Here is a 128,363-nt window from a genome sequence, read left to right on the forward strand (position 1 = left end):
AAATGGGTCGAAAGCCCAATTAGATTAGGACATGTTTCGTTGATTTGGGCTCAATGGCCTAAGTGTTTTATTTTCTCCCCTTCCCCTTTTATGTGTTTATTTGTCTTTCATTTATTTAGACTTAGTTAAAATGCCAATTAAGTTGTCCAAATTTGTTTTACACAAATCATTTTTCTAATATCAATCACTTTTCAACAACCAATCTTATTGAGGTTAGTCAAAAGATATTTTCAAACACTCCGGATAACCGCAAGTTAGCAGATGTTTTAGGTGCCTTAAACCTTCCTAAAATGTTAATAGGAACCGCTTACTCAGAATTTTTAAATTTTAAATGATTTTTCTATTTTGGATCATTTAAAGTATCTTATAAAGGTTTCTTAATTCCTTTTCAAAAATTAACTGGCGACTCTGTAAATTTTTAGATTGTTTTGAAATTTTCTTTAAAGTTTCAAAATAGTTTAAAAAGTCGAAATTAATATTTTTCAAGCCTTCGGAGTTCAAAAGGGATAAAACAATTCCTTTCCAGAATGTGGATCCACTCCTGCTCTATCCTCCTCAAATTCTACTTGTGAGATTACTGTATTCTTTTATTTCGAATCAAGCTCCCTATTCTACTTTGATTTATTACAGTAAATATGTTATTGTTGTTATTTATTTTAAAGTTGAAATAATATTTAGAAATTACAATTACGTTTAGATATAAAAACAAAGTAATTTAAGTGAAATTTGTGAAAATAACTTTTTTGGAGTATTTCAATTCCATAAAATATAACAATTCTATTACGGCTACTTATCAGACGGATCGGATGGACCATTACACTTAACGGTTTGGCTTATTGATTATCGGTTTTAAAATATATAAATTCACTAGCCAACCAATAAGATATCGGTTGGTTCGGTAATGGATAAATAATTATCGGACGGTTATCAAGCGGTGTATCAGACCTCCACAATTTGACTAGAAAAATAGACAAACAGTAGTACTATATCATGATAAAGAGAAAACTTTTCTAACTTTCTATGCAACATGGTTGTGCAGGGAAGAGACTACTAAGTCATTCTACTACTTGCAATTGGAACCTCCAAGAGAAAAGCACAATAGAGCTTTGATTTTGTTAATTTCTAAACCTGTGTATATATTGTTTACAAATATTGTCTCTCTTGGTTATGTTACTTTGCCATAGCAATCTGCACTTCGGAAGGTTGAAAGCACAGAAACAGTCAATTAAAGCCTTTGCTTTGCAGAGATCTGAAATTCGAAAATTTATATTAGTCAATTTTTATTAGTATATTACTTTTACTCCTAATAACTTTTGCAACGCACAGAAGCAGTCAACATATTACTGTCGCAGAATATATTAGTATATTACTTTTACTCCTAATAACTTCTCTTTAGTTTTTATTAGATTTAGGGTTAATTAGTAATGAGCTTTAGGTGATTACACTAGAATTCATATATATTAGGTTTAGAGTTTATATTTTATAATAAATAATATGTATTTTAATTTTTATATATCTAGGTGGAAAAGTACAAGTATATTTGGTAATTCTTAACGGGTTAACGGTTTATCCGATAAGGAAATTAAGTAATCCATCCCCACATCGATAAACCATTAATTATAAAAGTTCAATCCGTTCACCAACCGTTTATCCAATAAGCCAACACCAATAAATCAATAAGTCAATTTTGTGGTTGGCTTATTGGATATGGTTCGATTTTGAACAACCCTAAATTCTATGTTCAAATAGCTTTATTTCTTTTTTATCATAGCAAGGGCAGGAGTTAACAGAAAATGACAGTTGGAGTAAGATGAAATCAAATTTTCAAATGATTAAATTTTAAAATTTTGTAGTTTGACTAGTAAACTATGAAACTGGTAGAATTTAAAGAATCTTAAACAAGCTATGCAAGTCAAGTCCATGAAAATCATAGTTGAGAGCAGCTACTGTTAAATGTTGGTTGCTTTTTCATTAGCTTCGACTGTGAATGATGGATACAGGTGGATATTTTCACATTTCCAATTTATATTACTTAAAAATCGTAGTTTAATTTGGACATTAATTTAAAAAAAGAAAGATTTTTTAAATTCACACTCTTAAACATTTATAATATTCATGTAGCTATAAATTTTTTAAAACTTGTGATCTTAAACCTGTCACAAGATCCATGTACCAATAAAAGTCATCAAGGATAAAATGAAATATTTCTGTTAAATAACCAGTTAAGTTTTGCAAAACGAACACATACAGATAATAGTGATTCTTTTAATAAACAGTGCAAAATGTACACACAGGTTCTTCCTCCTCATCACTTTTATCCATATACCTACTAAATGCGCATGCAAAATGGGAAGAAGATTCGGTTGTTGTAGAACGGTACGCATCATGAACTTATTCTGTCTAGATTTGGCTGTGAAAACGTCGGATCACTTGGAGATGGTGAAGGCAGTAACTAAAACTTCACTTTTTATCAGTGTAATAACCTTTATAGAGGTAAACTTAGTAATCAACTTAGATGCTTCTTCATTACATCTGTTTCGGAAGAAAAATAGCTCACTCCAAGAATCTCCTCATACAACAACCACATTCAAAGTGCTGGCTTCATCCGTGTCTAAGAGAAAATCATAACATGGTATCCTAGGCCAAAACATACAGAAGCACGAAAAAGATACGATAAATATAACACCCTAGCAATCTTGCAAAAAAATATTCTTGATAACACCGGTGACTGAGATCTATTCCTAATGATGGCTGAAGCGTCAAGCGCCCAACTCTTAGTAGTAATCCAACTAAAAAGACGATGATCTTAAGCTGGTACCAGGCTTTTCATCTGTCTAGACTTTCCTGACCTGGATATTGTGAGTGGACTGGAGCCGCCAGATTGGCTGCCTGCCACTCTGAACAAGAGCTACCTGCTCGCCTTCCTTTACCATCCCTTGCTTCTGTAGATTGATGATGGGTTAAAATGATAACAGGAACACAACGTCACGTAAAATTGTAGTAATAAAACACACTTGCAACATAAACATCCAGATCAAATCTATTTAGGAGAATATCATGGATGAAGAGAGGAGGTCTAACTAGTTTATGGAATTGATTATCTGAATTATCATATCAAGATTTCACTTTTAATTATAAAGAGCAGACGCTAGTAGGCTACACGTCATCTGACAAATCATCCATTCATCCATGACCATGATATGAGCAATTTCAAGCATTTGTTCTTAGCATTTCTCAATGCATAAACTGTGTATTGAGCAATAACTATAAATGAACATGTGCTGAAAGTGAATCTCACCTGCAACAAGGTCAATGCACTGGTGAAAGTCTCCTCAGCACAATCTAAGAACTCCATATATATTGGACATACGCCTTGGTATGAAGCCAGTCTCTGTTGAATTTTCTTACTGCAGCCCAATCATGGAACAAATGATTAAAATGCACAAACTTGATAAAAATCATTCATAAGGTTCTTCCCAGACTTTCATAAACATAACCAAAGGCAGCAACTAAGTATTCCCAAGTTGCTTATGTGCTGAAAACAGCAACTTTATTATCTTTAAGAGAATACTATCTATGTTTCCCTAGGTGTCTTTAAAATGCATTTAAGTATTTAACACATTCATCTTCTACATATCAATTACTGATATCAAGGTCTGACCAATAGTGTGTGTAGTGCTCATTCAATTGTAAAAGCAATAACATTGTCAGAAGGACAATAAATTATAATGGTAATGAAACCAGTTCCGCTAAAGAATTTTGTCTTCAAACATTGAACATCAAAGTTTGACCAGTATGGTAAATACTCACTCATTAGTAAAAGCAAATATAGTGCCAGAAGGACGATAATGGCTCAGTAAGATGGCCATGAAACCCGTTCTAGTGAAGACAACGATTGAGGTTCCAAGAGTGTTGGACATCATGGTTGCATGGAAAGCGAACATCTCGCTCATATGGTTCTGCAAAACATAGAAAGTTTTAGCAAGTATTAGCTCCTTCAGACAATATATTTCAAGAAAAGGATGGAGGTAAATATGTAATCTACAGATGAAACTAAAGTAGTACACTACAAAAAGACTAAAAACCTTGAAGGCTTGGCCTAGATTTGCAGGGGTTTCACCACCAACAATAGTAGCTTCAGTCCGTAGTGACACAGTGTGCATAACTTTGACAGCTTTCAAGGGAAACCTGTAACAAAATATATCTAACTTGTGAGAGATGCGGATAGGTTATAAGACAATTTATGGAAGAAAATTTTCACTTCTGGACTTTGGTACCCAAAGCTATTAGATTCACAAAATAGGATCCTGACAGAAACACTTATTACTCATGAAAGAACCTCAGCACAGTTAATTGGTTCCAAACTAAGATCTACCGAAGAGTAACCCTCAGCTACGTTACATGGATCTCTCATTTGCATAAATAAATCATGTCGAACAGGTGTGACATGGGTGTGGGCACACTGCAGGAAAACGTACTGCACTCTTCAACACAAACCTATATTCTATGCAAAAGGCCACAAGTTTAAAGAGATAACACTTAAGTGCCTTGAATAGTAACTTACTTTCCGTGAGCTGTTTCTCCAGAAAGCATAACAGCATCAGCACCCTCTCTAACAGCAATTGCAATATCTGATACCTCTGCTCGAGTTGGGGTGGGATGGACAATCATGCTTTCCAGCATGTTGGTGGCAACAATGACAGCTTTTCCCATACTTCGGCAAATATTGATGATCTCTTCCTGTATATTAAGATATTTCAATGAAAGGAGAAACAAAGAATACATGGTCGAGACCTCTTAAGAAAAGGTAAAAACAGCATCCAGTTTTGCATCCTTGCAGTAGAATCTACAAGTACAGTGTTGTCGACCTTTACCTGCAACAAAGGAACCTCCTCAATAGGCAGCTCTGCCCCAAGATCTCCTCTTGCAACCATCGCCTGAGTAAAACAGTTAAAACCCATTAATTTGGGTTATTAGAAGTATATAAGGAAAAGGACAGAAGACGCAAGCTATGATCCGGAACAAACATGCAAGTAGTAAGTCCACAAAAAGCGGTTCATTCCATAGGTGTAGGAACTCCAGTGAAGTCTAGGAAATGGTAAAACAGATTACAATATAGTCTCTTGTGGCTGTGTCCAAAACATAGGTGGGTGAGTGTAAAATCCAGTATATAAAAAGTATGGCACTGAAGTATCCTAAGCATAGAGCCTCATTAGAGAGGAATGGATATAGAAGAAACAGCCGACCCCAACTGATTTGGAATTGAGGGTAGTTAATTGGCTGATCTTGTGGGCTTAAATTCTTAAAATCTCCGTATCTTTAAAAGAGAGTAAAAGGAAGAAGAAGCTCCTATTTATTCAAGTACAATCTGTGATTTCCAAATGTTCTGAACAACTTCACTGTATGCCAATTCAGCAATCAAGAAGAGAGAGAGAAAACACTACCGGCAATATATGCCCTGCAACTGAATCTTTCAAACAAATGAAGGCTTAGAGAATTACCCCATCTGATGCAGTAATTATTGAATGCAAATTTGGTATGGAGTCTGCGCTCTCAATTTTCACAATAACATGAATATCGGCACCACAACCTGTCATATCAAAAGAAAATGGCCAGTCAAAAAGTGTTGAAACAAAAATGGATCATTGGCGCTTTTAGTGCTCACTAAAAGGAAATGGACCCAATGGAATTACTCTTCAAATAATTCTTCAGTTCATGGACCACCGCTGCATCTTTGACGAAGGAAACAGCATAAAAGTCTATGTCATTGTCCACTCCAAACTTGATATCATCCCAGTCCTTTTCTGTTGCACAATGTGGATTACTGTATCAGCAAGGCAAGCACCCTTCTGACAGAATAACTATCTCATGCTTTCACATGCAGAAAAGACCTGAATATATACAGAAAAAGGAAGTAGTCTGACCAGTAATAGAGGGAAGTGTGGCACTTTTGCCTCGAACATTTAGATGTCTCCTCGACTTAAGCTCCCCTCCATCAACAACTTCACACTTCACAGATTCTTCTGTCTTGGATTTCACTTGTAAAGACATCATGCCACCTATAGCAGAAAAAAAATTACAACTAGCTAAACGCTGGAAATGTTTTGGGTATATCTACCAAGAAAAATAGATCAAAATAGACACAAACAAAACAACAAAGTTTAGTCATGACAGTTATATGGTACTTAAACTTCCCCTAAAATGACTAGCATCACAATGAAAACAGCCTGATGTGGTACCATACTATCACCCACCAATTCAGCAGCAATAAAACTCAAAATGTGGTATCAACCTTATAGTAATCTGGCCTCTCAGTGGTTTAATGTTTTTGAGCGTTCAAGTACAGACAATTATACAAGATGTCTAGTGCATGTGCAAGAGGGAAATGGCCATGACATTAGCAGGTGGGTACTAAATATCAGAAAAGACTGGTCATCCAGAGATCTAGAATGATAAATGTCTAAATAGTTTCAAATCAATTAGGGAATGTTCGTGAGAACAAAATCCAAGAAAGGCATGCCTCACATTTGACAACACAAGAAATCAGCTAAATTTGTGCAAATCTGTTTAAAAGCAACAGCATAAAAAAAGAAAAAAAAAAACTAAAGAGAAAATCTGAACTACAATAAGGCGAGAAGGATGCCTCTCTTTTTATGGTTTTGTAAGAATGAGATGACTGCCCCTCGATGAGATAAAGTTCACTGCTTCACATAATGAAACGTCACAGCAAACACTCTTCCCAGGGCAGTCACTGTCTAGGCCTCATATCAACCATGCAGACTCAAGTCTCTGGACCTTTTAGGAAATATTTGGTTATAGAGGCTTCGATTATACTGTGTAGTTCACATTTGTAGTCTTAGAAACACAAGTTGTGTCACTCACGCCCTGCACCCCTCCGATTTATGGAGTTCACAATCTCCAAATCGGGAGAAAGATGACAATAAGAATGAAATGGCAACAACAAGATAACCTGCAGGGAACTTTTTCCAAATGAGATGTGCACAACGTTTCATGCCAACTCAAAAAGAGGAAGTTCACAGTCAATTTCAATGTCTTCCAATGACAATCAATATAAGAAGTTATCAGACAAAACTAGTTAAAAGACAGAAAAGAAACCACTTAACATACCATCAACGAGAAGCATGTCTCCTACTTCAACATCATTTACAAAGTCATCATAGTTGACACTGACACAGTCAGCTGTGCCAACCCCTCTCTGAATTGTGAAAGTGAATTCCTGTCCAGGTTTCAATGTGATTGGCTGGGGCAAGTCACCACTTCTAACCTCAGGACCCTTTTAGCACCAAAACAACAAAGCAATAAGAGGCTAAAAAAATAAAAGCTGACCAAAAAGAAAGATCACATCCAGCTAAATAAATAATTATCACGTGATAATGAGTAACGAAGTTGTATTTGATGATACATATCACATAAGAGCAATTTCACTAAAAAGCAACGAACAAACAATTGGTTAACAGTGATAAAGGAATTATCTGAACTTATACATGAGTTGAAGCCTAAAGGAACAATGTTTGCTTTTTTCCTAGTCCAAAACTGAAAGCAATTAGAGGCTACAAAATGAGGACTGGCCAAAAATAAAGATCAGATCCAGCTAAATAGTTGTCAGGTGATAATGAGAGGTGAAAGTTATATTTGATGATACATATCACATGAGAGCAATTTCTCTAATCTGCAATGATCAAACAATTGATTAACAGTGATACAGGAATTACCTGAAGTAGTATATAAGTTGAAGGGGAAGGTGTTTTTTTCTTCCTAGTACTAACTTGTAAGGGACTAATACAGTAAAACTGGAGATGTTCAAAATAAACTGGAAAACCATATAGGACCAAAGAATGAATCAAACTGCAAAAACTTGTAGTTTGATCTGGTACGGTTTCGTTTTAAATTTTTGTTTTTTGTAAAAAAAAAAAAAAAAAAGGAAACAGGCGATACATAATTTGATCAGGTTTTAATGTAAGGAAAAAGCAAGAGCCTAAGACAAATCAGACCAACAATATATATTTACAGCATGTGTGTGAATGCTGTATAGCTATAAAGGCAATATTGCTGCCCTTCTCATTCTATGCAGTTTTCAACTACTTTTCCCAGACAAATATCACTTCTGCTTAATGATGCTTTAGATTTAAATGCAGGGTTAAACTGGATAGCTTGCCGCTCTTTAATTCAATATGGCTCCTGTAGATGATCCTTGATACATGAAGTAAGGATGCTTCTATCTTTTTCTCCCAATTTATATTTTGGCATTTCACCTAAAGTGAGTTTTAGCAAAGCCGTCATTTTTGTTGATGAATCAATTGATCCTAACTTCAGTCTACACTTTTGTTTTTTTTGATATGCATGAGACACGAAGAGATGTGAAACATTTCTTCTCAGAATGAACTCCTTTGGAGCCCTTTTGTTTCCAGTCATAATTGCAGATGTGGTTAGCCCCAGAAACGACAGATTTGATATTTAAACATTCAACGAAAAGAACACGAACTGGTTTGTAGAATTTCAAGTGGCAGGAACAAACAGAAAAAGATCAAAGAAAAACAGTACCTAAACACACTGTGACCAAAAAAAACTGATTTATGCTTGGATTGGTTTGGTTTATAGAGTTAGCAGTTGGCACACAGAGTAGTAGGTGTGACGGAAAAAAAAAACGAAATATGAACCACGAACACCCCCAAGGTGAAAAAACAGAACTACACTCCCGTGACTGTCAAACTGTCATTTAAAAGTTCTGTAGAAGAGAAACATAATACACAAAATAGTTCAATAAAAAAGGAGCTAATTCTCATTTTAACAAATTGCCCAGTCCATTCTAGCTTCAATCAATTTAGATTTTCTGACCAATTGTATTCATTGTCATTCGCACAACTCCCAGTGCTGCTTAATAGGAATAAAGTGAGTTCTATTTTGAACAAATACCTCTACATTCATATTCTTATAAGACTAAATTCATGTGGTGCCAACTGGTTACACTACTCATCGACTCCTAAAATAAGGAGTGTTATGATTGACGGTGCTTGACAACTTTAAAAAGTTCTATATTTTCCATGGCTACCACAACTGCTGAAAGAAAACAAAAGGTCTTTTTTGAAGTCATATAGCAGTATATCATCTTAACAGAACCAATTGCATATCATTTGAAAGTTCAATCAATAGATCAACACTTTGGATGTTAGAATTAAATCTGGTGGAATACTGTCTCCTTTACAAAAAAACAATTTCCTCTTATTTTTTTGAAACTGATAACTTAAAAACAATTTCCTCTTTGTTACCGCCAAACTAGAGCTCACATTAAAATGAAGAAAAAAATTTACCTTAGTGTCAAGCATGATGGCGATGACATTGTCCTTAGACTGGGCATTATATTCCTTAACCAAATCAATGACTTTCTGATGGGATGCATGGTCTCCATGAGACATATTCAGCCGAGCAACATTCATTCCAGCTTCAGCCAGCTTCCATATCATTTCCCTTGTGTTTGTAGAGGGACCAATTGTGCATACTATCTTGGTCTTACGTCTTACTGTAGGTTTAGACCACATGCCCACTGAAGTGTCACCAAGTTGCTGAATTGCCTGAAGATACTGTTGTTGCTCCTCACTCTGAAACATTAACAACCACAATCAATAAGCCTACATTTGGCTATAGAGTCAAAAACAATCCATAAATGTGAATTTATAATACTCACTCCTTTTAATTTGTTTGTTTTACTTTCCTTTTTAGTCAGTTTCAAAAAGAAAGTCCTTTTCTTTTTTCAGAAACTCTTTAATTCTAACTTTCCATTTAACATATTTAAGACCACAAGATTCAAGGACATTTTGGCAGTGTTAATCAAAAGTAAAAGGCGCAAAAAAGCTCTAAGGTTGGTTGGGGATTTAATGTGAATGAAGCGTGGGCTTTGATGAAAAAGAGCGCAAAGGGAGAAAAGAATACAAATATATGTGTTTGGTCTAAGTTAATAATTATAAGAATGAATGACAAATATGTGAACAAAGAAATTGAAAAAAAAATATGGTAAAGTGAAATATCAATTATTTAGTGTCGCCTCTTCAGAAGAGGTTCATTGGCAAGGAAATGAATGCCTTAGAAAATTGATGACGACAATAAAGCGCACATTAAGCGAGGTGAAGCGCCTAAGACGTTTTGAGCCTTGCTTTAGGGCTTAAGCGTGCCTTTGATAACATTGCATTCTGGTACATTCTACATATATTTAGTTCAAGTCCACAAGATTCAAAGTCTTCTTTGATAACTTAGATTCCGAGCCAAGTCAAAACCAAACAAACAAATTGAAATGAAGTAGTAGTAATATGTTACAAATTCACAGAGCTTTTCGAAGTGGCAATTTAAAAAAAAATCCAGTTTACTGGGAAACGAATTGTCTAGAATGTCTACAACTTACCCACCATTTCAAAAAGAATGTCTCTTGGCAACTCTTCAATTTCAACTTTCCAAAACTAACTGAAACGGAGGGAATAGTAATATTTTACAAATCCACAGAGCTCAGAAAAAGCTCAATTTTTGAAGTGGCGATTCACAAATCCTTTACTGAGACTTACATTTTTAAAAACTATTAATGCAACCTATTATCGAAAACAATTTTTCTAAAAAGAAAAACGAAACAGCTAACTAAAACTGTAGTAACAGGAGCACAGGAAGACTCAGAAAGGATAATAATTAAAACAAAATAATTGTAACATAATTAACAGATTAAAAAAAAAAAAGTGAAGGACCTTAGGAACATCTTCAGGAGAAACAGGTAGAACTTGGGGTTCGGCACGTGTAGATCTCCTAGCAATGATCTGCGGAACATTAACACGAACGCCTCTACAGCTATTACTCCTCCTCTTTTCATTCCGACCTAACACTTTCGAAGCAAAACTAGGAGGCTTAAGTTTCTCAACTTGGCTCTGTACAGATCCATTGTTGGGGCTGGAGAACGAACTAGTTTGAATCGAACGACTAGTAGCAACCACTTGAGCCATGTAGAGGGCGAAATGGAGGGAGAATTAGAACAAGGGGAGAGTGAAAAATGTGCGAGGGGAATGAGGAGGGAGAGAGTATAAAAGGCAAAAGTGAAGTGTTGGGGCTTTGGAGAAATCGCCCCTATAATTGGCGGAGATGTCCAAGAGAGAAGAGGGAGGGGGGCCTCGTGCGTAACGAAGCCGAAGGTTTGTTCAACTGTGTTTCAGGAACTGTTGGGTTTTAGGGAAAAGTATACAAATACTCCATATTCTTTTCATTTTAGTCCGACACATTTTATATTTTATAAAATAATTAAGAAATCTTTAATTAAATGATGAATTTTATCATTCATATATAATATTCATTGAGCTTAAAAATAAATATTAAAATTATAATAATTTATATTTAATATATATTATTAATTTTAAAAATAATTAATTATATTTTAATTTAATAAGTGATCAACTAATATGAAATTTTTATTTTAGTAAAATGATTAATTAAAATGAGACGGAGGATGTATGTATTAATTTCATTTGATTTTACTACTAATACTTCGGAAGAATATTTATATATCTAACGATATTTATTAAATTTGGAAAACCATTGAATAGTTTAGTTCATTCAAGCAATAACTTAATTATTTTTCAAGGGTAATACTCTCTTTTTAAAAAAAAATCGAAAGATATAAATTTGACTAACATTTTAAGATATATATTTTTCAATTAAATTGAAAAAAATACAATTTATATTTACTTTTCATATAATTTTTGAATGTCTAAATTTTAAATCTAAAATTTAAATTAATTTAATATAATTTTGCTTTAAAATTTAGTCAAACTGACTTATGAAAAATGAAGAAAGCAAATAAAAAAGAATGAAGAAAGTATGATAAAATTATTTTTGTTATTTACTGTTTCTTTAAATCAATAATCGATAAGTATTATTCGATGAAGGAGTGCTTGCTTGGTACATATTTTAATTGCAATGTATTTTATTAAATTAATTTCATTGATAATGTTTTAAAATTTTAAATTTAATTATTATTTTATTTTTAAAGTAAAAAATATAATAAAATTTTATTAAATTAAATAAATAAATTAGAGGGAGTAACTGCTCTTAATCTATAAGCAGTAGTCCGATTCGTTAAGCGATTTCCCAACAAAATTGGATTACATCGACGTCGTTTTTGTCTGACGGGTCTGATGCATCACGTGATCTTCAATTTCAACTTCTAGCTAAAAAAAATAATAATAAAATAAAATTCTAGCACACCACTTTTGGAAGTTACTGTAAAAAAAAACCAAATACTATACTCCTTCAATTTCTAATTAATTTTACTTATTACAAAAAATAGGTATCCTTTAATACTTATCCTTTCACCAAGTATAAACATAATTCGTTATTTATTTTCACTTTTATTATTAATATTTCATCTGATTCAAAATAGATGATTTTTCGCTTCAGTCTGCACTTATAATGAAAAGAAAGTAAAACATAGATTGTATTTTCTTTTACAATTTTATACCTTAGATATTATTAAACTATTCTTTAAATTTCAGCGATATTAAAATAAAGTCAATTAAGCCACATGCAACTCATAATCTAAAAATATAAATAAAAGGTAAAATTGAAAGAAATTTTCATTATGTCTATCGGAGAATAAACAATTCACTTATTTTGAACATTGAAAAATAACTTAAAGTTCAGTTATTATGAACTAGAGAGAGTAATAAATATGGAGAGATATTAATATAGTGCAAAAAAAAATATTAAGTAAATATGAGTAATAAATAAAGATAATTTCATCAAATTACCTTCTAGTTAGTGTTTTTTTTAAGTGGTGCGCAAGTAAATAAAAACAGAGGAAGTACTTGCGTTTAATGTTATTGTGTATTTATAGATTTCATATTCTAAATTTTTTTAATATCTAAACTCGTACTATACTTTGTAAATCATACTTTGTAGTTTTATGAAAAAAAGGCTTAAATGTGTTATTGAACTATTAGAGATAACTCATCTATGTCCATTATTTAATGATGTGGATCAAAATTTATTTTAATGGGTCTGATTTTTTATTTTGATTTTAAATAATATTGATTGATTTAGATTTGGTGACATGGACTTCTAATAAGATATCACGTGGTAAAAATAATTTTACAAAATTACCGTTATAAAATAATGACACGAATGAATTTTTTTGCAACAACAGGAATAAATCGTTTCTAATAGTTTGATGACATATTTGAATTTTTTCCCTAATTTTATATTACTTAACTCATATTAGTTTGACACTTGAGAAAATATTTATCAGAAGTAATTTAATTTACTAAATTAACCTTATTTATTATGTTTGATAATTTAAAGTTAATTATTAAATATCAATATTTTATATAGTCATTTAATGATAAGGATAATTTTAGAAGAAATAATGATAAACTTTTTTTGATTTTATAAATTTGACAAATAAATTGAAATGATTTTTTAATAAGGGGGCAAATAAAAAAGAGGAGAGAGGGTATAAAATAATGAATTGGTTATTTTGAAATACAGGGGCTTAAATAGGCCTTTCAAACAAAAGGAGATGGGAGGTATCTAGAGAATAATAAAATTAACTTAGCTGGTTTAGTGGAAACTTAAGTAAAGGAGAATAAATTTATTGATAGCTCGAAAAGGGTGGCAACAGTAATAATTATGTTCAGGCTCCAAATGGTAGGATTTGACTTGTATGACAAGAGAAAGAGGAAATTGTCGCAATTTTAGTTTGGAGACTCATGGGCAGTTATACATTGCAAGGTGACTGATAGTAGAACTATTTTTACTGGGATCGTTTAGTAGAGTGTTAGATAAAATAATGCATGCATTAATTTTTATGTATTATTAATATCTTGTTTGATATACTTTTCAATTTATATATAGCCAATACAAGCATTAGTTATACACTCTATTGTGTATTATGCTATGCATAACTAATATCATTATTTTTCTATGTATTAGCAATATAAAACTTTCAACACATGCATTATCTTAAGAAATGACAAATCTACCCTCAGAGCGATAAATTTGTTGCTGACTACTACTAGTAGACTATGTAGATGAAACGACCAGAGTTGGGTTCTCCTGGTTGAATTCAGCTGTCTTCGGTCAGATCTGAATGGAGCAAATCATCGGCGGAGAGCGTTGAGGTGAGAGGTTAGTTGGAGCTCTAAGGTGTCTCCGCTTCGATCGACTTGATGAGCAATTCACAAAAAAGAAGTTGTACGATGGTGTGGTTGTGATATCTTTGCTCGGAAAGAGGAGTTAGAAAGATAAATAAAGGGTATTTAGTAAATAAATATTAGTTTATAAAAAATATAATTTTTATATTATTTTTAATACATCAAATCAAATAATGTGTAAAAAAATATTAATTGCATAATTAATACCACCATAACTAACAGTTCAAACATTATTAATACAAATATTGCTAATACACTCTAGTTATCATTATTTTTATACAATCTACCAAACCATCCCTAAGTGACAGTGGTGTATGACAGCAACAACATGATAGAAAAATACGATGTATGGAGTATAATGGAAACAATGAGTAGAAACTTTACCGACCCTTGGTGCATGAGTGGGGATTTTATTCACCCCTGGATCTTGAGGATATGAAAGGAGGACAAGAAGTTGCAGAGAATGAAAATAAAGACTTACAAGAACTTATGGATAATCTTTGCTTAACTGATATGAAATTAATAGGTGGATTTTTTACTTGGCAAATGGTCATATATGGAGCAAAATAGACAGAGCAACATACTATTCGCAGTGGATCATAACAAATGCATGCTATCACAACACATTTCAAAGAAAACTTCTTTTTTGATCAATCACCAAGTCATATGATAGATATGGCTTCAGGAGATCCTAGAAACAAAAAGACATTCAAATTTTTAAATGTGCTAAGGAGGAAAACTTTCTTTCAGTGGTAGAGCAAGTGTGAAAACGAGAAGTTTAAGGTACCGATATGTTCAAGTTGTGGAGTAAATTGAAACTATGCAAAAGTCCATTAAAATAGCTTAAGCTTGCCACTATTGGAAGTGTGCATGGTTACAAAAGTAGACTTAGCAAGATCAAAATCGCAGGACATTCAAGACCTTATTACTGTTGGTAGTAACTCTGATTTACTGAGACTTGAAAAGGAGGCAGAATGATGACTAACTGATTGACAATTCAGGAGACAATCTTGAAGCAGAAGTCAAAAATTCACTAAATACAGACAGAGAATGAAAATAATAAATACTTCTTCACCAGTATAAAATCAAGAGACAGCCCCAACACTATTTTCATGCTACAGAATAAGTAGGGGAGAATGCTAGTGAAACAAAAAGTTAATGAAAGGGAGATTGTCATATACTATAGAGGTCTAATAGGTACAACATTTACAAATATTTCCACCATTGACTTTTTCATTACGAGTCAAGGACCAAAACTTACAATATAACAACAAAAAAAATGTGTAGGCTTATTACTGTTAGAGTTGTGACCCAAATTTTGTTGATCCGGCCCTGAAAGTTTCACGGTGCGACCATGTTAGTGATTTTCAATGGGATCTGTGGTGGTAGCATAGAGATCGGGCCGAACCTTTAGGTTTTTGTGCCTAGGACCTATTTGTACGCACATGCTATATAAGTGCAATTAGTGGGTCGGTTTTGAATATTCAGAAATTACGCCGTGCTCCACATTGTACTCTTCTCCTTTCATAGTGAAATTCCTCTGCCTCTGCTCGTAGTTTTTCCCACAGGGGTTTCCACGTAAATCTGTGAGTATTTGTCTTTTTCTTTTGACGTGTGGTTTGCTTTATTCTATCCGATTCATAACAAACTGGTATCAGAGAAAGATCGATTGTTTTCTCGGGGATGGAAACCATGAAGTATGATATTCCGCTTTTGGATCGCAACACCAGATTTTCGTTATGGCAGGATAAGATGTGGGTTGTGCTCGCGCAGATGGATTTGGACGATGCTCTATTAGGGTTTGATAATATGCCTTCATCGTGGATGGTCGAGGACAAACGAAGTAGGGGTCGAAAGGTTTTATCTCAGATCCACCTTCATTTGTCCAATCAGATTCTACAAGATGTTTTGAAGGAGACCACTGCCGCTGCGTTGTGGTTGAAACTGGAATCATTATGTATGACGAAGAGCCTAACAAGTAAGTTGCATCTGAAACAACAACTTTATTCCCATCATATGTCTGAGGGTGCGTCCTTGGAGGATCACTTATCTGTCTTTAAGGAAATCGTCTCTGCTTTAGAGACTCTGGAGTTTAAGTACGATGAGGAAGATCTAGGGTTGATTTTGTTGTGTTCGCTGCCTACATCATATACGACCTTTAGGGATACAATTTTATATAGCCGTGATACCCTGACCATAGATGAAGTCTATGATACGTTGTTCTCTAAGAAAAAGATGAAGCATCTTGTGCATGGGTCGGAGACTCAAGGAGATGGTCTCATTGTTCAAGGAAGAACTCGTGAAAGAAATTCTGGAGGTGAGATGATAGGTTTAGGTCGAAATCTAAAAACAGAAACAAAACCTGTAATTACTGTAAGAAAAAGGGTCATATCAAATCCGAGTGTTATAAGTTACAGAATAGAGAGAAAAAAGAAGCTCCAAAACCGACGAAAAACCAACCAGAGAAGTCCAGTGAAGCCAATTTTATTGAAGATGGCGGTAGTGATGGATAACTCTTGGTAGTTTCTGATGGTAACTCCAAACCCTGTGAGGATTGGATTCTTGATTCAGCCTACACGTTTCATATGTATCGCAATCAGGATTGGTTTACAACATATGAAACAGTCTCTAAAGGTGTTGCGTTGATGGGAAATAACACATCTTGTAAGATAGTTGGTATTGGAACAATCAGAATTAAGATGTTTGATGGGGTTGTAAGGACACTAGGTGATGTGCGGTATGTCCCAGACCTAAAGAGAAATCTTATTTCCTTGAGTACCCTTGGTTCGAATGGATATAGGTACACTAGTGAAGGTGGAGTCCTGAAGGTTACTAAAGGTGCTCTTATTGTTATAAAGGGATAGAGAAAGACTGCCAATTTGTACGCCTTGCAAGGCTCTACGGTTACAGGTGATGCAGCTATTTCTACTTTATCTCTATTAGATAGTGATGTTGCTAAACTTTGGCATATGCGCCTAGGGCATATGAGTTAAAACGGGATGGCTAAACTAAGCAGGAGAGGACTTTTTGATGGGCAGAGTATTACCAAATTGGAGTTCTGTGACCACTGCGCTTTCGGGAAGCAAAAGAGAGTCAGATTCACTAAAAGCATCCACTCAACTAAAGGTACACTTGATTATATTCATTCTGATCTCTGGGGTCCTTCTAGAGTACCTTCTAGAGGAGGTGCTAATTACTTGTTGACTATTATTAATGACTATTCCAGAAAATTTTGGGTGTTCTTCCTGAAGTAAAAGAATGATGTGTTGCCTACTTTCAAGGAGTGGAAGACTATGATTAAAAAACTAATAGGGAAGTAGGTAAAACGCCTTCGGATAGATAACAGTTTAGAGTTCTGTTCTAATGAATTTAATGTTCTGTGCAAGTTAGAAGAATTTGTGAGGCACTTAACAGTTCATCATATTCCGCAGCAGAATGGTGTGGCCGAACGAATGAATAGGACTATGATGGAGAAGGTGTGTTGTATGCTCTCTAATGCTGGTTTACCCAAGTCTTTTTAGGCCGAAGCTTCTTCCACAGCTTGTCTTCTTATTAACCGCTCTCCTTTAGTTGCGATTGATAAAAAAACTCCTTAAGAAGTATGGTCTGGTACTCCTGCTAGTTATTCTGATTTGAGGATATTTGGATGTCCTACTTATGCTCATGTTGACAATGAAAAGTTGGAACCTAGATCTGTCAAGTACTTATTTATTGGTTATAAGCCTGGTGTTAAGGGTTATAAGCTATGGTGTCCAGAAAACAAAAAGGTTATAATTAGTAGGGATGTTGTGTTTGATGAAACTGTCATGCTTGGGGCTCTCTTCGAATCTAGTGCTTCGGCTCCAGATGAGTCTAGTGACATGAATCCATAAAATTCAAGCACCCAAGTTGAATTGCGTATTGGAGCAGTAAGCCTGTCAAGTGGGTCGGGCTGACTCGACCCTACCCAGCCCACTTAAAGGACCCGGCCCGATAAGCCTAGGGCTTTAGGGTTTCGGGTCCCGGGCTGGTTATTTTCTTAATTTTGGCCCGGTCAACCCAGCCCGAACCAAGCCCGATCCAGGCCCGCCGATTAACCGGCCATGCTCTGCTCGAAATTTTTTTTTTTAAAAAAGGGTTTTGGGCCAAACTAACCGTTGGCCCAACGACTATATAGCCGTTTTTGGGTCCGAACGGCTAGTTTGGGCCCATTTCTTAAAAAAAATAAAATTTTTACTTTAAAAATTATTTTTTAATCCCAAAAAAATTCTATAAGTACCCTACATCTTTAAATCATTTTTCACACAATTTTTCACTCTCTCAAATCTCATTCTCTCTTAAATCTCAATTCTCAATTCTCAATTCTCAAATATTCAATATATTTAATTTCTTAAAGTGTTCACTTTATTTTTTTAATTTTGCGTTTATAAAGTACGAGCAGAAGTTTCTAAAGTCGCAACCTTCGGGTACTTCCAAAATTTGGTATTGTCGTTCCATCTCTTATGTTTAATTTCTATTTATTATATTAATTGTTTAATATTTAACTTTATTATATTTGTGTATTTTAAATTTTTTTAGTTTAATTTAATTTATACTATGGATAAATTAAGAAACCTCGCTACTAAAGGTGTTAAAAAAAAATTTCCGAAAGCGGTAGTGGTAGTAAAAAATGAATTACTAGCGATAGAGGTAGTTCAAGTAGTAGATATACTCGTGTGTCTTCGCCTCCGGTATTGCTTGGTACACCTTTTGAGAGAGAAATAGGTGTAGTGCTCACGATATGGATTATGTAGAAGCTCAGAAAAATTACGGTATAGAAGAAGAAAATGAAGTAGATGCGGTTAATTTAGACGAAGATAATGAAAATATTGTTGAGACACCTGCAGTAGGAAATGCTAACGTTAGATCTGAATCGGTTAATCTCCCTCCCCGTCCTCTCCGTGCCGCAAGACCTCGTAAAACAACTAGTGTTGCATGATAATTTTTTGAACGTATATCAGATACTGAGGTGCAATGCAATATTTGTCAACAAATATATAAACATAGAAATGGAGGCAAGCAAGGGGGTACGGGTACGTTAATGAGACATATAGGTGAAGCTCACGAAAGAGAATTAAATATTGCACGAGGTGGTGGGGATGTTGGTGGGCCAACGCAAACTAGAATGGACCCAGCAACCGGTCAGGTAACGAAGAAGTATAATAAATTGAGGGACTGAAAAGAAATAGCAAAAATGATAGTTCTGGGTTGTTTGCCTTTTAGTTTTTCTTCTTCTGATGCCTTTATTCATTATATACAAGTAATTTATAATCCTATGTTTAACGGTATTCCTAGAAGTACTTGTCGGTCTGATATTTTTAGACTTCATTCACAATATTATTTTTATTTATTAACATTATTAAAAAATATTCAATGTAGATTGTCCTTAACTTTTGATCTTGGTTGTGCTGTAAATAAAAATGATTATTTAACCGTTACTTGTCACTGGATGGATAGTAATTTTGTGATGCAAAAATGTATTCTTGCTTTTTTATATGATGAAGATCGTAAACATACTAGAGATTTTATTGTTGATTCTATTGTTAAAGTTGGCGAGTATTATGGTATCAAAAATAAAATTTTATGTATTGCTTTTGGCAATGCTTCTAACAACAAAACTGCTATAAAAAAAATTAAAATCTACGCTATCTCTGTCGTTGCCTGAAATTTTTCATATTAAGTGTGCATGTCATATATATAATTTAATTGTAAAAGATGGTCTTGAGTTTTTTGAGCTTTATATTGAAAAAATTCGTCTTACTGTTGGTTTTATTCAAGAAAATAATCGTAGATCGAGAATTAGAGAATTTAAAGTTAAATGTCAAGAAAATGGACTTGCACCAATATTGATGCCTGAGGAAATTGATATTAGATGGAATTCTACGTATGATTTTTTAAAAACTTGTTATAAATATAAAATTCCTATTACCCTAGCTTTTAACCAACATTGCAATTCATTTGCTGATTCTGCTGATTGCATGCTACATGATTTTGATTGGGTTGTGATTAAGGATCTTGTTAAGTTTTTAGAAAAAATTTATGTTGCTACGGTTGAATTTTTCGGTACTTATTATCCCACTGTTTGTAATATTTTGACATATATAGCCGATATTTCTGGTTTTCTCAAAGAATATAAAAATAAAGAAGGTTATAAAGAAGCTATTAGTGCCATGTTTACTAAAGTTAAAAAATATTTTTTTCCGATTTCCCCTATTTATTAGGTTGGTGCTATGTTAAATCCGTGCATGAAATATAATAATATGTGTCACTTTAGTACTATTATTTATACTAACTTAGAAATAAATATTAATCATAATTCTGAACAAGTGCAACCTGATTTGTGGACGGCTATGAATGATGCAAAGGATTACATAGAAAAATTATATAATCACTATGCTGATTTATTTGATTTAGCCGTACCTACAAATATCACTCCAACTGTCGCTCCTCATCCTCCCGAGGAGCCATCATCTTCTAAAAGGCCGGCACATAGTGGTTTTCCTGATTTCTTTTATGATTTAACTTATTGGAATAGTGTTGATGAGAGAGCTTACACCTCAACTTATCTGGAAAAGCTGAAATATTATCTTCGGTCGGCGTCAGAGGATCGCAGACGACGGATCAACACGTTGGATTGATGGAGGAGTAATGAAACACAATATCTTGTGCTTTCAAGATTAGCTAGAGATATCTTGAATGTTCCAATGTCAGCCGTTGCATCAGAGAGCGCCTTTAGTTAGAGACGACAACAACTTGGAGACAATCGACACTCATTGGGAAGCAATGCAATGAATGTTCTAGTTTGCCTCAGAGATTGGATTAGAGCGGAAAAAAGAAACCAAGGAATGGAACCGGAGTCAAGCGACGAGCTGAAACTTGAAGAAATTATGTCTTCACGGGAGAACTCAGCAGAATCAAGTCCAATGCATGGTTTTGCCTCCGTTGACTTCGACTATCCTATGCAAGTTCCCGTTAATATTAACATGCATGAGTTGGAAAAAATGATGCATAATTTATAGATTTTTCATTCATGTAAATTATAAATTTTGGATCATTTTGCAATCATTAAAATTTCCTAAATTCATTCACTCCTTAATCCTTACTTTTTATATTTTTTCATTTAATGATTTAAAATTTTAAATTGCATTTCTAGTTTTCTACTTTAAATTAAAAACTTACTTCTAATAAATTATTAATTTACTACCAAGTATTATTAACTTATTATATTAAGTAGCATATGTTTTGTATATTTGTGTATATATTTTCTGTAGATGAGTATATTTAACGTATACATGTGTATATATTTTATAAATTAGTATATAACTATATATATATATATATATATATATATTGTGTAGTATATTTTATTAGTAGTAGTATATATACATTGAATGGTGCGTATACATGTGTATATATCTTCTATAGACGTGTATATTTAACGTATACATGTGTATATGTTTTATAAATTAGTTTAGATGTGTATGTTTAACGTATACATGTGTATATGTTTTATAAATTAGTTTAGATGTGTATGTTTAACGTATACATGTGTATATGTTTTATAAATTAGTATATAACTATATATGTATAAATATATTGTAATGTATATATATTGTAGTATATTTTATTCAAACTTTAAAGTAGTAAATATATATTGAATGGTGCGTATATATGTGTAATTGTGTATATGTGTATATATTTTTTAAATTCTAATGTAGTATTTACTATATATATAGTGTATATATATTGTTTAACGTATTTATAACGTATATAGGTGGGTATATATAATGTATATTGAAAAAAAGTTTTTTATTTTATATTTTTGACTGGGTTTGACCAATTTTTTAATCAGGTTTGACCGAATTTAAGTGGATTTGACTGGGTTGGGTAAGTGGGCCGGGTTAGGGTTGTTTTTAATTTTTTACTGTTGAGCCAGGCCCGGCCCACTTAGACCCCAACCCGAACCCGACCCGGCCCACAAACCGGTTAAATGACACGGGATAGTTTCGGGTTGGCCCAGCCCGACCCACATGACAGCCCTAGAGCAGAGTCTACACCAGTGCCTACTTCTCAGTCTAGCCCAGAGATATAGAGTGATACTATTTCTTCTTCACCACCAGTGGCGCCACAATATTTTATTATAAAAGACAAGCCTAGGAGAGATATTAGAGCTCCTCAGAAGTATGTTGATGTTGATTTGATTGCTTATGCATTGAATGTAGCAGAAGGTATTGATTTCGGTGAAGAACCTTCTTCTTACTCAGAGGCAATTAGTTGTGTTGATTCCGGCTGATGGATGATTGTTATGCAGGAGTAGATGGAATCACTTCATAAAAATGGCACATGAGATCTGGTGAGATTGCCTAAAGACAAGAAAGTTTCCCGTTGTAAGTGGGTATTTAAAAATAAAGAAGGAATATCGGGAGTTGAAGATGCTAGGTACAAAGCAAGACTAGTTGCTAAAGGTTACAGTCAGGTTCGAGGTGTTGACTTCATAAATATGTTTTCTCCAGTTGTAAAGCATAGCTCGATTCGAGCCTTGTTTGGTAGTGTGGCCATTCATAATCTTAAGCTTGCGCAGTTGGATGTCAAAACTGCATTCTTACATGGAGAACTTGAAGAGGACATCTATATGCAGAAACCAGAGGGTTTTGTAGTCTCAGGAAAGTAGGACTATGTATACTTGCTGAAAAAGTCTCTTTATGGCTTAAAGTAGTCGCCCAAACAATGGTATAAGAGGTTTGACTCTTTTATGACCTCTCATATGTTTTGAAGGAGTAGTTATGATAGCTGTATCTACTTCAAGGAGGTAAGTGATGGTTCGTTCGTGTATCTTCTCTTGTATGTTGATGATATATTGATTGCAGCAAAGAATACGAGAGAGATAATAAAAGTCAAAGCCTAGCTCAATAAGGAGTTTGAGATGAAGAATGTAGGAGCAACAAAGAAGATTTTTTGCATGGAAATTCTGAGGGATAGAGAAAAGTATAAGTTGTATTTGAGGCAGAAAAGGTATATTGAGAAAGTGCTTCACAGGTTCAATAGGCAAAATGCCAAACCTGTAAGAACTCCATTAGTAGCTCACTTCAAACTCTCTGCCATATTATCTCCAAAGACAAATGAAGAGCGTGGCTATATGTCTCGAGTTCCATACTCTAGTGTCATCGGGTCTCTTATGTATACGATGGTATGTTCCCGACCAGATTTATCTTATGCCGTCGTCAGTGCAGTTAGCAGATACATGGCAAATCCTGACAAAGAACATTGGAAAGCAGTTTAGTGGATTTTCAGATACTTGTATGGATCTACTGATGTTTGTTTGCAGTTTGGGAAAAATAGAGATGGAGTGACTGTGTATGTTGATTCTGATTTTGTAGGAGACTTTGATAAAAGGAGGTCCCTTACAGGTTATGTTTTCACCATTGGTGGTTATGCTATCAGTTGGAAAGATACTTTACATACTACAGTTGCTTTGTCAACTACTGAGGCAGAGTACATGACTATTACAAAGGCTTTCAAGGAACCTATTTGGTTGAAGGGTCTGTTTGGTGAACTTAGCAAAGAATTACAGATTACTACAGTCTTTTGTGACAGTCAGAGTGCTATCTTCCTTACGAAAGATCAGATATTTCACGAGAGGACAAAGCGCATCGATATTCGATATCATTTTGTGCTGAAATTATTGCTCGTGGTGATATTGTTGTAAGCAAGATTATTACTGATGATAACCCTGCTGATATGATGACCAAGACACTATCAAGTGCCAAGTTTGAGCATTGCTTGGACTTGGTTGGTGTTAGCTGTTAAGATGTGCCCTTAGGGACTTTTGTGGAAGAGGTGGAGAGTTTGTCTTGAAATAGATTTGAGTTCTGAATTAGAATTCGTGTCAAGGTGGAGATTGTTAGAGTTGTGACCTGAATTTTATTGATCCAACCCTGAAAGTTTTACGGTGCGACCTATGTTCGTGATTTTCAATGGGGTCTGTGGTGGTAGCGTAGGGATTGGGTCGTACCTTTCTATTTTGGGCCTAGGACCTATTTGTATGCACATACTATATATGTGCAATTAGTGAATTGGTTTTGAATATTCAGAAATTATGTTGTCCTCCACATTGTACTCCTCTCCTTTCATAGTGAAATTCCTCTGCCTCTGCCCGTGGTTTTTCCCTCAAGGGTTTTCACGTAAATCTATATGTTTTTGTCTTTTTCTTTTTACTTGTGGTTTGCTTTATTCTCTCGATTCATAACAATTACAAAAGACGAGGTAAAGTCTGCAGTATTTGATATAAATGATGATAAAGCTCCAAGGATTAATGGATTCAGTGGTAGTTTCTTCAAGAAAACTTGAAGTATCACACAGGAAGATTTGTTCAGGGTTGTGTTGGAATTTTTTCAACACAACAAGATGCTCAGAGAGATCAATAATACTGTAGTAACTCTCATCTCCAAAAATGCACGCGGTATTACATTACGGACCTTATTTAATCTGTCGTATTACACCATATGTCAGAATCAAGGATGCGTTGGAGGATGTAATAAGTCCTAGTGAATCTGTCTTTATTCCAGAAAGGTTGATATCAGACAACGCAATATTAAGTCACGAGCTTATCAAAGACTATACAAGAAAACATATACCTCCTAGGTGTAAGATAAAGGTGGACCTAAAGCTTATGACTCAGTTGAGTGTTGCTTTATAGAGCAAATATTGAAGGAAATTGGGTTTCCTAGTATTATGCTGAGGTGAATAATGATGTGTATCCAAATAGTTAGTTATACACCGCAAGTTAATGGGCACCTAACTGAAACATTTAAAACTGGGGGAGGATTAAGACAATGAAACCCTACTTTCCCTTATATTTCTGTCCTTCTTATGAATTATTTGCGTTGATGCATGTTTGGCACTTCTTAAACAGGAAGCTGACTTCAATTTTCATCCTAGATGTCAAAAGCTAGATGTTTTTCGTTTTTGTTTTGCATATGACCTGCTAATGTTTGCTAGAATAGATGAAAAAAAACAACAACAAACCCAGTATATTTCCACATCGTGGGGTCTGGGGAGGGTAGAATGTACGCAGTCTATACCATTACCTCCAAAAAAGTAGAAGAGGCTGTTTCCGGTAGACCCCGGATAGATGAACAGCCCATCATATTATATATTGCAACAGAAGTTTATGTTTTTTTCTCTCAAGATTCATGGCTCAAGCCAAACTTGAGCTAAAGTCAAATTTATTTTGGAGGATTGCAACCACATATTCAAAATAAAAAATTAGATATACTTCGATATGAAGTAGGAGACCTGTCTTTTAGGTATCTAGGTGTACCGCTGTCCTCTAAAAAACTTACAACGATACAACGTAAGCCTTGTTGAACAAAATCACAAGAATCGCAACTTGGATGGCTAGGAGTATAGGTTGTGATTTATAAAGGTGGTTTTGTTTGGAGTCCGTTGTCCTTACTTCTTCAAAAGGTTATTAAGTTGATAAAAGCTACATGTAGCAGTTACCTCTGGTTTGGTGAAGCTACGGTTACTAAAAAAGCATTAAATTCACGGGAAAGAAGCTGTCAACCTAGAGGTGCAAGAGGTTCAGGAAAGTGAAATATTTGAAATGTTTTTACTATTGTAATTAACAAAAGGGTGAGTTCGGAGTTTTCAGTCAAAATTTCAAAAGGGTACATCAAAATGGAAAAATTTCAAAACGGACAATGGTAAACATATGTGTTTACCTTGTCCATTAAAAAGTTAACGGTGTTAGTCCACATGATAAAGTGTAAGATAAGATGGTGAGTTTACCTTATAAGGTAAATAGAGTCCCTTACCGTATCTATTATCTATTGCTAGGCTTCAGGAAAGTGCAAGCTATTACAAGGTAAGAGGAGTCGTTAACCTTGCAAGTTAAGATCTCATGTTCACCTTGTAAGGTAAGATTCCATGTTTACCTTGTAAAACTTCAAAATTTTCGGTGCTATATAAAGAGTGTGAGCGTAAGTTTATTTCTTGCATCAACTTAAAAATAAATTGCTGAACTTCATAACTCAAAATATAATCGGCGTCCTATAGTGATTCAATCATTTCCTTTATCTCTCAAATACGATCGCTTGAAAAAGTTGTTTAGGAGTAAAATGGATATTACTAATCTGGAAGATGATGTGGTTATTTCTGGACGATATCCGAATTATTTTACGTCCAATGAACAACCAATATTTGGTGAAACTCCTATTTGGAATGATAATTCTTTATCTTTTTTTCTTCGCACCGTTGAAATTTTTGGTAATCCCCTTAATCTACAGACTCTTGACATGTATGTGTGTGTGGAACATTCCCCTATTGTTGAAGAACCACGGATAGTGAATTTGATCTTCGAGTAAGTCTAAATTCTTTGAATTTGATTATTGATTCTTCAAGAATGGCAATGGAACAACAATTTGATGGTGGGTTTGAAACACATTATAAAAACTCACCCGGACTTGTGAATAATTTTGATATGGGAGGACCTAGCAATGCGTCTATGAATTTGAAAATTTTTAATTCAAGTGGTCCACAATATCCTTCTTCGGTGGAGGCAATTGATAGGTAATAAAGAACTCATTTTATTTAATTAAGTAGTTTTTTTTCTTGTAATTAATGAGATGATTTATTCATTTTGCAGATTTAATGATTGTGGATTTACACTCACTCAACTCACAGAAATTGTGAACAACAACGACGACGTACAAGGGGAGTTGGATAGTGATGAATCTTTACAATATGAATCATCAGATGATGATAATAATGATGAAAATGTTAATGGAGAGTCTACACCCGTTGGTGTCTGTACTTGCAATTATTCTTTCATAGCAGTTCCATATTTGGATCATATTGAAGAAAATCCAGAAGAGTTGAGGTGTATAGTCAATGAAGATTATTTTCGGACTCCACTTTGGAATCAAAATAATCCTGAACATATTAAATCAGGTTGGTATTTTAATACATAAACTAGTAAATTAAAAATTGTCAGTCATTTGATATTATTAATAATATTTATTTTATATTTGCATTTAGGTATGTTATTCATTAACAAAAAATAAATGAAATCGGTTGTGAGAAAGTATAATCTAATAAAGGGGACAGAGTTGAAAGGTTATTTGCAAGCATATATGTCAGGGTGTGAATGGATGATACATTTTAGAGCAGTTTTCAATGGTACATGAAAGGCGAAAAAAATGATTGAGCATATTTGTAATCCAGATAAATATAAGGAGGATCATTATAATTTAAACAACGACTTGATTGCTACTTCATTGATTCCCTATATTAGGAAGGATCCAAATATTAGCATCAAAATGGTTCGCGAAAACATCAAAGGATTGCGTCATTATACCCCTAGTTATCGAAAAGCTCAAAAAGATCTAAGAAAGGCATTTAAGATGGTGTATGGTGATTTTGAAAGTTCTTTTAAGGCATTACCTGTATATATGACAACATTGCAATCATTCAATTCAGACACTATCATTGAGTGGGAGCATGATTCAACAACAATGCAAGGTAAACACATATTCAAATTTTTATTTTGGAGTTTCAAGGCCAGCATTGATGAATTTAAAAGTTGTAGGCCTGTCATTTTAATCACATATATTCAAGTTGTAGGCCTTAGTTGATCGTTTTGTCGAAAGGGACAAACTTGTTACTGCTTTGCTAGAAAAAAAGATCCGTTTTTCTCTTGGTGTAGAGGACAAGATTCAAAAAAATTGAAAAATATCTCAATCACACACTGATATGATGACCTATCAGATTGGTGATGGTGTATTTGAGATTTTGACATTCGCAAAAAATGGTAAAGGTGAAAACGTTCACAAAGTTTCTGCCAAGGTAAGAAATGTTCTTGTGAAAAGTGGAGAAATTTGCATATGTCATGCTCACATGCTATTAAATTTTGTGGAATTCGTGGGATCAAACCGAAGGATTATGTTAGCAAGTACTATAGTATGAAGTATTACAAACGAACATGTAGTGAAACTTTCACTCCCGTGGGTCAGCAAGCATATTGACCACCTGCTCCATTTCGTTTGATTGCAAATACTGAATATTTTCGAATATCTAGTGTGGATTTAAGAACTAGACTCAAGAATGACATGGACATTACTCCTTCTTGCATGACACGAAAATATATTATTTGTAAGCAAACAGGTCACACTAAGGCACGTTGTCCTCGAAGAAATCAGTAGTGTCTATAAAATAAAATTATGTTCATGTATTGTTTGCAGTGAAAGTTCTATATTTATTTGTTGTTTATAGTGAAAATATCTTCTTTTTATGTAATTGCATGAAACTCAATTTGATTAATAATATCTATATTTTTAAGAAAAATTGTTCTATTAATCATAGTAGTATTACGTAGTTTTCATTTTACTTCCGTTGATTTCATATTAAATAAGTAGTTGTAGATTGGTAGTTGAATTAAAATCAGTAGTTGGAAAGTGATAATGTTTAAAATACAATGTCTAGTCATATCAATTCAAACAAGAAAAAAGTGTTGTATCAAATCCGTCTGAAAAGTTAGAAGATACGTAAGGATTGTAAAACTTGAATCTTCATTGAAAAGAAAAGTTATAGAAACAAGATTCGTAAGGATTGTGAATCTTGATGAAAAGAGAAGTTAGGGTTTGTGATTATGAAGAGGAATCAGGCAATAGTCCATGTGTACCTTATAAGGTAAAAGGGCTTACATACCTTACAAATTATATATTTTTTCATCCCGCTGTTCTAAATTATTTGACCTACTTTCTACATTTACTTGTTTCAAATTACTTGTCCTACTTATAATACTTTGTATGAAACTCAATTTGATTAATGATATCTATATTTTAAAAAAAAATTATTCTATTTATTAATTATAGTAATATTACGTAGTTTTCATCTTACTTTCACTGATTTCATATTAAATAAGTAGTTGTAGATTGGTAGTTGAATTAAAATCAGTAGTTGAAAAGTGATAATGTTTAAAATACAGTGTCTTGTCATATCAATTCAAACAAGAAAATAGTGTTGTATCAAATTCGTCTGAAAAGTCACAAGATTCGTAAGGATTGCGATCTTGAATCTTGATGCAAGAGAAGTTAGGGTTTGTGACTGTAAAAAAGACTAAGGCAAGAGTTCCTGTATATTTTATAAGGTAAATGACCCTGTATACCTTATAATTTATACATTTTCTTAGTCCTCCATTTTAAATTATTTGACCTACTTTCTACATTTACTTGTATCAAATTACTTGTCCTACTCATAGAATCAAGACTTTTTTTAAAAAAAAATCAATTTTATTCATATTAAGTATCATATTTTTAAAAATAGAATTGTTAAATTTCAAAGTCATTAAAATATAAATAATCCCTTTTTTTTCTATCAGTACTACCCCAAAGTCATTTTTGTTTAATGACTCACATTTTCTTTTAAAATTAATCTTTGTTTTATACTTCATGATTGTTGCTTAGTTATTAGGGTATAAGGATAAAAAAATAAATATACACCTTCAATTATTGACATCCTAAGGGATATGCCAAGTGCAAAGAAATCAAGAAATTTAAAACGGAGTAAGTATTTATTTCTCTCATCCTACCAAATTACGTGCTTGCAATAGCAATAGAGATTCAGAACTAGCCCGACATGCTTTCAATACTCTATTCAATCTACGTCACTATTACTATCAACTTTCCCCCATTCAAGAAATCTATTCAATCTATATTACTGTTACTAACAACTCCCTTCAATTTCTTATTTTATAAAAATAAATTTAATGTGTATATGCAATTGTTCAAACTAGTGAATAAAATAAATCACGTTAAGTAGAAAATGATATAAATGATCCATATTTCTAATGTGTTATCAAAATACGTTATTCGAAATTATTTATCTCAATTTATTTATCTGAATGAATTATTTAAAATGTGTATAAAATGATATTACAAATTTTGAGTTATAAACTAAAATTTTTAACTTGCAGCTTTCATTATAAAATGGTATAATGAAAGAATGAAAAAAAATAAAATTAGGTATTTTCAAAAAGTAAAAATTGATTAAAAAAAAATATTTTGATATCAAATAGTAACCAATTAAGTACTACAAATAATAGGAATTTTCAAGTTTGTTATATTATACATAGAGAATTAAGCATTCAAAAGTAAAATTACAACGTAAATAAATTCTTAATGTCTTCTATGGGGAGCTTGTTCTCGAATGCAGAAATTTCTGAAACACCAAATTATTGATATATGTGGCCTTGTTGATCTTCGAGGGTTATCTAAGTCCTACAAAAATTTTATTTATTAATATATTAAAACTTTAAAATCATTCATTTAAAAAGTAAGTAAATCAAGAAAATAACACCATACGAATGTTTGGGAAGTGTCTTCAACAACATTGCGATCATGGGACATTGATTCATGTAATAACATAATAAATTATCAATATACTATTTAACTATAAAGTTAACATATATATAATATAGTAATAGTGTTGTACACTTACCTCAGGAAAATTTAATCTTGCAGTGAAAGGAGAGTTGTGCAACAAAAATTAAAGCGTTATGGAATGAACATTAGAAAAATATCCGCTAAATTGGCTAAATCCACTTACCCCAACAGGTGAAGTTACAAAATCATAACTTCGTTCATGAGAATAATTTGTTCCACTAGTCGAGGCTCCAACATAATCACATGCGGGGTAATATGGCTCAACATTAATTGTAGACAACGACAGATTGAAATTACTCTTATACTGTACCTCATGATCACTCGAATTTTCTTCATCAACTAAATTATGTTCAACATGAACTTTGTTCCATTGTTGTCCACCCTTCCACCACCTCGATGAGCTCTTTCTCTTGGTGCAGTTGATTGTCGACGAACTTGAACTGGTGGCGGTTGCTCACATTCATTCTATAGTGTGTATTCTGAATCAAAAGTCAAACACGTTTCCAAAGAGACAACAATCATTTACTCTAGAAAAATCGATGCAAATTGCGCTACGATTTGCTTCATCTCTTCTGATTAATTATTATCATTTAGAAGACTTTGAGCAATTTGATATGACCTTATATATCCCCTAGCCTAAAATAATAAAAATTAATACATTAGTTGGTAAAAAAATCATTGATATGTATTAACAAAAATTTAAAAAATGTACATACTAATGCTTCATATTTGCCTACCATCGGTTGGTATCCAACTTGAGCAATATGTATTGAATTTTCAATTATAAGGCATGAGTGATAGAAATACCATTGATTGTAATCTTCTTGGTTGACCATGTAATAATAGAGGTGAACACTACTGTTATAGCGCTCATTCCAATTCTGTTCTGTTTCATTTAACAACATAACAATCTCCTATGTTATTCAAAATTGCTTATCGTGTTTAAAATAAAATGATTTGTGCTCAGATGGAACAGGTATGTGTTGTACATAATCAAATTGTCATATAACACGATCAACCATGTGCCATTCACAATGAATTCCACAAATAAGGTAAGAAATTTTATTTACCTTATAAGGTAAACTCACCATCTTACCTTACACTTTATCATATGAACTAACATGAACTAACACCGTTAAATTTTTAATGGACAAGGTAAACACGGGCCGTTTTGAAAAATTTTCATTTTGATGTGTCCCTTTGAATTTCTTGCTGTAAAACTTGCCCGGGCTCCAGACTTGAGATTGTTAGCCCCATGTGGTTTCAATAATGACAAAATTAATCCTTATTAAATTACAGGATGAATATACAAGGAGTTGGATAAGTATCTCACTAAAAAAGAAAAGCCCTTCTCAAAAAAAAAAGAATTAAATCAAGACGATGGACTAAAAGCACGACAAAAAGGAGTACTTATTAAGCTGTATTTTATATAAGACAAGACAACGACATAAAGTAAGAAATATAGACGCATCTGATACAAACATATGACATCATCTAGGCATTAAATTCAATCCTAGATGGCCACGAAAAAATTTCTTGGGTTCCTCGAAGTACTATAACAAGGATTAGAAGAAGAACATTCTACTTTTCTCAAATAAAAGAAGATCAATCACGACAACAAAGAGATGATCGATCAAAATTCTACAATGACTATATTATTCTATTTCATGTATAATATAGCATAGCAGCCTGGCTTTTTTTTTCCTTTTACATATTCACTTAAAAATATTAGTTACTTCTTATTCTTATATAAATCATTGTAATATTTTATAGCGAAAACAAAAGAGAGAAGAAACTGAAAGTTATACAAGCAGAGGCTCTACCTTTCTCATAAACTATCGCATAAAGCTTGTGAGAAAATTACTATAACCATTCACGTTGGTTTAAGATAACCTCTTGTAACTCAAGAAAACTAGAAGTAGGCACCACAAAAGTGTTAATTCAAGCTCTAAGACAACCTTTTGTAACCAAGGAAATTGAAAGTAGGTACCACAAGGGTGTTCCGAGCCAGGATAAAGTCTTTCATGTTATTTATCTTGGTTTACCTTATTTTTGCATTAACTTTTTGTTATTATTATATCTCTGGTACTCACATTGAATAGATGAAGTAATAAAAGTCACTAACTAATCAAAATCTGGTCATAACGTCAATGAACTCGGGATCAACTTTGTCTAAATTCATTGTATTCGGTATACTTAGGGGTGTGCATCAATCGGTTCGGTTCGATTTTATGTGTTATTGATTCGGTTTATCGATTTTCATTTTTTAAATATGTAAAACCAATAACCAACTAGTAAGATGTTTTCTTATCGGCTTCGGTTTATCGGTTTTTGGTCCTTAACGATTCGGTTTTTGGTTTAACCAATAAGAAAATACTCATAAAATCGAAATAGTAACAACTAACATAAAAGAATGAAATCTTAGTTACCGCCAAAATCCTATGCAATGCATTTTAGTTTACAAGAATCTTCAAACTTGAATTGAATGTTAGTTCGGAAAAAACTAAATCGTAATTGTTGGAAGCTAACTAAATGGTTCAAACTTTTTAATACGATAATACCCGAGCTTTATATTGTTCCTTTGTTGCCCTGAATATGTTAATACTTTGTGAATCGCTGAATTGTGAATAAATAGTGCATATATATATATATATATATATATATATATATATATAGTTTAAGTATATATATATATATATTAGTAAGTGTATATATAAGCAGTAAATATAGGTATATATATTAATATGTATGTATTAAATATTAGGTAATAATATATATAATATTAACAAGAATATATGTTATAATCTTATAAGATAGACCGCCTATACTACTACTAGTAATAATAATAATAAGTAAGAATATATATTACTTATATATGTGTGTGTGTGTGTATATATATATATATGTATGAATGTATGTTTGTATTATAATATATACATCATAGATTATAGAGTTAGTATAAAACTATAGACAGATAAATATAGCAAACAAATTATATATAACAAGTAATTTAAACAAGTAAGTAATTTTAGGATATTAAAGCAGAGTTATCGTGATATTAAAGAAGAGTATTCGCGGTTGTATTTTAATATGATGTAAAGTCCTACTTAGTACTTCCTCCTTCGTTGTCCTTAGTCCAGTGTAAGAGTTCAAGCCATAAAGATCCAAGTATATTTTATCCCAATATATATTATTTTTGCATTTTTTGGTTTTTTGATTTTTTTTTTAAATTTTTATACCGTGTTCATCTCTTTCTCTTCAGTTTTAGGTATTTTAACAATATCTCCCGGGAGAATAACAACAGTCTTTTTTTCATCTTCTTTGGACTTTTCAAGTCCCTAGAAATTTACAGATTAATCCATCGTTATTGCTAAAACACTAAGAGAATAACCATACATTGAGGGTATTTTTATAAGTAATTTACAATTTTTATAAGATCAGAAAACTGACGAAAAATCATCGGTGATCCGGATCTTAATAATAATAAAATACATGTGAAGGAAAATATAAACTTGATTAATTCAAATATAATTTACAAACTTGGGAGAGAAATACAAAGACCTATGTAACTACTACTTACATGTCTTAAGGATGAAGTGAGATTTCTCTTTCGGGAGTCCCTTGAAAACTTGACAGCTACCGGAGAATGAAGAACTAAGAAAACTTTTCACACTCTTTTTTTTTTTTTTTTAAGTAACTTACAAACTTTAGAAACTAAGAAACTTAAAGAACTTAAGAAAACTAGAGAACTTTCTCACTCTTGATTTTTTTCTTGTTTTTTTCTCTCTCTTTGATACATGTTTAAGTCTTCCATAAAGGGGGTAGTTATAGGCATCCTTGGACTCCAAACCCTTATACTTTGTGGACTTCAAATCCTTACATAATATTCTAGATAAGATTTTTGGCAAGTTGGGTGGGCCTGACGGCTAATGTCTTTCTTTAATTCTTCTCCGTCCATTTATTTATCTGATATTGCATACGTTTGTTATTTTATCTTTTGTAGATATTGTCATTGCTTACTTATTCAAAATGTGTAAAGCTTCTGAGTCAAACCCCATTGCTGAATCATCATCTGCGTTTGGATCTTGGGAAAATTGATTCATGGCTGAGTTGTATTCTCGTTCATACTCGTCACTGTCTCCGTCTGATAATCCAAGTCTTATTCCTGTTCTGGGTGATCTTGACTTTTCTTTTAGAATTAAGAAAATTCTGAATCTTTGCTCAGGTGGGTCTGGATTCATTGTTATCTCCATAGGCAATTGTTCTGCTAACAACTTTTTTATTGAGTCTACTACTATTTTTTCTGTATTTCTTTTTTCATAATGAAAATCCCTTCTTATTCTGAGAAAAACTTCCTTCATCTATTGTCTGAGTACTTGTGGTTTTAAAACTAACTGGGAGTATTCTCCCTACATTTTTTGACAAAGTGTCAGCCATTAACAGATTTGATGAGTCTTTACCAGCTACCTTTTGAGCTGTACTAGGTGTATGATTACTCGATACAGTGGGTCTTGTTGTATTCATTGGGGAACGCACACCCATTAACGGATTTGAGAAGTCTTTACCAGCTACCGTTTGAGCTGGACTAACTGTATCATTACCCGATACAGTGGGTTTTTTCATTTTTAAAGAAGATGGAGAACTCTTTGGCTGGGTCTCATAAATTGATTGAGTCTATTCTAAAAGTTCAAAATGAAGGATTTTTATACGGTCTTGTAAAATACTTATATTTTCTAACATTTGTTCTTTTTCTTTTACAAGGTTTTTATTATCTTATCTTAAAACTTCATTGGCTTGATTCAGTATTTTAAAATTTTCGGTCATAGAGGAGCAATGATCACAAAATATAATTTTGTCTGTATCTTTATTAATATTATATTGAGAAATTTTTTGTATTTCTGATCTTAAAGATGAAGTAATAAAATAATTTGATCCTAGATTTCTTCGGGTATAGTCTAAAGTCTCTGAGAGGTCATAAAAACCTTTATAAAGAGGTGTTTTATAATTTTTTATGGCATCCATTATCTCTATCCAAGTCTGGAACACTTTTTGCTTTTCTGGAACACTTTTTGCTGTTGTCCTCTGAGAACAACATAGAATTTAAACCTGTCAAAAGTATTTTTCTCAGTAAAATAGTAACTTAATGCATTTAGAACTGAAATAAAATAATTAATGTCTCTTTTATTATATGCTATCCATAAATTGTCTAGTAGACATATCTGCGGCTTGTCCACTTACACATCTGACTTCCGTCTAAAAGTTAAGTTGGATGGTTTGTAACATACCAAATTGTGAGGTCCAAAAATTATTCTATCTAATTTTGATTTTTCTAGCATTGTAAGTGGTCTGAAAATGAGTGTTGCTTATTAGTGTCTTTAGATAGTCTTAGGATGATGAGGCTACTGCCTTGCCTTTTCCTTTTCCCGTATTCATATTGAAACAAAAATCGTTAGTTATCTTCTTTCATTATTCTACTTAAATGATCTGCTAAGTTATTATCCTTTCCTTTAATGTGTTCTAAAACAATATTATAGATTGAAGTAGCATCTAGAAAATTTAACCATCTCCTTTTACTACTATTCTTATCTTTTATTTTTTGATAAAACTTTACTATAGCCTCGCAGTTTGTTCTTACTAGTATTTCGAGCTTATTTAATATATAAAGTTTAAAACTATTCAAGCCATAAATTACTGCTAGTGTCTCTGTATCTATGCTATTTAACTTTTCATTTTCTTTATATTTTTCACTTGAATAAGCACAAATTTTTTCATCCTTTTTATCACTGTATTTATTGGGTTTTGCCTTTAATATTGCTCCCCATCCTTGAAGGCTTTCGTCTATTTCAACTATTAAATAATCTGTTTCTAATGGTAATGTTAAGTCTGGGATGTCTTGTATCATGCGCTTAAGTTGTTGAACTAATTTTATGTCTTCAGTAGTAAAAGATTTTTGGCCTGTCGATCCTGTTTTAGAATATAGTGGTCCTGCTATTTTTCCTAAATCTTTAGTAAAAGCTCTAGCATAATTTAATAATCCTAAGAATTTTTGTAAATCTTTAGTTTTGTCTAATTTATTTGTCATTTGTAAGACCTTTTTAGCTATGTGCGGTTGTAATTTTATTCTACCATCTCCAATAACTACTCCTAAGAAATTAATACTATTTTTACATAATTTCATTTTCTTTCTGCTTATTATTATTCCATTATCTACAAATAATTTAAAAACTTGATGTAAAAGTCCTAACTGTTTTCTCATATTATTACTAAAAACTAAAATATCATCTGCGTAAACTAATATAAAAATTTTATAGTCTCTAAAAATGCTATCTATTTTTCTTTGAAAAATTGGAGGAGCCGTCTTTAATTCGAACGGCATGACCAACCATTCAAAATTTCCTTCTGGACATGTGAAAGCTATCCATTCTATACTATCTTCATGCATTTTAATCTGCCAATATCCAGATTTACAATCAAATTTACTAAATACTTTTCTTCCTTGTATTCTATTTATGAATTCTGTTTTTTCTGGTAACTTATATCCATCCATTACCGTATTATCATTTAGTCTTTTGTAATTTATTACCATTCTAGCTTTTCCTCTTACTATTTCACTATGATTTCTTACTACGAAAGCTGCTGACCTAAGTCTTGATGTAGATCTTCTAATTATTCCTAATTCTAGTAGCTCTTTTATTTGTATTTCAAAATCTTTAAGGTCTTCATTTGTAGCTTCTATAGATGCTGTTTTTATAGTATATTCTGGATTAATTATTTCTAATTTACAGGTAATTTGATTAAAGTCCCAATATTGCAGGGATTTTTCTCCGATTATCTCTAGCTTATCTAGGATTTGTATTATTTTTTCCAAGTCTTTTTGATATTTTATTACTCCTATCTGCTGTATACCTTTCTTAAAATTGTATAAATTTGTATCCATTTCTATTAAAGTATAGTCTTTTTCTATTTCTTCTACTACTAATAAATCTTCTAATTCTTCATACATTATTGCCTTTTTACTATCATTAAATGTACAATTTTCTCCTTTATCACATTCTAGTGGTATTTCAGGTTTTATTTGATCATCTGAGTTTTCATCTGGCTTATCCTTAAGAAAACGATATTTAGTTAAAGTAGGTTGTGTATGCACTGGTGAGTGGGTGATATTACTAACGAATATTACTCAATTTTTTGTAACTAAACATCCTCCATTATTTTGTACCATAAAGTCTAATCCTAACACAAAGTCTGTTTTAATGTTTAAATCTCTAAATAGTATTTCACTAAATGTATATGATGGTTGGTAGAACTTTTCACAAGTACTAATAAAACTTATTTTTGTTTTTGATATATAGTCTGTATAGGTATTATATGTTCCGTCCATTTGCATGGATTCTTGAGGTTTTGACAATTTTTTAATTAATTTTACTGGTAAAACTCTGCTATTTAAAATGCTCCTTGTACATCTTGAATCAACTATAGCCGAAGTCTCGAATTCATAATCTTGAATTTTTATTCTTGCTAAAACTTTGATTGTACTAATTTTCTTTTCTTCATTACATACCATTCCTTCAAATGGTACTATCATTGATTTTTTCTGTCTAACTCTATTATTTTCAGCAAATGTATTTAATAATTCTACTTCTAATAAATCTTCCTTTGTAATTACCTCTTTATGTTTTTTGAGGTTATAAACTCTCATTTCTAATATTTTTAATCTTTCCTCTAATTCTAATAGTTTATTGTCTGGTGTTTTAACTATTGGTTCAGGTTGTTTCTTGTGGAAATTACTTAAATTGTTTGTTGATTTTTGAATTTTTAAGATCCCTGGGGTTTTTTCTATACATTTTATGCATCCTTCCTTATAACATTTCTTACATTTTGCCCTTTTATTCTTACTTGGAAACCATTTACAAAAACAACACTGATTACTGTCTAATCTTTTTCCTTCCTCAAATTCATGTTCGCATTCTTCTATCAAATTTACTAAATCATAATAGTCTGGGTTTATCTTTTCTAATCCTATTTCATTTATAAATTTCTCTTCTCCAGAATCTGAAGAATCAGATTTAATTATTTCTTCTTCAAATACTTCCATACTTCTAATAGAGTATATACTTTCATTATCTGACATATATTCGTCTACATTTATTAAATTTTCATTTACATCTTCTATTAATTGTGCATTCCTAGATTTATTATTGATTTTTCTTGGACAAGTATTTGCTAAGTGCTCTATGCTACCGCAGGTAAAATATTCTAATTTAGTTTTGTAGGTTCTACTGGTATTATATTTTCTTACATGTTTATCCTTATCTAGGTATGACTTCTTTGCAGTTGATCTTCTTAAATAATATTTCTTCTTAGGGTGATAATAAAATAAAATAGACAAGTGGTTAGCTAGCTAGATAATAGATAGGTAATATAGACAAATAATAAATAGTAACTAGCAATATAAGTCTAGGTATATATATATATATATATTAGTAAGTGTATATATAAGCAGTAAATATATGTATATATATTAATATATATGTATTAAATATTAGGTACATATATATATATATATAGATAGATAGATAGATATAGATATTTATGTATATAACATAAATAGGGATAAAACAATAACTTAGTGTATCCTTATTGGGTTATCGGTTTAACCGATAACCCAATAGGTTAAAACCAAAACCGAACCGTTTACCCAATAAATTTTTTTATAAAATCAATTAAAAACCATTAACCCAATAACCCAATAACATTTTTGTCGGTTCGATTTATCGGTCAGTTCGATTTTTGCACAACCCTAGGCATACTTGATGCTGCTGCATATCCAATGCCTAAATTAGTTATAAGAGATGGATATTCACCATTGCAACACAAATGTTTCCCTACTTGTTGACTCGTAGGAAGCTCTATGCAACAGTTGTTATGCATTTACAGTAAGGCATGACTGGAGATTACAGAAAGCAGATCAAATGATTCAAAGGATAAATTGGCATCAAATTTATACTCCATTTATTTCAAAATAGTTGACATGTTTTCTTTTTTCAAAGTTAAAATTTTGATCAATATTTTAATATGTATTTTTTAATCATATTAAAAAAGAAATTACAAGTTATAGTATTTTTCATATAATAATTTAATATTTAGATTTTTATTTTAAAATATTAATTTAATTTAATTTAATTTAACTTTCAATATTAATCAAATTGACTCTCAAAATCTCAAATATACCAACTATTTTGAAAAGTAAGAAGTAGTACATTACATTAATAAACTAGCAAGAGTAGAAAAATCCAAAATAATTTCCATCAATAAATGCTCAATCCAGGGTCTTTCATCTTCAATTTTTTCTCAAATTTCCCACAAACAATTTCTTCACACACTTTTCACAATCGAGGCACTATATCCAGTTTTTTCATTCTAAATGATCATGATAAAGAAGGCAGTGTGCTCTTGAAGAGCCCATGGTATAACATTTCATGGAACCTTATGAAAGGTTCAGGTACCTAAAAATAATAAAGTGATGAGATCTCAAAATATTATGTCACACTATGAACTGATACAAAATGAAATATCATCAATATCTTTGATACAATATTGGCGAAATATTGTTAAAGATTATGAGGATCCTAATTCTACGTTTATTTAAGCATGCTGATGTAGAAACATTTATCAAGTGACATGAAAGAATGTATCTTGGTAAACATAAAACTTATTTGATTTGTAGTCCAGACACTTGAAGATGTCACACATAAAATGCTAAATATTGTCACTTGACAAAATTTATTTGAAAACTTTTAAGGATTCAAAATGTTTGAAGCATATAAAAGTTTCTAGGAAACTAATCTATAATCCTTATATTGCATAAATTTATAACTTGAAAATTATTGGAACTCTTGGAGAGTTTTCAAAAGTAATAGATTATTTGTTGGAATGAGAAATATACAGAATTGGATTGATTATATATCTTAGGGCAATTGATGTACTAATGTATCTTGTAGCTATTACAAAACCCGTTATAGTCTTTCGATCATTTTTTTAGAAAGGTATAATTTTGCTCATACTAGGAGACATCGGAATAAGATCAAACATATAACAACAACAAACTTAGTATATTCCCATATAGTGGAGTCTGGTGATAAAACATATGAGCTTATTCTAAAGATTGTAGTCCCGGTCTTGTTGATTATGCTGATGCTGAGTATTTATCTAACCTGTATAAAGCTCGATCTCAAATAAGTTATGTGTTCATATGTGGAGCTGCCATATCTTGGAGATATACAAAGCAGTCTATCGTAGCCACTTCATCGAACCATGCTGGGATAATCATTATTCATGAAGCAAGCCGAGAATGTGTATGGTTCAGGTCTATGATACATCTCATTCGAGGAAAATATGGTTTGAAATGTGAAATGTTCCCACAATTTTATGCGGAGATAATGCAACATCCATAACACAACTTAAGGAAGGATTCATAAAAGGAGATAGAACGAAACACACTTTATCAAGGCTTTTCTATATACATGAGCTCCAAAAGAATGATGATATTAACGTGCAATAGATTCGTTCAAGTGATAATGTGGTTGATTTATTCACCAAGTCTCTTCCTATTGCAACTTTCAAGAAGATGGTACACAAGATCGGGATGCAAAGGTTCAAGGATGTTCTCATTAGGGGGAGTTGATATGCGTTGTACTTTTTTTTTCCTCATGAGGTTTTGTTCCCCTAGATTTTCCTTATAAAATTTTTAATGGGGCAACCTATATGTGTATTGTTAGATATGTGTATTCTTTTTTCTTCACTAGATTTTTTTTCATTGAATTTTTTCTAGTAAAATTTTAACGAAACACATTATCTATCAATTAAACATTCATGGAGGAGCGTTATAAATATATTGCATATATAGTGAATGCCTACTTTACCACATATAGTCAATGTCTATTTATGAAAAAGTTAAAAACCCCAAACTTAGTTTTTCCTATAAAAGATGTTTTTCTTTATTGTAATTAACCCATCAAGAAACTTCTCAAGAGAAATAATAATCACTCTCTATATTTCTCTTCTTCTCTACTTTATATTTTATAACAACCAACATTTTATATGTATTTTTTAACCATATTAGAAAAAGAAAGTTACAAATCATAATATTTTTATATAATTTTGTAACATCTAAATTGTAATTTTAAAATATTAAATTAATTTAATTTAATTTAAAAAATTAGTTAAATTGAATCTCATAAATTAAACACGCCATATATTTTGATAAGGGGGAAGTAGTGCAGCACATGAATATAATAAATTAGCAAGAATAGAAAAGTCCAAAATAATTTCCATCAACAAATGCTTAACCCATAACCTTTCATCTTCAATATAATCCAAATTTCCCACAAACAATGTCTTCACACACTTTTCACAATGGAGGCACTATATCCAGTTTGTTCATCCCAAAATTTTGACCACAACATAACACCACCATATTTCCTTGATTTCTTAATCACCGGAAGAATTCCCCCGGTCAACACCTCCGCCGGAATAAAACCACTTCCGGCAGCCTGCGGTGCTGCCGGAAGCCCTAAAAATATCCTCCTAGCATTCACCGATGTCGTCCACCGCGTCCAAGAATTTTTCAAATCATCCACATTATTAGTAGTGTACTGACATGACGGATTATTGTAGAATTGAATCCAGACATTGTCAAATAGCCCTGTATTTAGTGCCGTGCCAAGCAATCTATCTGGAAATGGACATTGTGGAGCTGCTGTAAGGTACATTTTTCTTCCAAGTTTGCTATATCTTTTTAAGTATTGCGCTAAATCTTCATAGTAAAGAGAAGATCCTAGTTCAATATCGAAATCAATTCCGTCAAGTCTCGCATTTCCTAAAGGCCTAAACGACGAACGTCCGCCTAAAAAATTGTTATATAAATAACGTGCAACGTCCTTAGCGTCTTTTTTAGAAGCTAATGAGTAGTTTCCAACGCCACCGCCCATGGATAGCATAACTTTGACGCCTAATTTTTGACAGAATTTGATTTGTGGGCCGAGGATAGTGCAGCCATTGACGGCGGGGTTACAGTGGCCAGCGAGATTGATTTCAGGGGTTTGGCCATTACCGAATTTGTTAAGGAAGGATAAGTTGACATAGGCGTAGTTGCCTGAGGCGCATGTGTCGTTTAAGGTAGCTTCATTGCCGTTTTGGCCCCAGTAAATTGCGATGCCTGATCTAGCAATTGAGGTTTGAATAAGAGCTAAGAATAAAATAGAGGGAAGGAGGAGATTGATGGTCATTTTGGATGGAATATAGCAGTGGAATTATTGGGATTTGGGGTTATGATGTTGATGCAGATTAAAAGAGATTGCTTTTTATAGGATTTTGGAGGGGGAAAAGTGACATTTTCTTTCAATAAAATCGTACCACTCTCTTGCATTACGTGGATTCTTTGATTATTTTCAATCGAAGACAGCTCAAGAATGAGATTATAGAAGGAAGAAGTCAAACATTGGAGGGACATTTTTGGTCATTTCATCTTCAGAAATTACACTTTTTGGAGTCGAATATATATGAAAGTAGTCTCTCCCCTACAAAGGCACGGGTAAAGTTTCTGTACATTTCATCTTTCATAAACTAATAAAATTACACCGAGTATATTTATTGTTATTGTCATCCCTAGAGTAGAGGCGGAGCCAGCTTTCTTTAGGGTGTTCGGCCGAACCCCTAACACTCTTGATGAAAAAATATACTATTTATATATGATTAAAATTATTTTTTATATGATTATAGTAGATGTTGAACCCCCTTCGACTAAGTTTTCTTTTAATATTGAAACCCTTTAGTTGAAATCCTAGCTCCCGCCTCAGCCCTAGAATAGCCACTTTCTCTCGGTGGACTTTTGTCTATTTTCTTTAACCTTTGGTAATATTTAGGAGAAAAATGGGGTTGAAAAGATTATCACTTAATTGACATGAGAAAATGGAATAATCGAGAATCTCGAGTAACTGGTCAAGCCGCCAAAGTCGCTAAGGTAGTGATAAATCCTGTTAATAAAATGGGTCCTATAGAAAGTCCATCTATTCCTAATTTTCAATGGAAATCAAAAAAATCGATCCATTTATAATCCTCCACTAGTTGTATTAATGGATCATCCGATTGGAAATGATAACAAAATGCATAATACATAGGCTAAGTCAACGCCTAGGAAGTAATTCAAATAGAATCCATTTGTCCGGAGGAAAAGCCATATTTAGTAATTGGCTGGTGGGAGGTTGCAGGTATCACATAAAATTAATTGAAAAATATATAATTTGGTCCGAGCAATACGATTATAAATAGAATAAAAAGAGCCAAAATCAATAAAATGGATGCATATTGTTATGCATACCGGTTCACACTTATGCCGGTTTGTTTGACATTTCCATCAATTTTAACCGGTCAAATACACAATTGTCCCACATGCAACCTCACAAATGCAAGAGGAGCCTCACCTAGTCGCGGTTCAAGAAGCAAATTAACCCAGAGGTAGAGACATGATGGGACTAGGGAGAAAAGGGATTTAAGAAATGCTACAACTGTTAGTCAAACTTATGATCTACAATAATTTTTTAGCCCTCTGTATTAATATTCTAGAAGTGTTCTTTGTGTTAATAGAATCAACAAGCAATAAATATATACATAAAGAATAGTTCCACAGTTTCACTTATGTACGTGTAATTTTCTAACGAATGAGATGCAATTAATCATCCCATGGACAATGTGTCTCCATTACTGCATTGCCTCAAGTCAATATAAATCATAAGGGGTTCCGGTTGCGTCCCAGCCCGGCAGACGCAAGGACAAATTGCTTCCATCGCAGAGGACCGGTGTCGTTTCGCGGAACCTCTTTCTATTTTTAACCGTTTAAACATTGAGCTTCGAAGAGCTTCAATTCTACTGCTTTATAATTTTTCCTTATTATTCTTTTTAAGGGAAACAAATTAAAAAGCATGATTGGATAAATAACTATATCCCTAAATAAGAAGTTGATGAGTGTGGAACAAGGAAAGACGTGCTGCTGATAATGCGCCATATGGCTAGCTGCTATACTTTCAACTACTTAATTATTGAGTTGACCGAAGAACACATTTTGTGTAAAAATACGTTCAAAGGTGTACCTTATCTCTTTGTTTTCTTTGCAGTATCTCTTTGTTTTCTTTGCAGTCTGCACTAACTTATCAAGAGGCCTTACATATAATTTTCAGAACTCACAACGTTTAAATTTGAATCTCATTGTCTCCTGCAGAAACCAATACACTATACTGCCTCTCAGAAATTATAGTAACCTTACGTTGAACAAAATGGATTCCCAGATCTCGGATCATTCTTGCTGTTAGCACAAAAGGTGCACTATTTGTAGGTTATTTGAGAATATAATTTCCATTTTCCACCATTAACATCTTTGAAAGTTGACAATAAAATTCCCAATATTAACACCACTATCAATTGCAAGTGCACAGGTTCTGCATTCGAGGATAAGCCAATCTCTTGTGAAAAAAGTGGTCTTGGGGGATCTTATAGCTCAGTTGGTTGACTATCTAAACTATCATCTTGTTGGTGAGGTTTCGATTTCCCACTTTGATCCTCTCCCCCAATGTAATAATTTTTCTTTTTGAAATAAAGTGGTCTTTCAACATTTACAGTTCTTTAAAAAGATTCACATATATTTTTTGGCCATTGGAATGGAGGTGGCTTTTCATTTTGTTGGAGGGAGTTGAGTCTTTAGACTTGACAAGTTTATAATGTACAAATGTCTTCTTAAAAGAGTATAAAAGATTAATTGAACAATAAAAAAGAAAGCTTTCAGCTGAAGGTTACTTGTTCAGATGTTCTTTTAGCTAATCTAGATTGAAAATAAACAGCAATGCAGAAACTGGCTTCTGCTAATCCTCTTCCTCCCCAGTAATCTTCTTCTTAAGAGCTCGAATATCACTTCCCAGTTCATCCCTTCCACTCTGACAACAGAAATCCAGTTTCAGCATTAGCCATATATGCACTATTTAACCTCAATCATGACAGAAAACAAAAATACTAGTAATAAATACCATATTCAGCATGTTATTTAAGTCCCAAACAGGCTCTTGCAGTATGGTTCATGAAACTAACCTGGACATGATTTCCTAGGTTATTTAGCATGCTGAGGGTCTCTACTGCATGGAGTGAATTGTGCAACTAATGTAACTAAAACACGTGAAAACTCAACTTGTCTTTAATTCACCTCAGCTTACATTGAAAAAGATGCATAACTGACCTATGTGTAACTGAGGTGATAGTCGCCAGAAAGAAGTGAATGAACAATACCTCGTTTGCTGTATATGACTAGTAGTATTAATTGGGTCGGTGAGTTGATAAAGTTATTACTTATTCCTATAAGATTGACCTGAAGTTTCTTAGCAAAAACCTCGTGTGGTACATTCTATTTTAGCCAATGTTTTTGTCAAACTTTAGAATAGATGCAAGAAATGATGTGTATTTAGTTCATGCTAGGACTGTACCTTAAAGAGAAGATATCTGTAGATGAACCATCCAAAATATCCAAGCCCAACCAACTCCAAAAACCTAGGTAACTGGTTCAGAAAAGGTAAAACCATTAGGGACATTTAGCTAGGTTCAATAATCACAAGAAAGGAACAAACAACATACTCAGTGCAATCCCACAAGTGGGGACTGGGGAACAGTGGCGGAGCCAGAATTTTCATTGAGGGGGTTCAGAAGTAAATATATGAATTAATCGAAGGGGGTTCATCATCTACTATATATGCAAAAAAAATATTTTTAACCATATAAAAATAGTATAAAAACAGTATAATTTTCCGTCGAAGGGGGTTCGGATGAACCCCCTGGAGCAAATGTAGCTCCGCCCCTGCTGGGGAAGGTGGTCTACATGCAGCCTTACCCGTACCTTGTGAAGGTAGAAAGGCTATTTCCGATAGACCCTCGACACAAGTAAATCACTATTGGCACCGTATATGATGTTAAAACACTGGAAATCACTTACCAGTGGTACAGAGTCTAATGCATCAGCAATGATTGAAGACAACCAAAGACCAAGGATTGCAGATCCTCCATAAAGAAAGACCGAGGGTTTCTTTTCGAGTCCATCCCACTATTACAATGTTCAAACAAAGTTGGATTTCACCAAATGAAGAAATGAGCCAGTTTTAAGTCATAACAAATGAACTATGAAGTATAAGAGAGCCTTACCTTGTCTTTTACATTGGAAAATACCTTTCTGATGCGAGCAACGGATTCAGACGTTTCTTCTTCATCGGAAGAAGCCCTGATCTTGAAGATAGGAAATCTCTTGGAACCTATGCAATGCCGAAAGCCTGAAAAGTTTAACACCTTAGAACAAAAAACTCTGGCTTGATGTTAGTCCAAATAATCTCCTAGAGCTAAAGAGTCAGGAAATAAATTCTTTTTTGTTTCCAATTCGAAACTGTAAAAAGACTTATTCGTTTATGGGCAACATGAATCCATTCACTTAGAACACAAACAGAGTTGGGACCAATAACGCATTGCTAAATTTACTTGTGTAAGGATATGACACCTGGGCCTAATTCAACCCCAAAGGCTAGCTGCCTAACTCAACCTCAAAAGCTAGTTCAAGAGGGAATCATTGTCCAATTCCGTAAGCTGACCATGAGTCCATTCCTCAGTGGAACTCTAATCCACCCTAACTCCTCCTTCATGCCCAAGCCAAACTGAAGCATAGACTGGGAGCCCAAAGGGGGTTGGACCTAGCTCTAATACCATGTAAAGATATGACACTTAGGCATAACTCAACCTAAAAAGCTAGCTCAAGGGGGAGGATTGTCTACATTTATATAAGTTGATCACTAATATATTCCCCAACGCACTCTAACAACTTGGTCCTTTTCTTTCCTCGGACCAATGCCGTATTTAATCCAATCCTTGTATGAAAATTTTGCACTTCGTGTTAAATTTGTACTCCATATGATCAATGTTTGTATTTCCTTAATGATCAATTGTTGGTTATATTCATACATTTCTACTATTTTTCCTTCAAAAGTTCCGACTCTAATAGTTTTCAGTAACAAAATATCACAAGGGAAATGTCCCACCGTAATGGACCATAGACATCTCACAGGTCATTTTCCTACAACAGGACAACTTTACAGGCCAGGCCGATTGCGACCCATATATTTAGCTCTCGGTTAACCATCCATTTTGAAGGCGAAACTTGAAAATTTAAATTTTTTGAATTTACGATTGTTGGAATTTAAAATTGTGTTTGAACACGCATTTTCCTAGAAATGATTTTGTGAATAAGAAGTCCAAAAACCCAAAAATTAATCTGAGCCAATTTTTAGGAACATAAAAACAAAAATTATGGTCAAACCTAGCTTTTAGGCTTTCAAAAAATGATGCAAACTCATAAGTGAGAAAGAAGTCAAAAGTTTTCACAAATACATCAAAGCAGATACACCAAAACCACAACAATCTAGGTAAAAAAAGACGATGCAATAGGCGAAACAATACCTGAAGGATTCCTAAAAGACGATGAAAACGATGAGGGAGCAGCAGGTTGGGGAGAGAGACGAAGCAAAGACGGGTCACTGGAATGGCGCAACTTCATGGCCATGGAGGAGGAATGTGAAACTGACATAATCCGTTCCATTGAAGAAGAAGAAGAAGCTGCAGCCATTTTCGCAGTCTAAATTTTCTCTCTAAAAAGTTTTCCTTTTCCAATTTCAAATAATCCTATATGGAGTTGACACAAGGCAACCAGCAATGCCTTTTTACAATTTTTATAATGGGGAAGGAATCTTTGAACTTTTTTTTTTTTCAATGTATAGGGTATACCTAGGCCATATCATGTTTATTAAATCATCCAAACAAGTTAGCTCATTGGCTTTTACATCCCTTTTTTGTGTATATGAGTAGTCAATGTGTAGATGAAGCGGTGTCACATATTCTGGGAGGCAATTCTTCCAGTTGATTAAATAAGAAAATAATATATCCCCTGTTTTAATACTCGAATGTAGTTACTTCCATCTCTTTCCTAAGACCTAAGGTTAGGTGAGCAAAGGTAGGTGAGGTGAGAATAACAAAGGGCAATAATTGAACTCGTCATAGTGGGTCATTGTCATTCACCATTCATTAATTCAACACCAACACATGTTACATCTTTTTAGCACAATAATATATCCTATGGTAAACATGTGAATTGATAGTATATAGTAAAATCTTTTTGGGCCCGCTAATATTCTTGATGCCTACCAAAATCACTTCTTTTTTTTCTTTTAATAGAACATATATTTACTCCAAACAGTTAGCATCTTATCAGATCAAGAATGCGTGCTGATTATGCAAACTGGTACAATTATTTGGGTATGTTTAGTAATTGCGTAATTGGCAATAAGAAATGAAACTGGAGCCAGTATATTTTCTCACACAATAGGCTTCTATTCTCTGATAAAAAATATAGCTCTTGAATTGTTGCAATTGGACTCTTTAATTATTTCTCTCACGTTTAAGTTGAGAAAAATCGGGACAGGGCGGGTCGAAATCTTAGCAGGTCAAAGCTTGCCCTACCTTAACCCACCCTACCGCCATCCCTAGTCTGGGAAGAGGCCTCTCATAGTCTGAGCAACTTAGGTCCAAAATTTTCCTTCAACGGCTTGTACTGTCATCTGTAACCATTTACTCCTCCTGCAAACCTTGCTGGAGGTCAACTGTGTGATTAGGCAATCAAAGAGTTGTTAATTGCCAGCCCGAAAAGAGTAATGTGCTAAGCAAAATGAGGACAAGAACTTCATAACCCAGTTACACGAGCAACTGAAATATGCGTGCAACTATGTACCTCCAGGCAGAGTCACCAATAATCACTACATGAGCAAACTCCATTCTGAAAGTGATGATAACGGTTTGTATCCCTAACTACAATCAGACGACGTGTGATCTTGGAGATAAGCTTGGTTGCAATGTGGCAATCTCCACATACACGCAAGTTTTTAGTTATTCTAATGGGTGTACCATGACTGGTGTTCATAATTGCAAATACAATAGCCAGCTTCTCGCTATGAACTACTAAATGATTTTCTTTGTCTTCCTCCTCAATGTCATGAAGGGAAGAATCTGTTTCTGGGACATATCCTTCCTCTTTCATCTTACCTATTAATATGTCTAACTCTTCATAGATCTCCTTTGACTGTGGGTGAGATGTGTCACCAGCAAGGAAGGTGTGCACCATGTTATTGAGCTCAACATTGCTGACACCGGGCATTTTTTTAATCCCTTTCTCCCTCATGATTGACCTAACAATCGTTACATCTTCCCATCTTCCGGCCTTTGCATAGATATTCGATAGCAAGACATAATAACCAGACTGCTTTGGGGCCAATTCAAAGAGATTGTCTGCAACTACAAGCCCAATGTCCATATCATTGTACACCCGACAGGCACCCAAAAGAGCACCCCAGATTCTCTCATTAGCCTCTAAAGGCATCTGCTTGATGAAATTGAAGGCCTCGTTTATGCGTCCGGATCGTCCTTTTAAATCAACCATACAGGCATAATGTTCTAACCTAGGAACAATATTATACTTATCTGTCATTAGCTTGTAATAGGATTCTCCTTCTAGTAGCAATCCGGCATGGCTACAAGCAGAAAGAATGGAAACAAAAGCAATTGAATCAGGTTGAAGACCAGACTCCAACATTTGGGAAAACAAAGCAACTCCATCCCGACCTTGGCCACTCTTACCGTAAGCAGATATCAGGGAAGTCCATGACACAACATCCCGAAACTTCATCCCCTCAAACATTTTTCTTGCCTCTGTCAAACATCCACACCTGGCATACATATCAACTAACGCGTTCTCAAGAGATAAATTTGGCCGAAGACCTTTTCTCTCAATAAATTCATGAATCCTCCTTCCCAACGATGCAGCTGAAAGGTCTCCACAAGCAGGAAGAACGCTAGCAAAAGTTATAGCATCCGGTTCTATCCCACAAGTTTCCATTTGGTGATAGAGCTCAACCGCCTCTTTAGGCAAATAATTCTTGACATATACAGCGATCATCACGTTCCATGAAACCAAATCCTTTTTATCCATATTCACGAAAATATCCTTAACGAACAAGACATTCTCAATGCTGGTATTGCATACAGCAGGTAAAAGGCTAGCCATAGTTCCCGCATTTGGTTTATGACCTAATACACTCATTTCCTTACAAACCTCTAATGCGTCATCAAACCTTCCATTTTGAGCATATCCAACAACCATTGAATTCCAAGAAATAACATCCCTTTTTGGCATCTCATTAAGAACCTGTCGAGCCTCGACTAAACACCCACATTTCCCATACATAGCCACTAAACAATTACCGATAAACAGGTCAGCATCAAGCCCCCTCTTGCCAACAGCACCGTGAACCTGCAGTCCGACCCTCAAATTATCTGAACCAAAACAAGCTTTAAGAACAGACGGGAACGTATAATTATCAGCCCCAACATCTCGTTTACACATATTTTTATAAACCAAAATTGCATCTTTATAAAACTTGTTATTCACATAACTCCTAATCATGACATTATAAACCGCCACGTTTCTCTCAGACGTTTCATCGAACAGTTGGCGGGTGACATTAGGTTGGCCACAAGCAGCATAGGCACGCATCAATTTGATGACAAGAGACGTGTTGTTGCATAGATCCGGATCGAAAATGATCCTGGAATGAAGTTTCTTCAATGTTTTGATATCTGGAAGTTCGTCTAATATACGACGCCAACAAGCTTCGTCTACATAGAAAGAGTGACTCAGTTGGGATTTTGTCAGTGTTTGTAGATGTGAATTGGCAGTGGAAGTATATCGGCGAAGACGCAGGGGGCTTGCAATTGATGTCATGAAAACTGCAGCTTACAATTTTGTGAAGATTGTTCTGATAATTTATACATGGATGAAGTACATTGTGAAGAAAAATTATTTAGTTATTTCAAAATAATTTATATTTAAAGTATATTGAAAAAAGTTTCTTTAAATGTATTTAAGAATCTACTTAAGCTTGAAATGGTTATGTTTACTTTGAAAGCTATTTGAGAAGACGTGTACTTAAAAGCAAGTCTTACCTATAAATATTCTAAATTTACAGCAATCTTAACATTAAAAAATCTCTTTAGTTTTCTCTTTCTTCTTAGAATCTACTTAGTGATTTTGGTTATTATTTAAATCTATAATTTAACTTTCTGCTATTTATATTAATAATTTTATTGATTCTCGTATCTTTGGCTCAAAATATTCTTAATTGATCAAGAAAGTGCTTGTTTAGTACTCGAAAAAATTTTCACACTGCTGAAATAGTTTGTTAGGACAATGCCTAGCACGACTCAAGTATAATTAATATATTAACTTGTTAAAAAGTAGTTAGATTACTGTTATAGTTGCTATATTGATTATAGTATTACATGTGAATTCAGCCGCGCTTTGCACGGTTTTAATTTGTGTCCGATGATAGCTAAAGTTGAAATGGTCATGTAGTTGTTGTCCAGGACTATCTGGTGTGAGAAGATGATCCCCTTGTCCCATTCCTACATATTGTTGCACAACTAACACCGAAACAACTGATGCATGATCCGAGGATGCCAATAGATCTCCTTTTGCACCTAGCTCGGGGGCACTCGCTCCAGTCTATAAGTCCTGTTGTCAATGGCGATATCGTGCCTTGTCCTCTACCAACTATGAACAGGTCATGCGCGTGGTCTATAGTCCTTATTGCTGCTATTGTCTCTTCTCCATGGTTTACTACTCTTTCAATGTATAAAACTGAATCATCATTAGCTGTTCTTGCGCTGAAGTCACTGATATAGTCCTCGTCTAGCTGTTTTTCTTTGTCGTCGTCTGTTACCACTGTTAGTACACTTGAATCATTATTCATACTACTTTTTCTTGAATCTGATCTTCTATCTTCAAGTGCAGCTTCTCCAAGGAGGAGTTTTATTACAGTAAGGTTGATCCCTGGATGTTCCCTCATTCTCAATCCGTAGGACAAAGCTTTGCGAACATCTGGACCTCCAAAGAATAGGACGACCACGTGGTGAGTAACTTGATTTGCTGCTAGCCTTGTGGATCCACTTAGGCCCCTGTCGACAAGTATCCCAACATAACAAGGTGCATTTGCTAATACAATTTGGTTTATCATTCGAAAATTTGGATTCGTGATTTCCATTCCTCCATCAACTGTTTGCTGCTTGTGAAAAGGGATGATTAGAAATGCCACTCATTATCCTCAGGATGATAATTAGAGTCATAAGCACAATAAATATAACCATAATTGCAAAAGTTTTGTCATCAAGAACATACAAACATGGATTTTTATGTTAATGAGCAAAAATTAGTAAAGTACTACAAATTAATTTCTCTATATGGTGAAAAGAATATTAAGAATGTACCTTTTGGTCTTTACCAATATTTATCACAATCATCTCAATGAGTCCTTTGGCATTCATGAGAATACCAAGGATAACACCTTTTCATGAATTAGTATAATGTAATAGAGAATTACAAGGACTGTGCCAGCAATCTTTCCAGCACAAGCAAGGACTATGACCAGAACTAATAGGGCCCATGTACCAACTTCATCAATCGCGCTAATCTCTGTCTTGAGACCACTAATGGAAAAGAAAAGAGTCAACAAAAGCCCCGAAACAAAGTCCTCTAGCGTTTAGGAATGACCAAGCCAAGCGGGCCGTTAGGAATGACCAAGCCAAAGATAAAAGCTCCAAAAATAAAATGTATTCCAATAGCATCTGTTATGAATCCACATATCAAGACCCCTGTGAGAATGATACATATAGAGACCTCGCTGATGGATTCGCCTTCTGGAGTTCGCTTTATCATCCATCCAACTAAAGGCCTAATAATTATAACGCAGAAAATAACAAACGCTACACTTGAGAGAAGTATCCATACAGAAGCCAAAGCCATATTTTTATTCTTAAAAAAGGCAATGGTAAAAGCCAAGAGAATCCACGCGAAGATATCATTAATAAGAGCAGCCGCCATGACTATCCTACCAATTTCCGTGTTGATAAGCTTCAGCTCCACTAGTATTCTTGCAAGAACAGGGAATACAGTGACAGAAAGCGCAACTCCAAGGAAGAGTACGAATATATTAGCTTCAAGTTTTATCCTAATTTGTTGTTAACACTTACTTTTCTCTAATTTTTCTTTCTTACATACACACGATTACACTAAAAGGGAAAAACATAATGGAGATTTTTTTCCCATTGAAAACAACCTATAATAACAAACAATAACAACAATTTCCACTGAAAAACATCAATATAGACACACACCAGTAGAAAATTTTTTTTACACACACTAATAATTTCCTGGATGAGACATCCAAAATAAGCTATCAATTATAAATCTCATCGAACATTCATGTTGAGAATATTTGAGCTTTTTCACATTTAGCAATATATATTTAATATGATGTCACGGACGTGTTGGAGCTCGTCTAATTAATTTGCTCCATAATTTTTCACCTTTGCCTTTAGATGAACTTGTCTTCTTCACTCATGCATAGTTAAAAAAAAATTCATTAGTAAATGTATATGAGATGGAAACAAAGAAAAATAATTAAAATATTTGAAGGTTTTTGTTCATGTACCTCTTCAGCAGAATCATCACGAATGCACATGAAAAGTATAATTGATAGCTTATTTTGAGGAGTAGAAAACTATACACATGCGTATACAGGAAAGGAATTAGAGAGAGAAAGGGAGGAAAAAAGGGGAAGAACTTATACACATTGAAGTACACAGCCAGTTAAAGAAAAATCAATGGATAACACACAGAAAAGAGAGAAACAGGGAAAGGGAGAAGAGGAAAAAAAACACTGCTTTATAGTGGAAGCCGTCTCAATTTTTAAGTAAAAATTTCGCCGGAAACACCACTTTCACCGGCGATCAAACGACCCATTCCGATTGAAAAACACCATTAACCAGCATCCAAACACCCGAATCCATCAGCACCGCCGAAATCTGCAACCAAATCGTCGTTTCCTCTGTTTTGAACTATTTTCCAACGAAAACCTCACCGAAAACCGCCATCACAATCCGACGAATCAGTGGACAAAACCTCCTAAACCCAAAATCATCGATCAAATCATAAGATAACTAATTCTACAAAAGGTAAAGAATGGTTAATTGAAGAAATTAATTGCATCATTATATTAAAGGAATAATTAATGTAATAAAGAGTAATAATAAGGAAAGAGATTTTTTAAAAAGGTTTTAAAATAAAAAATCAAGAAAAATTTTAAAATTATGAGAAAATAGATAAATAGTGTTCATGGCCAATGAGACATGCCACATCAGCTTTTGCTAAACTCTCTTTTATATATATATACATATATATATATATATATGATTACTGTAGTAGTAATAATATTATACACTGTTATGTTATTGTATTGCTAATATTATTAATATAATATTTTGTTAACAGTTAAATAATATTGTTATTATTATTTTTTTGTTGTTCCCCAATATTAACTATTTAGTTATTTCAAAATAATTTACATTTGAAATTTATTGAAAAAAGTCATATTCTTAAATGTATTTTAGAAGTCACTTAAAGGCTTACTTTGGAAGCCATCTAGAGATGAACTTGAAAAGGCTTACTCTAGAAATCATTAAGAGATATATTTGAGAATGGTTACTTTGAAAGCCATCTAGAGATATACTTGAAAAGACTTATTTTGAAAGCCATCAAGAGATATACTTGAGAAAGCTTGCTTTGAAAGCTATCAAGAGGTGTACTTGAAAAGCTATGTCTTACCTATAAATGTTCTTTCAATCCTTACAACAATCCTTAACATTAAAAATTTCCTCTTTAGTTTTCTCTTATAATCATGCTTAGTGATTTTGGTTATTATTTAGTAAACCTATGGTTTAACTTGCTGATATTTGTATTAATAATTTTGTTGATTCTTGTATCCTCTGGTTAATTAGGAAAGACTTATTTAACTCACAATATCCTCTAATTGATCAGGAAAGTGCTTGTTTAATCCTGGAGTAATAGTTCACACTGCTGAAATAGTTTCTTAGAACAGTGCCTAGCACGACTCAAGTATAATTAATACATTAACTTTTTAAAAAGTAGTCAGATTACTGTTATATTTGCCATATTAATTATAGTATTATCACTAAAGTAGTGATAATATTATACATTGCTATGTTATTGTATTGCTAATATTATTCATATAATATTTTGTTAACAGTTAAATAATATTGTTATTATTATTTTTTCATTGTTCCCCAACAATCTAAGAAATTATGGCACATAATATTGGCCCTAAGATCGTTGATAATACTAATGCTGGTATTGCTTTGGCTGCTTTCATTCCAGTCAGTTTGTCAGAAGATTATGGTACTGCAGAATACAGGTATGGAAATGAACTTGGATACATGCCTAATAATAAAATCTTTATAAAAAATGCATCTCAATGCAAGAGAATATGTGAAAGAAATGACAATCCTGTTAAGTCAAAAATAAATTTGACTGAAATGGATGATATAATTATTGTGGTCATTTCAGAAATGAATATTGAGACCAATGTGAGAAACTGGATGGTAGACTCTGGTGTTACTAGACAAATTTGTATAAATAAAAATAATTTTATATTATACACCCCAGTTGAGAAAGAAGAAGAAATTGTTTATCTTAGGATCTTGAGAACTATTCAAGTTCTTGAAAAAGACAAAGTTCTTCTCAAACTCACAACTGGTAAAACCTTGGCATTGAGTAATGTGTTGCATGTTCCTAATATCAGAATTAATTTGATCTCTATGACATTATTAGAAAAAGTTGGAATAAAGGTTATATTTGAAAATAATGAGGTCATATTAACTAAAAATGATATTCTTATTGGAAATGGACCTTGTAATCATGGACTTTATGTACTTAATATTATCAATGATAATGTATCTGCTTCTGTTTATATGATTGAGTCTATTTCTTTATGATATGCTAGATTAGGACATGTTAATTTCTCTTATATAAATAATATGCAATCACTGGGTTTAATATCTGGTTTAGATTCAAGTAATTTTGATAAATGTGAAATATATGCTGAAGCTAAAATTACTAAAAAGTCATGTTTTTTAGTTAATAGAGAAATTGAACTGTTATCTTTGATTTTCACTGATTTGGGTGATTTAAAACAAACTATGACTAGAGGTGGTATAAGATATTATGTGACCTTTATTGATGATTTTTCTAAATTTACTAAGTTGTATTTGCTTAGAAATAAAGTGATGCATTTGATGCTTTTGTGTCTTATAAATCTGAAGTTGAAAATCAACTTAATAGAAAAATTAAGAGAATTAGATCTGATAGAGGTGGAGAATATACATCTTTAAACGCTTTTTGTGGAGAAGAAGGAATTATTCATGAAGTAATCCCGCCTATTCTCCTGAACTAATGGTGTAGGTGAAAGAAAAAATAAGACATTGAAAGAAATGATGAATTCTATGTTAATTAACTCTAATACACCTGATAATTTGTGGGGTGAAGCTATTTTATGTGCATGTCATTTATATAATAGAATTTCTCATAAAAGAACTGGCAAACCTCTTATGAATTATGAAAATATTATAAGCCTAATTTGAAATATTTAAAAGTGTGGGGTTGCCTTGCTAAAGTTCTTCTTCATGAACCTAAAAAGAGGAAAATATGTTCTAAAACTGTTGATTGTATGCTTATTGGATATGCTGAACATAGTGCTGCATACAGATTTCTTGTCTTGAAAAATGATGTACTTGATATTAATACTATAACTGAGACAAAGAATGCTTAATTCCTTGAACATATTTTTCTACTATGTGATAAAATCTCTCATGCACCTGTTGAAAGAGCAAATGAATCGACCTCTAATATTGAGGAACTGAGAAGGAGTAAAAGGCCTAGAAAAGAATATTTTTCTTATGGAAATGATTTTCAAACTTTTCTTGTTCATAATGAACCATCAAATTATTTTGAAGCTGTATCTTCTTCTGATGCTAAATTTTGGAAAGAGATAATAAAAATTGAACTTGATTCAATTATGAAAAATAATACATGGATTTTAACTGATTTACCTCCTGGTGCAAAATCGATTGGTTGTAAATGGATTTTCAAAAAAAAACTTAATGCGGATGGATCTATATATAGATGAATATAAAGCTCGATTAGTAGCTAAAGAATTTTCTCAAAAGCAAAATATTAATTATTTTGATACATTTGCACCAGTAACAAGAATTTTTTTTATTCAAATATTAATCGCTTTGGCATCAATTCATAAGCTTTTTATCCATCAAATGGATGTAAAAATAGTTTTCTTAAATGACGATTTAGAAGAAGAAATTTATATGGTTCAACCTGAAGGATATGTAATTTCTCGATAAAAAAATAAAGTTTGTAAATTAATTAAATCTCTTTATGGCCTTAAATAAGCTCCTAAACAGTGGCATGAGAAATTTGATCAAGTCTTAAAAAAGACGACTTTTCTTCTGTTGAAGTGGATAAATGTGTTTATACAAAAGTGATAGACGATTATTATGTGATAATTTGCTTGTATGTTGATGACATGCTTATATTTGATACATGTTTAAATTTTGTGGAACGTACCAAATTATTTTTATCTACTAACTTTGATATGAACGATTTGGGTGAAGTGAATATGATATTAGGAATTAAAGTTATAAGGAGTGAAGATGGTATAATATTGTCACAAGAACATTATGTGGAAAGACTTCTTAAGAAATTTGAATGTTAGGAGGTAACTCCTGCAACCACTCTTTATGATGCTAATTCTAAATTAAAAAAAATAATGGTGAACCAGTTGCTCAGTCTAAGTATGCACAGATTATTGAGAGTCTAATGCATTTAATGAATTTTACTAGGCCTGATATAGCATATGCCGTGTGTAGATTGAGTAGATATACTCATAATCCTCGTAATAAGCATTGGTCTGCATTAATGTGACAGATGAAATTTTTGAGAGGAACCATGAATTATGGTATCTTGTATAGTGGATTTCTTTCAATCTTAGAAGGGTATTGTGATGCAAATTGGATCTCTGATTCAGATAAGATAAAATCCACTAATGGTTATGTGTTTACCCTTGGTGGTGGTGCAGTATCATGGAGATCAACTAAACAGACGATTATTTCTAGATCAACTATGGAATCAGAATTTGTAACTCTGGAGTTAGCTAGTACTGAGGTTGAATGACTAAGATATTTCTTAGCAAATATTCCTTTGAAAAAGGATGATGTGTTGTCTATATCCCTTTGAAAAAGAATGATCTATTGCCTAATATCCCTTTGAAAAAGGATGTTGCCTAATATTCCTTTGAAAAAGGATGATCTGTTGTCTAATATGTTGGGTAAAAGCGAAATAACAACAAAAGTATTTGTGGCAAAATAATAGGAAAAATATATAAAAATAATGACACCAAGAATTTTACGGGGAAACCCTTCTAAATAAGGGAAAAACCACGGACCAAGAGGAGTAACTGGTATTACTATAGTAAGAAATTTTACACTGTAGTCACAAATATAATACTCAAAATGACTACTACACACTCAAAAGAAATAACCCTCTTTTGACTTTTACCTTACTAAAATAACGCTCACTCTAATTTTTTCTTCACAAACTATTTTTTATCACAGTCTGTGAAATACCTCACTGCTCTCTATATATTATTTTTTATCTTATTTTGGTGTGTCTTGAACTAATGAGCTGAAAGCTCCTTTTATAAAGAAAGAATGGTCATGCAACGTCATTGCTTACATATAGCGAGGTTGCAAGTCAACAATGGCAACTGAGGAAAATATTTATGCAGATTTTCTCTTCCGCCAAAAGGTTGAAAAAAGCTTGTCATAATATGACACATTGGCAGTAGAATTTATGGGCTGGACCCCACAAATCTCCCCCTCCAGCCCCATGTATCTGAATGAGGTATCTCCATCTTTTCAGTGAGAGCTCATGTGGATAAGTTCTTTGCACAATTCAAACTTGTGTTTTGACACCACCTTTGTTAGTATATCCGCGGGATTTACACTCATGTGAATCTTTTTAACATGGAGTGATTCGTTCTCCACTTGTTCACGAATACAACGATACCTCACATCAATGTGTTTTGTTCTTGCATGGTACATACAGTTTTTGCTCAAGTCTATTGCACTTTGACTGTCATAATAGACAACGTACTCTATTTGGTGCAAACTAAGTTTTTGAAAAAACCACTTGAGACATATCTGTAACACCCCAACTTAGGAAGGAGTCTCATATCGACAAAACACAGGAGGGATGCTGGGTATATAAGTAAGCAAGCCTTACTCCCTAGTGGCACATTTTAAAGTCGTGCGGGCCTGGTCCCAGAGCGAACAATAGCACTAGTGGGTGGAGAAGTACAGGGGTATCTCGGGCCTTCGTGGGTCGGAATGCTCGTCATGTCCAAGGCCTCGGGTTGGGTCATGACATAATGGTATCAAAGCTACTTCTATGTCAGTCTTGTCGATGTGGGTCAGAGTTCAAATTGAGTATAGGCAAATCCCATTCGGTGGGACAAACCTCAGCGAGGACGCTGAGTCCATAAGGAGGGGTGTATGTAATACCCCAACTTAGGCAGGAGTCCCACATCGGGAAAAAACAGGAGGGATGCTTGGTATATAAGTAAAGAAGCCTTACTCCCTAATGATGTGTTTTAAAGTAGTGCGGGCCTAGACCCAGAGCGAATAATTTCACTAGTGGGTGGAGGAGTTCAGGGGTATCTCGAGCCTTCATGGGTCGGGATGCCCGTCGCATCCAGGACCTTAGGTCGGGTTGGGTCATGATAATATCATTTCCCTGCCAGCTTTAGTAGCCGCAATATACTCAGCTTCAGTTATAGATAGTGTGGCGCACTTTTGCCACTTCGACTGCCATAATATAGCTCTCCTTAAAAATGTATACAAAAATTTAGTAGTAGATTTTCTGCTATTAAGGTCACCTATCATATCAGCATCTATATAACCCTTCAAAATTAGATCATACCTTCCAAAACACAAACAGTCTCCTAAGGTTCCTCTTAGGTACCTCAATATCCATTTGACTGTTTTCCAGTGCTCTTTTCCTGGATTTTCAAGAAACCTGCTGACAACACCAACTGTGTGAGCAATATCGGGTCTGGTAAACACCATTGTATACATTAAGCTCCCGATAACAGAGGAATATGGAACTTTAGTGATGCTCTCTTTTTCCTCCTTCATTGTAGGACACATTTTCTTGCTCAACTTCATATGACCAGCAAGGGGCGTGTTAACAACTTTAGCATTCTTCATGTTGAAACGCTCCAGTATAAGTTCAATGTACTTCTCTTGTGACAAGTAAATCTTTATTTCATCTTTGGGATGAGTAATCCTCGTGGCCAAAATCTGCTTAGCATGACCCAAGTTTTTCATAGCAAAAGACTTGCATAATTGTTTCTTCAACTCGTCAATTCGGGAAGCATTCTTGTCCACAATCAACATATCATCCACATATAGCAAAAGAATGATAAAATCATCATCCAAAAAACTTTGTACAAATACACAATGATTTGAAGAAGTCTTCTTGTAGCCTTGCTCCTCATGACATATTCAAACTTCTTATAGTACTATCTAGGAGCTTGTTTCATGCCATAAAAACTCTTCTTAAGTTTGCACACATAATTTTCTTTACCTTTTACCTAGAAGCCCTCAGGTTGATCCATATAAATCTTCTCTTTGAGTTCACCGTGAAGAAAGACTATTTTTACATCCATCTTCTCAATCTCTAAATCAAGACTAGCAGCCAAACTAAGAACTATACGATAGAGGTCATTTTGACCACAAGAGAAAATATTTCATCAAAGTCGATGCCCTTCCTTTGACCAAATCCTTTGCTAACCAATCTGGCTTTGTATCTAGGCTTAAAGTTGTGTTCTTCAAATTTTACTTTGAACACCCACTTATTCTTCAAAGCTCTCATGCCCTTAGGCAATTTCACCAACTCATAAATGTGGTTCTCATGTAGAGATTTCATCTCATCTTGAATGGATTCAATCCATTGATCCTTATGTTTATCTTCTATGGCCTCCTCATAACATTCAGGTTCTCCCCCATTAGTGAGTAACATATACTCATTAGGAGAATAATGAGAAGAAGGAATACACTGTCTTGTAGACCTTCTTAATGGAGCATTTGACTTATCCACAACTTCTTGAACTGGAGCATCATCAACAACAACATCATTGTCATTATCAACATCAACATATTGATTTTGAACATGATTCTGGGCGTCACCATGATTATCTAGCCCAACATCATGCACACTTGTATGAGAAAATTGATCAAGACTAACCACACCATCAGAACTTGAAGATTCTAGATTCTTCGCTTTGTCAATATCTTCAGTGGTTTGATTCTCCATGAATACAATATCACGACTTCTTACAATCTTCTTCTTAATTGGATCATATAGCCATTAACCAAACTCATCAAGGCCATAATCAATGAATATGCATCGTCTTGTCTTGACATCTAACTTTGACCTCTCATCTTTGGGCATATATACAAAACCTTTGCAACCAAATGCTCTCAAATGATCATAAGAAACATCTTTCCCATACCAAACTTTATTTAGTACATTACTTTGCAAAGCAACAGCAAGAGATAGGTTTGTAACATATGCAATGGTCAAGAAATCCTCACCCCAAAAGGAGTTTGGCAACTTTGCTTCAGAAAGCAAACATCTGACTTTTTTCATCAAGGTTCTATTCATTCTTTCTGCCAAACCATTAAGTTGAGGCATCTTCGGAGGTATCTTCTGGTGTTTGATGCCTTTTTGCTTGCAGTATTGGTCAAACGGTCCACAATATTCACTGTTGTTATCAGTACGAATACACTTTAACTTCTTTCCTATTTCTCTTTCAATAGAAGCCTGAAACTGCTTAAAGATACCCAATACTTGGTCTTTAGTCTTCAAGACGTAAACCCAAAGTTTTATTGAGCAATCATCAATAAAAGTGACAAAGTAAAGTGCACCACCTAGAGTCCTTGTCTTTATAAGACCACATAAATCTGAATGCACCAGCTCAAGCAACTTTGTCTTTCTTGAAGGAGGATGAGATTTGAAAGAAACTCTATTTTATTTTCCAGCCAAAAAGTGGTCATATTTTTCTAATTTTACACTTTCAAAATCTGACAGTAATTTCTTCTTGGCCAGAACATTAAGTCCTTTCTTAATAACATGGCTAAGCCTCTTTGCCATAATGTTAAAGAGCTAGTACTTTCAACTGCATTCACCATGTTAGCACAAGTAGAAGCCATAGTCCAATATAGACCCCGATGTTTGTCTCCATGAGCCACAACCAAAGAACCCTTAATGAGTTTCTATTTTACACCCCCGTTGGTACTAACATATCCCTCATCATCCAGTATGCCAACAGAAATCAAGTGTAAGCGACCATCGGGTGCAAGTTTTATATTGTTTAATACTAGTTTAGATCTAGTACTAGTTTTCAAACAAATTTTACCAATACCAACCACCTTAGAAACAGTCTCATTGCCCATACTCAAGGTTCCAAAGTTACCTTGAGTATAAGATAAGAAAAAATCCTTCCTTGATGTCACATGAGGTGTGAAACCAGAATCCACAATCCAGTTTGACTCATCACAAGCAACATTTATTAGATTTGCATCAAGGACAGTAACAAGATCTTCGGTGGTGACGATGGCTACATAATTTTCATTGTCGTCTTCTTTCTTTTCCTCCTTGTCTTTTTTCTCCTTCTTCAACTTTCGAAAAAATTTCTTTGCGTGCCTTTTTAACCCACAATGATAACACTCAATATCTTTAAATTTTCCTCTAGATTTGCTTCTATGGTATTCTCCATTTTGAGCACCACGATTCTTGCTTCTCACCCTAGCACCAGTCACTAAGACATCAAAAGAAGAGGAACCCTGAGACTTCCATCTCATTTCTTCATTAAGAACGTTGCTCTTGGAAAAATCCATAGAGATCATGCCATCGGGAGCAGAATTTGATAATGAAGTTCTAAATGTTTTTCAAAAGTCTGACAGAGAACTAAGTAGAAGCAAGCCTTGGATTTCTTCATCAAATTTAATGCCCATAGCTAATAACTGGTTCATAACCCCATGAAGTTATTCAGGTGATTTGTCATCAGAGAACTATCATGGTATTTTAACCCCAACATTTTTTTGATCAAGAACATTTTATTATTTCCAGTCTTTTCGAGCATACAAACTTTCAAGATGCTTCCATAGGGACTGAGCATGTGTCTCCCTAAAAATATGGTTCAACACATTATCGTCAACCCACTGCCTGATAAAGCCGTAAACCTGTCTATGCAACAGGTTCCACTCTTCATCGATTTTATTTTGAGGGTTTATAGTGTCAAAAAACGGCAGATAAAAATTCTTGACATAGAGTAGATCTTTCATTTTTTCCTTACAAATGGCATAATTAATGTCATTTAAAGTAATCATTCTACTTGTGTTGGCTTCCATTGTTTACCTAAAAAAACAGATATTGCAAACCGTGGGCTCTGATACCAGTTTGTTGGGTAAACGCGAATAACAACAAAAGTATTTGTGGTAAAATAATAGGAAAAATAAATAAAAATAATGACACCAAAAATTTTTCGTGGAAACCTTCTAAATAAGGGAAAAACCACGGACCAAGAGGAGCAACTGGTATTACTATTGTAAGAAATTTTACACCGTAGTCACAAATACAATACTCAAAGTAACTACTACACACTCAAAAGAAATAACCCTCTTTCGACTCCCACCTTACTAAAATAACGCTCACTCTAATTTTTCCTTCATAAATTATTTTTTATCACAATCTTTGGAATACCTCACTGCTCTCTCTATATATTATTTTTCTATCTTGTTTTGGTGTGTCTTGAATCAATGAGCTGAAAACTCCTTTTATAGAGAAAGAATGGCCATGCAACGTCAGTGCTTACATATAGAGAGATTGCAAGTCAATAATGGCAACTGAGGAAAACATTTGTGCAGATTTTCTCTTCTGCCAAAAGGTTGAAAAAAGCTTGCCATATTTTGAAACATTCGCAATAGAAATTATGGCTGAATCCGACATAATATCCCTTTTAAAAAGAATAATCTGATGCCTCCGGTATATATACACTGTGATTGTCAAGCCACAATTTCTATTGCGAAGAATAAATCTTACAGTTGTAAGATTAGACATATGAAGTTGAGGCATGATTATATTGATCCTACATTGAAGTGGATGACTACGAAAGAGAGGAAAATAGTTCCAATTGAGCCCAGTAAAATTTTCTTTTTAAATATATAATCGTGATGTTCGAATCAACTTGCACGGACCTTAATTAATTTTACGGGCTACCTGTCAGTCACGCCTGCAATACCGTCATTCCTGCCAACAAATAGATAGCAGGTAAACAACCCAATAAACTTTTTCCATCATATGGACTCTATGAAATTACCAGTGGATAGCTTGACCAGTATTGGAAATGAAATTACAAAATACTAATCCCACCGTCTCATGTGGCTATTTTGTATGTATTTGTCGTTATTCAACAATTATTTAATAACATCATTATCATTTTATTTTTATTGAGGCTCAATTCTTTAAGAAAAGACAATTAAAAAATAAACACTAAAGTAATTTTTAGAGGAGCAATTTTATAAAATTTATAAAATTATCATTTATTTTTTAAACTGCGGGTGCGATCAAATAACGACATATACAATAAAACTAAAATAATAATAATAATAAATAATTTATATTCTCTAAATAAATTATGATTTTAAAAAGATTAAATAAATGTAGGCAAAAGAAGGTAACACCTGAAGTTGTGGTCAAACTCAAATACATTGGTCCTTTCTTTTCTTTATTCAACATTATTTCTAGTACCGTAAATCATCGGGGGAAAGAAAAATTTAGCGTCGGTTTATTGGAGCTAGGAAGTAAGCTTTACAACTCAAATCCGTTTGGTTTTATTTTAATTGTCACTTCATTGATCTCATTAATCAGCATATCCATTGTATTTGCTTCTCTCGATGGCTGGTTAAGTAATTAGGAGGGGTATATCATTACAAGCACAGGTTCAACTGAATTCATAACTTTGGAATATCAGTATAAATTAATATGTGAATAATTACTATAATTGCAATAAATAGTGGATATGAACCCATAACTTTAAAAATATAATAGGTTCATTGCAAAAAATCTTAAAAAGTTAAACTCATAGAATTTAAATCTTGAATCCGTATCTGCACATAGTAAAAAATATTGTGTTTGTCGTAAGCGAAAATGGTCCTATATAGGATGTAGTATAGATCGAACTCAGGAGGGCTTTGGAATGTAAATGTTTCTTTATCAATTAGATTGTACCTTGTTGACCTAGGGTTACTATGAGGAAATCCTTCCTTATGTTTCTTTGTTTATTACATTGCACCTTTTTGACATTGAAATTTATTGCTACTTCAATAGTACTGAAAGAATTACCATAGCTGATTAGTTAGTAGTGTAGCATCATTGTGTCATGACATACTGAGAATTATTGATTTTGGGAAACAAGGAATAATTGCGTGAGTCTATAAAACGCTTAAGTACAAATGAGGCTTGAGGCAACAAAAAACTTCATTTATGCAATATCAAGAAGATTGGCATGAGTTACAGTTAGTTTCAGCTCACTACCTCGCGAGCCTTAAAAGTTGCATTAGCTCATTTACTTTTCTTACTCATTTGAACACCCCATGTTGGTTGATGTTATTCTTGAATTACTCATCTTGATCAAATTCACATGCTCATGAAAAATAGGTCGATATTAAGCTCTTTACTGTCCTAATGGTGGCTTGTTAGGACAAGCATCTATAGCAGTTGCAACTATATGGGCAATGTGTGCCAAGTAAAAGATGATATAGCAAACATGTAGTTAGCTTTGCTGAGATTCCACTGAGTGATAGGAGACCAATACTTCTTGACAAGTTGCCAAAATAGCGAACCTTCTTGATTTATCAGCTTTATTAGTTCTGTTATTTTGTATGTATTCGGGTACAAGAATCTATATATAAGCAACAGGAACTTCAAAGAAAGTTCAAGTTCAAGACAAGAACTTATGAAGTTTTTTAACACCTTCAACACTAGATTATGAATAATCTATCTTAGAAGTGTGTTAATATTCAGAAAAAGATGAAATAGAAATTTAAGACCAAGTCTCCCGATTTCACGGAGTGTCCTTAAGGAATCATTTTCCTCACTGTACCCAAGGTTATGGAATCTTTCTCCCAAGATAAATTGGCCTTCAATCCGAATAATAGCGGTACCTCAAATTGATGGATTCTAAGAACTTACTCAACAGTTTGAATGATCACACAGAATATTTGAAGACAAGAAGAGTTTGTATTTCAGAAATTTTTTCATGTCTAAACCTGTGGATGAAAACAGGTTTATATAGCCATAACATGCCTCTTCTGAAAAGTTCCAATGGTTCACTTAAAAAGGTGTAACCTTTCCTGAAAAATTATGTCTATTCGTCCAAATAGTGTGTCTTTTCCTAACAAGCATGCCTTTTCATGAATCAGTGTGTTATTTTACTAAATGGTTGCATCTTTCTGAAGCATCAGTTCATAACATTGCATCAGTTCAATTCGAAATAGTGCATCAGTTCACTGTATACATGCATATAAATGGAGGATAAAATATAGAAAATTTTTCTGTGTTTCTGTCATTTTTCCTTTGGTATATTCGGATCAGATTTTGATCAAATAAATTTTGTCCAAAAAGATAGATCTCATCGATCGATCATTTGACCAATCCAAATCCAAATTCGAAGCCGATCCGAGCGAGCGACAACGACGACAGCATGAGGCACCACCTTGTTCTTGTCTCATAGTTCTCTTCTCCTACCAATGTGGGAGATTTAGTGAACTTTCCAATTTGGGATTACACTTTCTAAATTAGTGTCTCCCTCCCTCCATCATTTTTCTCTCCATTTTCCATTCACACTTCTTCCATACATATTGAACCCAACAATCCCCCACATGAATGGGGAATGACTATTTTTCATAAAAGTTTTATGGACAAGTATGTGATCATCAAGCAAAGACTGATTACATCTGGATAAATGGGTTTCCCTTTGAACTTTCCGTAGTGAACATGCATCAGATGCACTCGGTCAATCGGTAGATTTGATATCTTTGAACCATCGAGATTTAATGTACACCTAGACAACACATGTCACACAACCAACCTTTTACCGTTTATGGTTCTCACGGTTTTGTTCTTTTCAGCTATGAACACGTCCTGATTTCATGAGAGCTTAGAGAATAGGCCTTTACTAACATTCCCTTTGAAGCGGCTTCCACTTTACCCTCACTTAGGTTATTTCTAAACGTTCAATCCTATACATTAAACTATTTGGTCAAATCTGCCAAATTTAGATAATTATTAAAAGACTTTTAACCTTAAGTCTTATCCTTGTTTACTAAACATTATCTATATCATGAGAATAGGTTGGGTAATTGGCAATGTTAAACCTGTCAGACCTAACTTTGTTTGATCTCCTTGAACCTAGCTCTTGGGATCTCCAGTCTGCTAGGTAGAGTTACTGTCATACTGACTTGTCCTAGGCCTTAAACCCATTTCCTTGGATGTTCTTTCCACTCCTTCTCTAGATAGGCCTTTTGTAAGTGGATCCCACACATTATCCTTTGACTTTACGTAGTCAACAGTGGTAATTCCACTAGAGAGAAGTTCACTAATGGTATTATGTCTCTTTCATATGTGACGAGATTTACCATTATACATCATGCTCCCTGCCCTACCTATTGCCGCTTGGTTATCACAGTGTATACATACTGGTGTCACTGGTTTGGGCCACTACGGAATGTCTTCCAAGAAATTTCGGAGCCATTCTACTTCTTCACCGGCTTTATCCAATGCGATAAATTCAGATTCCATTGTAGACTGATAAATACAAGTCTGTTTGGATGATTTCCAAGAGACTGCTCCTTCACCAATAGTAAATACATATCCACTTGTGAATTTTACTTCGTTCGATCCGGTGATCCAATTTGTATCATTATATCCTTCAAGTACCACATGATATTTATTATAATGCAAGGCATAATCTTTAGTGTATTTAAGATACCCCAACACTCTTTTCATTGCCATCCAATGAGTTTTGTTGAGATTACTCGTGTACCGACTCAATTTACTAATAGTGCATGCTATGTCTGGTCGTGTACAATTCATTATATCTATTAAACATTCCAATACTCTTGCGTACTCCAATTGTGAGTCACTTTCACCTTCATTCTTTTGAAGTGCAAAGCTCACATCCAATGGAGTCTTGGCAATACCGAATTCCATATACTTGAACTTGTCAAGTACATTTTTAATATAATGAGACTGTGACAATGCCAACCCTTATGGAGTTCCATCACATCTGCAACTCCAAGGTATTTCATATCAAACTTGCTCTTGAGCACTCGTTTTGTTGCATTTATGTCAGAAATATCTCTGCTGATTATCAACATATCATCTACATATAAACATACAATGACTTGGTGATTTGGAGTGTCTTTAATATAAACACATTTATCACATTCATTTATTTTGAATCCGTTTGCCAACATAGTTTGGTCAAACTTCGTATGCCATTGTTTGGGTGCTTGCTTTAGTCCATACAATGACTTAATAAGTTTACACACCTTGTTTTTCTTTTTTGGAACCATAAAATCCTCAGGATGTTCCATGTAAATTTCTTTCTCTAATTCTCCATTTAGGAAAATGGTTTTCACATCCATTTGATGGATTTCAAGATCATATACCGCAGCCAAGGCAATTAACATTTGAATCAATTTTATCCTTGTTACTAGAGAGTATGTATAGAAGTAATCAGTGCCTTCTTTTTGTTTGAATCCTTTTACTACAATTCTTGCCTTGTATTTGTCAATAGTACCATCCGCTTTCATCTTCTTTTTGAAAATCCGTTTAGAACCTAAAGGTTTATTTCTGGGAGGAAGATCAACCAATTCTCATGTATGGTTGCTTAATATTGAATCAATCTCACTATTGACTGCCTCTTTCCAAAAGGATGAGTCTGACGACGACATCGCTTCTTTAAATGTTTGAGGCTCACTTTCTAGGAGAAATGTTACAAAATCTGATCCAAATGTAGTAGAAGTTCTTTGACGTGTACTACATTTTGGATTCTCTTCATTATGTACATTCTCACTTGGTTCATCTCGAGGTTGTTTAGACCCTCCACTATACTGTTCATGTCTAATTTTATACGGGTAAATATTTTCAAAGAATTCAACATTATCTGATTCAATTACCGTATTTTCATTTGTATCCGGATGTTTGGATTTATGAACCAAAAATCGACATACTTTACTTCTTTTAGCATATCCTATGAACACACAGTCCACAGTCTTAGGTCCTATCTTGACCTTCTTAGGCATAGGAACTTGGACTTTTGCTAGACAACCCCACACTTTAAAATATTTCAAGTTGGGTTTTCTTCCTTTCCATTTTTCATAAGGAATTGATTGTGTCTTACTATGGAGAACTCTATTGAGTATACGATTGGTTGTAAAGATAGCCTCCCTCACAAGCTTTGCGGTAAACCGGAACTTATAAGCAAGGCATTCATCATTTCTTTCAAAATTTGTTTTTTTCTTTCCACAATTCTATTAGATTGAGGTGAATATGGGACAGTAGTTTGATGGACAGTTCCATTCTCTACACATATTTCGGCGAAAGGAGATTCATATTCTCTGCCCCTATCACTTCTTATCATTTTTATCTTTTTATCTAACTAATTTTCAACTTCAGTTTTATATTGCCTAAATGCATCTATTGCTTTATCCTTACTATTTAGCAAATAGACATAACGGTATCTAGTGCAATCGTCAATAAAAGTTATGAAATACTTTTTCCCACCACATGATGGTGTTAACTTCATATCACAAATGTCAGTGTGTACTAAGTCTAAGGGATTGGAATTCCTTTCAACAGACTTATAAGGATGTTTTGCATACTTTGATTCCACACATGTTTGACACTTTGATTTATTGCACTCAAAGTTCGGCAGAACTTCTAAGTTAATCAGTTTTCGTAGTGTTTTGTAATTAACATAGACTAAACGTTCATGCCATAAATCATAAGACTCAAGCAAATAAGAAGAATTTGAAATTTTATCTATTTCAACATTCAGTACATTTATCTTATAAAGGCCCTCGGTGAGATAGCCTTTTCCTACATACATTTCTCCTTTGCTAATTACAATTTTTCTAGAAATGGTTACACATTTGAATCTGTTCTTGTCTAGAAGTGAAACAGAAATTAAATTCCTACATAACTCTAGAACATATAAGACATTGTTAAGTGTCAAAACCTTTGCTGAAGTCATTTTCAAGCATATTTTCCTGTTCCTTCTACCTTAGCAGTAGCGGAGTTAGCCATGTAGATCATTTATTCTACTTAATCCGGAGCAAATGACGAAAACAACTCTTTGTTGGGACATACATAGCGAGTGCACCAGAATCCATCCATCATTCGCGAGGATTTCCCACCAAGTTGCATTCTGAGAACATAGCACACAGATCATCGCATTCTTTATTGGATTCAATCATATTTGCTTGATTCTTTTTCTTTCCTTTCTTAGGGCCTCGACAATCCGTGGACTTGTGTCCAATCTTGCCGCAATTGAAGCATTCTCCCTTGAATTTCTTCTTGGGTTGATTCCTTCCTTGTTCAACTTTCTTCCTTTTTTTAGAATTGTTTGGGTCATCTTCCACAATATGTGCTCTATTAATTGCAAAATTCCCTTTTGACCTTCTCTCGACAGCTTTATTTTCCTCTTCAATACGTTGTCAGACAATAAGATCTTCGACAGTCATCTCCTTGCGTTTATGCTTCAAGAAGTTTTTATATTCTTTTCACATCGGTGGTAGTTTCTCAATTATCGCTACTACTTGGAAAACATCATTCACAATCAAACCTTCCGCTAGAAGATCGTGGATGATTACTCGCAATTTCTGCACTTGAGAGACAACCGATTTGCTATCTATCATTTTAAAGTCCAAGAACCTGGCAACAAAGAATTTCTTTATTCCCGCATCCTCTGTCTTGTATTTTCGTTCTAGTGCCCCCCATAATTCCTTCGATGTCTTAGTCCCACTATAAATATTGTAGAGGTCGTCTTGGAGACCACTCAGTATATAATTTCCACAAAGAAAGTTTGAGTGTTTCCAAGCTTCTACAATCATGAGATGCTCTTTGTCTGAGGTTCCCTCGGGTACCTCAGGAGCATCCTCACTAGTGAACCTTTGAAGGCATAGAGTGGTGAGGTAAAAGAATATCTTTTGCTGCCATCTCTTAAAATCAGTGCCCACAAATTTTCTGGGCTTCTCCGCAGGTGCCATTGGTTGCAGAGCATTTGCTCAACTTCTGGATTATTTCTTAAGATTGTTATTTTGTATGTATTCGGGTAAAAGAATCTGTATATAAGCAACAGAAACTTCAAAGAAAGTTCAAGTTCAAGACAAGAACTTATGAAGTTTCTTAACACCTTCAACACTAGATTATGAATAATCTATCTTAGAAGTGTGTTACTATTCAGAAAAAGATGAAATAGAAATTTAGACCAAGTCCCCCGACTTCACGGAGTGTCCTTAAGGAATAACTCCCCTTACTGTACCCGAGGTTATGGAATTTTCCTCCCAGGATAAAATGACCTTCAATCCAAACAATAGCGGTATTTCAAATTGACGGATTCTACGAACTCACTCAACAGTTTGATTGATCACACAGAATATTTGAAGACAAGAAGAGTTTGTGTTTCAGAAAATTTTTCATGTCTAAACCTATGGATGAAAGCAGGTTTATATAGCCATAACATGCCTCTTCTAAAAAGTGCCAATGGTTCACTTAAAAAGGTGTAACCTTTCCTAAAAAATCATGTCTATTAGTCCAAACAGTGTGTATTTTCTGAACAAGCATACCTTTCCATGAATCAGTGTATCATTTTACTGAATGGTTGTACATCTTTTTGAAGCATCAGTTCATAACATTGCATCAGTTAGTTCGAAATAGTACATCAGTTCACTATATACATGCATACAAATGGAGGATAAAACACAGAAAAATTTTCTGCATTTCTGTCATTTTTCCTTTGGTATATTCGGATCAGATTTTGATCAAATAAATTTTGTCCAAAAAGATAGATCTCATCGATCGATCATTTGACAAATCCAAATCCAAATCCAAATCCAAATTTGAAGACGAGCCGAGCGAGCGACGAAGACGACGACTCGAGGCACCACATTGTTCTTGCCTCACTATCCATATAGAGTAAGTATTCTTTATTAAAAATACTTCAAAGTTCTCTTCTCCCACCAATGTGGAAGATTTAGTGAACTTTCTAATTTGGGAGTACACTTTCTAAATTAGTGTCTCTTTCCCTCTACCATTTTCTCTCCATTTTTCATTCACACTTCCTCCATACATATTGAACACAATAGGTTCATCATACTCCACTAGTTCCCCTGTATTCACAACCAAAGTTGAAGTCACTTTACACAAAACATTATGGGATTAACATGTCTGAAAGTAAACAAACAAGTCTTACCATCACTAATGGCAAGAACCATTGTACCATCCATTACTATAGGTATCCTATTGATTGTAATAACAATACTGTTCATAAATCCTGTCCTGAGATTTCTGCAAGATCATATCAGTGGCATTGCCAATCAATGCAGAAGCTTCGTCAAATACCAAAATCTTGCTTTTCTTCAAAAGAGTACGTCCCAAAACAGAAAAATCGCTGCTGCCCCATGCTCCATTTTAATCCATCTTCCGGAACTGTAATGACTCCATAATGGTTGGACAAAAACCAACAGATAAACTAATCAGTCCTGCATTCAGAGAGCTTACCCAATGAGTCAAGTCCATTTTCTAGTTCTTTAACAACCTCTTTTAGATGACATTTTGCAAGAACCTTTCCTATTGAAGATGAGAATTAGAAAAACAAACCAAAAGATCACTTTTGATACAATACACATTCTTTTATTTAATGCAAAAAAACAAAAATGACACAACGCGTAATAAACTAATATTACCTTCCATATTTCCCCATCAGTATGTCGACTTACGGGGTCCAAGTTGTATTTACTGTTCCATTAACAAGTGTAGGGTCCTGAGGTATAATCCCAAAATGGGACCTTAGATCATGAAGGCCGATTTTAGAAACGTCAATTCCATCTACCAAAATTATTCCACCTGTTGGATCTACTAATTGAAATAATGCACCAATGAGTATTGTCTTTCCACTCCCAATCGGACCAACAATGCCAATTTTCTGACCTCCTTCAATTGTATAACTGGCCCCCTTAAGTACAAACGGGACATCTTTCCTATATCTTATCTGCTTTGAATTACACTAATTTTGAATATGCTAAATATAAGAAATTGGGGTGGTTAGATATAATTTACCTGCAGATCTTGAATTCAACTTTATGTTTGGTTCAATTAGTGTGAATGGAAAATGGAGGGACACAACCTTTTATAAAAAGCCATATTATTTTGAAAAAGGAGTGGTTGTTCAGATAGTTGTGTCTGTTCAGAAAAAGACGCAATGTTTCTAATGAAAAGACATGACTCTTCCAAAGGATACACCTTTTCGGATAAACCATTGCCACCTTTCAGAAGGGGCACTTAATGGCTCCATATAATCCTGCATTTATCCACAGGTTTAGGTATAATTTTTTTTTCTAAAATACAAATTCTTCTTGTCTTCAAAATATTTCGTGTGATCAATCAAATCGTTGAGTGAGTTCGAAGAGATTCCAATTGTTTGAGGTACCGCTACAGTTAGTTTATTTGGCCATTTTATCTTGGGAGAAAGATTCCATAAACTCGAGTACAGTGAGAGCAATTATTCCTTAAGGACACTCCATGAAGTCGGGGGACTTAGCCTTAAAAATTTTGTTTCATCTCATTTCTGAAAATTAACATACTTCTTGGATAGATTATTCGTAATCTTGTGTTGAAGGTGTTAAAGAACTTCATAAGTGTTCTTGTCTTAGACTTGAACTTATATTGAAGTTATTGTTGCATACATATGCAGATTCTTGTACCCGAAAATGTTGAAAAACAGCAATCTTAAGGAATAATGTAAAAAAAAATAATTTTTTTTGCTTGTTTGGTGAAATTTTCTTTTCACGAAAGTTTTTTTTTCGGAATCTGTATTGCTTGATTTCTGGGGATTAAAGCTTTTAACTTTCTACTCCGTTTGAACTTAACTAGTGATTTGAAGACTTAAAATCTTTATCACAAGTTAAAGATCACTTGGTTGCCGATTGGAAGTTATAAAAACTTTATCGTTAAACTAGAAACAAGAGATGTTTAAAGTTGCTACAACTTTATTAGTAGTATTTTGACATACTAATGGTTCTATTTTGTTGTGACAGGAAAATGACGACTGATAGTCAAATGCATGATGTTGGAACGACTATGGCAGCAACTAGTATTGCCACGATGAGTCGTACTAATGCTCCGCAAGCTATGGCACCAGAGGAGAAACTCGGAAAGTTCGTTGGTATAGACTTTAAGAGATGGTAGCAGAAAATGTTCTTCTACCTCACAACTCTCTGTCTTCAAAGGTTCACGGTTGAGGAAGCTCCGGAGGTGCCCGAGGGAACCTATGAAAAATAATGCTTCATGATTGTGGAGGCTTGGATACAGTCAGATTTCTTTTGCAGAAATAATATCTTGAGTGGTCTCCAAGATGACCTTTACAATGTGTATAGCGGAACCAAGACTACAAAAGAGTTATGGGGAACACTAGAACGGAAGTACAAGACGGAGGATGCCGGAACTAAAAAGTTCTTTGTTGCAAGATTCCTGGAGTACAAAATGATAAACAATAAGTCTGTTGTTTCCCAAGTGCAGGAACTGCAAGTAATCATCCATGATTTCCTAGCGGGAGGTATGATTTTGACAAATACCATTGTTGAACAATTTAAAAATGTTCTTAGTATTCACATGAACTTTATTGTAAGTTTAATTGTGAATGAAGCGTTTCAAGTAGTGGCAATAATAGAGAAGCTACCACCTATGTGGAAAGACTTCAAAAACTATTTGAAACACAAATATAAGGAGATATCAGTCGAAGATCTGATTGTATGACTACGCATTGAAGAAGATAATAAGGCTGCGGAAAGAAGGTCAAGAGGCAATTCTGCAATGAGTTGAGCAAACATTGTAGAAGATGACCAAAACAACTATAAAAAGCGAAAGAAGACTAGAAAAGAAAACAATCAACCCAAGAAGAAATTGAAGGGAAAGTGCTTCAACTGTGGCAAGATTGAGCACAAGTCTACGGATTGTCGTGCCCCAAAGAAAGGAAAGAAGAAGGACCAAGCAAATCTGGCTTAGTCTAAGAAAGAAATAAATGATTTGTGTGCTATGCTTTCCGAATGCAACTTGGTGGGAAATTCTTACGAATGGTCGATGGATTCTGGTGCAACCCGCCATGTTTGTTCTAACAAGGAGTAGTTTTCGACATTCGCTCCGACTCAAGTAAAAGAAAAGATCTACATGGAAAACTCCGCTACTGCAAAAGTGGAAGAAATAGAAAAAGTGTGCTTGAAGATGACTTCCATCAAAGTGTTGACACTTAACAATGTCTTGTATGTTCTTGAGTTGCGAAAGAACTTTATTTCTGTTTCACTTCTAGACAAGAACGGATTCAAATGTATATTTGTTTTGAAGAAATTGTACTTTGTAAAGGAGAAGTATAAGTAGGAAAAGGCTACCTCAATGAGGGCCTATTCAAAATGAATGTAATGAATATTAAATCAATGAAAGTTCAGATTCTTCTTACTTGCTTGAGTCTCCTAATTTGTGGCATGAACGATTAGGTCATGTTATTTATAAAATACTACAAAAACTGATTAACTTAGAAGGTTTGCCAAACTTTGAGTGCAACAAATCAAAGTGTCAAACTTGTATAGAATCAAAGTATGTTAAGCATCCGTATAAGTCTATTGAAAGAAATTCCAATTCCTTAGACTTAATCCATACTGACATTTGTGATATGAAGTCAATATCATCACGTGGTGGGAAAAAGTATTTCATAACTTTTAGTAACGATTGAACTACATATCGTTATGTCTACTTGCTAAATAGTAAGGATGAAATAATAGATGCGTTTAGGCAATACAAAACCGAAGTTGAAAATCAATTAGAGAAAAAGATCAAAACTATAAGAAGTGATAGGGGCGGAGAATATAAATCTCCCTTCATCGAGATATGTGTAGAGAATGAAATTGTCCATCAAACTACGACCCCATATTCACCTCAATCTAATGGAATTGCGAAAAGAAAAACCGAACTTTGAAGGAAATGATGAATGCCTTACTTATAAGTTAAGGTTTAGCACAAAGCTTGTGGGAGGAGGTTATCCGTACAGCCAACCGAATACTCAATAGAGTTCCCCATAGTAAGACACAATCAATTCCTTATGAAAAATGGAAAAGAAGGAAACCCAACTTGAAATATTTCAAAGTGTGGGGGTGTCTAGCAAAGATCCAAGTTCCTATGCCTAAAAAGGTTAAGATATGACTTAAGACAGTGGACTGCGTGTTTATAAGATATGCTAAAAGGAGTAAAGTATGTCATTTTTTGGTTCATAAATCCCCCGGATATTAATGAAAATACGGTAATTGAATCAGATAATGCTAAATTCTTTGAAAATATTTATCCATATAAAACTAGACATGAACAGTCTATTAGAGGGTCTAAACGACCTCGAGATGAACCAAGTGAGAATGTACATAATGATGAGAATCCAAGAAGTAGTACACATCAAAGAACGTCAACTTTGTTTAGATCAGATTTTGCAACATTTCTCTTAGAAAATGAGCCTCAAACATTTAAGGAAGCGATGACATCTTTGGACTCATTTTTTTGGAAAGAGGCAATCGATAGTGAGATTGATTCAATCTTTAGAAAGCATATGTAGGAATTAGTTGATCTTCCTCCAGGAAACAAACCTTTAGAATCTAAATGGATCTTCAAAAGGAAAATGAAAGCGGATGGTACTATTGAAAAATACAAAGCAAGACTTGTTGTAAAAGGCTTCAAACATAAAGAAGGCCTTGATTACTTTGATACATACTCACCGGTAACAAGGATAACATCGAGTCGAATGTTAATTGCCTTGGCGGAGGTATATGGTCTTGAAATCCATCAAATGAATGTGAAAACTGCATTCCTAAATAGAGAATTGGAGGAAGAAATTTACATGAAACAACTTGAGGGTTTTGTGGTTCCAGGAAAAGAAAATAATGTGTGTAAACTTGTTAAGTCACTTTATGGACTAAAACAAGCACCTAAGCAATGGCATACAAAGTTTGACCAAACCATATTGGCAAATGGATTCAAAATTAATGAATGTGATAAATGTGCTTATATTAAAGACACTCCAAATCACCAAGTCATTGTGTGTTTATATGTGGATGATATGTTGATCATCAGTAGAGACATTTCTGACATAAATACAATGAAACAAATGCTCGAGAGAAAGTTAGATATGAAAGACCTTAGAGTTGCGGATGTGATCTTAGGGATAAGAATCCATAGAACTTCACAAAGGTTGGCATTGTCACAGTCTCATTATATTGAAAAGGTACTTGACAAATTCAAGAATATGGAATTCGGTATTGCCAAGACTCCATTGGACGTGAGCTTTGCACTTCGAAAGAATGAAGGTGAAAATGACTCACAGTTGGAGTACGTAAGAGTATTGGGATATTTAATGTATATAATGAACTGTACACGACCAGACATAGCATGCGCTTTAAGTAAGTTCAGTCAGTACACGAGTAGTCCTAATAAAACTCATTGGATAGCAATCAAAAGAGTTTTGGGATATCTTAAATACACTCAAGACTACGCTTTGCATTATAGTAAATATACAGCGCTACTTGAAGGATATAGTGATGCAAATTGGATCACCGAATCGAATGAAGTAAAATCCACGAGTGGATATATATTTACTTTCGATAGAGGAACGGTCTCTTGAAAATCATCCAAACAGACTTATATTGCTCGATCTACAATGGAATCTAAATCTATCAGATTAGATAAAGCCGGTGAAAAAGCAGAATGGCTCCGAAATTTCTTGGAAGATATTCCTTACTAGCCCAAACTAGTGGCACCAATATGTATACACTAAGATAGCCAAGTAGCAATAGGTAGGGCAGGGAGAATGATGTACAACGATAAATCTCGTCACATAAGATGGAGACATAATACTATTTACAACGATAAATCTCGTCACATAAGATGGAGACATAATACCATTCGAGAACTTCTTTCTAGTGGAATTATCACTATTGACTATGTGAAGTCAAAAGATAATATATCAGATCCACTTACAAAAGGCCTATCTAGAGAAGGAGTTGAGAGAACATCCAAGGGAATGGGTTTAAGTCCTAGGACAAGTCAGTATGGCGATAACTTTACCTAGCAGCCTGGAGATCCCAAGAGCTAGGTTCAAGGAGATCAAACAAAATTGTGTCTGACAGGTTCAACATTGTCAAATACCCAACTTATTCTCATGATGTAGATAATATTTAGTAAACAAGGATAAGACTTATAGTGTGAAGTCTTTTAATGATTATCTAAATTTGGCAGATTTGATCGAATAGTTTAATCTATAGGATCTAACGTTTAGAAATCACCTATGTGAGGGCGAAGTGGAAGCCGCTTCAAGGAGAATGTTAGTATAGGCCTATTCTCTAAGCTCTCATGAAACCAAAACGTGTTCATAGCTGAAAAGAACAAAACTGTAAGAACCATAGATGGTAAAAGGTTGGTTGTGTGACATGTATTGTCTAGGTGTACATTAAAGCTTGACGGTTCAAAGATATCAAATCTATCGATTGACCAAGTGCATCCTATGTATGTTTACTACGAAAAGTTCAAAGGGAAACCCACTTATCCAGATGCAATCAGTATTGTCTTGATGATCACATATTTGTCCGTAAAGTTTTACAAAGAATAGTCATTCCCCATTTATGTGGGGGATTGTTGGGTTCAATTGGTGTGAATGAAAAATGGAGGGATACAACCCTTTATGAAAAGACATATTGTTTTGGAAAAGGAGTGGTTGTTCAGATTCCATTAAAAAAAAAATACAATGTTTCAAATGAAAAGACATGACTCTTCCAAAGGATACACCTTTTCGGATGAACCATTGCCACTTTTCGGAAGGGGCACTTGACGGCTCTATACAAACCTGTATTTATCCACATGTTTAGGTATGAAAAAAAAATTCTGAAATACAAACTCTTCTTGTCTTCAAAATATTTCGTGTGATCAATCAAATCGTTGAGTGAGTTCGAAGAGATTCCAATTGTTTGAGGTACAGCTACAGTTGGTTTATTTGGCCATTTTATCTTGGGAGGAAGATTTCATAACCTCGGGTACAGTGAGGGGAATTATTCCTTAAGGACACTCCGTGAAGTCGGGGGACTTGGCCTTAAAAATTTTGTTTCATCTCATTTATGAAAATTAACATACTTCTTGGATAGATTATTCGTAATCTTGTGTTGAAGGTGTTAAAGAACTTCATAAGTGTTCTTGTCTTAGACTTGAACTTGTGTTGAAGTTATTGTTCCATATATATACAGATTCTTGTACCCAAAAATGTTGAAAACAACACTTTATGCCTTGTTGGCCACTCGATTGGTGGATGATTCTCGTTTACAATCTCAGGCGCTTCACTTAGAATGTGCATTTACTGGTGAGGTTTTTCTACAGAAATTATGTAATTTGCTAGCCTGCGTTGGTTTAGAATTGAAAAGACAAGAGATGTGTTTAAGGAAAGACCATAGGACAAAGCCATCCAAATGAATCCTGCAAAAGAATAATAGCCTGTTATCAGAAAACCTGTTCCGTTCAACATTGGCGAAAAGTAAAGGAAAGATAATACAAAAATTTTATCTAGTCCCAAGAATAACATTAATTCATCGCATGCCTGAACTTAAAGTCCATGCAAAGTGTTGAGGATGCAAGAACAATTACAATAATAGTTTCCAGTCGTTGAATCAACCAGTCATTTGCTGCAAAATTGTGGAAGAAGGGGCTGACATTTATATCAATTAGCTTCAAAGTCTTGACAGGAATAAATGTGAATATAGATAAAGATGACCGACTACTACAACATCCGCAGTTGACATTATATAAATCTTCATGCTAGACAAGGAAAGATAAAAAAATGCATGCATTTGACAAACAGTGGAAGATAAAAAACTAGACTATCGGAGTAAAAAAGGGTTGAAGACACCAAAGAAGACTAATCAGAATAGCAGGCAGAATCTAGAGGACAACAACAGCATGTGTCTAGGAAATGGTACAAACAGAAAGCACCACAAGAACTAATTTATGACGGTGACTATCCAGGTCAAAATCTCTACGTATCTTCTATGCTATTTTAAAAACAGCAAATATATGATAACTCCTCTTTGAAGTCTTTAAACATGCATTTCTACTGTATTATTAATCTAGAGCCACATGCTTCACGCACTTATGTTTTCTTGCCTTGTCTTTTTTCCTCCTTCAATATTTTAATCCTAAGGCTGGAACCATGGAAAATGGCTTTCAATTAGGTGAAAATATTCCTAGACTTAATTAGCGAATAAGCTTTAGTGGCTTTTAAAGTTTCAAACTTATTTTAATATTCCTAACTTAATTAAAAAGTCTATATAGCATGGAATCCATATGACAAGCTGCTAAACTTCCAACTACCTACTTAATATATTCGAGTTGAACAAACTAAGAACACATATTTTATGTAAAAGTATGTTCACACATGCTCTGTTGTCCTATTTTCTTTATTTCCTTTGCAAACACAATTCACATCAACTTAATTAGCAGTGCTCTTGTCACCTATATCATTTTCTTATATAATCAGCTATGTGCATTAACATAAAGAAAGCCAACAAGTCTTGTACTTTGTCACTTGCTTGTAATAGTACTCTCCTTGTAGCAATCCTGCAAGCGGAAAGAATAAATGTAAAAATAATAGAATCAGAAATTGAAGACCACATTCCAGCACTTTTTTAAAGACAAAGCAACAACAACTACATCTCGGCCTTGACCACTCATATCATAAGCAGATATCAGGTAAGTCCACAACACATCCCAAAACACCATCCGCTCAAACATTCGCATGGCCTCCGTCAAACATCCGTACCTGGCATACATATGAAATAAGATATTCTCAAGAGATAAATTTGGCCTGTGGGAATTCAATTAATCATTGAATTCCAAGAAAGGACGTGCCATTTAGGCATTTCATTAAGAACATAGTGAGCCTCCATTAAACACCCACATTTCCCATTCACAGCCACCAAATAATTCTCAATAAATAGGTCAAAATCAAGAACCCTCCTGCCAACAACATCATGAATCCACAGACTGTTGTGAGTTAAGGAAGAAGACGCAGTAAACAATAATAAAACAGTGAAAGGGAAATAAGATAAAGATAAAAAATAGTTATTCTATATTTAGCTAAGCATTTGTCATTCATTGCTTCAAAACAAGAACCATCCAATGCTTAAATAGCCAATAGAAAGAGTGGAGTACAAGTTTCAGCTCGCTCTCCTAGTACAAAAAGTTAAGTGCCGTTCAGTGGACCTAAAGTGCCCAATCACTCAAATATAATTGGCAATTGCAACATAATCAAAACTTGAACTTAAAACCTATTGGGACTAAATTGTAAATTAACTGAAGCTGAATTATTTAAGCTTCTAACTAACGTAACTGTTGACACCTAATTTTTGCCCTCCACGACTAAATTTAATTTCGAGCTTCTTGAGTTTTAAATTAAATCACAACATATATTTTATCTGAATAAGAATCTTTTCAAAGTATTTATTTGGGTAAACTTATCATATTAAGTAGCGATTATATATTATCGTATTCAGTTATACGAGATTATATAATTTTATTACTTAAATATTTATTTTACGGAGTATTGAATTTTTTATCAAGGATTATTTTGAAAATAAATTCAAATGATTAAAATTTTGATTTGAATATAATTTTACTCTAAAAAAATAATTTATTTGGATAAATATTTGTTTAGTTTTATCAAATCAAAAAGCTCAAGATTAAACAAGGTATTAATTCGTATCGAATCTCGTTTAAATTTAGTCAATTTATTAAATTTGATCATAATTGAAATCAAGTTGATCAAAATTGCGATGAAATTGATCAATTTGATATCCAATTTGGTTAAGATTTAAGTAAAATTGGCTAAAAAATTAATTTTATTTGTCCATTTTTTAAATTATCAAATTTCTACCCCTTTTTATTTTAAATTGGACCCATTAACATTCAGCAACAATAACATTTAAAGTTAGCCCAACCAGCCCAATCCCTCCCAAATAATATACAGCATCCTCAATAAGCCCAAAATCCCTCTGACCCGGCCTATATATTGATTCTTCTCCTCTTCAACACAAACGAACGACCACAACACCAATACGTCCTACAAGCATCAGCGAAAATGACGACATCGGTTTCTACCAACCAACAATTTCAATCGAACCAAACCCATTTCGAGAAGACCCAAACTGACCCGACCTTCTCCATACTCGTCATGTGCTCTCCCAGCACGGGTTTGTACGAGGAAAGCTCGGGAGTGTTCTAGAACGCATCTAGGTGTCGTCCCTCCAACGGATAATTCCACAAATTTTGGGTTAGTGGTACAATTCGGGTACATATTTGGACATTTTTTATTGGTTGAGAGGAGGATTAAGTTTTCCCAAAATCTTATTGGTTCACCCATCTAGGATTCTCTGAGGAAATCTGAATTGGGTACAATTTCTTACCTGTAAATTGGCTCCTAGGTTTCGAATTTCAAAAGAAAGGGGGACCCCAACTCAACCTTCTATACAAAGATCTTTAGGGTCATTGTTTGGGGGGTCTTCTTCTCAGGGAAGGTTTGAGGCTTTGAGGTTGGAAATTCTGAGGGTTCAAATTTTTTTTTTAATTTTTAGAGGATTTTTATTTTTGGTTTGCTTCTTGTAATACCCCAGAAAATTTTTTGTTGAAATTTTGTGCGTAAATGCATTGGGTTCTATCTTCTAGAATGAATTATAAATTTTCTGTGCAAAATGTCTTAGATTATGACCCACCAATGCGTAGAGTATCAAATAATCTTTCCAACGATATATGGATCATCCAAAACGGACACCCAAACGACGAGTTATGAACATTCCGATCGAACCATGAATAGTAGTAAACAGTAAAACGTGCAGGAAAAAGTACCGAGGCCTGGCATATTTTTGCTCCAACTTTAAACAATAATAACTACTTGTACATAATGATCTGGGTGATCTACTATATATCAACGGAAAGCACTTCGAGTCCTCTTTCCAATGAAATTGGTTTCATCCAATTTGTCTATCGGAGCAAAATGTTATGGTCGATCTACTTCAGCCTATCAAAAGTGAATTTTTGGGTCAACTTGAAACGATCATAACTCCTCATACACAATGATCTGGGTGAGATACTATATATCAATGGAAGGATATGAGAGTTCTCTTTCTAATGAAATTGATTTCATCCAATTTGAATATCAGAGTAAAACATTATGATTGATCGACTTTAGACTATCAAAACAGTCCACCAAAGGATAGATTCGAGAATTTTTTTTATTTTTAGGGGCGTTTTGGTCATTCCCCCTCACCCAAAATCCATCCAAACCCTATATTAAAGCCTATTAGAAGCATTATATGTTATATTTCATCAAACTCCCTCAAAAAGAAAACCCTAAGCTCCTACATCCAACTTCAAGAACCTCCAAAATTCACCATTAATTTTGCAAATTTATTCAAGATTCCAAGTTCCTAGTTCAAGAACTCCAAGAACCATCATTCAAAAGCACGATTAGCATCTCAAAAACGAGTATCAATCTAAAGTTTATCATTCAAGGTATGTGGGGTTTTTCAACAAAAACTCCCTTTCGTTCTTGTGCCCTAAAGTACTTTTCTTTACAAAGGCATGATTTTTATTTGATCTTTATAAATTTGAAGCATGAACCCATATCTTATGATGATTATTATGAAATCTTGATGTTTATGATTTTGAAAGATGAATTTACATGTGTGGTGATATAAAGCATGAATCTTGAACGATATTTATCATGATTTTGATATTTGGGTCGTGAATCCTCATTGGAAATTGTGTTTTTTTAGAAAGTGTGTGTTATAAGCACGTTGATGTTGAATATTTGAGATATTTTGAATGATTTGACCTTTTGGTCTTAATGGAGTTATTTTGAACTCGAGTGTGAAAGAAATCCACAACGTGGTTGATTTTGATAGATGGGAAGCATGATGGCTCTCGATGTATATTTATGGATTGTCTTTGAAATGATCTGAGCTAAGTCTGAGAGAAATCTTTAGCACTGAGTGAGAGGTATAAAGCGATCTTATTTTCCTAGAACTACGTACCCCCTTAGGAGTGAGCCTGAGGCTGATTTATATAGTGATCACTAGTTTGTGTGGATTTGATATCGATAGTCCTACTTCGATGGCAAGGATAGGACGGATCTCCCCAACGTGCGTTGTACGTTGGACTCCATGTAGCTCACATGGTTTATGTCGGGTATAGGATCTCCCAGTGTGTGTGTGTTTCCTTGTGTCTATGGTGAATGGTGAAGTGATTTGAAAGAGGAATTGTGAAAGTTATTCTCTCAAAAGATTTAAATGATATTTACATTATGAGAATTGATATTCTTGATGAACTAAAAGTGATTGACAAATTATATAATGAATCACATGTGTTATTGTACTTATTTCATCCTCTCATGATTATGATGATTTTCTTCGGGCTATGTGAGTCTTTCATACATCCTGTATATTTCTTATAAATATTTATGATGATGATGCTTATACAACTGCATATTCCCCCATATATTCGGTTCTTTTCCATGGTACTGACCCACATCTTCGGATGTGGGCTGCATTTTCTCAGAATGTAGGTTCAGGTGCTCAGTTCCAGGTTCGACAGTGATTCTTCCGACATGCTATTCTACATCCTCTGTTGTGGTGAGTCCTCATGTTATGAGGACGTGATGTCTGATGTTGGTTTCACAGAATTGTTTACATTTGATAACAGAGTATGAGTTAGTTGGGGCATGTCTCAATGGCTCGCCGATTTTATTGATTTTCTTAGAGGCTTGTCAGACTAGTATAGATGTTGGGAGTTGACTAATAAGTCATATTTTATTATCTTTCTGAAATTCTTTTATTCTTGGATAATGATTACTCTGTTGATATTTGAGGGTTATTTATGAAAACCCCATTGATTTATGTTGAACTAAATGAAATAGCTCAAAGGGTTAGCTTGGGGCTACTCGTAACCTCAAGTACCGTGTGGTGCTATGGGACCCATTTTTTGGGGCGTTACAAACTTGGTATCAGAGCCTAAGGTTTTAAGGTGTCCTAGGGAGTCTGACAAGCTGCGTTAAGTAGAGTCTTGATCATCGGTGTGTAGCGCGCCAAGAGACTACAAGACATTTTAAGAAAAAGTATGATTCTTTCTTTCAGAAGTCTATAGTACTTAAAGTGTCTCTCTCTGCTATTGATTCGTGCTTTTCTCTTTCAGAAATATGTGTCCACGTCGAGCGAGAAGAAATAATGATGGTCAGCAACCTCAACCCCTGACCCATTGAATGAAAATGTGTCTCATACTAAATTTTGAGCAACCTTTCAAGCGCTGGCCCAAGCTGTATCTGCAAATGTTCAGGCCAACCCAGCCCCGGCTCCACAGCAGCAGGGAGATGATTTAGTTGCTGCCAGGATCCGCGACTTCATGCGGATAAATCTGCTGGAATTCTATGGGTACAAGTCTGATGAGGATCCACGGTTGTTTTTAGAGGAGGTGCAAAAGATTACTCAGGTGATGCATGTATCTGAGGAACATAGTGTGGAGTTGGTTGCGTATAGGTTGAAAGACCTTGCTTATGACTGGGTTGTTGCTTGAAGGAAAGGTAGAGGTGAGAGAGCTGTCCCTACAACTTGGCAAGAGTTCCAGGATGCATTCCTGGATAAGTTTTTCCCTTTGGAGATGAGGGAGGAAAAGGTGAAAGAGTTTATGAACCTGCGACAGGGCTCTATGACTGTTAGGGAGTACTGGCTAAAGTTTAATCAGTTGGCCAAGTATGCTCCTGACTTAGTGGCTGATAATCGGGCTAGTATGAGTAAGTTTGTGACTGGAGTGTCTAGTTATATGGTTAAGGAGTGTAGGTCTGCTATGCTGAATAGTGAGATAAATCTTTCTAGGCTGATGACTCATGCCCAACAGATTGAGGCCGACCAGATTAAGGAGAGAGATAGAATGAGAGGAAATAAAAGAGCTAGGTCCGAGCAGTACGGACAGGGTCAGACTAAATCGCAGGGAGGGAGTCACCCTCAGTATTAGGATCGTTTGTCTATGCCAGCACCATCATCTGCTAGTGCTCCTATACCTAGAGGTAGGCAGGAGTAAGGTACCAGGTCATATGCATCCAGGTCCCAGTACAGTGCTGGCAGTAAGCCAAATCGTCCCCTGTGTCCTAAGTGTGGTAGGGCTTATTCAGATGAGTGTTGGGGTGAGAAGAGGGGTTGTTTCCGGTGTAGTGACATGGGTCATAGAGTTAGAAATTAGCCATAGGATGGACAAGGGCGTCGTGACTATCGCCCTCAGACCCAGACTCAGACCGTTAGTGCTCCAGTTCCAGTGACTCGCCCAGCCCCAGTTCAGGGCGCCTCTTCTAGCAATGTTGGCGGGCAGTGCTAGAATAGATTCTATGCTTTACCGTCCCACCAGGAACAGGAGGACTCTCCCGATGTTGTTACTGGTATGCTTCGTATATCTCAGTTTGATGTGTATGCTTTGTTGGATCCTGGATCCAGTTTCTCATATGTTATACCTTTGACTGCTGTGAATTTTAAAATGAGTCCTGAGATTATTCCTGAGCCTATCCTAGTTTCTACCCCAGTGGGTGATTCGATTGTTGCCCAGAAAGTGTATAAAAAGTGTCCTATTACCGTTCTTCATAGAGTCTTGTTGGCTGATCTGATTGAGTTAGACATGGTAGATTTTGATGTGACTCTAGGTATGGACTGTCTGTATTCTTCTTATGCCTCTATTGATTGTCGAACCCGAGTGGTCAAGTTTTAGTTTTTGGGTGCATCCGTGTTTGAGTGGTCTGGGAATTCTGTGTCACCCAAGAGTCATTTTATCTCTTACCTCAAAGCTAGAAAGCTTATTTCCAAGAGGTGTATTTACCATTTGGTTAGAGTCAAAGACACTAAGTCTGAGACTCCAACTCTCCAGTCTGTTAACGTCGTCAATGAGTTTTTTGATGTCTTTTCGGATGATCTCCCAGGGATACCTCCTGATAGAGAGATAGAGTTCAGGATTGATCTTCTTCCTAATAATCAGCTCATTTCTATTCTTCCTTACCGTATAAGGCCCAGTGTTTCTCATTGGGGTGCTCCTGTGTTGTTTGTGAGAAAGAAAGATGGCTCTTTGCGTATGTGCATTAATTACCGCCAACTGAATAAATTCACCGTAAAAAATAAGTACCCCCTTCTGAGAATAGATGATTTGTTTGACCAATTGCAAGGTGTAAGTTATTTCTCAAAGATAGACCTTCGTTTTAGCCATCATCAACTCAAAGTTAGGGAGTGTGACATCCCAAAAACCGCTTTTCAAACTCGTTATGGCCATTTTGAGTTTCTTTTTATGTCTTTCGGGTTAACTAATGCCCCAGCAACTTTCATGGACCTCATGAATCGAGTGTTCAGATCATATCTAGATATGTTTGTCATAGTGTTCATCAATGATATACTGGTGTACTCCCGTAGTGAGGATGAACATTCTGATCATCTCTGAACTGTTTTGCAAACCCTTAGAGATCACAAGTTATTTGCCAAGTTCAGTAAGAGTGAGTTTTGGCTAAGATCAGTTGCTTTTCTGGGTCATATCATTTCTTTTGAGGGTATTAGAGTTGATCCCCAAAAGACCAAAGCTGTTAGAAATTGTCCTAGACCTATTTCTCTGACTGATATCTAAAGTTTCTTGGGTTTAGCTGGCTATTACCGCCATTTTGGTAAGGGTTTCTCTTCTATAGCATCTCCTATGACTCGGTTGACCTAAAAGAAAGTAAAGTTCTTGTGGTCTGAATCTTGTGAGAAGAGTTTTTAGGAGTTGAAGAGTCGATTCATTTCAGCCCCTATTTTTACTTTGCCTGATGGTGTTAATGGTTTTGTGGTGTACTGTGATGCTTTAAAAGTTTGGTTGGGTTGCATATTGATGCAGAAGGGTAAGGTAATAGCTTATGCTTCTAGACATTTGAAACCCCATGAGAAAAATTACCCCACCCATGACCTTGAGTTAGCTATTGTTGTGTTTGCTTTGAAAATCTGGAGACACTATTTGTATGGTGTCCATGTTGATGTTTTTACTGATCATAAGAGTCTGCAGTATGTGTTTACACAGAGAGAATTGAATCTTAGGTAGAGACGATGGTTAGAATTGTTAATGGACTATGATATGAGTGTGCTGTACTATCCGAGCAAGGCCAATATTGTGGCGGATGCCCTAAGTAGAGTGTCCATGGGTAGTGTTTTGCATGTGGTAGAAGGTAAGAAAGAGTTGGATCGTGATGTACATCGCTTGGATAGATTGAGGGTTAGGTTGTTTGACTCTGCTGAAGGTAGTATAGGGGTTCAGAGTAGTTCCGAATCCTCCTTAGTTTCGGAAGTGAAGGAAAAGCAATACTTAGATGCTAGTTTGGTCAGATGAAGGAGTCAGTCAAAGACCAAAAAGTTGAGGTTTTCTCCTAAGAGGGAGATGGTGTATTGAGATTGCAGGGTAGATTGTGTGTCTCGAATGTTGATGATCTGAGACAGAGGATTATGGCTGAAGCGGATGAGGCGCAATATTCTAAGTGTGCAACATGCCAATAGGTTAAGGTTGAACACCAAAGACCTGGTGGTATGATGCAAGAGTTTAGTATTCCCACCTGGTAATGGGAAGAGATAAATATGGACTTCATGATTGGTTTACCTCCTTCCCGACGCCATCATGATTCCATTTGGGTTGTGGTTGATAGGTTGACTAAGTCTGCTCATTTCTTGCCTGTTCATACTTCATATACTGCTGAGGATTATGCTAGATTGTATATCCGAGAGCTAGTCAGACTGCATGGAGTTCCCTTGTCTATTATTTCGGATAGGGGTACTCAGTTCACTTTGTAATTTTGGAAAGCTTTTCAGAAGGGTCTTGGTACCCAAGTGCTTTTGAGTTCTAATTTTCATTCGCAGACCGATGGTCAGGCTGAGCAGACCATCCAGACCTTAGAGGATATGTTGAGAGCTTGTGCACTTGACTTTAAGGGAAGTTGGGATGATCACTTACCGTTGATAGTGTTTGGTTACAATAACAGTTTCCACTTTAGTATTGGCATGGCTCCATTTGAAGCCTTATATGAGAGGAAGTGTAGATCACCCATAGGTTGGTTCGAGGTGGGTGAAATGGCTGTGAGTGGTCCTGATTTGGTATTTGAGGCTATGGAAAAAGTTAAGTTGATTAGGGAGAGGTTGAAAACTGTGCAGAGTCATCAGAAGTCATATGCGGATGTTAGAAGTTGAGACCTTGAGTTTGAAGTTGGTGACCTAGTGTATCTAAAAATTTCACCCATGAGGGGAAGGGGGTGAAGAGATTCAGAAAGAAGGGGAAGCTTAGTCCCCGTTATGTTGGTCCTTATAAAATTCTTACCCGTGTTGGTAAGGTACCATATGAAGTCGAGTTGCCTTCCAAGTTGTCCTCTGTTCAACCAATATTCCATGTCTCCATGCTTAGAAAGCATATTAGCGATGTTGTGGTAGTGGATTCCTCTGTGAGTGCTGACATTCAAGAAAATCTTTCTTTTGATGAGATTCCTATTGAGATTCTTGATTTCAGTGTCCAAAGACTAAGGAACAAAGAAGTTCCCTTGGTCAAGGTGTTGTGGCGAAACCAATCTGTTGAGGGTGCAACTTGGGAAGCTGAGGCGGATATGCGATCCAAGTACCTGCACCTAGTTTCCATGAACTCTGATCAATCTGAAGGTACCGTTCTTTCCAAAATCATGCACTTTTGATAAAAGTTGCAGCAGTTCAGCTGTCATTTATTATGTGTTCAGCTATAGTTTCTTGAATTTATGCATTCTATGTTGCATTCAGAGTGAGAAACGATGTGGTGATGAGTCTAACGAATGGTTTTAGCTGTATGCTCTATTCCCTATTTAATCTTGGCATGTCTAGCATCATTCGAAGATGAATGTTTCCAAAGGGGGGATGATGTAATACTCTAGAAAATTTTTCACTGAAATTTTGTGCGTAAACGTGTTGGGTTCTATTTTCTAGAATGAATTATAAATTTTTCGTGCAAATTGTCTTAGATTATGACCTACCATTACGTAGAGTATCAAATAAGCTTTCCAACGATATGTGGATCATCCAAAATGGACACCCGAGCGACGAGTTATGAACATTCCGATCGAACTGTGAATAGTAGTGAACAGTAAAACGTGTAGAAAAAAGTACTGAGGCCTGGCGTATTATTGCTCCAACTTTAAACAATCATAACTCCTTGTACATAATGATCTGGGTGATCTACTATATATCAACGGAAATCTCTGCGAGTCCTCTTTCCAATGAAATTGGTTTCATCTAATTTGTCTATCGAAGCAAAAAGTTATAGTCGATCTACTTCAGCCTATCAAAAGTAAATTTTTGGGTCAACTTCAAACGATCATAACTCCTCGTACACAATGATCTGGGTGAGATACTATATATCAACGGAAAGATATGAGAGTCCTCTTTCTAATGAAATTGGATTCATCCAATTTGAATATCGGAGTAAAACTTTTTGGTTGATCTACTTCAGACTATCAAAACAGTTCACCAAAGGATAGATTCGAGAATTGTTTTGATTTTTAAGGGCATTTTGGTCATTTCTCCTCACCCAAAATCCGTCCAAACCCTATATTAAATCCTATTAGAAGCATTATATGTTATATTTCATCAAACTTCCTCAAAAAGAAAAACCTAAGCTCCTACATCCAACTTCAAGAACCTCCAAAGTTCACCATTAATTCTGTAAATTTATTCAAGATTCCAAGTTCGTAGTTCAAGAACTCCAAGAACCATCATTCAAAGGCACGATTAACATCTCAAAAACGAGTATCGATATAAATTTCATCATTCAAGGTATGTGGGGTTTTTCAACAAGAACTCTCTTTCGTTCTTGTACCCAAAAGTAATTTTCTTTACAAAGGCATGATTTTTATTTGATTTTTATGAATTTGAAGCATGAACCCATATCTTATGATGATTATTATAAAATCTTGATGTTTATGATTTTGAAAGATGAATTTACATGTGTGGTGATATAAAGCATGAATCTTGAACGATATTTATCATGATTTTGATATTTGGGTCGTGAATCCCCATTGGAAATTGTGTTTTTTCTTAGAAAGTGTGTGTTATAAGCATGTTGATATTGAATATTTGATATATTTTGAATGATTTGACCTTTTGGTCTTAATAGAGTTGTTTTGAACTCGAGTGTGAAAGAAATCCACAACGTGGTTGATTTTGATAGGTGGGAAGCATGATGGCTCTCGATGTATATTTATATGTTACTGAAATTATTTTGTTGTGGATTGTCTTTAAAATGATCTGAGCTTAGTTCGGGAGAAATATTTAGCACCGAGTAGGAGGTATAAAACGATCTTACTTTCCTAGAACTACATGCCCCCGTAGGAGTGAGCCTGAGGCTAATTTATATAGTAATCACTAGTTTGTGCGGATTTGATATCAATAGTTCTACTCCGATGGCAAGGATAGAACAGCTCTCCCCAACGTGGATTGTACGTTGGACTCCATGTAGCTCACATGGTTTATGTCGGTTATAGGGATCTCCCAGTGTGTGTGTGTTTCCTTGTGTCTATGGTGAATGGTGAAGTGATTTGAAAGTGGAATTGTGAAAATTATTCTTTTGAAAGATTTAAATGATATTTATATTATGAGAATTGATATTCTTGATAAACTGAAAGTGATTGACAAATTATATGATGACGCACATGTGTTATTGTACTTATTTCATCCTCTCATGATTATGATGATTTTCTTCGGGCTATGTGAGTCTTTCATACATCCTACATATTTCTTATAAATATTTATGATGATGATGCTTATACAACTGCATATTCCCCCATATACTCGGTTCCTTTCCATGGTACTGACCCACATCTTCGGATGTGGGCTGCATTTTCTCAGAATGTAGGTTCAGGTGCTCAGTTCCAAGTTTGACAGTAATTCTTTGGGCACGTTGTTCTACATCCTTTGTTGTGGTGAGTCCTCATGTTTCGAGGACGTGATGTCTGATGTTGGTTTCATGGAATTATTTACATTTGATAACTGAGTATGAGTCAGTTAGGGCATGTCTCAATGGCTCACTGGTTTTATTGATTTTCTTAGAGGCTTGTCAAACTAGTATAGATGTTGGGAGTTGACTAATAAGTCGTATTTTGTTATTTTTCTAAAATTCTTTTATTCTTGGATGATGATTACTCTGTTGATATTTGAGGGTTATTTATGAAAACCCTGCTAATTTATGTTGAACTGAATGAAAATGGCTCAAAGGGTTAGCTTGGGGCTACTCGTAGCCTCAAGCACCGTGTGACGCTCCGGGACCCATTTTCTAGGGCGTTACACTGCTATAGGATCGAAAAATTCAAGGGGATTCGTTGGAGGTTGATAATTCTGGGGTTTAGAAAATTTTCTAAAAACCTAGGTTGAACAAATTTTTCTTTTGGATAAGAGAAGGCGGGTTTCAGAAAAGAGTAATTTGGTTTTGGGGAAAGAGCAACTTTGTTCGGTAAAGATTTTAGGGAGAAATAGTTAGCTAGTCGAGTGTTTACGATGGTGCTGAACTTTTCTGGTGGTGATAAGAGTTCGATCTTAGCTCATTGCCCCGTTTCCCTGCTCCGAGAGAGGTAAACACCTCTTTTTCATTTTAATTTTGATGTGGTTTTCTTTTCTTCATCTCCTTCTTTAGGATTGTGTTATAGTAATGTGTTGTGTGCTGGGATTATGTGCTATAGAAAACCTCGAAGGCCATAGGATTTTAGGATTTTTATGATTTCGTTGAGTTAATTCGGGCCATAGCATTTGATTCATGATTTAGCTGAAGTTGACAACTTAATAAGACTTAGAACAACTGAAACAAAGTTTAGGAATTGGATGTTTTACCTTTGGCTCTTGTATTTGATGTCTTATTAAGTTAAAACGTCCCAAATGTGTATGTACGTTGATTTCATGGACTTGTTTTGATTTGTCTTACAATGTGGCTTTAGAACTAATGCTTGATGTATCAAAATATGTTAAAAATAATAATTAGTACTCTTCAAAGAATATATCTGTTAGCTTTAGTGGGTAATTTTTTTGTCTTCGCCTTTAATGATCATGAGTGACTTTCTTGAATTATGACCAACAGTCATTTGATGTAGTTGGTAACTCGATAACAACCTTCGGATAGATATGTTTGGATGTTATACACGTTTAAAAAAAGGGTCCTCCTTGTTTTATTACACTGAATATGTTTAATATGGTTAATGTCTATTATGTGGGAATGAATAAATGTCTAGTAAGTTGATCGTGTTAGTGTCAGCTTATTTGTTCTTCCCTTATCTTCCTTAATATTGCTTCTTAAAGACTTTAAAAAAAATATTTGTGAAATGTCAACTTTCTTCAAGTGATTGACTTGTTGATTGAGGGTTCTTGTGTGAGTGTAAAAATACTTCTTTATCAAACTATCGATCCAGATTATTGTAAAAGGTCCTTTGACTGGCTTAAATTTTGCTTAGTTAGTCCCCTCTCCCTTATTATGTGTTTAATTGTAGCAGTACTTATTTTTTATGTGTGAAATACTAATGTGTTTGAAAATGTAAAGTCTAGAGTGAACATGGTAGCCTATACCATGTCTTGATTTGACTTCATGCTAGTTTCGGTTTCCTTGAGTAATGAATTTGTATTCACTTGGTATATGATATCTTTTGTTTAGTTGTAGACTTTTGGATATGTGGTCTATACATTTTGTGCAGTATCCTACCTTTTGGGATTAGCGTAAGTTTGTGTTCTAATCCTTTTATCTTATTTTATATGCATGAATCACCCTTGTTCGAGCTGACTCGTGTCTTGTATTCCAGTCTCACGGGCCCTCTTCCCAGTTCCCTTTATGTTTTCTTCCCCTTAAATAGGACCATGAGTATAAGTTCGATAGAACCTTTAAGTCTTTTGTCTTGCGAAAAAGGCCCGGAATATCTGTCCCATTATGATATAACTTTGTCTATTCGCTTATCGCTGAGACTTGGGTACCTTAAATGGCCATAGTAGAAACATGTTGTGGGATAGCACTTGGCATTTATACTTCTAAGGTTGATGTAGAATAGGATAATATTTAGTTAGTAGCTTTTGAATGTGTAAATCTGTTTACTTCTTTTTCTACCCATATTCTGAACATGCTTTGATTTCTTTTACATTTTGATGTCAAACTTCTGCTTTTCACTTCATAGGAATTCATCCGGATCGATATTATTCTCTCTTTCACTTGACATTATTTTTGTTGAGTTAACATGTCCCTTCTTTATATCATTTGCCTACTTTTAAATAAGATATGTGGTTTCCTAGCATCATTTTTTTTTTGTTTGAATATTTGTGTCAAGACATTTATTGTTCTATTTTTTCCTTTTTGTATTTCAAATATGTTTTGATTTCTTCTCTTTCTTTTTTTTGCATGTAAACCACCTTGGAGTCCAAAGGGACTCTTCTTCCTTGTGTTTCACGGTGAGCTAACATGACCCCCATCCTTTGAGTCAAGCCCAAAAAAGTATCTAAACGCCTATCACGTGGCGTATGGAGACTAAGAATCGAAAGAAGAACAAATGGATTAAAGTACTATCATTTGAAGCGGCTACGAGACCCCAAAATCTCATTTATTATTTTTGTTTATTTACTTATTGTCGTTTTCATTTATTTATTTATTTATTTATTTATTTATTTCCCTATTCATTCATTTGGGCCTTGAAGCCAAAGTTGTACTTAATACAGGTGAAGCGAGACTCAAGCTAAAGACTCAAAAACATAGAATTAGGACAGGTGGAAGAGAGGCTGAAAGCCCAATATCTAGATTAGGACAGGGTTGGCGATTTGGGCTTAATGGCTCAAGTCCTTCTGCTTCTACCCTTTTCCTTTTACTTTTGCTAATTTGTTTTATGTGTTTTCTTGCGAACCTAGTTAAAATCTCTAACTAAGTCGCTAAAAAACTGGTTCTGCATAAACCTTAAAATATTTCCTAAACAAATTACTTATTTCAACAAATTAATCTTTTCAGAAGTTAATCAAAAGATGTTTTCAAACAGTCCGGATAACCGCAAGTTAGCGGACGTTTTAGGTGCCTAACACCTTCCTAAAACGTTAATAGGAACCGCTTATCTAGAATCTCTAACTTAAAACGATTTTTCTCTTTTGAATCATTTGAAGTAACTCTCTAAAGGTTTCTTAATTCCTTTTCAAAATTAAGTGGCGACTCTCTCAAAAGTCAAAATTTTCGCAAAACAGAAATGGCGACTCTGCTGGGGATTTTTTAACTAGGTTCTAATCAAATGTTTGATTTCTTCTTTTGATTAATTGTTTATGTGTTTATATGTTTCGATTCTGTAGAGTTTAATTATTGCATCACATCACATCGCATCGCATATTCCTACATTATTTAAACTGTTTTGGGGTTTCGTGGGTATACCGTCCTCTATTGATCAATTCCAAAAATGTGTTGGAAATACAAATAGTTTATTAGCATGTGAGTCATCTGATGGCTCTTTGTATTTTCAAACTCAAGTTGTCCGCTTGAGAACCAGTGTTCAAACCCACTCTAGACACCGAGGATAGAACGAAACCAAAACCCTATTTTAGGCATGAGCCTAGGATGACCCAATACCCGAGCGGAGTATTGGGCCCATTAGAAAACTTGTCCTACGTATATTGACCACGTATCAATCACAGACAGATCATCCTTATGTGTTGAAGAAATATATGTTTGTCTAAATTCAATCTATTACCCTTTGGGGTCGGGGAAAGGCTTATTTTTGTCTTCTTTTATGTAGTTATGACTCAATTGCATTCTCGTGAAAAGTTCAAAATAGTTACCAAACCTGACAATTACCTGAAATTGTGGTGGGATTATATGGGTCCAGATGAGACAAAAATTGTTAGGACACACATCGGGCACCTGCCTTCGTTGATCGAAATGGACGCTTGGCCTAAAATGATCCTTGTGCTTATGACTTTTTGGGATGATCAGATATGGTGTTTCGCTTTGGGGATGTGGAATTGACTCCTACCATCGAAGAATTGTTAATTTTTTATGAGAGTATTGAAATGTGTTTCAAGAGAAAGGAAAAACCTGATAAGAACATTTTAATTCCTGCCATGTGGGACTGTCAAACAATTAAAGAGGCATTTTTAACTGACGACGACACCTGGCTAGGGGAATGTGATGGAGAAAATATCACTTTTCAGGAGTTGTATCATCAGTTTGGAAGATTCAATGCCTTCCACAAATTTGCACATAAATTTGAGTCCGAAGCAAAATGGAAGGAGATGAGAGCCTTTGCATTTGTGGTAGGTCTACTCAGAACCATGGTGTTCCCACGGGGGGAAAATGGCACAATTCATCCAAGGTTTGTTACGGTGACCCATGCACTTTTATTTAGAGTAGATTACGATTCTACCAAGGTATTCCACAATTTAGCTCCCATGATTGTCGCCGACATATATCGAGTCTTGGGAAGGTGTCAAGTCAAAAATCGTTTCTTTCAAGGTTACAACCTCATATTACAATGGTGGATGATGAAGCATTTGGTAAAGGATTCGAGAATGGTACAACCTGATCATAAAACAAGGGTGGATATGCTAGCTTCGCACAACATGTGGTTTCTACACAGGTTCAAAAGGAAAGCATCTCACGAATTTTGGTTTAAGAATTTTGGGGAATTAAGAGATGATGACGTGTAATGGTTTATTAACTCTCTTCGTTCAGGGAAATACACCATTCGAGGGGGCAAGTGGCCTTTCCTAGTGCTTCCCGGTCTCAGGGGGACCCGGCCCTACAATCCTGGTAGAGTTCTTAGGCAATTCGAGATCAAGCAGGAGGCACCACAAATAGATCCCATGCTTAGGTTTTTCACCGAATACGATGAAAGTGAGTCTCCACTCAAAGACGGCATGATAAATGGATGGATAAGAAGAAGGTGGACAGAAGTGACTTTCCATATAGAGCATGACCCTGAAGTCAGCGATACTTACAAAGAGTGGTTGAAAAAGAGTCTCGCCGGAGCATTGATTCTGGGACCAAATAAGACTACTCGGGTTGTAGATGTAGAATCCGAGCATCAAATTCGGCTCCACAGGTTACAAGATGAGTTCCAGAAAAGTGAAATTACACACCGGCAGGTACACATGGAGTACGCTTTAGTAATACGTATGTTGAGGGAAGAGCTGAAAAGATCTAGGCAAGAAGTTGATGATGCCAGGCAATGTCTGATCGATTTGGATGATAGCATAGCCTCCCAACTCGATAGTATAGAGAAAACGACTTACGACTGCAAGGCGCAATTATGCGGGAGTCATCTTATCATCAATAGGTATCAAATAGCAGGAGGTAAACAAGGAAAAAAAGGCAAAGGCAGACGAAGGCGCCTCCAGTAGCTAGTTTTTCTATCTCCCCTGCGCGGGAACTTATCTTCTTTCATGTTATTTCTCTTTTTCAGTAAAGATTGTATCCCTTTTTCGTTATCTTTTGTAGGAATTTATGCCTTTTTCGTGTCTATATGAGTTGGGGGTCAATGGATTGACTTCAAGGAAGCATATATTTTCTTCAAAAATCGTTAGGCCTGAACCCTTGGCTCAAAAAGGGTCACCCCAACTAGGATACGCGTTATTATAATGTTTTGTGTGATATAACTATTTTATGTGCTTATGTGCATTTGTTTGGATCAAAGGCAAGTTCACCCACTATGTCCTATGGATGAATTTGGCTATGACTCAAGCAACTCCATGTGGTTATTTCCTGTCAAATATTTTGCATTACTTATCATATACGGAAACTAACACATCTGCCTTTGAGTTGTTTTACTTTATAGATAATAGAAATTACTCCATGTTGATATAAGCTGGCAGAACATACCTACTTCACTCGATCGAAAGCGCACAAAATCCCATCCTCTGACCATCATTCAGAAATGACAGGAAATGACGAAGAAAGCGCACTGACTATCCGGGACAATGTGATAGCGGAACAAAATGAAATGATTGCGGAACTTGCAAAAAAGTTAGAAATTCTTCAGGAGGAAATAAATCGCACTCGAGATTTGGCTAAATTGGCCATCACCGTCAATTTCTCCGCTCCAGGAGGACACGAGACTCCACTCCAAATCTCTCCCCTCAGCACACCTATTCTCGGGGATCAGCCAAATAACATATCGTCCGTCTCTGCCCCTCCACTTGTCCAAAACACTAATCACAAAAATAACCCATGTGCCTACCATAACAAAATCCATCTCTAACCCACAAAACCCATCTCCGAATCCATTCTCAAATCCCCAAAACACATTTTCAAATCAAGAAAACTCATTCCCAAATCCACAAGATTCACTCCCAACCCTGCAAAATCCATCAAATCTATCCCTGAGTCCACCAAATTCCTTTCCAAATTCGCAAAATCCTTCTCAGATTCCACCAAACTACTCACAAATTCCATAGAACCTTTCAAAATTCCAAAACACCTCCCTACTTACCAACCAAGTTCCTTTCTTCTGCAAAATCAAGCCTCCCTTCCAAATCCCGCTCAACCCATCATATCCCCTGATATTTATGAACCCCTTCCTAACCCTGAGATGGACCATTACGAGGAGAAGGAGAAAGAGTAGAGAACCCAACATGAAAGGAATTTTCTAGCTATGAAGGAAGAGATCATAAGGATCAAAGAGTCTCATGGAGCCAGGGACCACGACGGTTTGGGGTATGACAATTTATGTGTTCACCCGGGAGTAGACCTACCAGATGGGTACAAAGTCCCTAAGTTTGAGATGTTTGACGGTACTGGAAATTCAATGGCCCATCTAAGAAGGTACTGTGAGCAACTGGTAGGGATAGGGAAAAATGAGGCGTTATTGATGTGCCTATTCAGTCGAAGTTTAGGTGGCGAAGCCTTGGAGTGGTTCATGTCTCAGGAGTCGACAAAGTGGACTGGTAGGAAAGCATTGGCCAAGGGTTTCCTTGACCGATTCGCATTCAACATTGAAATAGTCCCTGACTGATATTCACTAGATCAGATAAAATAGAGGAATATTGAGAGTTTTTGAGACTATACTTTTCGTTGGAGAAAAGAAGCTGCCAAAGTGCAACCCCCCATGTCCGAGAAGGAAATGGTATCCGTGTTCTCTTGAGCTAAAGAAGGAGAATATTATACCAGGATGGTGTCCGCTGTCAGGGTAACTTCTCCGTCGTCACCTAACCTACCACACGCGTTCTACGCCCACCCCCAATACCAAGCTCCACTCTCAAATGCCCAAACTCAGTACCAAACTCCACTCCCAAACATCCAATCCTTATACCAAGCTCAACAGCCAAATATCTTTCCCCAATACTCAGTTCTACCTCCAAATTATCAATCTCATTTACAAACTACTCTTCCAAATAACTGAACAAATTTCCAAACGCCTTCAAAGTATCACCAAATACCCCCTCCTACAAACCTAAACTCGTATAACCCCCAACGTCCAAACCACGAAAAGAAACCTCCCCGAAACTTCACCCCACTAGCTGAAAGTCGCACCCAATTATTTGAAAGATTGAATAACGCTGGTCATTTGCAACCAATACAGCCAAGGAATATCAATCCCAACTCTTAATTTTTTTAATGCAAGTCAACATTGTGCTTATCATTTGGGGGCAGCGGGGCACAGTACAGAGGACTGTGTCTACTTGAAACACAAGATCCAGGGTTTAATCGATCAAAAGGTCATCACGCTCCAGGCGCCTACTCCAAATGTTAACAGAAATCCATTGCCCAACCATGGGTGATCTACAGTTAACATGATTGAAGTAGAAGGCGAATGGGCATCTGGCAAGACCATTACCCAGGTGAACTCCGAAAAGCGCAAAAGAGCAGAAGAGGTAGGAAAGATAGAGAAGGTTGTGGCTGCCTTAAGTATCAATGAGAAAGCCCCATTTATAGTGATGATGTCCCCTACTCAAGTGTACGCTCCCCCGCCAAGAAAGGAATTTATTGTACAAACCGTTGCTGCCCAAGGGATGACACGATCGAGATGATGTTACATCCTTGAGGAATTGACCAACAAAAAAGATTCACAGAAAAGGCCAATCACCGAAGGAGAGGCTGAGGAATTTTGGAGGTGTATGCAACCAAAGGATTACTCAATTGTCAAACACTTGGAGAAAACGCCAGCCCAAATCTCTATCTTGGCACTATTAATGAGTTCGCAATACCACCGACAGGCTCTATCGAAAGTCTTGAAGGAAGCATATATTCTTGCAGGAACGAGTGTTGAGAATCTGGCTACGATGATAGGGAACATTGTGGGGAATCATCGCATATCATTCAGTGATGAAGAATTTCCATTTGAAGGAACAATGCACAACAAAGCCACACATGTCACTGTTATTTGTGGTGATTATGCGATTAATCAGGTATTAATAGATGACAAATCTGGTATGAATATTTTTCCCCTCTCTACATTGGTTCAAATGGGCTATGATTTAGGAAAAATTCATCAAAGCCACGTAAATATGAGAATTCGATGGTGGACAGAGAGATACCATAGGAGAGATTGATTTGCACATCCAAATGGGGCCTGCTGAGTTCAAGACTAAGTTTCATGTTATGAATATCCATCCTAGCTACAACCTACTTTTGGGAAGACCATGGATACATGGTGCAAGGGTAGTTTCATCACCCCTTCATCAATTATTAAAGTTCATTTGGGAAGATCATGAAGTAGTCATCCAAGGAGAAGGAAGTCGAGCGGATTGTCCCAATGGTTATATGCCGATGATTGAAGATGTTCCAAAAGGTAGCAGTTTCTATATAGTGAAAATCATAAATGCTGTGGACAGAGAGTCGACGCCCAAAGTCCCAATGTCTTCTGTCTACAAAATGATTACAACAGTGATGTTAAGAAATGGGTTCGAACCTGGTCGAGGATTGGGCAAGAATTTACAAGGAATTATCAATCCTATTGCGATCCCAGATAGAGGCTCTAAGTACGAGTTGGGATATCAGCCTACCAGAAAGGATAGGGTTGAGGATGAGCCAGAGAAGAGTCTGTTTAGGCCCTTGCCACTCCTGTTCCAGTCATTTCCTGTACGAGAGATGTCAGATGATGATGGTATTAGGGATGGGATAGGAGATTTATTTGAAGGATACAATGGTGTACCAGAAGATCTCCCAAAGTCCAGCAGGGTGAAGCAGATTGCGCCAGGGAAGTCCTTGCAAAATTGGACCTCCGCTTCACTCATAACCCATCGCCCATCATGGTAGATGAAAGGTCAATTACTGATAGTTTTTAAAATCGATGATGATCCGGAGGAGGCCCCGCGATCCACCTTTTATATCTCAAAACTTCTTTTTCATATCTTACTGCTTTCAAAAAGGCATGGACTTGTATTTGCACAAGTCATGAGCCATGATTTTGTAATTATCTCCCAAATTTCAATGAAAAGGCCTTCATTTATTTAGTAAATTCTATTATTTCTAAAACACTCCAAGTCATATATTTTGTTATTATCTTGTTATCATCTAACTTGGTTTGTTTGTCCATTATAGTAACAGTAGCTTAAAATCTGCCAATGTCATGTCATATCAAAGCTTGAATGAACAAAATGAGGGGAACAATGATGATTGGAAGGACGATGCGAGGAATGATTAGTCGAAGATATGGAGGAATTTGAGAATCGCGAAAAACCTAATCTGGAAAAAGCTAAAACAGTCAACTTAGGAGATCACGATGAAATCAAAGAGACAAGTGTCAGTATCCACCTGGCGGTGCCACAAAGGAAAGATCTCATCCACTTGTTGCGGGAATACATCGACGTGTTTGCTTGGTCCTATGATGATATGCCAGGGTTGAGCACTACCATTGTGTCACATAAATTGCCAACAAATCCAGAGTTTGATCCAGTCAAGCAAAAAATATGGAAATTCAAGCCAGATTTAAGTTAAAAATCAAGGAAAAAATGACAAAACAAATCCAGTCTAATGTTGTCGAGGTCATAAAATATCCGATGTAGTTGGTCAACATCATCCCTGTGCCGAAAAAGGACGGCAAGATTTGAATTTGTGTTGACTATAGAGACTTGAATAGAGCCAGTCCTAAAGATAATTTTTTGTTGCCCAACATCTACATTCTCATCGATAACTGTGCAAAATATAAAATGCAATCATTCATTGATTGTTTCACCGGGTATCATCAGATATTGATGGATGAGGAAGATGCACAAAAAATGACTTTTATTACACCCTGGGGTGTTTATCATTACAGGGTAATACCATTTCATCTCAAAAACGTAGGCGCAATATATATGAGGGTTGTGACGATGATTTTCCATGATATGATCCATAAAGAGATTAAGGTGTACATGGATGACGTAATTATCAAATCCCACGAGATTTCGAATCATCTGACTCATCTGGAGAAATTTTTCAACAGATTAAGAAGGTACAGTTTGAAATTAAACCCTACTAAGTGTGCTTTTGGTGTACCATCAGGGAAATTGCCGGGGTTCATAGTTAGTAGAAGAGGCATCGAGTTAGACCCATCCAAAATCAAGACAATTCAGGATTTACCACCGCGAAGACTAAGAAGGAAGTTATGAGTTTCATGGGTTATTTGAATTACATTAGCAGGTTCATCGCACAGTCAACAGTCATATGCGAGCCAATTTTCAAGATGTTGAAAAAAATGCATTGAACGGGTGGACAGAAGAATGTCAGAGAGCTTTTAACCATATCAAGGAATACTTGTCTGCACCACCGATTTTGGTTCCTCCAAGAGAAGGAATTCCATTATTGCTTTACCTGTCAGTCTCAGAAAATGCTTTTGGATGTGTCCTCGAATAACATAATGAGACCGGTAAGAGAGAGAAAGCTTTTTACTACTTGAGCAAAAAGTTTACGCCATATGAAGCCTATTACACTTTTTTAGAAAGGATATGTTGTGCTTTGACTTGGATGACACAAAAGTTGAGGCATTATCTGTCATCCTACACAACATACCTCATCTCGAGAATGGATCCATTAAAGTATATTTTCCAAAAGGCCATCCCTACAGGAAAGCTAGCCAAGTGGCAAATGTTGCAGAGTGAGTTTGATATTGTGTATGTAACCCAAAAAGCAATCAAGGGGCAAGCCTTAGCAGATCATTTGGCAGAGAACCCAGTTGATGAGGAATATGAGCCACTTCGAACTTACTTTCCAGATGAGGAAGTTTTGTTCGTAGGAGAAGACATTACAGAGATTTACCCCGGATGAAGGCTATTTTTTGATGGGGCGGTCAACTTCAAAGGTTCAGGAATTGGAGCAGTTTTGGTGTCAGAAACGGGCCAGCATTATCTGGTAACCGCTAAGTTACATTTTCCATGCACCAATAACATAGCTGAATATGAGGCTTGCATTTTGGGTCTCAAATTGGCACTTGATATGGGTGTTCGTGAATTGTTATTCATTGGGGATTCAGATTTTCTGATTCACTAGGTACGGGGAGAATAGGCGGTAAAAAATCCCAAGATCACTCCTTATGTGGAGATGGTGCAAGAATTATGTGAAAGATTCAAGGAAGTTGATTTTAGGCATACCTACGGATACAAAATGAGTTTGTTGATGCTTTGGCCACTATATCTTCCATGATTTAGCACCCAGATCAGAGTTACATTGATCCTTTAGAAATAAGCTTGAAGGAGCAACCTGCGTATTGTGTACACATAGAAGAGGAGCCTGATGGAAAGCCTTGGTACTATGACATTAAAAGGTATTTGGAATCTGGAATATATCCTGAAGAGGCTAGTAACAACCAAAAGAAAACAATCCAGCGTTTGGCAAAGAATTACTTTCCAAGTGGGGAAATTCTTTTTAGGGGGACTCCTGATTTGGGATTCCTAAGATGCGTCGATGCCGTGGAAGCCAATAAATTGATAAAAGAGGTACACTCTGAAATTTGTGGGGCCCATATAAATGGGTTTGTCCTTGCCAGAAAGATCCTGAGAACCGTTTACTTCTGGATGACTATGGAAAATGATTGTAGTAAGTATGTGCAGAGATGTCCAAAATGTCAAATACACGAAGATCTGATTCGAATGCCTCCACACAAGCTTCACACAATGAATTCTCCTTGGCCTTTCGTAGCTTAGAGCATAGATGTTATCATACCAATAGAGCCATTAGCGTTGAATGAGTATAGATTCATTTTGGTTGCCATTGATTATTTTACTAAGTGGGTCAAAGCGGCTTTGTACAGAGCCGTCACTAAGAAAGTGGTTGCGGATTTCATCAGGAATAACTTGATTTTCTAGTTTGGAGTACCGAAATCGATCATTACTGATAATGGAGAAAACTTGAACAGTCACTTGATGAAAGAAATTTGTGATCAGTTCAAGATTGTGCATCAGAACTCGACTGCATATCGCCCCCAAATGAATGGAGCTGTGGAAACGGCCAACAAGAATATCAAGAAGATCTTGAGAAAGATGGTCGAAAATGATAGATCATGGCATGAGATGTTACCTTACGCTTTGCTAGGGCATCGCACAACAGTTCGAACCTCCACCGGGGCGACCCCCTATTTACTTGTCTATGGAAATGAAGCTGTGATACCTGCTGAAGTTAAAATACCTTCCCTAAGGATTATTTAGGAAGCTGGACTAAGTAACGAAGAATGGGTTCGTGCTCGCTGTGAACAACTCATGTTGATTAATGAAAAGAAAATGGTCGTTATATGCCATGGTCAGTTGTACCAACACAGGAGGTTCATGCCTTTAACAAGAAGGTGAGGGCTCGGCCATTTGAAGTGGAGCAACTGGTTCTCAAACGAATATTCCCTCACCAAAAGAAGTACAAGGAAAAGTTTGCTCCAAACTGGCAAGGGCCATACATAGTTCGCAAGGTGCTATCTAGAGGAGCTCTGATTTTTTCTGAGATTGATGGCACAGAGTGGACCAAACCAATCAATTTCGACGCGGTAAAGAGATATTATATTTGAAAGATATTCTAGCTTTTGTGTTTCTTTAGTTAATCTACTTGTAATCGCCTTTGTAATAATGTTGTTTTCTAGTGTGTGACTGTCTAGAGTCCCTTTTCCTTTATGTACGAACTACGTTTGACCTGAATTCCCAAGAAAGAGATATGTAGGCGGCCTATGTCAGCTTCGACCAACCCCTTAGGACAATTTATCCTTTCCCTTTATGTACGAACTACGTCTAACCTAATTCCCATGAAAGGGATACGTAGGCGGCCTATGTTGGCTTCGGTCAACCCCTTAGGAAAATTTATCCTTTTCCTCTATGCTTGAACTACGTTTGACCTGATTCCTGCTTCAACAGGATACGTAGGCACCCCAACGGCTCAGTCATATCACCCTAGGAAATGGAAACTGGGGCAGAATTTTTGAGAAGGAATCTCGAAAATTCACAAGAGAAGATCAACATCCAACAAAAAAAATGAAGATCAACAAAGACTTCAAATCCACTCGAGATGATACCATCTCGGACTACTTTAAACTGAGCAGAAATTTTGAGGAGGTCCTCAAAATTTTCACTAATATATTAAAATATATTTCAAATTCCCCAGCACTAGAGGTCGAAGTTGAGATTGGAGAATCACCACCTAGGATAAAGTCTAGGAAGATTGAATCTCTGTCTTTGATAAAACTTCTGGTAGAAAGCCTCGACAATGCTGAATCCCTAGAAATCCTTCATCAAACGTCGGACATTCAGAAAGATGGTCGTTGGACTAGCACTTGACATGACTCGCAGAGATTTTCTAAAGTTTTATAGAAGCTTTCGAAACTATTTTCTAAAATTTAAGACTACTTTCAAAAATCTTCATAAATCTTGTAATTAGTATTTGCCCAGACATCAATTGGGACGGAGAGTCAGGGGTGGAGGTCCCAGCATGACGAAGCACCCGAAAAATGGCGAGGAGCAAATCAAAGATCGAAGGAGGTCAACACGGAGTAATTTCATTCAAACTAATCATTTTTCTGTGGATGCAGGGATCAATACACAAAAATAAGAGTCTCTTTCAAAAAATCCCAAGCAAATTGGGAGCCACAACAGAGCATTAATGCCTAAGAACGGTATTTTAGGGTAGCCCTAAAAATAGGTTTAATACTCATTTATTGAGGACCTTTTGATTTGTCCATCTCATTTCTTAAGATCATGGGCGACAAACAAAAGCGTTTTTTCTTCTTCGCAAATATTATATTTAGAAGTTTCCTAAAAATAGTCGCTAGCAAAAGCGACTTTGTGTTTACCAATCGTCTACCTTGAGTACAGGTACATGTAGAAAGCAAGATGCTGAAAAATAAAGTCGGGTAAAATTATTTTAAAATTTACCAAGAAGGCCATTACATATCATTGCCGCAAGGCATTGCCCCAAGGGCCATTACATATCATTGACGCAAGGCGTTGCCCCAAGGTCCATTACATATCATTGCCGCAAGGCGTTGCCCCAAGTGCCATTACATATAATTGCCGCAAGGTGTTACCCCAAGGGCCATTACATATCATTGCCGTAAGGCGTTTCCGCAAGGTCCATTATATATCATTGCCGCAAGGCGTTGCCCCAAGGGCCATTACATATCATTGCCAAAAGGCGTTGCCCCAAGGTCCATTACATATCATTGCCGCAAGGCATTTCCCCAAGGTCTATTACATATCATTGCCGCAAAGCGTTGCCCTAAGGGCCATTGCATATCATTACGCAAAGTTTTTCCCCAAGGACCATTGCATATCATTGCCGCAAGGCGTTGCCCTAAGGGCCATTACATATCATTGCCGTAAGGCGTTGCCTCAAGGGCCATCATATATTATTGCCACAAAGTCCATCTCATACCATCGCCCCAGAAGGCATTCAATATCTGTTGAAGTGCTAGATAGAAATGCTGGCATTGAGGATATCTTATCATTTTATGAATCAGCATCTGAATGCATCGAGAGCACATGATTTGAAGGGACGCCTTTAAGTCGCTATCTAAGAATGAATGATATATAAGATTTCCTAGAAATTGACAATTTGAAGGTCATCTATAAGTCATATTATTTGAAATAAGATAGTGTGCAAGATCACCTATGAGTTGATAGCTTGTAGGACATCCGTAATCCACAACAACATTCTAACCGAATAGTGTGCAAGATCGCCCAAAAATTGATAGTTCAAAGGTTATCCATAAGTAGAAACTAAATCCTTACTGAAGAATATGCAAGATTATAAAATTGATACGTCCAAGGTTTCTCTATAAGACGTGTCATATCCAAGATTGATTATGTGCAGTATTACCCAAAGACTAACAATTTGAGGGATTATCTATAAGTCATATTGTATCCAAGGTCAGATGATGTGCAGGAACACCTGAAAGCTAGCGATTGGAGGGATATCTATAAGTCATCTCTTATCCAAAGTCGGATAATGTACTAGATTACCTAAAAGCTAGTAATTCAAAGGATATCTGTAAGTCGCCTTGTATCCAACATCAAATAATGCACAAGATTATCCAAAGATTGACAATTTAAGAAAAATTTATAAATCGATCATCGACTTTAACCAGAAAGGTTGTCATTCCACATACAACAAGTGATACAGGTAACCAAAAAGGTTGCCACTCCAGCATAGGATTACACGGTTGTAGAGACTGTTCTGCATAAAGTATCGCCGGTGTCCAAAAGGGCCACCCCACTTTGAATACATATTCAATCAAAAAATGTCATAATTATACAACAACCAAGGAGGTTGTTGTGTCTGTTATTACGAGTTGTTTCCTATCAAACAGGTACAATAAAGAATGACTTCACTTTCTAGACAACAACTCACGCGGAGATATGGTAAAATACTATATACTTCTTTCGTGAATTGAGCTTATCACTAATGATTTTTGTTTAAGGAATTATCAAGAGAATCCAAAAGGATGAAAATCTCAAATCAAAACCACAGGTGCAGACGACTTCAAAAAGGATGCAGCACAACGTGGAACTCTTTCTCAATAACAAAATGGCACATACTCTAGAGAGGGATGTCAAACTCTCTAGATGCGAGCTAAATGATGATCACCGCCACCATCTAACCACGCCTCTATTAGAAGGAATGTGGGTAGTTTTGGATATCCTAGTTTCAGCTTTACCTCCAAAATATTTTCTTAACTCATACCGAGGGGAACTTTCTTTTTCTTTCAAATTCGGGTGACAACATACTTAGAGTTTTGGAAATTGCCTGGGTAAATTCTTACCTATGGATGTGAAGAGATCCATGTTCATTGTTAAGAGGTTACAATCCTCTTTTCCGTAACTCGATCAACCTATCACCCATCTTGAGCCAAAGATCGTCAGAAATAAAAAACTATCTTTTCTACCGATCGAGTCAAACTACAAACAGTTTGATTCCCTGAAATCTTAGGGATATGTAGGCCGGGATCTATGTAAAAAACTCGACTGCATTCCAACCTCCCCCCAAATCCCTTCATTTCTCAACTTCTCAGTTTCATCAAAAACTTTAAAACCGTGATAGTTGGTGAATTTTCTTGAAAATCGTGCTTAAAATCAAGCTTTATGAACTACAAGTGGCCTGAATTCTCATGAAACCTGAGATATGTAGGAAACCTGATACCGAGGTTCGGCCATAACTCCACGAAACTCATGTGGAAAACCAACCTCGCTTAGATACGAATTTGTGGTCGGACAAAAAATTAGGAACGTCAACCTCCCTTTGCCCAGGATTACTTCCATCCATCCTACCCAAAGGGAGGGGGCAGTTGTTGACACCTAATTTTTGCCCTCCATGACTAAATTTAATTTCGAGCTTATTGAGTTTTAAATTAAATCACAACATATATTTTATCTGAATAAGAATCTTTTCAAAGTATTTATTTGGGTAAACTTATCATTTTAAGTAGCGATTATATATTTTCGTATTCAGTTATACGAGATTATATAATTTTGTTATTTAAATATTTATTTTACGGAGTACTAAATTTTTTATCAAGGATTATTTTGAAAATAAATTCAAATGATTAAAATTTCGATTTGAATATAATTTTACTCTCAAAAAATAATTTATTTGGATAAATATTTGTTTAGTTTTATCAATTCAAGAAGCTCAAGATTAAACAAGGTATTAATTCGTATCGAATCTCGTTTAAATTTAGTCAATTTATTAAATTTGACCATAATTGAAATCAAGTTGATCAAAATTGCGATGAAATTGATCAAATTGATATCCAATTTGGTTAAGATTTAAGTAAAATTGGCTAAAAAATTAATTTTATTTGGCTATTTTTTAAATTATCAAATTTCTACCCCTTTTATTTTAAATTGGACATATTAACATTCAGCAACAACAACATTTAAAGTTGGCCCAACTAGCCCAATCCCTCCCAAATAATATACAGCATCCTCAATAAGCCCAAAATCCCTCTGACCCGGCCCATTTATTGATTTTTCTCCTCTTCAACACAAACGGACGACCACAACACCAATACGTCGTACAAGCATCAGCGAAAATAACAACATCAGTTTCTACCAACCACCAATTTCAACCGAACCAGACCTATTTCGAGAAGACCCAAACTGACCTGACCTTCTTCATACTCATCGCGTGCTCTCCCCATACGATTTTGTATGAGGAAAGCTCGGGAGTGTTCTAGAATACGTCTGGGTGTCATCCCCCCAATGGATAATTCTGCAAATTTTGGGTTAGTAGTACGATTCGGGTATATATTTGGGCATTTTTTATTGGTTGAGAGGAGGATTAGGTTTTCCCAAAATCTTATTAGTCCACCCATCTAGGATTCTCTGAGGAAATCTGATATGGGTACAATTTCTTACCTATAAATTGGCTCCTAGGTTTCAAATTTCAAAAGAAAGGGGGACCCCAACTCAACCTTCTATATAAAGATCTTTAGGGTCATTTTTTGGGGGTTCTTCTTCTCTGGGAAGGTTTGAGGCTCTGAGGTTAGAAATTCTGAGGGCTCAAAATTTTTTTTATAAATTTTGAGAGGATTGTTATTTTTAGGTCGCTGCTATAGGGTAGAAAAATTCTGGGGGGTTTTTTGGAGGCTGATAATTCTGAGGTTTAGAAAATTTTCTGAAAACCTAGGTTGAACAAAAAAATTTCTTTTGGGTAAAAGAAGGAGGGTTTCGGAAAACAGTAATTTGGTTTTGGGGAAAGAGCAACTTTGTTCGGTAAAGATTTTAGGGAGAAATATTTAGCTAGTCGAGTGGTCACAACGGTGCTGAACTTTTCTGGTGGTGATAAGAGTCCGATATTATCTCGTTGCCCCGTTTCGCTGCTCCGAGAGAGGTAAACACCTCTTTTTTGTTTTAATTTTGATGTGGCTTTCTTTTCTTCATCTCCTTCTTTAAGATTTTGTTATAGTAATATTGTTGTGTGCTGGGATTATGTGCTATAGAAAGCCTCGAAGGCCATAGGATTTTAGGATTTTCGCGATTCCATTGAGCTAATTCGGGCCATAGCATTTGATTCATGATTTAGCTGAAGTTGACAACTTAATAAGACTTAGAACAACTAAAACAAAGTTTAGGAATTGGATGTTTTACCTTTGGCTCTTGTATTTGATGTCTTATTAAGTTAAACCGTCCCAAATGTGTATGTACATTGATTTCATGGACTTCTTTTGATTTTTCTTACAATGTGTCTTTAGAACTAATGCTTGATGTATCAAAATATGTTAAAAATAATAATCAGTACTCTTCAAAGAATATATCTGTTAGCTGAAATTTATAGTTTGTTTAGTGGGTAATCTTTATGTCTTCTCCTTTAATGATCATGAGTGCAAGTTCTTGAATTATGGCCAACAGTCATTTGACGTAGTTGGTAACTCGATAACAACCTTCGGATAGATATGTTTGGATGTTATAAATGTTTAGAAAAAGGGTCCTCCTTGTTTTATTACACTGAATATGTTTAATATGGTTAATGTCTATTATGTGGGAATGAATAAATGTCTAGTAAGTTGATCGTGTTAGTGTCAGCTTATTTGTTCTTCCCTTATCTTCCTTAATATTGCTTCTTAAAGACTTTAAAAAAAATATTTGTGAAATGTCAACTTTCTTCAAGTGATTGACTTGTTGATTGAGGGTTCTTGTGTGAGTGTAAAAATACTTCTTTATCAAACTATCGATCAAGATTATTGTAAAAGGTCCTTTGGTTGGCTTAAATTTTGCTTAGTTAGTCCCCTCCCCCTTATTATGTGTTTAACTGTAGTAGTACTTATTTTTTATGTGTGAAATACTAATGTGTTTGAAAATGTAAAGTTTGGAGTGAACATGGTAGCCTATACCATGTCTTGATTTGACTTCATGCTAGTTTCGGTTTCCTTGAGTAATGAATTTGTATTCACTTGGTATATGATATCTTTTGTTTAGTTGTAGACTTTTGGATATGTGGTCTATACAATTATTATGTGCAGTAGCCTACCTTTTGGGATTAGCGTAAGTTTGTGTTCTAATCCTTTTATCTTATTTTATATGCATAAATCACCCTTATTCGAGCTAACTCCTGTCTTGCATTCCAGTCTCACGGGCCCTCTTCCCAGTTCCCTTTATGTTTTCTTCCCCTTAAATAGGACCATGAGTATAAGTTTGATAGAACCTTTAAGTCTTTTGTCTTGCAAAAAAGGCCCAGGATATCTGTCCTATTATGATATAACTTTGTCTATTCGCTTATCGCTGAGACTTGGGTACCTCAAATGGCCATAGTAGAAGCATGTTGCGGGATAGCACTTGGCATTTATACTTCTAAGGTTGATGTTGAATAGGATAATATTTAGTTAGTAGATTTTGAATGTGTAAATCTGTTTACTTCTTTTTCTACCCATATTCTGAACATTCTTTGATTTCTTTTGCATTTTGATGTCAAACTTCTGCTTTTCACTTCATAGGCATGCATCTGGATCGATATTATTCTCTCTTTCACTTGACATTATTTTTGCTGAGTTAACATGTCCCTTCTTTATATCATTTGCCTACTTTTAAATAAGATATGTGGTTTCCTAGCATCATTTTTTTTGTTTGAATATTTGTGTTAAGACATTTATTGTTCTATTTTTTCCCTTTTGTATTTCGGATATGTTTTGATTTCTTCTCTTTCTTTTTTTTCGCATGTAAACCACCTTAGAGTCCAAATGGACTCTTCTTCCTTGCATTTCACGGTGAGCCAACATGATCCCCATCCTTTGAGTCAAGCCCAAAAAAGAATCTAAACGCCTATCACGTGGCGTACGGAGACTAAGAATCGAAAGAAGAACAAATGGATTAAAGTCCTATCATTTGAAGCAGATACGAGACCCCAAAATCTCATTTATTATTTTTGTTTATTTACTTATTGTCGTCTTCATTTATTTATTTATTTATTTATTTCCTTATTCATTCATTTGGGCCTCAAAGCCAAAGTTGTACTTAATACAGGTGAAGCGAGACTCGAGCTAAAGACTCGAAACATAGAATTAGGACAGGTGAAAGAGAGGTTGAAAGCCCAATATTTAGATTAGGACAGGGTTGGCGATTTGGGCCTAATGGCTCAAGTCCTTCTGCTTCTACCCTTTCCCTTTTACTTTTGCTAATTTGTTTTATGTGTTTTCTTGCGAACCTAGTTAAAATCCCTAACTAAGTCGCTAAAAAACTGGTTCTGCATAAACCTTAAAAATATTTCCTAAACAAATTACTTATTTCAACAAATTAATCTTTTCAGAAGTTAATCAAAAGATGTTTTCAAACAGTCCGGATAACCGCAAGTTAGCAGAAGTTTTAGGTGTCTAACACCTTCCTAAAACGTTAATAGGAACCACTTATCTAGAATCCCTAACTTAAAATGATTTTTCTATTTTGAATCATTTGAAGTAACTATCTAAAGGTTTCTTAATTCCTTTTCAAAATTAAGTGGCGACTCTCTCAAAAGTCAAAATTTCTGCAAAACAATAACTATCGGCTTTATGATCCAAAGCCCGAAGTATTACTCTTCACAGCTTTCCAACCTCATTCTTGCATCATTCCCCTTTTTTTAACAGCGTTATTGTCCTCAAGAAATAAAATCTGGAAACCTCAACTTCTTTATAGAATAATTTTACCATATTGCATCTTCTTTTGACCTCTGATCCTGCTGCACCAAAACCTGTGGGATGCTTTAGTTCCTCTCTTGATCATCCTTCTCTCAATAATTTCCTTAGGCTGCACATAATTAGGAGGAGATATATCCACTATTGGGGGGTGATTAAAACCAGCAGACACTGCATAGCAAGGTTTCAATTGAGACACATAAAAAGTATGATAGACAACCACTTGAGAAGGTGGGGATAACTTGTAAGCCACTGGACCTGTCTTTTCTAAAACCTGATAAGGTCCATAATACTTAGCTGATAGCTTAGAGAAATTCTTGTTGGACATAGTGAACTGCCTGTATGGTTAAATCTTAAAATACACCCAATCACCTTTAGAGAAATTCTTGTTAGACATAGTGAACTGCCTATACGGTTGAATCTTCAAATACACCCAATCACCTTCTATAAATTGTCTATCAGCCTTGTGTTGATTTGCTAAGGAAAACATTATCTGTTGAGCTTTAGTGATGTGAAACTTAAGTAACTCAACCTTGAGTTCTCTAGTGATGAGACTTCCATCCACCTCTTCTTCTTTTGTATTTCTTGGAACATATAGGATGTGAATTGGTGGGGGTTGGCCATAAAAGGCTTCATAGGGTATAGTTTGGATAGCTGATTGAAACCTGATATTATATCACCATTCAACAAGTGACCAAAAATTGGCCCAATCTTTTTGACTGTCAGCGCAAAAGCACCTCAGATAGGTTTCCACTGTTCTATTAAGTACTTTTGTTTTACCATATGTTCGAGGATGGTAAGGCGTGGAGGTATTTAGAGTCACACCCTGCATTGCAAACAAATCTTGCCAAACCTTGCTCATAAATATTAGATCCCTATCACTGATGATGTTCTCTGGCATCCCATGTAACTTGAAGATTTGATCCAGGGATAGTTGCACTACAGAACTTGCTATATATGGATGAGCAATTGCCAGAAAATGCCCATATTTGGTAAGCCTATCAATCACCACTAATATAGTAGTTTTACCTATGGATTTATGTAAATTATCTATGAAATCCATACTCATACTAGCCCATGTTGTAGATGGTATTTGCAATGGTTAGAGTAAGCCTGGATAAGCTGCACTATCATACTTACTTCTCTGGCAAGTTGGATAGCTCTTCACAAATTAAGTCACATCTTTCTTCAAGCCTTTCCAATAGAACAAACTTGAGATCTTCTTGTAAGTTTTTTCAATTCCCGAGTGACCATCAATAGGTTTTGCATGCCATATCTGCAGAATCTCTTCTTTTAGTGTTGGGTCAGCTCCCACAACCAACTTTTCCTTCCTTCTTAATTATTGGTTCACAAAAGTGAACTCTTTAACCCCCTCATCCTGAGATTGTATCTTCATCAAAGCTCCTTGATGACAAGATCTTCATCCCAACTACACCTGATCCAATCAAATAACTTAGTGATTCCAGGAGTTAATACTACGGATGCTACTTCTCCTAATTGAACTCTTGATAGTGAATCTGCTGCCTTGTTTTCCCTTCCCTTTTTGTACTGAATATCAAAGTAAAATGACATTAATTTAGCAATCCATTTCATCTGTGAACCAGTGTGTAACTTCTGATCCAATAAAACCTTGACAAAATAGCTCGATGGACCCTTGTACTATATTCATTTTGTAATGTGGATACTACTACTTATATATTTGTCATCTGAACCCCTCAACTCATCAAAATAGAATATTTTGATCCCCTCTTACTGTTGACCGAGCCTATGTGGCACAAATCGAGTGAGTAGGACAAAGTGCATTATTACACGCGCGTGGGGTGCGAGTGAGAGTCATTTTTGGTCAATTTTATATTTAAATAATTTTTAAAAAAATAAAAAGAAACCCCCCCAAGTCCCCAAGGCTGCCATAGACTTCATTTAGAGCCCACCAGCAGTGTCCCCCGTGATGGCCATCACTACACCTCTGCAGCCGCAGCAGCCGACGATGATGACGACCCCTTCAAGAACCACTCATCGTTTCTCTTTCACCACCATCTTCTATCTATATTTTCTACATCCCACATACTTTAGTCTTTAACCAACACACACAAAAAAAAAAAACTTTTTCAAAATCCTCAATAACCAGAGAACCCTAACCGATCACCAATATACCTAATTTCGATCAACTTTGCAGTGACAACTATACTACCTCTGGCTACTTTGATGGATTAGAACTACTAATCCACTAGGCTGGTTGTTCAGCCCCAAGTTCTAATCTGTCATTTTTATGGTTGGTTGGGACAAAGAGGCTCTTCTCATTGCTAGTCTTGTTGTCGAAGACACTCCCATTCTTTTTCTCTTTCATAAACAAAAGAAACGTTTTGATTTTCTCCATTTCAACTCTCCCCTAACTAATTCTAAAAGGTATGAACCCGATTCACCAATTAAATACCAAATCGAATGTGTCTTAGTGAATCTAATTAATTAATTGGATAGATCCCTGATACTTTGTCTGTGATGGGATTATTGGAAAATGCTTAAATTTGTGATTTTTTCAGGAAAAAAAAGGATTCAGAAGATGAGTCATGTATCCATAATTGCCACTGTTCTTGATCTCGATGAAGATGACACTGCAAAATAAGGTAAATCATAATTTCAAAGAAGATTTTGTGCTACGAATAATGGGTTATGTGCCCTGATGTAGATGTTTTGTAGAAATCCAGAAGGAGGAGGATGAATCAACATCCATTGAGAAATTAGACTGGAAAGGATCTGACGAATTGGAAGAACTGGGGTGCTCTCTTTCATATTCTAGTGAGAAGATAGAATCAAAATCCATTGAGAAAGTTGACAAGATAGAAGATGAAGAAGAAGAAGAAGCAAAGGAAGAAACTGCCAATTTTGTTTTTTTTTTAATTCTAAATATACATTTTTTATTTTTTAATATTTGGTTTCTTATATGGGATTTTAAAATTGGTGTGGAATTTAATGTAGAATTTAAATGACGTGAAAGTTGACGTGGCAGCAAATGTGTTACATACACCAAAAAATTAATTAAAATATTAATTTTTAATGGGTTTAAGGGTCCAGATAACAAACATATAAGTAGAGTATCCACATTACAAAACGGACATAGTACAAAGGTCCATCGAGCCATTTTGCCTAAAAACTTTAATGTCTTTTGATCAGTCTTAACAATGAACTTCCTTCCGCCCATTTAGTTATAGCTAGCACCAATGCTAAAATATTTTTGTCATGTACAGACAATCCTTGATGCCTTCTAGATAATCCCTTGCTAAGATAAGATATAGGATAACCTTCTTGCATTAATACAACTCTCATTCCATAATCACATGCATTTGTTTCCACAATAAAAATAGCTGAATTGTTAGGCAAAGCTAGAGCAGGTGTTGATGTTAATGCATCCTTTAACTCCTTAAAATCTTGGGATGTTCTTTCATTCCATTGGAACCCATCCTTCTTCAACTGATCAGTGAGGGGCCTACTGATGATCCCATAGTGCCTAATAAACCTTCTGTAGTACCCTACTAGTCCAAGAAATCCTCGTATCTCCCTTACATTTTTAGGTAATGGCCACTTTTTGACTGCATCAACCTTCTTTAGATCAGTTGATACTCCTTCAGTTGAGATTATATGGCCCAAATACTTCACTCTCTTAGCTCCAAATAAGCATTTAGCTTGCCTTACACACAACATGTGCTTCACTAGTAGCTCAAATGTTATTCTGAGATGCTCCAAGTGTTCATATAAACACTTATTAAACACTAGGATGTCATCAAAGAACACCAATATAAACTTTCTGAGATGTTCCTTAAACACATGGTTCATTAAGTCTTGGAAATATGAGGGAGAATTCAATAGCCCAAAGGGCATTCAGTACTCATAGTGGCCTGCATGTGTTCTAAAGGCTGTTTTTATAATGTCTTCCTTAGCCATCCTTATTTGATGATAGCTTGATCTCAAGTCTATTTTAGAGTAGATGTTAGAGCCTCCCAATTCTTCTAGAAGCTCCTCTATAATTAGAATTGGAAACTTGCCTTTAATTGTTGCCTTGTTGAGCCCTCTATAGTTTACACACAACCTCCAACTCCAATCTTTCTTGCCAACTAACACCACAAGGGGAGCATAAGGGCTAAAACTGGGTGTATTATCCATTGCTCCATCATCTCATCCACTAACTTGTCAATTATATCCTTCCGTGCAGATGAATACCTGTATGATATACCTGTATGATCTCATGTTTATAGGATTGCTACCAACTTCAAGAGGTATCTTGTGGTCAAAATATCCTCTTAAAGGTGGCAGTCCTTTAGGTTCAGCAAACAGTTGAGGGTACTCTTTAGTGAGGGCTAAAATTTCCTCTGGAACTGTTGCTTCTGCACCCTCTTCTCCACGTATTGGGCTCACTCTGATCATGAACATCTGCCCTTTACCTATACCCATCTTCTCTAACCTCTTAGCTTCCAATGTTTTAACCTTGTCTATCACTCCCTTCAATACATAGTCTTGTCCTTGATAGTGGTAGCCTAAAGTTAGTTCTTGAAAGGTCATCTTCAGATCACCTAAATAAAGTAACCACTGCACCCCTAAGATTATATCACATGATTTGAGGGGTATTAACAAAAACTCATCAGTGTATAAGACACCATGCGTCATCCAGGAGAAGGAATTGCATAACTCTTTAGTGTATCTGTCATGTCCATCAGCTACATTAATGGCATGTGACCTAACAATTTGAATATCACCTTTCATTTCTCTGGCTAGCCCTTCATCCATGAAATTATGTGAGCTTCCAGGATCAATCAGGATTTGCAATGATCTCTTTTGACAATACCCTTCTACTCTCAAGGTGTGGTAAGTGGGAATTCCATGAAGTGCATGTACTGAAATATCACACACTTCACCTTGTTCTTCCTCTTTTTCCTGCTCAGGGTCATTCACCTCCACCACATCCTTTTCACTACTTTCCCTTTCTTCCTCCACCTCCAGCAAGTACAGTGACTTTGCACCTCCACATTTATGCCTGGGGAATAACGTTTCATCACATAAAAAATATAATCCCTTCTACCTTCTCTCATTCATCTCAGTAGAAGTTAACTTCCTACTGCTGTTTTTGTTCAAGTTCAGAGGTGCTTCCTTCTAGGTCTGAAAGTAATCGTTTCTAGTCCCAGCTCCTTTGTGGAAAGACTGCTATGTGATTTCCTTGTATTGAGAACCACCAGTAAAAGCATTTGGTTTAGTAAGCTTCAGTTGAGATTGAACTTGAACTTCAGTGTTCCTAGCCAACTGATAAGCTTGAGGAAGAGAAAATGGTATGTGGTTTTTAACAGTATAACCTATGTCGGGCTTTAGATCAGTGATGAAGGCACTAATAGCATACTCAGGTAAAATAGAAAGTCTAGTCATAATCTTATCAAATTCATTTATGTAATCCTTCATAGATCCAGCTTGCTCTAAAACAAGGACTGTACAATGCTTAAATAGTCAATAGAAAGAGTGGAGTATAAGCTCCAGATGGCTCTTCTAGTACTAAAAGTTAAGTGTCCTTCAGTGGACCTAATCACTCAAATATAACTGGCAATTGCAACATAATCGAAACTTGAACTTAAAACCTATTGGGACTAAATTATAAATAAACTAAAGCTGAATTATTTAAGCTTCTAACTAACATAACTAACGGGTTCATGCTCCAAAGCCTGAAGTACTACTCTTCACAGCTTTCCAACCTCATTCTCATCACAGACCCACCCCCTCAAATTATGGATGCCAAAACAAGCTTTAAGAACACAAGGAAATTTGTAGTGATCAGGACTAACATCTCGTTTACACTTATCTTTATAAACAAAATAGCATCTTGATAGAACTTGTTATTCACTTAGCTCCTGATCATGACATTAAAAACTGCCACATTCCTGTCAGGTATTTTGTCAAGCAGTTGGGAGTAACAATTGGTTGGCCACAAGCAGGTTATGCATCAATTTGATGGCAAGAGACGTGTTGCAAGCCCGAATTGGAAATGATCTGGGAATGAAGTTTCTATATTTGGCTATCTGTCCGTCTAATATACGACTGCAAGTACCTTCGTCTAAATCTAAAAAGTAGCTCCGCTGGGGTTGTCACTTTTTAACATATGAATTGGGAGTGGAAATATGTCAGCAAAGAAGTAGGGGACTTACAATCATGAAAGAGCAGCTAACAAGTTTTTGAAGATTGTTCAAATAACTTATTCATTGAATTACATGTTTGCTATGTAGAATTGCATTCATATTTTAAGTGGATGACAATGGGAAGGGGGGGAAATAGCAAACGATAAACTTTTCCCCTCCATTAAAAGGGAAAATATCTAGGTAAATATTGAAAGACGAACAATTTTACACCCAATTTATATGAACTCCAAGTCCTGAACAGAATGTGATAGTGTTAGGTTCAAGAATAAAAAGTGTAAATGGAAAAATGGAGGAACCAAGTGGAGGAAAAAATTGAGATAACACTCAAAATGAAAAGTGTACTCAAAAGTGAAAAAGTCTACTAATTCTCCCATGTTAGTGGGAGAGTGAAACTTTCAAATGTTTATATTAAAAAATACTTACTCCACATAATAAGTGAGGCAAGAATCAAGAGGTGTAGCGCCGTCGTTGCTCGGATTTGGATTAGAATTAATTTTTTAGACAATTTATTTGAGACGTAGGGAAAATGCTTCCGCATGCAGAAACGATGCTGAAAGCTGCTCAGAAGAGACACAACTACCACTACTGTCGGATTGTTAAAGCCATTTTATCTTAGGAGAAAAATTCCGCAACCTCAGGTACTTGAAAGGAATTATTTCCTTAAAAACACTCCGTGGATTTGGAGGACTTGGTTTTTTCCACTTCATCTATTTTTCTTTAAGAAACTGAAAACACACTTCTGTGAAAGATCATTTTAATCTTGTGTTGAAGGTGTCTTGAACTTATGTTGAAGTAGTGTTGCTAAAATACAAATTTTGCGCACCCAATACAACAGATAGTTCTATATCATATGACTGAACATCATGTGGCTAACCAGTTCTATGTCCCATGCAACATAACATTTGCACGCACAGTTCCACCCATAAAAGGAAACAGTAATATCGCTAACTGTTGTATTTAGGTAACCATCAGCAATGACAACCAATTTCTGTTATTATCATTTACCTGTCAGTGTGGAAAACATTTTCTATATCTAAAAAATAATTCAAGTAAAATAGCATGCTTTGCTTTTTACTCTGATTAAGCTACAATACTGGTACAACTTGTCCTCACCAATCCTGAAAGAGAGCCTTGGAAACAGAAGAACTCTGTTTTGGCTTTGCATCATCACTATCATCATTCTGAGAGGATGACCAATTCTTTCCATTCATTGGTGTTTCACATACTACACTATGGCTAGTTTTTTTCCTCTCTTTTCTTTTCAGTTCCTTCTGATCTTCACACTTTATTTTTAGAGCCTTAAGCTGCTTTGGGGCCCAAACTCTTTGCAGATCTAGCATCCTTGTGAAAGATCTTTTTTGTCGGGCCTTCTCTCTCCGATCACGAGCTTCACTTAACTTGCGGGCATGATCCTCTACGCTGATAGCTTGGGAGCTCCCATCAATGTTTTCTGGTGGTTGGAAAAACTTATCCTCTGCTGAGACTGACAGTCGCATATTGTTGGCTTCAGCCGTTTCATCCCTCTCTTGTTTCTCCCTCCAGGACTGATTACTGTCCTCACTATTGAACAGAAGAGCCTGCTTTTCATCTTCATCACCAAATGGAAGTAAATCCATTTCTGCGTAAATTCTATTGACAACATCTTCGATAATGTTCTGATACCTGAATCAGGTTCAAAATTAGATCCCAGATAACAGTACTACGGAGGTGCATGAGTTTTCTCATCTATGGATAGCAAACAAGAACCAATTCTAATAGAAAGAACAGAGTGATTGGTTTCAACTCTGATAGCACCGAAAGTGAAACTTGTATGCTACAAATTCATAATAAGCAGTGAAGGTAATGGAGTTCCCTGAGAAGTTCTGCCTAACAGAACTTAGCTTTATAAGTAAATCAAATGATTATCTTGTAGTAAATTTACAATTACATGGTCTCAAAACCATACATGCCAGAAATTACTAAGCCAACGCGAGAAATTTTTTAAGAACCAAGGTTTTAAAAAGAGAAAAAATCATGAAACAGAACACTAATGAAGTGGATTCTATGATGATAAAATAAAAATAATCATTGATTGTCTATAGAGCTAGTAGCTCTTATATAAGATAATTATCCTATCTATGCCAGTAAAAATATAATTAGCATATCTCGACAAGGAAAAGATGAGAAAACTTGTGCAGGGAGGATACACCAAAGGAATCAATAATATAGCGAAGTAGTAATGATTAAACAAGGAAAAGAAATAATTGGGGATGTTCAAAATAGAAGGATTGGAAAGACAAAAGACCTATTTCTCATGCTGAATACTAGAGCCAGGGCAAACACCAAAAAGGGAATAAGAACTTGCTGTCAGACGCGAATCAGATCATCATACTTGTAGGGAAAATTGAGCTGTTTAGTTTCAAAGCAAAATATTTACCTTAATCGAATAGTGCGTTCAACGTAAGCATATAGGCTAAGGTCACCATGAATCCCTCCTTCAACAAGATATTGAATGATCTCTAGAAAGGAGCAGATCTCTTTAACCAGCTTCTGCTTGGAGGATTCCTTAATACTCTCAGAAAAGGCTGATCCAAGGATTTCCATCCGAAGCAATATCTGCAATTCAAATCTTGTGACAGTTAAGGAAAATGCACTAAAGTACAATATTGATTCATTTATTTCATCAAGCGGAACTTAAGATGTAATAATTTACAGATAAAAGCAGGAAGAAAATAATGAAAGGATACTCTGGGACAACATTTTCTGAGGTTGAACTGAAATCGGATATTTCAGAGTGGGGATCATAGTGCTTCAGCCTCTCTTTCATTTCTTTGGGCTTTCTTAGCAGGCTCTTCATAAGTTCAGGAAGGATAGTCTTGCAACATGAATCATTTGTTTTTGGAATTTGAGATTCACCTCCTATATTGTAATCTATCTCAAACTTTTTGGACAATGCATGTATTGATGACTTCACTAGTCGTTCTGCTAACGTGTGCAAGTCTCTTCCAGATTGTAGACCATGCTGGATTTTCTTTGGTAGATTATTGAAAAAGTCTTCTGTAGTTTCTGAGTATAACACGTGTGCATCTCCCTCCAGCATGAGGGCTGAATCGGAGGGAAACTGTGTGGAGAATGGCTGTTGCGGTTGTCTTTTATATGAATCTGGAGCTGTTAGCAAGCAGGTGCTGGACTTCTTGATTTGTTCCATCCAGCACTTCAAGAACTTCAGCTTCTTTGATTTCTCAATTCTTTTGGCAAAACAAACATCTACCAACTCAAAATCATTACACTCAAATGCTGCCTTGAGAAAAGAACTCCAAGTCGTATTCCCAATTAAACACTTCTTTTTTCTTTTCCTATTCCCTAGTGAGTCATTGATTTTTTTAGAGCTGCCACAGATCACGTTATTCATCTTCTTTAAAGTTGATCCGTAATTATGCCCACCTTCTATTCTTGAAAGAAGCGCCAATTGCGCTGTCAAAGGCCTGAGAACACCCGTGATTGTATTTCCATTGCTATTTGATACAGTAACTGAAGCCCAATAGCTTTCTTTATATAAGAAACTGAGAAGAATTTTCCACAAGACTGCAGAATTTCCTCGGGCATGCTTACCCTGTACTCCAGATAGTACATCAAGGACTCCATCAACAGAAGTATCATTACAATGTTTAGTTTTGCATCTGCCAGACTCCTGCACTAGAACATAACTAGATGAGCATCCTTCAATCTTTTCTCCTACTTCACACTTCTTTACAGCCTTGAGATGCATAGTTACCGAGCCTTCACCAAGAAAAGACCAAAATGTTTCTTCTTGATCACACCCTTCATTTCGCTCGTCTCCAAGTCCGAGTGTATTCAGAATATCTTGAGATTTAAGCTTAGGCAATGCTGCGGGGTTGAGCAATTCAAGATCACAAAGCGTATATTCCAAAGGATTTCCATTGACATCACGGATCTCAAGATGCAGTTGCGCAGAACTTCTGTCAAATGAACCAACACTTTTCAGAAAATCAAACAACACACCAATTTCAGGATATATCAAGCCAAACGGAACCAAAGCAGAACCCAAAACAATCGAATCAGTTGAACTAATCCCCCAACCAAAATCCCTAATTCCATTCTCCAACATGTACAACCACTCACCTTCATCAAAAAATTCAACCTTTTCCCCCTCCTTTCTTTCACCTTTCACGTCGATCCAACTAAAATGAATACCTCTATTATCAAAAGTCCTCCTCACAGGACCAAAAAACTCACTAAATTTGACCATAAAACCTTCAAAATCCTTAAATATTTCAGAATTCACATCCACATTTATATACTCAGCTAGATCACTCAACGATCTAGAAATACTTGAAATCAAAACAACCAAATTCCGAGATACCTTTGGAAACTCGCCTTTTACCTTACCTGGAGGACTCTCTATTTCAAACTCCCAAGCACAGTCATCTACTAGCTGAAGCAGAGAACTAGCAGTATGACAAGCCCTAGAACAATCCACCTCCAAATCAATTGGCAGATGTAACGATCTCAGGACTTCGCTAACCAATTCTAGGGCTTGAGATGGGCGGTTAAAAGCATGGGAGAGGTTAGGGAAGAGGCGGTTTATGGAGGACGAGGAACGGAGAGGGGAAAGCGAAGAGAAGAAAAAATTGAAAGAGAAAAGTGAATTGCACAAAGATGGGAAATTGAGGAAGCGCGTTGAGGTAGCGAGAATGGAGTTGAGGTAGTAAGTAGAGTTTTGAAGATTGAGTAGTGGATGTAGATCTGTGAGGAGCACAATTCTTCGGGTTCTAGAATAGTCTATAGGTTCCGCCATAGCTGTTTCGATGCGGAGGAGTGCTAACCTGCGCCGTGTGTGAGACTTGCGAAGAGTCGTTGTAATTCTCCGGCGAATTTATATGTGTCGGAAAGTTGTTCTGACTTTCACCGGCGGTGGATTTTTGATTGTAGAGACAGTAGTTGTCTAATGTGCGCGGTAGGTGTTGGAGTGGTGTTTAGGAATTTGGTTTCGGCCGGGGGGGGAGGGGGAGAATGTTGTGGCGGGAAAAGGAAGCAGCGGGAAATGTTTTTTGTTTTTCAAATGAAAGGGAAAAGGAAGCACGTGATGGGTTCTGATACGCATGTGATGTGACGGCCACGCCATCTCTAATAATTCCATCCCTTAATACTAGACCAGATATGGATAAACATTAAGCGCTCCTGCATGCATGTGATATATAAGAGAAGGATAACCAATTTTAAAATTAATTATTTTTTTATTTTCTTTTATTTTTTATAATTTAAATGGGTATGGTGTTAAAAAATATTTGATAATTTTTATTAAATTATTTTTTATTAAAAATATATTATTATTTTTTAATCAAATGGAATCAATGAAAATAAAATTATATTTTTAAATAATTATCAAATAAAAAAAATGATATTCTTTTTCAGATAGATAAAAATAAATTGTCACACATAAATGAAACATAGGGAGTATAAATTAGTTTATCTCATTTTTTATTGAGATCAGTATGTGATAACTCATATTATTTTTAGTTATTTGAGAATTATAATTTTAGAAAAAAGACATTGAAATTATTATGAACTAGACACGAAAAATAATTACATACTGATGTAACACAAGAATAAAAATAATTATTTATGTAGAGTTTTTCGTGTTTTTTTTTTTCACACCTTTTTTTTTATATTTTCTTTCTTCGTCACTTTCCTCCTCCTCTTCTTCAACACCTCATGTGAATCCACTATTTTCAATATTTAGCTTCAAGATAAAACTTCATTTTCCTCATTTCCCTTTTGTTCAAATATCATTTCAAATCTTCATATATTGAAGAGTTTATTTAAATTTTTTCTTTTTTAAAGAATTAACATACACTCGTTTGATTGAAAAAAGAGAAAAGACATCAAATCTTTCCTTAACTTGTTAGCAAAATTTACTTTAAACCCTAAACTAATCAGATAATTATTTACTCCCTCCTCCCTTATAAACTTTAAAATTAATTATTTTTCCCTCTTGATGGCTGATATGGCAAAAAAAAAAAAAAAAGCGTGTTTTAGTGAAAAAAAAAATATAAGAAAAAAATAGTGGGGGCCACTTTAATATCTTTAAACATTATTTTTTTTTCTTCTTCCTCACACCCCACCACCCTCATTTCTTCTTCTTCTTCCTCACACCCCTCCACCCCATTTTTCTTCTTCTTCCTTATAAATCTAAACATATAGAGAGATGGGATCAATTATTGTAGTGTAGTGCTTGCACCCAAAACAATTTCAAGAAGGAAAAAAGGAAACATAAATTCAACAAATACAAATTTCAAACATCATGATTTTAATTTCACAACAAACACAAATTCAATCGTAAAAATGACGGAAAAGGATCTAATATACCCTTTAATTATTGAAAATGGTACATAAATACCCTTCTTCCACCTTTAGGCTCAAAAATACCCTTCCATCCATCTATTTGACTCAAAAATATCCTTAGGAGTCGTTTGGTACAAAGGAAAGTTATCCATGGATTAACAATACTGGGATTAGTAATGCATTGATTAGTAATACAAGGATTATTTTTTATCAAGTGTTTGGTTCATTGTATAAAAAAGTAGATATATCATATATTTTAAAACTCTACAAAAGCTTCTTTACAATTATACCCTTAAATTTTTATGAGATTTTCTACTTCATTTAACTAGTCAAGTTGCTTGCCCTTTGCGCGATCTTATAGAAAAGCTAAAATATGAATAATAATTCTCACTCCGCTTAGTTGATCATTTATTTATTTTTAAGAAAAATTGAGTCTATTTATTCAAGAAAAATTTAAAACAACAAATAATTGTCATATTATAGAGAAATAATTTTTCAAAAATGTAAAGCACACTATGTAAGAACATCACGGACTGTTGATAATGTAGTTTTAGATTTTCAAATTATATATTTATTTGACAATAATGTTTTCTATTTAAATTTATCCGTCTGTAAATTGAACAAATACAAAATAAATGTAGTTCACATTCGAAGCTATCAACCAACATAAGGGAGTAAAAAATATTTAAGCACTTGATTCACATATGCAAAGTAAAAAGAGGTTGGCAAATTAAATGAATGTAACATAACAACCAAATTTGTAGTGATAAAATTTAAAATGGAACAAAAAGAAAAATTTAATAAAAACAATTGAGGGGTAGTTGAGTCATTTAATTCTCTTATCCATGTATTATTAAGCCATGGATAAGTAATCCCATGGTTCCTTAGGTATAAGTTAATATACTCTATGGTGTATTAGCTATCCATGTATTAGGTGGGATTAGATTTAAATTGGGCAACCAAACAATGTACATGGTTGGACTAAATTTTAATCCATGAATTATTTCATTTAATACAGCGTACCAAACGAGTCCTTAATGTATTAGAAATGGCTAAAAAAATGTTCCTCTTCCTCTATTTGTTCAAAAATACCCCTCCATCCACCTATTTGGATAAAAAATGTCCTTAACATTAAATTTAAGTCAAAAGATGTCTCCTCCTTTTAACAAATTCTGATGTGAAATATAATTTTATTTAAATTAAATACATGACATTATTTTTATTGGTCCACATGTAATTAGACTCAAATTCATTCACAATTTAATGGTCCTCTTTTCACTAATTTTTTTAATTATATATAAGAATTTAAAAAAGAATTAATTAATATTTAAGTGCAAAATTAGAAAAGAATTTCTTAAATAGGATAATTAACAAAGGGCAAATACTCTCATAGTTAATGATTATCTATGTGTGCTCAAATATTAGAAAACATATTTTAGGTAAAATTTTGAAGACTTTTAGTTCTTTTTAGATTTTGAACTTTTTATATAAAAAAAAAACTTGAAAGTAATTTAAGTCTTTATTTAATTTAGGTAAGAATGCGTAGTATTTTACACTTCTATCCTTCTCCAACATGAAACCATAAAAATA

At 35.1% G+C, this 128,363-nt stretch overlaps 5 protein-coding genes, 1 long non-coding RNA gene and 2 pseudogenes across 8 annotated transcripts; 1 reads left to right on the forward strand and 7 right to left on the reverse strand.

Annotated features, from left to right (window-relative positions):
* Positions 1–2,464: 2,464 nt before the first annotated feature.
* Positions 2,465–11,248, reverse strand: LOC107863168 (plastidial pyruvate kinase 2). The gene is made up of 12 exons (XM_016708975.2): positions 10,746–11,248; positions 9,330–9,617; positions 7,129–7,294; positions 5,925–6,059; positions 5,694–5,804; positions 5,502–5,590; positions 4,875–4,937; positions 4,565–4,740; positions 4,086–4,188; positions 3,811–3,959; positions 3,299–3,407; positions 2,465–2,942 (listed from the first exon to the last, which is right to left on the reverse strand). The coding sequence occupies exons 1-12, from the start codon at positions 10,995–10,997 to the stop codon at positions 2,835–2,837; spliced, it is 1,749 nt and encodes a 582-aa protein (XP_016564461.1). The 5' UTR covers positions 10,998–11,248; the 3' UTR covers positions 2,465–2,834.
* A 30,616-nt stretch (positions 11,249–41,864) lies between these two features.
* LOC107863170 (hevamine-A) lies at positions 41,865–43,165 on the reverse strand. The gene has a single exon (XM_016708978.2). It carries the CDS (start codon positions 42,940–42,942, stop codon positions 42,055–42,057), a length of 888 nt encoding a protein of 295 aa, XP_016564464.1. The 5' UTR covers positions 42,943–43,165; the 3' UTR covers positions 41,865–42,054.
* A 93-nt stretch (positions 43,166–43,258) lies between these two features.
* LOC124897077 lies at positions 43,259–45,496 on the forward strand. 2 transcript variants are annotated; one of them, XR_007053660.1, is made up of 3 exons: positions 43,259–44,796; positions 44,931–45,029; positions 45,145–45,496. It is a non-coding gene; the product is annotated as an uncharacterized LOC124897077 (long non-coding RNA). The 2 variants fall into 2 exon arrangements; XR_007053659.1 differs by lacking the exon at positions 43,259–44,796 and having other exon boundaries at positions 44,803–45,029.
* LOC107863171 (protein CURVATURE THYLAKOID 1A, chloroplastic) lies at positions 45,440–48,625 on the reverse strand. Its single transcript, XM_016708979.2, has 5 exons — positions 48,188–48,625; positions 46,889–47,013; positions 46,683–46,790; positions 46,180–46,251; positions 45,440–45,639 (listed from the first exon to the last, which is right to left on the reverse strand). Exons 1-5 carry the CDS (start codon positions 48,351–48,353, stop codon positions 45,568–45,570), a joined length of 543 nt encoding a protein of 180 aa, XP_016564465.1. The 5' UTR covers positions 48,354–48,625; the 3' UTR covers positions 45,440–45,567.
* Positions 48,464–52,471, reverse strand: LOC107863169 (putative pentatricopeptide repeat-containing protein At3g49142). The gene is made up of 2 exons (XM_016708977.2): positions 52,115–52,471; positions 48,464–51,451 (listed from the first exon to the last, which is right to left on the reverse strand). The coding sequence occupies exons 1-2, from the start codon at positions 52,233–52,235 to the stop codon at positions 49,524–49,526; spliced, it is 2,049 nt and encodes a 682-aa protein (XP_016564463.2). The 5' UTR covers positions 52,236–52,471; the 3' UTR covers positions 48,464–49,523.
* A 315-nt stretch (positions 52,472–52,786) lies between these two features.
* Positions 52,787–53,849, reverse strand: LOC107865054 (annotated as a pseudogene).
* A 19,320-nt stretch (positions 53,850–73,169) lies between these two features.
* Positions 73,170–83,526, reverse strand: LOC124896820 (annotated as a pseudogene).
* Positions 83,527–121,403: 37,877 nt separating this feature from the next.
* LOC107863172 lies at positions 121,404–125,553 on the reverse strand. 2 transcript variants are annotated; one of them, XM_016708981.2, is made up of 3 exons: positions 123,166–125,553; positions 122,845–123,023; positions 121,404–122,090 (listed from the first exon to the last, which is right to left on the reverse strand). In XM_016708981.2, exons 1-3 carry the CDS (start codon positions 125,224–125,226, stop codon positions 121,538–121,540), a joined length of 2,793 nt encoding a protein of 930 aa, XP_016564467.2. In that variant the 5' UTR covers positions 125,227–125,553; the 3' UTR covers positions 121,404–121,537. The 2 variants fall into 2 exon arrangements, with proteins under 2 accessions (XP_016564467.2, XP_016564466.2); XM_016708980.2 differs by having other exon boundaries at positions 122,845–123,036; positions 123,155–125,552.
* Positions 125,554–128,363: the final 2,810 nt, after the last annotated feature.

Source organism: Capsicum annuum, chromosome 3, assembly GCF_002878395.1.
Source record: "Capsicum annuum cultivar UCD-10X-F1 chromosome 3, UCD10Xv1.1, whole genome shotgun sequence".
Taxonomy (NCBI): domain Eukaryota; kingdom Viridiplantae; phylum Streptophyta; class Magnoliopsida; order Solanales; family Solanaceae; genus Capsicum; species Capsicum annuum.

Coding starts and splice junctions, on each gene's coding strand:
- LOC107863168 (XM_016708975.2), bottom strand. CDS start 10,997: ATGGCTCAAGTGGTTGCTACTAGTCGTTCGATTCAAACTAGTTCGTTC. Junction 5,805..5,924: donor CACACTTCCCTCTATTACTG/GTCAGACTACTT, acceptor ATTGTGCAACAG/AAAAGGACTGGGATGATATC. Junction 4,189..4,564: donor GGAGAAACAGCTCACGGAAA/GTAAGTTACTAT, acceptor ATTTTGTTACAG/GTTTCCCTTGAAAGCTGTCA.
- LOC107863170 (XM_016708978.2), bottom strand. CDS start 42,942: ATGACCATCAATCTCCTCCTTCCCTCTATTTTATTCTTAGCTCTTATT.
- LOC107863171 (XM_016708979.2), bottom strand. CDS start 48,353: ATGGCTGCAGCTTCTTCTTCTTCTTCAATGGAACGGATTATGTCAGTT. Junction 46,252..46,682: donor CATTAGACTCTGTACCACTG/GTAAGTGATTTC, acceptor TTTCTGAACCAG/TTACCTAGGTTTTTGGAGTT. Junction 45,640..46,179: donor ACAGATATCTTCTCTTTAAG/GTACAGTCCTAG, acceptor TTCTGTTGTCAG/AGTGGAAGGGATGAACTGGG.
- LOC107863169 (XM_016708977.2), bottom strand. CDS start 52,235: ATGGGACAAGGGGATCATCTTCTCACACCAGATAGTCCTGGACAACAA. Junction 51,452..52,114: donor AAGCGCGGCTGAATTCACAT/GTAATACTATAA, acceptor CTTTCTATGTAG/ACGAAGCTTGTTGGCGTCGT.
- LOC107863172 (XM_016708980.2), bottom strand. CDS start 125,226: ATGGCGGAACCTATAGACTATTCTAGAACCCGAAGAATTGTGCTCCTC. Junction 123,037..123,154: donor TCAGAAAATGTTGTCCCAGA/GTATCCTTTCAT, acceptor AACTGTCACAAG/ATTTGAATTGCAGATATTGC. Junction 122,091..122,844: donor GAACGCACTATTCGATTAAG/GTAAATATTTTG, acceptor AACCTGATTCAG/GTATCAGAACATTATCGAAG.